A 117,956-nucleotide genomic window follows, 5' to 3' on the forward strand; every position below is an offset into this window, starting at 1 on the left:
AGGCATAACAGCAGATTGTACAGGGCTGAATAAAGCATTAGTAAATTGGAATAGGGCTAGATGATTATATCCAGATTGAAGCACAGAGAGAAGAGAACAGAAATACAGAAATAAGTGCACAAGACATACAAGACATTGTTGTATATAAAATTTTCAGTATAGTTTGTGTCAGAAAGAAAATAGATAAGACATAAGAAAATATTTGAAGTAGTGTTTTCCAAATTGATGAAAGATATCAAATTGTTGGTTCATAAGTGCTGTGAACCTTAAGCAGAACGAGATGAAGAAAATCATACTTATTTACATTTTCATTAAACTGATGAAAATCAAAGAGAAAGAGAAAATCTTAAAAGATGCCAGAAAAAAAAAAACGAGAGATTGCCTTCAAAGGTGCAACAATAAAGCAGACATTTTTTTTTCCCTCAGAAATAATGGGAACCAGAAGCAATGTAGCAGCTTCTTCAAAGCCATAAAAAAATTTTTTTTAAAAAGTGTCAACCAAAAATTTTCCATGGCTAAAAAATATTCCAAAGTAATATAAATAGATATATTTTCAAAAAACTATGTATGAGGAAATAGGTGTTGGGCAGACACTCCACAATGTCTGCTTCAGAATGAATAAGACTTGGAAAGTAATATCTGATTGATACTTGTAATGAATATGAACATACACATGTGTCTAAAGATGAATAGAAGGGGTCCCATTTTCTCTCCTTTAGCATGATACAGGTCATTACAGGTGACCTATGAGGCCTTGCAGGAAACTTATATGGAGGAGCTTAGAGCAGTGCATATCAAGTAGCAAACTTGCATATTAGTGTCATGCAAATTGCCCAAGGTCCCAGCTGGTCAGTGAAGAAGCAGGTGGACCTTCTTAGATTGACCTTTCATGCTTTACCTTGTTAACACACCTTTGCCTTTTTTCTCTGATTTCTTTGAGATTTTCTTGAGACGGATGGCCCAACACCTTTATTGGAGTTCAGGGCATTACCAAGATTTCCCACAGGGAGTTCTAGTGGATGAGTTTAAAGTAAGCAGATATGAGTCCCAGGAGGTCATTCTGGGACTGAAAGATGATTACTGGTTATGTGAAATACCTGCACAGTCTGCATGGGAGGTGTGGCGGGGGTATCCATAGGGCCAGTCAAGTAGGTTGTGTCTAGGTGTTCTATAGAGAAGTGGTTACCAGAGAGCAGATGGGTTGACTGACCACACTGAGGAACCAGAGGGTGAGGGATTGAAATGGAGTTGTAAATTGGGTCAACTGGGCCCTGCTTCTGATACAAAAAGGTTAAACTTATATTCAAAATAGATGCTCAGGTAACATAAAGCTACAAGAAGTCACTACGGTCTTTTTAGAGTTTGTATTTAAGATTCAATTCTACACCCATTTACTTTTTTTTTAAATACTGACATTGAAAAAGTACTTGTTTGATGATGTTGCTGATATTTGTAATATACAGAATAGGGCAGCAGAAAAACATACTGGTAGTGTTATCTAATTTTGCTAATAATACAGTTTTAGGTTTCAGAGTTCCTGGGAGAGCTTTACGCTTCCATTATTTAAAAGGAAACTTAAAGGTGCAGAAGTGAACAGTTGACCTTTTTCCTTGAATTTATCCTCCACCACTATGGTAACTCCAGCTGGATCCCTGAGACCATGAGAGGATGGCTATCTTCTGACCCTTCCACCTTCTTTAAGCTCAGTCACTCTGGGTCCACACTGAGCAAGGAGTAGCTTCAATGGCTGGTATTGCTGCCACTGCTCAGGGAGCCTCCACACAGTCCCAGGATTTCCCACCTGCAGCTCACTAGGTGCTCTTGTTATTTAAAGCTGAAGATCATTGTCTAAGCAGCAACAATGCATTCTCCCATGCCAGAAGTGAATGCCTGCCGGGGACATGAGTGGGGTGTGTGTGTGTGTGTGTGTGTGTGTGTGTGTGTGTATACACATTTATATATCTCTAGGCTGGGAGGCAAAAAGTACTGAAGTAGCCAATATTTATTGAGAGTTGTGGTCAGCCTCCAAAGTAACAAGTGGCATTACAGAGATTATAGGTATCTTTCTTTAATGCTCCACCACGAAATTGAATTTGGATAAAAAATTCTTCCATCATTGAAAAGGCAACCTCTTCTGATCTGAATTTTTGTTGAAATCCTCACAATGTGATGGTATTAGGAGGTAGGGCCTTTGGGAGGTCACAAGGGTGGATCCCCATGGATGGGATTAGTGTCCTCATACAAGGAACTCAGAGATACCTCTTTTCACTATGTGAGGATATAATGAGAACACAGTAGTCTGCCACCTAGAAGAGGGCCCTTAATCAGAACTTGACCACGCTGGTCCCCTGATCTCAGACTTCCAGTGTCTAGCACTGTGAAAAAAAAAAAATTGTTGTTGTTGTTTAAAAAACACAGTATAAGGCTGCTTGTTATAAAAGCCCAAACTGACTAAGACACAATCTAATTACATTTTAGAAATAGAATTGACAAAATAGTAATAAAATTAGAAACATAATGTGTAAAAAAACATACTCATGCAATTGAGAGGTGAAACTACTGCTTTGTTCTCTTCAAATGAATCTGACATCTTCATGTAAGATTCGGCGATGGATGTCTCTAAACCTGATGGCCATATGCTTCTGCCAGCAACAAATGTTTGAGAAGTATCCTGGATGGGTTTTTATTGTTGTTGTTGCTTATAAATCATACTCACATATTGCCATAGTAATGTATTTTGAATTATGACACTTTCTATCTTTGTATGAAAAACACAGGGAGTAAAAAGCTATATTTTAAAAAGGAAATTTGAAGAGTTTCTCTCCACACTCTAAAAATAATCTAGCATATTGCCATACCCTTTCAATCAGACTCATCAAGAGTAATTAAATTTTAAATTCTTTATTATAAATTTATTATAGAAATTTCAAAAATTTAAAAAGTAGATATGAAAGCATAATAAAACCCACTGTACTCATCACTTACGTATATTTACCACTGTATGGTCCATCTTATTTCTCCTATACAACCATATCTCCCTTTCCAATATTATTTTGAAGCAAACACCAGATATGGAATTATTTTATTTTCAATACATCAAAGTTATATTATACTCCATCTAGTTACAAAAAATGAATATGTGTGAAAGAAGACATAGAGAAGGAAGGGAGAAGAGAAATGGTAGGAACAAAGACCCAACTAAGGATGCAGGGTATGAGAAAGGGAAGGAGTAACACAGGTTGGTTATTGTTTCATTCTTATAAATATAAATTCAAATGAAGTAGCAAGTTTGACTTTGTGCAAGTTTATTTGCTGTAATTTTAAAAAGACCCCAGTTAGTACATATTTACCTTCAGAGAGTTCTGTTCTGCCTCAGACTCATGGGTCCTGATGACTGTGCATTGCAAACACTTCTAGATGCTATTCAGAGCCAGGATTATTTGATCCTTCCCAGATGGTGGATATTTTGGAATCTGAACCACTATACTCTGGGTTTCCTTGCCACTAAAACAAACAAAGTAAAAGGGCATTTTTCTGAACTTAGGTATTATTTTGTTTAAACTCTGGCTAAAAGGCTTTAATAAAGGTAGAAAAAATGTAAAGCTGTGGAAGAGCAAATACCACCATACAGCAACAAGTTTCAACCATAGGAGGATAATTGGGTAACTTTCCTACCTCCTCAAAAAAAAGCTCCCTTACTAACTTACCCTGGACTGTGCTGACCTCCAGGGGGAGCCCTGTGGCAACAGAATCTAAGACTCCTCAGCAGAAGGGTCAAAATTAGTTTGAATTGCAACTGCATTATTTACTGAATGGGGCAATGTTTCTGATAACTGAAACACAAATGTTGATATTCAATGGATTAAAGACCAATGGTAGCAATTACAGATGACGATAATGGGAATTGAGTCAATTGTATTACCTGGGAAACTCTATGAGCTAATAACATACAGTAATTTACAGTAACATGACTACTGCAGCACAGAAGTCTACCTTTATGGGCACATTATGATGTAAATGTTACACAAAGCCATTGTGAGATCCTGAAATCCAACATTCTCATCCACGATGTCTTTGGTTGATGTATTAAGGACGAGTAATTTTGGGGGGAAAAAACACTACTTATTATTGTTTGATACAAAGGATCAAGGGATCTGTTACTTAAAATCAACAGAAAATGCCATCTTGACACTAAATCACCAGACTTCGGCTACAGTAATCATTTAGTAATGTTAATTGCACTTTGGGAATCATATTAAGGCTCAGCCCAAGGGCTCCGGTATTCTAATCTACATTCTGTTGTATGTCTTTTATTTTATTCTTTGAGCATAAAAGTGAAAGATGCAATTCTACTGCTTTTTATTAATATAGCACCTGTTATTCAAAACAGTCCAAAGGCTTTCAAAGAATAGATGTGCTTATAGACTATATATCATGAATATGTTCAAAACAGGCAGGTTACTAAGCAAGCCGATTTATTGTGTACTGGAGTCAAATGCATATGTTCTCCTTTTGTAAATATGATTCAACTGAGAGTCGAAACCATCCTATGAACTCATTACCATTTAGATTATTCAACCAAATACTATGATGTCTGAGTTATAAATTCTAATCATAAAATAGCATTTTCAAGTTCTACCCTCAAAGTGCTAGCTGCTAAGATTGATTATCTGTGACATGTCATGTCCCTGTATACTTTGGGGAATACAAAGGCACAGGTTGAACAGATAGGATATGGCAAAGAAGGAAGAACTCGGATTAAGGAAAGCAGTGGTGTCCTTTGGAAAGAGGCTGGTCACAGAGTGTTGATGTGGGAACAAGGTTTGCTTTACAGGATTCTAATTTAGTTTTAGTCAAATTATGAGTTAAAAAATATTGATGGTTATTGACATGTTTCTTGATCCAACCAGACTTCTGCGTTCTGACTTCTTTTTTTAAATTTTTTTAATATTTATTTTTTAGTTGTTCTTGGACACAATACCTTCTATTTTATTTATGTATTTTTATGTGGTGCTGAGGATCAAACCCAGAGCCTTGCACATGCTAGGTGAGCATCCTACTGGTGAGCCACAACTCCAGCCCCACATTCTGACTTCTTTACAGGTGAAAAGTAACGCACAGTAGGCCCACTGTGATCTAACTTGGTGGTGTTTCTGAAGGTAAGTAGAGGAAGAGGGAGGAAGCGAGTAACCACCCACCCCGCTGTGACTGATACACTGAATGTCACTTTACACACTCCTGCGACACATAGGCACACAGTGCACTATTGAGAGCAGGATTGCAGCTTTACATACATGAATGAATAAGAAAAATGGAGGCAGCAAGCTGGGGTTGTGATTCAGTGGCAGAGCACTTGCCTAGCTCATGTGAGGCACTGGGTTCCATTCTCAGCACCACGAAAAATAAGTAAATAAAGCAAAGGTATTGTGTCCATCTACAACTAAAAAAAACAAAAACAAAAACAAAAACAAAAACATTTTTTTGTTAAATGGAGGCACCCAAGGGTTCTTCCTTGAAAAATTAGACACGAATTAGGGTATATAGAAAGTAGTTCCCAAGCAACATTCTTTCAAAGAGGAAACTAGATTGGAAAGGCTTAAAAAAAATCAAATCAAGTATATTGTGTGGATGGATCTTTGAGTCCCAATTTGAAGAGGAAGGAAAAAAAAACCTATGAAAGTAAATCTCTTAGACACTAAAGAAATAAGAACACTGCCTAGATATTTAATCACATTGAAGAACCATGTTCAACTATGACAGTCTTATTGTGATTATGTTTTTAATATTTATTTTTTGTTTATAGGTGGACACAATATCTTTTTTTTAATTTTTATGTGGTGCTGAGGATTGAACGCATGCTAGGCGAGCGCTCTATCTCTAAGCCACAATCCCAGTCATGATTATGTTTTTTAAAGTCCTCTTGTCTTAAAAATACATACTGAAATATTTATGAATTCAGTGATGTCTGGGTGCTTCTAGTCCTTTGGTGCAGTGAAGAGGGAGAGGAAAACGCCCAGATTTGAGACAGGATTGTGAGTTGGCAATTATTGAATCCCAGTAATGGGTACACAGGGCTTATTATGCTATTCTGTTTATATGTTTTAACAATTTTTCACTAGCAAACTTTTTTTTGCAATCATTTTTTCAAGGACTGGCTTATAGTTCTGTGAGCTCTTTACCTATATAATAATATGCTTATTAGTGACATCCAAAACAATCAACAAAAAATTGATTGCTTTATGTTATTCAGGAAGAAAATACCCTCAGCTTCCACCATGACTTTTTGTACAGGACAAGATGAATACCAGTCATTTAAAGTGGAAACTCTGGGTCTCTAATAACGGGATTCTTTCCAAGTAGCAACACACTTCTATAATTTGTTACACTGTGATGGAGTTAAAACTGCAGTGGATAGGTTCTTAAAACAATAAAAGCATTTTGATAAATCATAGGCACCATAAAAAAACAATCACACATTTCATAAAGTATCCTTGGGGAATTGTTAATCACCTCAAAGTAAAATGAGGGCACCTACCCAGATCTGGCTTGGACATAACCTTCTCAGAGAGTGTCAAGTTTAGCACCGATTTCCAAATATGCACGGGAAGCTGGAGTGTACAGACTTTGAGGCTAAACAGCTCTGTCATGATTATTGCCTACTACCTCCTTGCTGGCTTCACAAAGAGCTGTGAATCCTAAAGGGCAGGATCTGCCAGCATTCATTACAACTTCAGTTCAATTAAAGGTGTTTGGGTTTATGTTTTGCAACAGTAATGAAATAGCAAACACAAGAAAACACTTGTCTTATGACCTAGAAATAGCAATAGAGAGTCTAAGGGGCAAACAAAGATAAGTTTCTGGAAAAATCGTGTTTTGTGTGTTTATTTTTCTTCCAGAACTCCAAGTAGTTGCTTTGGCAGGGAGTCTGCCCTCTCCTGAAGACTAGGAGGTGTTTACAGAAATCGAAAGTTCCAGCAGTATATTTCCATGAGCTCATTACCAGTTCCAGTTGTACCTTTTAGATTTCACATGTAGAAAAGACTATCCACGCAAGGTAAACCCGTTTTCAGCTAGTGTTTTAATTACAAACAAAGGACTGGAAGTCAGAGATTTAATTACTGTAACAGCGGGACATCGTTAGAATCCCAGCTCTGGTCACTATTATTCAAAGCAGGCCACTTCTGGCCTGCCTCTCTATGCTAATCAGCCTAGTCCCTTGGCTCCTCCTCCTTCCAGTCTCCTTTAAGAACTGTACAAGTCCAGCTGTCACTGAGGGCAACTCAGACTAGGCACAGGCACAGGAATCACTTGATTTAACCCCGCACCACTTTTTACTTTACTCTAGCAGTCATCTCTAAGTACCGAAGAAATTGGATTTCACATCAGCAGACAAGAATTACCAAACTTACCAAAACTGTAATCTGTTAGAAATAGTGACTTTGTAGGATTTTAGACTACAAGAGAAGAAAGTTTCAATTTGCTTTGAAGTAAAGGGACTAAGTCTCCTTTTTAGCCAAATGAATTGGCATCATTTTATGTAGGAGAAGTAACATTGGTAAATATTTATTTCAGGAGTCATGACTTGGAAAAACTTGGAAGTTTATTAGCAGAGTAAATGTTTTACACACAAGCCAGGATCTGCGTGTACCTGTGGTTCCGGGTGCCTTCTGGGGACCAGTGTAGGTGACGGGCTGGGGGAAGGAAATGCCCTAGCAATTCTCCAGCCACAGCCAGACTGCTGGTATCATGTCTACCACACAAAGGAAGGGCAGCAGCCACCTGTTCACCAGTCCGAGCACCTGTCACCTGCAGGAGGATCAGCGACAGCAAGGTGAGTCTATGAGTTCTATGCTCTGTGACTTTCTGTCTATTTTCATTTCCAGAAGAATGGTGGGCTGATGCAGTATCTGTACAGTCTTGTAAAAATGATGTACAATCTTGCATCTTTCAACTCTCAGAGAAGGTATAATGATGAGGCATAATAATGGGTTAACTTGGATTCTCTATTGAGTTTCAAAATATCATCATGAACTGGGAGACCATGAGATCACATGTTCCTTGGAAACTTATGTGCTTAAACTTCTATTCACTGTCAGTTTTTAAAAGTTTGCTAGTTTTTTTTTTTTTTTTTAATTCAAAACACCCATGCAGGCAAGGCTCAATTGGCTCCAGGATGGTTTTATCTGAGAGAAGGTTTAAAGTTAGCTTGGAACTGTCCCCCTGTGTCATCACAGTGCACACAATGGACAAAGTGGGACACTTGTGAACTTTGTTTAAGACTAACTTTTTCTGGATCTCTGACTGATTCATATGTAAAAACTATATATGAATACATAAATATTGTCAATTCTTTCCTTTTTACGGTGCAGGAACAGGTGGAAATGAACCGGGAAAAGTGTTAGGTTTCACTTGATGGGCACTTATTTAGAACTAAACTAACCCACCTCTCAGCCATTTTCACCAACAGTCGTTTTAAAATTTCAAATCCATTGCCCACCCAGCTGCACTAGTTAGTGGAGGAGGATTGACATGAATAGACAAGATGATTCTTCCAATCCACTCTATCAGAGACATCAAGGACCCTTGTGGGAAGGCTGGGTGCACCCAGGGGCGACATCTTCATCTCCCAGAGGTGAAGGATGCACCAGACATTTCTAACTTCTTCTCAGTAGCTGTGATGGATCTGTTTACATATGGATCCGGGCTAGGAGCTCTTCATTTATTTTCCTCTAGATATAGTTTTAGATTTCGGTGAGATAAAGAATAGTGATTGATGGCCAAAACCTCCCCCCTCCAAGGTGGTGTCTGTGTGCTAACATTTATGTGACAGTGTCCAGCCACCTCTGTGTATGAATGCTGGAGCTGTACAGAGTGACTTCATTACCCTGTGCGAGGCTTAGCACAGTGTGGGTAGGAAATACTTCATGTTAAATGAAGATAATGTGAAGTTTTCAGGTTACGCTAGACCGTTAAGCCTGAATTAAATTATCTTGAACAAAGTGCCTTAGAGTGTGAAGTCCTGAAGTGCAATGGGGTTTAGGCATGGCTCTGTAAAAAGTTTTTCTTCTTCTTTTAGTAGATAACCCTAGTTTATCACAGGCTTTTTGTTTGTTTATTTGCTATTCGTTTTGTTCAAAATGTTTAAAAGTACCCCACCCCTGGCAATTGCTGATTGAATTTTTATTTTATAAGATTTGGTGAGGGGAGAATAAAGCATCTGATAAAAAAAAAATCCCCTGTCACCCCACCACCTGAAGATATGTTACTCTCAACATTTTAATGTCTACTCTTCTAGCTTTTTCTTTTAGGCACATGTATAAATCTATATTGCTTGTTTTTTAAAAATAAAAATAGACATTTTGTACACAGTGCTTTGTAGACTGCTTTTTCTTTTAACAAAATGATGACCAAATTCCCAATTGCCTGCACCAGGCTCAATTGGCTCCAGGATAGTTTTATCTGAGAGTAGGTTTAAAGTTTTTCTTCTTCAATCTTATTTTTAATGGTTGCATACTATTCCTTCATATGGATGAAGCAAAATTCCCTTAGATGATTCCCTACTGTTAGACATTGCATTTATTTCTAATTCTTCACTATTATAATCAACACAGTATTGAACCGGAGTGAGTGACTGGATCTTTGTTTTGATATAGGATTATTTTCTTGGGTGAAAGTCTTAGAGGTAGAATTGTATCTTCAAAGTATTGAGCTTTCTTTAAACTTTTCTTTTTTCTTAATTTTAATTAATGAACTTATTTTTTTGTCAAATAGTTTTCCAATAAGCAGTGAAGGGATATGCTTTCAGTAATACTGGGCAGTGTTTTACAAATTCTTTCCCAATTTTGTAAGTGGAAACTAATATCTGTACTGTTGTTTTAATTTAAGGCAGTCTGTCTTTGTAGGTTCTCCATTACTCCTATATCCAGAGAAGCCTGGAAATATCATTATGAAGACACAGTTCCAAAAATATCAACAAGACTAGAAGTCTGGTTTTCTTTTTCAAACTGAAACTTTTTGCTTAGAATGTTTTGAAAGCAACCGTGTGTTCTTCTACCGCTGAGCCTCAAAAATATCTGCCCACATAAACCACAATTCATGGAGTTGTGAAGCATTGACTGCTACACAAAAAGTCATCTGGAGATCTGAGTTGTCAAGTGACGCTGGGTAGTGTTTGCTCTGCTGTTAAATAGCTTTCCAATGACTGGAATTTAAAGTTTACATTTATTCCAGTCCCCGAGTTTAAAAGTAGTCATTCAGTACAGTGACCCTGATATTTTCTCCAAGTTATATTTACACCTTGCTATTATGCAGAGGTCAGCAAAGGTCCATGGAAGCAAAGCCGTTTTGTTTGAGAAGGAGGTCTGGCTGTAGGTTTGATCAAGGAAGCACCCTGGGGTCCTGGCTTTGGCTTCTCCTAGTTAAATCTTCCAGCCCCCTTATTTAGCACACAGACTATGATCAACTGACAGTTAACTCTTCTGAAGAGCTTCCATACATACGTGTTTTCTAACCCTCCATGCTGTATGTCAAAGTGCCTGTGTTAATTCCAAGGTATTTGACAATTTCCACCTAGTCATTCACAAAAGTGTACTTTTTTGATTGGCCACATAAATAAAAGTCATTTATTCTCCAGCAATTATGTGACAACAACTATGTGCAAAGAATTGTGCCTATTGCTGATTGTGTAAATGGAACCATGTCCGCTAAGCCATGATTTCCTGTCTTCAATACGTTGACATTTCATGGCCACAGATGCTGTATTTTTCCAGAACAGAAATCTAGGAAGTGCCTTTCCTACTGGTTGCTGTCTTGTAGCTTCTTCTGTAATATTCCAAACCGATTTACCTAGGATGTTGATCCTGTGACCTCCTTTGACTATTAATATGTATGTCTACAAACCTCAGCAAAGCTCTTTACACAGTTCATGTACTAGGCAGGCAACTACCCTCATGCTTTACAGTGCTTTATTTTTTAAAAGTGGTTTCAAATACATTATCTCATTTAATTCTTGCAACAACCAGATGAAATGTGTGTCACAGTTCTCAAGAGAAACAGAAACAATGGTGAGTGTGTGTGGCAGGGGAGGAATTTATTTTATGGGATTGATGGACACAATTACAGAGGTGGCAAGTCCATACGCTGCAGTATGGGCTAACAGGCTGGAGATCCAGGCAGAGCCAATATTACGGTTAGACAATGTTACAATTGAAGCATAGTCTTCATTACTCTGGAAGGTCAGTCTTCTAGTTCTATTCAGGCCTTCAACTGATACAGGAGGCCCATTCACACTGTGGAGGGCAATCTGCTTGACTCAAAGTTTACCAATTTAAGTATAAATCTTATCCCCAAACACCTTCACTGAAACATCCAAAATGTAGATCAACTCTCTAGGTAATGTGGCCCAGACGAGTGGACACATAAAATTAACCATTCCAGATAGGTATCATTAGCTTCACTTTTAAGGATGTAGATACTAGGGATCTTCAAGATCAAGTGAATTTTCCAAGATTTGGCCGTTATGAAGATTTGGTTACAATGTTCATTCTGCTATACACAGCTATTTCATAAAATCTATGATCCTAAGTTTACAATGTTTTTTTTTTTTGTTGTTGTTGTTGTTTGTTTGTTTTGTTTTATATCAGAGAAACTCAAGCAGGTACTCAAGCTGCCTTGGAATTCCTCCTGATTTTCTTTGCTCTGATATCAATTCTCTGACACCAATTCTCTGAGTGTCCTATAATTCAGCTTAATTTGACACTATCCAGAATTAGGCAAGACCCCCTGCAATTTAAGGACTCAGTCTCAAAACGCTGCCCCATTTTAGACATGATGCCAGCCACAAACTTCAGGTGTCCCAAGCCACCTGCACTTCTGCCAGGGCAAACACAAAAAGGCTTCCCACAAGCCCCTCAGATTTGATAACTCTCTAGAACGATTCACAGAATTCAGGAGTGTTCTGTACTTAATGATTAGCATTTATTATAAAGGATACAGATGAACAGCCAGATGAAGAGATGTGTAGCACAAGATCTGGAAGGATCATGAGCACAGAAGGTTCTGTCTCCCTGGAGTCAGGGCTCGCCACGCTCCCAGCGCATTGAGGTGTTCACCTACCAGACAGCTCCACTGAGCACAGTGTCTAAAGTTTTTATCTGGGTCTCATTTTGCAGGCATGATTGATTAAATCCTTCGTGGTGTGATTGAACTCAATCCCAATCCTTTTCCCCATCCAGGAGGTTGCGGGGCTGAGGCTGAAAGTTCCAACCTCTAATGGTATATGTTTGGTCTTCTTGATGTGGCAGGGCCTTCTCTCATAAAAATCTAAAGGTCCCTGTGGGTTCGCTCATTAGCATAACAAAGACACACCTATCACTGCGAAAATTCAGAGTTTCTGAAGAACTGTGCTGGGAGTGGGGATCAGGACCAAATATATTATTTATCATATCACACTTTGCTGTGATTTTATGCATGTGCTTTGATCTGAACAAGTTTTGTTTAAGGCAGTTTCCTAAAAATCACAAATTTGGAAGACAAGAAATAAAGATTAATGTCATCAACCATTTATTTATTCAACATGTTTCTAATGAATACCTACTATGTACCAGATGCTCTATGAGACACTGGGAATGCAAACATGATTCCTGTCCAGGTTGTTTTCTCTTTTATTACTATATAAATACTTTTATGAGTATATAATAATTATACATAATAATGGAATTCATGGCTACATATTTGTACATGCACATGACATAACAATATAATTTGGTCTCTTTCATTCCCCAGTGCTGCCCCTTTCTCTCTCTTCCTCCCTCCCCTTGGTCCATTTACTCTACTGGTCTCCCTTCTGTTTTTCTGAGATCTCCCTGCATCCCCCAACACACACACTTCTCTCCCCCGCACCCCAGCTTCCATATATCAGAGATAACATAACCCTTGGCTTTCTGAGTTTGTCTTATTTCACTTAACATGATGCTCTGGAGTTCCATCAATTTTCCTGCAAATGAGAAAATTTCATTCTTTATGGTTGAATACAACTCTGTTGTGTATCCATGGCACATTTTCCTTATCCATTCATCCATTAATACTCACCTAGGCTGGTTCCATTGTTTGGCTATTGTTAATTGTGCTTCTATAAACATGGGTATGCATGTATTACTATAGTATGTTGATTTTAATTCTTTAGGATTAATACAAAAAAATAGTATGGCTGGGTCACATGGTGGTTCTATTTCTAGTCTTGAGGAATCTCCATACTGATTTCCGTAGTGGTTGCATTAATTTACAATGCCACCAGCAAAGTAAAAGTGATCTTTTTCTCCATATCTTCTCCAGCATTTGATTGTTTTTATTCTTTTTAAATTTTTTTTTTAGTTGTTGATAGACCTTTAGTTTTTATATGTAGTGCTGAGAATTGAGCCCATTGCCTCACACATGCCAGGCGAATGTGCTACCATTGATCCACAGCTCCAGCCCTTGTTTATATTCTTGAGTGTTGCCATTCTGATTAAAGTGAGATGAAATGTCAATGTAGCTTTGATCTTCATTTCCATAATTGCTGAAGATACTGAACATTTCTTCATATATTTATTGGTCCTTTGTTTTTCTTCTTTTGAGAAATATCTGTTTAGCTCATTGCCCATTTATTGATTGGGTTATTTCTTTTTATGTAAATTTTTTAATTCTTTACATACCCTGGATATTAATCTTCTGACAAAAATGTAGCAAGCAAAAGTCTTCCCCCAGGCTTTCTCTTGACATTTTTTTTTCTTTTTCTGTGCAGAAGCATTTATTAATTCTTGGTATTATTTCCTGAACTTTAGAAGTCCTATTGAGAAAAGCATTGCCTAGGCCTGCCTGTATGTTGAAGTATTGATCCTACATGTTCTTACAGCACTTGCTAATTCTGGATCTTTTTTTTTTTTTTTTTCCTGGTACTAGGGATTGAACTCAGGGGCAGTCAACCACTAAGCCACATCCCTAGCCCTATTTTGTATTTTATTTAGAGACAGGATCTCACTAAGTTGGTTAATGCCTCAATGTTGCTGAGGCTGGCTTTGAACTCCAGATCCTCCTGCCTCAGCCTTTGGAGTCGCTGGGATTACAGACGTGCGCCACCATGCCTGGCAATATCTGGATCATTGATCCATTTTGAATTGACTTTTGTGCAGGATGATCTAGTTTCATTTTCTATGAATGGATTTGTTTAAAATTTTTTTATACCATTTGTTTAGAAGACTCTTTTTTTTTTTCCAGAGTGTTTTTTTGCACCTTTGTCAAAGATCAGATGACTGTATCTTTATGGGTTTGTCTCTGTGTCTTCTGTTCTGCTCCATTGGTTTATGTGTCTGGTTTGGCCAGTATCACATAAACCATAAAGCTGTTCCTATAGCTCTGTAGTATAATTTAAAGCTGGATATTGTGATGCCTCCAGCATTTATTTTTCTTTTTTGGCTTAGAATTACTTTGACTATTCTAGGTCTTTTATTCTTCCAAATAAATTTTAGTACTTTTTTTTTTAGTTCTGTGAAGAATATTAATTCTGCCTATAGATAAATATGGGAAGTCTTTCCATCTTCTAGTGTTTTCTTCAATTTATTTCTTTAGTGTTCCATCATTTTTACTGTAGAAGTCGTTCACCTCCTCAGTTAGATTTATTTTAGTTTTTTTTTTTTTTTTGAAGCTATGGTAATATGGTAATTGTTTTCCTGATTTATTTTTCACTGAATTCATTAGTGCTGTATAGGAAAGCTATTGATTTTTGCATGTTGATTTTGTACACTTCAAGGTATTTTCTAGTATGTGTTTGCTGAGGTATTCAGTAATAAGAAATGAGGTAATAATTCTCTTTGAACTCTTTGGGTGGAATAAAATTTCATTTGATTCTAAAAACCTCTAGCTTTGCTGTATTTATTATCATTCTTCATGTTTTAGTCACTGCTTTTGAGGAGTTTGCAAGGCACTACACCTAGCTTAGAACTATGTAAACATGAATTTAAAGTGTAAGTAGTGCCCGTGTTCTATGTCATCAAATTTGCTTGGAATCTAAGCCACAAAACACAAACTATACTTAGATTGTTGTGAGTGCATAATTTCCTTAAGTGTTTTCTGTGGATATTCATGAATTCATTTAATTTCAAATATGTAGAAAATGTAAGCACTGAGGAATAAATATATAGGCATGAAAATAGGAATCCAGTAGTTATTATAAAATTAATGCATTTTATATGAAAAATAACAAGAAAAACGGTTTTACTTTTCAAAATAGATTTGTATTAGATTTCACTTCTGTGATCCTAAACTAGTGTTGCTGAGTATACAACCTGACATCTTTGAGGTGACACATAATTAAAATGGACTGGGATTATATTTCCGTTTTTCTGTCACTAAAAGGGAGCTTCAATGAGGTGCCAATGAGTTTTGGTCTCTCTACAAAGTCATTATTGGCGTTTATGGAGTAATTGGTAGAGACAAATATAGAACAATTAGAAAAAGGAGAAATCATATCTCTAAACTATTAGGACTTGATCATATTCAAGCTCATACACAGTAGAGAAATTCTTTCCATAATAAGCTTCCTTAACAGATGGTACATATGTGAGGATTTAATGTTACAGACTTCAGTTTTTCAAGGTGAAAAGAGTTCTGCAGAAAGGTTGTACAACCATGGGAATATAGTTAATGCTACTAAATTGTACACTTAAAAATGAACAGGATGGTAAATTTTATATACATGTATTTTTATCAGACTTAAAAAAATGTTAATGTTTCCTAAGGCCATCCTAATTACAGTTTTGAAGCTGAATTTAACAAACGCAAACCAAAGTATTTCATTCTCCTATTCCTGAAAACAAGCATAGTCTGTTCATCAGTCTGGTTCCCAAAGCTATTTCTTTGAAAATATTAACAAAATTAATAAATTATCTTAATTAATAAAAAGATACAAAGTACATTACCAATATCAAGAGTGTTATAAAGGGTCTCATTACAGATCCTATAGATATCAAAGGAGTAAAATTATTGCTATTACTCCTTAAATAATAATAGTAACCCTTTAATATCTGTAGAATCTGTAATGCAGAAACATGCAGAGAAACCATAAACAAAATTCAACACTAGTTGATACACAAACCCAAAGAATTTGTAATAGAAATGAATTTCCTCAACCTGATAAAAAATGTTTACAAAAAGGCAAGAGCTAACATCCCTTGATAATAAAAACTGAACACTTCTAAAGACAATAAGAATGTCCACTATTACCACTTATATTCAACATCATACTGGAGATCCTAGCCAGTGCTAAGTTAATAAAAAAAAAACTGACATATTGGAAAGAGAAGAAAAACTGTCTTTATTGACATATAATTGATAGTTTATGTTGAAAAATCATAAGGAATCTATTTTAAAAAGATACTTGAACTAATAAATGTATTACCTTGTCAATATACAAAAACAATTATATTTCTATATACTAGTAAAGAAATGGAAAAATTTGAAGTATTCTTTATAGTAAGAAAAATAAAAGGAAATGCTTATTGGTTAAGACAACAAAATATGTGCAAAGGAAAAAAAAAACCCTGTACACTTGAAACAAACATTGCAGACAGATGCTAAAGATGATTAGATTATAGAAAAGATATACTTCAAATTCATGAATGTCAAGGCCACCATAACAAAAATTTCAACAGACTTCCTTAAAAAAATGATAAGTGGGCTTAAATTTTATAAGGAAATGTAAATAAATTAGAATAATTAATCAACCTTGAAATAAAGATCAAAGTTGATAACTTAAACATCTGTATTTCAAGCTGTAATAATCAAGAGTGTATAATATTAGTGTAAGGATGGAAAAATTGTTTATGGAACAGAGCAGGGAGTCTAAAAATTGACCTATTTACAGATGATCATATATGGTTAATTCATTCATGATTTTTGATACCTTAGTCAAAATAGGAGAATTCATTCATGGTTTTTGACTAAGGTATTAATATATCTCAGAGAGATAAAAGGAAATCTTTTCTATTATAATACTCAGTCAAATAAACAAACATTACAAAAAATGTACCTCAATACTAAACTTTCACAAAACTAATTTGAGATGAAATGTAACACAAAAATAAATATATAAAGTTTCTAGAAGAAAACATAGGAAAATATCTTTGCCGTCAGAATAGGCAGCTTTTGGTACAGACACAAAAAGCTAACCATAAAAATGAATCAATTATACTATCAATATTAAAAATATTTGCTCTTCAAAAGATATCACTAAGAAAAGACTGGGAGGAAATATTTGTGGCAAATATTAGGAAAAAGACTTGTAACCAGAATATGTTAAGAACTCTTACAACTCAATAAAAACAATTTGATTTAAAATGGGCAAATGAGGTCAGGATTGTGGGCTCAGTGGTAAAGCATTTGCCTAGCATGCATGAGGCACTGGGTTTGATTCCTGGCACCACATAGAAAGAAAGAAAGAAAGAAAGAAAGAAAGAAAGAAAGAAAGAAAGAAAGAAAGAAAGAAAGAAAGAAAGAAAGAAACATATTGTATCCACCTACAACTAAAAGAAATATTTTTTTAAAAATTGGCAAATGTAGATACTTCAATAAGAAGGTATACAAATGGTCAATAAGTCCATTAAAAGATACTCGACAAAATTAGTCTTCAAAGAAATTCAAAATACAACTACCATTGAGTATCAATTCACATCCTCCAGAAATGGTAAAACTTAACATACTGATAATATGATGACTGGAGCAAGATGTGGAGTAGCCAGACTCAATGTTACACTGAGTGAAAAGAAGTCAAAACCAAAAGAGTACATTATGTATTATTCTATTTATGTGAAAGTATAGAACAGGCAAAACTAGATCAGTGATAGAAATCAGAATGCTGATTGCCCAGAGTTGGAGGAAGAACTGGAACAGGATACTAAGGAACTCAATGGGATAATGGAAATGTTCTATATCTTGACAGAGAGGTTTTGATTACATGAATACATACTTTGTGAAAATCCACCTGTGCATTTCATTGCATGTAATTTATACCTCATTTTTTAAAACGTGAGATTGCCTGGGAGACCTCATATTCTAAAGCTTTCTGGAGATCTTTATTGGCAACTGCACTGAATTAGTGAAGAATCTCTCAATGAATTTTAGTAACTTTCCCAAGAACGTCACAGTGTCCTACTGGCAGAATATCCACAGCATAATTCAGGAAATATCAAGCCTTCAAGATGAAATGTTAGTCATTACCACAGACAAGCTTAATAATTAGTGGTAATATACTGCTTCATTGGTCCCTGAACCTTAAAACTTCTCTATTAATAACATAGCAACCTAAAATTACCAAACTGATAAGATTAACACAGAATATATATTTAAGCATGATTTTTAAAACAATGGTCTAAAAGCTAGGGCTGATATATTGCTCAGTGGTACAGCATGTGCTTAACATGTGTGAGGACCTGGGTTTGATCCCTAGCACCTCCATTTTATATATATATATATATATATATATATATATATATATATATGCACACACACACACACACACACACATATATGTATATATGTAATGATATAATGGAGGGTGCTAGGGATCAAACCCAGATACACACACACACACATATGTATATATAGATATATATATTTAGTATATATTATATATAATGTAATAAATATATATACATAATATAGTATATATATATATATATATATATATATATATATATATAATCTCCAGGGTTAGACTTCAGTATGTCTTTATTTTAGGCATCTGTCTTTTTATTACTCAACATCCTTTAGAACCAATGATTTTTGTTACATTTCAGAATTCAGTGTTTTATTATTTTAGTCATGACTGACTCATAACTTATTTTTTAATAAACAGCAAAATGGATTATTTTATAAAAATATTTCTCACCCAACTTTTTTCTCTTCCTTTTGCTTGAACTTATGTTCATTCTTACTTCATTCTATTCAATAAATATTTACTGAGTGTTTGCCATGTATCAGGCACTATTCTAGGTTCTAGTGAGCAAAGTCGTCAAAACTCCATCCATGTGGAGCTTCTTTCTGACAGTCAGATGGCAGACAATAAAGACTATAAATAAGAAATATATGCAGTGTAAATGGTAATAAAGGAGATGGTGAATATGGAGAAAAATAAAGTAGGAAGAATGGAGAGTGTCATAGTTGAGGTCCCATCTAAACTGCATGCTCAGGGAACACCTCATTAAGAAGAAGAAACTTGAGTAAAGATAAAGAAGAGCAATAGAAATTGAGGGTCAGAGTTGACCAAATCTGGGGAAAGAGCAGTCCAGTCCAATAAAAATAAGTGCACAGAGTGAGGTTTAGAAGTCAGTCTCAGCATATATTTGTTTCAACTTTGTTCTTGATTCGCTTGTTAGTGCATTTTTACCACAGCTGTCCACCCTCTTCTGCAGGAAATGCATTCCAAGACCCCAGTGGATGCCTAAAACTGCTGATAGTAAAGAACCCTAAATATGCTGTGCTTGTTCCTATACAGTCAATCCATCTTACCCTTAATTTCTGTATCTGAGTATTCAATCAACCTTGGATTGAAAACATTGGGGTGGGGTTGAGGGGTTTGAATCTATACTGAACATGTACAATCTTTTCCTTGTCATTATTCCCTAAAGGATATCATATAATATCTATTTACATAACATTTATATTTTATTAGGTATTATAAGTAATCTATAAATTATTTAAATCATACAGGAGGATGTATCTACATTATGTGTAAATACAACACCACTTAATATTATAAGGGCATTGAGCATCTGTGGATTTTGGTATCCACCAGGGGTCCTGGAACTGATTTCCAACAGATACCAAAGAATGGCAATATAAACATACCTATGATAAATTAAATTTATAAATTAGACATAGTAAGAGATTAACAACAATAATCAACAGTAAAATAGAATAATTAAAATATACTGTAATCAATGTTATTTAGAAATTTTGAATTGTTTATTTCTAAAATTTTCCATTTAATATTTTTGGATGGAGGTCGGCCATGGTGACAAATTAGAAAGTTAAATCATAGATGCTTTAGTCAGCCTTGCATTGCTTTGATCAAACTACCTGAAAAGAGCAACTTAGAGGAGGACAAGTTTTGGGGGTGCTCACTGTTTTAGGCATCCCAGTCCATGGTGGCCAACTCCATTGCTGTAGGCTCAAGTGAATTAACACATAATGGCAGAAGGTTGTGGTAGAAGAGTGCTTCTCCATTCATGACAGTCAGGAAGCAGAAAGAGAGAGAGGAAGGGGCTACTAGGAAGAAGGACTCTTCCAAGTAACTCCCCCAGTGACTCATCTCCTCTAGCCACACCCCACCTGTATACTAGTTAGCACCTTAGTCAGTCTATTCAAACTAGGATGGATTAGATTAGAACTCTCCTAGTACTATCATTTCTCCTCCAAACTGTCCTGTGTTACTACAGGCCATGTTTGGAGGACAGGAATGTTTGGAGGACATTTCATATCCAAACCATAACATTCTACCTCTGGCTCCTAAAAGTTCATGTCCATCTCAAAATACAAAAATGCATTTTGTTCATCTCCGAGAGTCTCATAGCCTTAACAGTTACATCATTTCCCAAAAGTTTAAGTCTAAAGTCTCTTCTGAGACTCAAGGCAAACTCTTGGCTGTGAGCCCCTGTAAAAATCTAAAGCAAATTACACATATCCAGTATACATTGGCACAGAGTAAACATTTCCATTCCAAAAGGAAGGCATAGGGAGGGGCATTGAAATAAGGGTTGGAGCCAAAGTGGGACTGAGACCCAGTTGGTCCTAGAACGCCATATACAACATCTAGGACACTGGGCTGTGAGATATTATTTCCAAAGGGCTTGGATGGCCCTGCCCCTTTTGCCTTGATGGTTGCAGTACACATGGGTTCTTTTTTAGCCTGACTCTTTCCTCAACCTACTGTTGAGAAAAACTGTTGCTTTTCTTGGAAGACTGTCTGTGTTACTAGCATCTCTTGATTCCTGGATTCTCTATTCCCCTTCAGCTCCACATTCACAGCTTCATGCACCACCCTCTCCGGTGTAACCTGCAGGGACTCCAACCCTGCTACTCTTCATCTGGTCTCATGGGCTTCCTTTGAAATCTCATGGAAGCCTTAATGTCCTCTTAACTCCAACATCCTGAATTTCTACAGAACCAGCACCATGTGAATGATACCAAGTTTGCTGCCAGCTCATGCAATAGCTGAGCCCTCTGGAATCATGGCCTCAGTGGCCTGGGAGTGCCTGAGTGGCTGATCATGGTGAAAGGACTTCCTAGGCCCTCTATAAGCAAGAAGGGCAGCCCTGTGATCTCTTCTCAAGGAATCTACACTCTTGAGCCTACAGTGGGTGTGGTCTTGTAAATTCCTGAGATTCCTTCAAGCCATTTTTCCTATTTTCTCTGTATAAAGTACTTAGCATCTCTTTAGTGGCTATAATTTCTTCAATGACCAGTCTTCCTTGGGCCTCAGTTCTATAATCACTTTTCTGGCCAAACTCCAAATTTTTTAAATCCTTAAGCTCTGATTTCTGCTCCTGATTCTCACAGTAAACTTGGCTATAAGCTTCCAGCAATATCCATGCCACTACTTGAATGCTGTTCTGCTTTGAGATTTTCTCTGCCAGCTGAATTTGTCCACCACCTTTAAATTCAGCTTCTCACAAAGTCTCAGGACATGATAAAATGTAGACAAGTATTTTGCCCCTGTAAAAATCTAAAGCAAATTACACATATCCAATATACATTGGCACAGAGTAAACATTCCCATTCCAAAAGGAAGGAATAGGGAAGGGCATTGGAATAAGGATTGGAGCCAAAGTAAGACAGAGACCCAGGTGGTCCTAGAACTCCATATATGGCATCTACAGCATCTAACATGGGTGGCCTCTAGTTCACTTCCCAATAAAGTTTTCATTTCCTTCTGAAATCTCATAAGCACAGTCCACATTCCTACAGATATTCTGATCCTCTGAGTTCCCATCAGGATTGCTTATGAAGCTCTCATTACATTCTAAAGCTTTTTCACTTTGCATCTCCATACTATCCCAAATTTATCCTGTAAACAATTTCCACAGGTTTCTGAACCACATAGTCAAGTTAGTCAGGTTAGATCTCATTCCTGTTACCAATTTCTGTATGGGTCAGTTTTGCATCACTGAGACAAATATACCTGACAAGAACAACTTAGTGGAGGAAAAATTTTTTTTGGCCCATGGTTCCAGAGGTTCAATCTATGGTTAGCCAACTCCATTGCTCTGGTCCTGATGTGAAGCAAGCATCATGGTAGAAGGATGGAGAGTGTTCTTCTTTTCATGGCACCTAGGAATCAGAGAGAGATAGGAGAAGAGGCCTCAGAGAATAAAAAACCCTTCCAAAGGATGTCCCCAGTGACCCATCTCCTTTAGCCATGCCCCATCTGCCTAGAGATATTACCTAGTTATTCAAATAAGGATGGATTATTTAGGTTGCGGCTCTCATTATCCAATCATTTCACCTCCAAACACTCTTTCATTAACATAGGAGCTTTCTGGCAAATACCTCATATCCAAACCATAACAGTAGGTAAGAGGGGACTCCTATATAATAACTTAAGCATTACCTGGAGAATCCCTGCAGAGCTTATTGATACACAGTTCCCAGGTTTCTATTCAGAAATTCAGGGTTGGGGAAGGAGAGGAAGTTAATTTTTCATTTCCACTAAGTTCACAGTTGTGCTGATGCAGAGATCACACTTTAAAAAACTCCTGTATTGGAAGGACAAATGAGACCAGAGTGACTGAGTTAGTTTAAGTGAGCATCAGGAACTTAGTTGAACAATCAGGGGGAGAGGAAGGAAAAGGCATTGAAATAATGTTATGCCCACTTTGGGAAACTCTTTGGCTTTGACTGTGAGTGGAGTGGGAGATGTTTCATATCAACTTCAGCTAATTTGTTCATTCACAACCTTTTGGGAGGTAGCAGCCACCAAAAAGTTAAAGATAGGGTAAGTTATTCCTCCACAACTCATGATCATGTTAAAATTAATCAAGTCTTAGATGAAATCCTTTTAGATAGATATTGACCAAATGATCTATTAATAAACAAGCATAAAATTGTTCATATGATGTGCCAAACTCTGTTTTTTAAGTAATCTGATTACATCTTGCCTAAAAGTTTTGCTGAGACAAAACAGCATTCCACAGGCAGTATTCTGTGTAGTCAGTCAGTAACCAGGAATTCCTCTGTCCACAAATGGACACTGAACCTGCGGTATAAGACTTTGGGTGCTGGGTTTAAGGGTATGGGCTACAGGCCTTGCCAGATTCTTCTGTCTAGTTTATGTAAGACCAGGCAGTATTCCTAAGATATTTTAGGCCATCTGAAGGTCTTGAATGCCATTGATTGCACTGGTGAAAATTTCTCATGTTCATTATGCTAATTCTTACAGTCTTTGATATTGATTGAGATAGAAAAATGAGGAGCTAGTAATGAAAAGCCTCTGAGATGTGGGTTTCCTGGTGCTGGCATCTACTATTGGGGTATAAATACCCCAGTGAGTCAACAGATACCACCAAAAGTAGTGAAATTTAACTCAGCATATAGATCATACTGCCTTTGTTGGAGCCTTCTAAAGTCAATTCAACTGTCATAACAAGAAGCAGGGTTTTCTCACATTTTTTACAGTAAGGCATATTAAAAAAATAGACAGTATATAGCACATTAAGGTAAAGTCAGGAGGCTGACCCCAGGGGATGAAGGACCAACATCTGGGCACATATACAGCATACACCAGTGTGCTGCCACGTGTGAGCTCAAGAGCTGGCATTAGCACAATTTTAAACACCTTTTGTTATTCTTTGTTGTGAAGAGCTATGTACTGAGCATGCCCCAGACACTGTAGACAGCAACTTCCAGTAGGAGACTTATAAAATTCCTTTCAAAATTAAGATTCTGACTGGGATTGTGGCTCAGTGGTAGAGCACTTACCTAACATGTGTGAGGCACCGGGTTCAATCCTCAGCACCACAAAAAATAAATAAATAAATAAACAAACAAACAAATAAAGATATTGCGTCCATCTACAACTAAAAATATTTTTTAAAAAAATTAAGATTCTGTGATACGGAGAGACAATGTCAGAATGAATGAAAGAACTCATGTTGTCCAAGCTTTGAGAACAGAAAAATGGGTTTCTGTCCTAGCCATACCACAGGGTTCATATTTTACTCATAAACAAATCAAGTTTATGGATTGTTTGTTATAAGCCAGACACTATTTTAAGCACTTTTCATATATTTGCTCATTTCTTCAAAAAGTCCCAGGACCTCAGAGCTGGGGTCTTGGACCAACCTCCTAATCCAAAAGCCCTTACTCCAGAGCCCGTACTTCAATCCCAGCTCACTGCCTGTTATGTTGGCACAAACCCTCAGCTAAGCAAGTATAAAGGAACTGACTGGTAGCTGGCCCTTGAACTCGTTTTGTGGTTTGGTTGTTCAAAACAGGATGCTATTAAATCATCAAATAAATTCTATGTAATATATATATATATATATATATATATATATGTGTGTGTGTGTGTGTGTGTGTGTGTGTGTGTGTGTATGTGTGTGTGTGTGTGTATGTATGTACATATAACTTGGCTTTGACTGTGAGTAGAATGGGATATATATACATATATATCATATATATCATTATGTAGAGAATATATATATATATACACACACATACATACTATATTATGAAACACATCCAACCATCCTCAGAAGGGTATATTTGACTCTAAAAGAAACAGGTGAGAATGCGCAGATGTATCAATTCTAACCTATCAGTCCAAAGCAAGTAGCTTGCTGACTAGGTTAGTGTTTTTGCTAAGTAACTGCACAGGCTGTATTTCTCACACTGCATGAAGCATGCAAGGCAGCAATGTACCATCTTTGGAATTGAGTTGATATGGCCTTACAGAGATGGTTGGGTTTTTGACAAAATAAACAATCAGGATCCAAAACTTCTAATTAAAAAAGGATCATAAGTAGTCATATTAAAATTCACTTTTTAAAATTTAAGCTGGGAACTCTATTTCAAGTGCTGGCATGACTGTTACGTTAAATCATTAACTTGACTTGAAATTTTAATCAACATTTAAGCAAGGTAAGTTTCACACCTGAGTTGCGTTTTAATGAAATCTGTGGGCAAATCTGGCAAAATATTGAAAAGTCAGGATTTAAAGCAGTAAATGTCTGTATTCAGTTAGAATCTGCATTCCTTGTATTCAATGATCAGACTCCTTGCTCACTGTGGCTGGCAGTAAACAAACAAAGGGTCACAGGATGACACCTAGACTTTTAACCCCTGTGATAGTCTGAAGGTGTTGGTGTAATGACCTGTTTAAGCAATTGGCATTAAATCTTTTCTCACTGCTATAAAATAAATAAGGAGGGATATTGCCATTTAGAGAGAGAGAGTAACGTAAAGTGAAGAGAAAGTCTGAAAATGTTGGAAATGGACCATTTTAAAAGGTCTTGGGATGACTGTGTTAGACTTTAGTTGACTGCAGAGGAATGAAGTTGCAGATAAAAATTTGTGTGTGCATGTATATTTATTTTTATAAGCAGAGTATGGGTAAGACACATACCAGTGCTACAGATTATGAAGTTCTGTTTATTTAACAAGACTGACTTTTATTATAAGGAGGTTCATTCTCAAATATGGATTAAAGTTTTAGTGTTTTCACCATTTTTTCCCTGAAAACTTTATAAGCTAAAATTAAGTAGTAGAATTGATTGCTTTGATAGTAGGATGAAGCACAGAAGGTTTGAAAGAAATTTTAGAAAATTTGTAATTTCATTTACAAATTCAAATATGAAGAAAAAAATATAACAATAAAGAAAACAAATCTAAAATATATCATAACGTATCAAACTTCTTTTACAGTTTCAGTGTTAAGCTCCAAATACTGTTATTGTCCTTGCTCATGGTAGGCAATTAAATTTTATTAAATGAATCAATACTGGGCTGGGGATGTGGCTCAAGCGGTAGCGCTCTCGCCTGGCATGCGTGCTGCCCGGGTTCGATCCTCAGCACCACATACAAACAAAGATGTTGTTTCTGCCAATAACTAAAAAAAAAAAAAATATTAAAAATTCTCTCTCTCTCTCTCTCTCCCTCTTAAAAAAAAATGAATCAATACTGTTTTTCCTAAATAGTTCATCCAAGTGATTGACATTTGTAAATTACTGAATGTTAAGAGCTTCAAAGATCACTTAGTTCAACTGATTTTACATATCACAAATATGAAACCAAAAGAGAAATTAGTACTCAAATTCAGCGGTTAATGCAGAGCCCTGACTATACTTTCAGTTTCTTCTAAGAATTTTATGATATCATGGCCATTATAAGCATCTAAAATGGATAGAAAAATTAGGGAGAACTTTATCTTATTTAAAAATACACATAAGAGAGTAGTTTCTTGATTTTTAATAATTATAACATTAAGTTATATAGAGAAAAGCATGAGTATAAGGGAGAAGGAAAAGAAGAAGAAGTGAGGGAGGAGTAAGTGAGAACTACATGTGAGGAAAAGGGTGTCATAAATATGGGGTCAAATAAAAGCAAATAAAGGGGGAGGAGGAGGAAAATAGGGAAATGCTGAAACTAGACAGATGTATTAAAACATGTTGTATACAAACAATGGGATATTATTTATTATTCAGCTTTTTAAATTAATGGAATTCTGATACACTTGTGTGAGGTACCCAGAAGAGTCAGATTCAGTTTAGAAAACAGAATCATGGTTCCCAAGGGCTGAGGGGAGAGTGGAAGGGGAACTTATTGTTTGATGGTGCAAGAGTTCAGTTTGGGGTGATGAAAAATTTTTGAAGACAGTGGGGATAGTTGCACAAGCATGTGAATTTACATAATGCTACTTTGCATACTTACAAGTAGTTACAGTGGCACATGTTTTATATTATTTTATCACCATTTAAACAACTTTTAAAAGTCATCACTTAATTCAAATATTTCTCTCATCTTGTAATCTTGGCTTGTCTTAATTCTTCATAATCATGAAAGCTCAAAGGAAGAAATTTGTAGGATTAAAAGATTGTTTTCAGCTTTCCCGAGAATTTTTTTTAAAAAATCACATAAATTTTAAGAGTGAAAAATATTTCTTTTGTAATTTTCTTTAGCATGACAAGCAAAATGTTTATTTCACGTATATAAATGACTATCTGGCCTTTACTTCTCCAAACTTGTCCTAGTACAATGTGATAAGATACCTGTGCAGAACCACCTGCGGCAGCCAACACATTCTGCCCATTCTGTTCCTGTCCCTGGGGCCTGGTAGGGTAGCTCACTCTTCAGACAGAGGAGCAGCTGAGTGAAGCCCTCAGGGCCTCTGCAGGTTCCTAGAGGAGAAGAGACACAGGCCTTCTGGATGCCAGGAGGGCTTGGCTGGCAGCTTGGCTTCTTTTTTTCTGACTCGGACTTCAAAGACTAGTTCTCAGTGGAACAACATCCATTTATTCCTATGAAAACGGGCAAGCAAAAAAACCTTTTTCCTTCCTTGCTCCAAGTTCAAGACAAGGAGAAATAAGTTTCAGGAAAAGGGCTCTGGAATTGGAAGACGTTGCAATCCTTTTTCCATCTGGTCTGTGTTTTGGGAATCCATGGAGAGATTTAAAAATAGAGTGTTTCTCCACTGAAGAAGAGTTTAAATTTATCTGTGTTCAATACACAAAGATATTAAATAGTGATTTAATTCTTATTAATATGATATTTTGTGTCAAAAATCACCTCTTCAGCTTTCGCAGTAAACACTACTAGGGAACTATATAAAATCAACTTTAAGAATATACCATTCTGAACATGCATCTGTGTCTGCTTAATATATATATAATTTCAACATCCCTTGGAACCTAGGGTTTATTTCTATTCTCCCATCCCTCAGCAAAATGGAGAGACCCACTTCTAACATATGGGAGCATTTTCACACTGCAATATATTCTGAGGAGAATGTGATTACAAGTGCTGTCAAATGAAATATGCATTTCCAAATGGTACTGGTAGACCACGCCCATTTTAGGACACATGCTGCACCTTTGTTAGCAGCCCTTGGGCCTAAATGAGGGAGTGATGTAGAGATCTTCCTGGCATTAACAATTCAGAAGTCCCAAATTTTGCTTCATAAAACAAATTCAAATAAAGATGATAAGTACCCTTATCACAAAAACAAGCAACAGGGTTATTTACAGACAAAATAACACCTGAAATTATAGAGAAATGGATGTACTCTGTCAAGGGTAATATATTTTTTGTCATTTTTGCCAGTGGCTAAAAATAAATATTGATATGGAGATTTCAAATTGTTAGAAACACCATGCCATTTGCCTACAGACATTCCTGAACGAACCTCATTGGAGTCAGATTATGAACAAATAATGGCAAGAATAAGAGAAGCACCTTGCATGTTTACAGATGGCGACATGAAAGGGTAGGAAGACCCATATAGATTGGGACTGCGGCTCCACCAGGTCTGCACAGAACCATGGGAGCAGGAGAGAGACATCATACCCTCACCAAGTCACCCTTTAGAACAGAAGAAGCTGAGCTCACAATGAACTCACAGTGGAAGCCCTGAGAGAGGCTAACTTAAAGGAAAAGCCATGAGAGTTGGAGTCATCTCTCACGTGGTGTTTTAGTGTCAGATCCCTAAGTACCATTCATGTGACCTGGGGCATATCTTGTCATTTCAGAGCTTTAGTTCCTTCTTGAGTAAAAGGGTTTAATAACTTACCTCTGGAGGATCATATCATGTAATTAGAGCTGCAGCTTACTAAGCATTTCTTACAGCCAGGCTCTGTGCTAGGCATTTGACATGAGTGACCTGGCTTAATCATTACAGTAACTCTGGGAGGTAGGCCTTATGCTCCCCATTTCACAGACGAGGAAACCTGGCCTCACTCATGCAGCAAATTAAGGGGAGAGGGACTTGAATCCAGGTCCATTTTTTTTTTTCCAAAACCTAAGTTTTTAAAACTATATTTTCTGGCTCCTAGTAGTCATTCATTTATTCACCAAATATTAATATATTTAAATGTTTCATAATAGGTAAAATATGATGCTAATTATAAGTTGTCCTATTATGCCAGTCCATAAAAGAAACATCCTGGGAGATCAGCAAGATTTAATATTTTTAAGCACTTGTTAAGATTATACTAATATTTCAAGAGGCAAAAGTGCACAGAGTAGTCCTAACCTTCACAAGCATCTCATATGCTAGCTACTGTCTTTTAAAAGGGAGAAAAAGAAATAATTCAAAAGTAATGTTTTGACACTGAAACAACTTCGAAATGTAATGGAGCATGTTGTAATATCATTGAAAATGCTCTGCTGAAATACAAAGAAGGTCTCATGAAATCATTTTAGTCCTGATCACTCTCAATACAGTCACACAATGACTATGTCTTTGGGGATCAATTACAGAATATTCTCAAAAATTATAAAGCCAATTTCTTCTGACATTATGGTATTTGACGGGGTACTTCTGCCAGATATTCTGAATGGAATAATATAATTAAAATTCTTTGGATTTAAGAACCTGTAAACCTCTATAAAGACATTAGTGAAGGAAATGACTTTAAGAAATGAGAATAATTTTTCTTCAATTGAATTGTTACTGCTGCACACCTCAAGGTTCTACAATGAAAATGAAATTAAGAACCAGGCTAAAGCCTTCCACCACGTCTGACTGGATTATAAATGAGGCAATGCAGTTTGGAGTCAAGATGGGGGTGAGAAGTCATTCAATAGAACTTTCAGGAGTTGGTTCTATTTCCAGAATGGCAAAACAGCATGTGTTTAACATGGCCTCTGAGGTTTCTTGTTCTTGAGCACATTAGATATTTTCTTAACCCTGTGCCTTGGTTTTTCAAAATTGGTCTGTGTCTAGATCTAGACCAATGCACAAATCAGTAAGGAAAAAGTTGAGTCTTTGGAACTTACATGAATGGATCCCTTGATGATCATCAGCAGAAGATGAGTTGGGGAAATGGGATGGACTAGACAGAGGTCTGGCCATGATGGTTGTATCAGTGGGACTGAGGGTTCCTTCTGTCCTTTCTAACTTCCTCTTGTGAGATGATTCCCATTCTAAAATGAATGCTTTCTTCATCAACTTGGGATTGACAAGAAGAGTAGCTACTTTCCTCATTTTATTCTCATGTTGATTCTTTTTTCCTCTAGTGTGTGCTTCTCATAAATGAATCCAAACTAAGAAATGGCCGATTTCTTAAAGTTGGCAGTTTATAACTTCACTTCCAATAAATACTTAAAGCATTTTTTAAAACTTCAGAATTTGATGAAAAGAAATAAGGGCTTCCCCCTTTTATTTCCTATATGTCTGTGGCTTTTTTTTTTTTTTAAACAAATAGCTGTTATTGACAGTACATGAAATTGGTCTGACCTTCAGCAGGGGGAGCCGGCTGTGGTCATTGCAGGAGGTCCATTCATATAGGGTCTTAAACAGAGCTAGTGCTTTGAGTCCACCTGGAAACTTGCTGTGTAAACTGCCCCCTGGGATCCTGATTATTTTACCTTCAAGTCAGTACAAAGTATCTCATAAAATAGAACCCAGAGAGTCCCATCACAATTAAGAATGTCACCCGGTGGTCCCAACACCACCTCTGTAAAGACATATTTTTTTAAAAAAAATAGTTTTATGGGTAATTTGTTGTTTATTTCAATCCTTTTGCATTTTTACAGGGCTCCCCATGTATGGCTAGAAATAAATAGAGAATACCTTGTGCTTGTGATTCTTTTGTGAATTGGCACAGGTCCCTTTTTCTCCTGGGGCTACACTTTGTCCTTTGTCCAAAACCTTTAGCAGATTTTAATATAGCTTTGGGCTTTTGTTTGTTCTTTAAAAAAAAAAAATCAAGATTGTGATGCAAACCCTCTGTTTTTTTTCTTCCCTGGGTTCCATGCAAAGATTGAGAGCAACTGCTATGATTTGTCTATTTTTTCCCCCTACAGATAATGTCATTTTTCACATTTAAGAATTCAGATGTTTCAAATTCTTGTTGAAGAATCTTAGAACTATGACAAATGCTTTTGATGTAATTTATGCTTCCATGTTAAATTTTTGCTTTGCAAAAACATTGTAATTAACATTTAATAATCTCACACAGTGGCATTTTCTATTTATTTTTTCATTTAAAAAGCCAGATTTCAGGCATATTATTACAACAGAAAACAAACTTTTGCATCTGAGAGGAAATCATTCATGACTTCAAGTGGAAAATCTGAATGGTTAATTTCAATATCAATATGGATATTTTAATATCCTTACTGTAGGGATTTCTTTTTAAGTCATCAGAGTAGCCTTTGGCTTTATCTTACATTAAATCATAATAGTCATAGTATATGGTTTGAATAGAAATTATTTTCTATTTGGGAACACTAGAATCAGTTTCTATTTCTGCCAGATTACTAAGAACATCCTGCAGGTTTAGGGTTTAGTAAATAACCCCAGTAGTCTCCATTGCTGTCTTTCTGGATTTGATCTCACTTGACAGAAACCTGGGTATGTATTTGAGGACTCCTTCAAAAATATTAATACATCCCTAACTTATCCAGGGAATTTGTAGAGTGCAGATTCTGACTCAGAAGGTCTGGGGCGGAGCCTGAGATTCTGCATCTCTAACAAATTCCCCATCAGTGCTGCTGTCTGTCCGGACCACACTTTGAGAAGCAAGGCTTTCTAAGACTACTTATGGGCCACTGCCTGAGTTAAGAAATTTCCTAATATTAAAAAATAAAAAAAGTAAGAAAGGTACAGGAACAAAAGGGAGAGATGAAGAGGAAACTAGGGGTAAAAATAAGGTAGTGAGTGAAAAGTAAAAGAAAGACTTGGAGAACCATGAGGTATTTCCACCAGAGCTGGGTGAGCGCACTCGACAGGACTAGAGGGCACAAGCGAAAGGCATCCAAGTTTACTGAGGGTCTTCTGTGCACCCTGTAGCCTGACATATTGCTTTATGCTTCTGGATGTGTATTATGTATAGAGATTCCACATCTGGATATGTAGGGAGATAAGTGCCTATGTGGGAGATAGCGAGATATATATATGTATATAAGTGTATGTATGTATATATATATTCATACATAGATGACAAGTAAAGAAATAGTCTGCTTTGCTCCAAAAAGGATTGAAGAGAAAGCTGCTCTCACATGCTTCCATTGCTTTAATCTTCATAACAACCCTTATAAAATTCATTCAGAAAGAGAAATTAAAAAGCTAAGAATGGAGTAGCTTGATTAAAACACAGCTCTAGGACTATCTTACTTAAAGGCTCCTCAAAGCTTTGCTTTGACCATCCAGAAAGCCAGATGCAAGCGACAGAGATTGAAAAAGACACGGACCTAGGCAAAAGTATTGGGAACAGAGAGAGACAGCACCCAAGAAGAAATTAGAGAAGAGGATGTGGCAGAGACATGTGGAAAGGTCCAGGAAGAAAGGGAAAGGAATGGGCAGAGCTACCAGGGATATAGTCCAAATGGATCATTTCCAGTCTTGGTAGAAATTACAAGTGGCCCATTAGGTAGGAATTACTGCCATCCTTTTTCTACAAAGACTTTTTTTCCACAACTTTTTTTGAGCGCTGGCTTGAATACCATGGTTCTATCCAGGGTGGATACCTTGGTTTCCATCTTCCCTAAACTATCAAGCAGCAATACAATGTCTGCCATTCTCAAGAGTGGGAGAAGCTGTATAGCAGATAGTTTGGGGAGTTCTCAAAGTTGCCTGTCTCCCTGTCCACTGGGACTCTGGGCCACAGGTACTCCACTCTTAATGTCTTCTTCAGGTTTGGGGATCTTCTTTTAGCTCACTAGATCTTTGCAAACCCCCTCTTCTGAAATAATTAGTAAACAAAATCCTCCAATTACTTTCCTAGTTGAAATAGTTTTGTCAGAGACTTAGTGTCAATCAAAATATAGAAATAGAGGATAGGAACAACATCTTACTACCCACCTGAAATTTGGAAGGGGGTATTGTGGTACATATTAAAAGAGGGAAAAATAAGTTCATAATTATTTAGAGCACTGACTAGGATGACACCTGGGAATCCAGAGAAACAAAACTATTACATATATGCATAACATTCAGCTAAATTCTTATGTAGTGACTTGATTGAATGTTTTGAGTAAAGTTGAAAGCCAGAACACAAAATGCTTTCCCAGGGTTTAGATGGCATTATAAAGAGCAGATCTACAATTATTCTGAGCCAGTAGCAATTGCTTTCTGAATTCAGTGATGCCGTCTTGCTCACACCTTTATTTCCATGTATTTTAATGCAAAGTAAAGTAAAACCCAAGAAATAAGGTGATAGATGCTTGCTAGATAGTATAACTCAGTAAGAGGTCTATCCTCGGCAGAGAGCATGAGATTTGTCCTCTAATTATGGACATCTGACATTATGATAGAAAAGGAATATTTTCAAATTTTGATTTTAGTTTTCAAAATTATGCATATATGTGTGGTTTAAGAAATAAAAATGGTTCTAGACGACTTTTTTTTGAATAGCAATCTTCTTGTCCTTTACTTTCACTTTTCTTTTTTTATATATTTATTTATTTTTTAGGTGTAGATGGACACAACACAATGCCTTTATTTTTATGTGGTGCTGAGGATGGAAGCCGGGTCCCTCCTGTACTAGGCAAGTGCTCTACCGCTGAGCCACAATCCTAGCCCCTTACTTTCACTTTTCTTGATCCCTAGACTCAAGAGCATTCATCCCTCATAGCTATTTCTTTAGATATTTACCTCTGCATCTCCAAATATCATGCATATAGTGCTGTTTATCTTATGTCTAGGCATTCTTGATTCATTACTATGAAGAAATTTGACCCCCTTTTATAGATTTGACTGGACCCTGTGATCACCACCATTGCTACCACACACATGCATACCTTCGGCTTCCCCATCTTCTCAAAATTGTTCTAAGTTTAATCAGGTCAGTATTTCATATTGACACTGTTGTGACTATGTGGACGCTATGTAGCTGAGTCTCGTAATGTATTACAATTACTTTTCCTTTCTTGTCCAACTTTTTGTTTTCTCTGGAGTTTGTAGTTGTATCATATTTTTTTGTTGTTTTCTTAGTCCTTCATTTACATATCACCAGTCAATCCCCACATTTTCCTCCAGTTTCCTAAATATCCTTCCAAAATATTCAATCACTTGAGATATGCAACTAGTTTTATCCCTTCTTCTTGAAGTTTTCTGTCTTGAAGTCTCCCCCTTTCTGGCCTGGTTGCCTATGTTTGGTATACTACTGTCATTCTGGGACATTCTCTCACTGTCACCAGGGAGACTGCCTTCATCTCCCTTGAGTGGTGTCTCCTGTTTCTGGGATCCTTAGTTTGCCAGCTCTTTCAGTAGAGCACCTTCTCCAGAAGGATCCTGACAATGGGTAGGTGTGAGAGATATAGGTTGAGACCTTGAAGTCTGGAAATGTTTTTATCACATCATCACACTTAACAGTTTATTTTAGTATATAATTTTAGGGTGGAAATCATTTCCCCTCAGAGGGCTGAAAACATTGTCCCTTTGATTTCTATTCCTAGTGTTGTTGAGAAACCTAAAGCCATTCTGATTCCTGGCCCATGTATGTGTGACCTATTTTATTCCCTTCTGGATGCCATTAGGACCTTTTCATCGTCCACGGTGTTCTAGGATTTTATAATATGCATTGATGTGGTTCCTTTTCACGTCCTCATCACTGAATGGGCTCTTACAATCTGGAAACTTATGTCCTCCAACGGGGGGAATTTTAATGATCTACTTGTTGATGATTTCATTCCCTCTGTTTTCTATATTCTTTTTCCTACAGCTCCTATTAGGCAGGTGTTGAAGTGACTCTTGAGCTGACTATCTGGGTTTTCTCATATCTTTCTTCTATTTTTTAATTTCCATTCATTTGCTCTGCTTTTTGTGATATTTATTTAACTTTATTTTTTAAATCTTCTATTAATTGTTTTGATCAATATTGATTCTTTTGTGGACTTTACTATTCTATTGTTAAATATAATTTTTAAGGGCTTATTCTTACTCTCTTTTTTAAAAAATAGAGTTCTGTGTTTATGTCATGGCTCTTAAATATTTGTGAGAGTTCTCATGATATATCTGTATTTACATGTGTAAAATCCTACGTAGTCTTTTTTTCATTCAATTTACTTTTATCCTGTTTGGTTCTTTAATCCCGTGTCCTATGTCTGGTGGTTCTTGACAACCTGCTTGTATTTAAGAGAGGGGCATTAAAAAGCTGTCTGGCAGCTGTGTGTACCTGAAACGGGGACTCAGTATCTGGCTGGACCATTCCTTGGGGAACCTTTTTGTCAATAGCTTTAGGAAATCTTCCAGTTCCCTGCTTGGAGGAAATGGACCTGGCTGCCAGCATTCTGTGAGCTGAGAAGAATCAGGGCTGCACATTCTGCATACATCACGGACAGAATGATGTCTCTTTTATGCGTCCACATGCTAAATCCCCAAACCTGTGAAAATGTGCCCTTCCATGGCAAACAAAAGCTTATGGATGTGATTAAGTTAAATATCTTGAGATGGGAAGACTCTTTGAGATTATTTGAGCCCAGGGCAAGGATAGGGTTGTTGAAAAACCAAGAAGGAAGCCCAGAGTTAGAGTGAAGGAGGTCAAGGCAGAAGCAGAGGTTGGAGCGATGTGGGCCACGCTTCTAGGGACAAGAGCAGCGTTAGAAGCTGGCAAAGGTGAGAGGTGAGCCCCCAGCCCTGCCAGCTCGTTTTAGATGTCTGACCTCCAGAACTGTAACATATTTAATTGTATCGTTTTAAACCACTAAACTTGGGAAAATGTGTCTATAGCAACATTAGGGAACTGATAGGGCAGGTAAACTTTCACCTAATCGCACCCTTTTCGTTATAGAGCCACCACTTCAGTTTGTATCTGAGGCTGATGTTCTATCTTTTCTAGGGAATAACCTTCCCGTCCTTTTCTGGGTTAGGAGAGGGACAGCCGCTTTGCTGCTGAATAGACGAAACATCTTCCTGTGTTCAGCCACACTTCATCCTTCTTCCCAAAGCCCCGAGTGGTACCAATGCCTGAGCTTTGGAGTTTTTGTCGGGGGTAAACCAGGTTGCTCTCTGGCATGCCCAATGCTGTCCTGAGCTTGCAGTTCAGCTTTTCTAGTTTGCTAGCTCAGTGACTCCGAGCCTTCCACCTTCCAGCTTCCAAAGTCTGATTGCTATTAATTGTGTTTCCTTGCCTTTGTAGTGTCCCCATTCCCAAAAGCACATAATTATTGTAAGAGTTCTGATTTCTGGAGGAAATGCAAGTACCTGTGTGTCAATCAACTCTGACAAAGATGAAAAAGTATATATGCTACTATTTTATACTTATTTTTTCCTTGGCATGATGCATCTTATACATTTAGAATATGACTTGTTCTGGCAGAGCTGTGTTGGATATGATGTATGTCAGTGCTGTAGTTTTGATCTTGAATATGCCCCAAAGACCATGTATTAGAAGATTTTTCCCTCAGAGGGTGCTATTGAGAGATGGTGGAATCTTTAAGAAGTAGAGCCCAGAGGGAGGTCTTTAAGTGATTGGAAGCAGGCCCTTGAAGAGAAGCTGTGGTACCCAAGATCCCTTCTTTTTCTCTTTTGCTCCCTGGCAATGAGGTGACTGGCTTTGCTCCACCATGCTTTTCCACTATAATCTACTGCCTTACCACAGGCCCATAACAATAGGCCAATCAACCATGGTCTAGAACTTCCCAAACCATAAGCCAAAATAAACCTTTTCTCTTTATAAGTTAATTATCTCAGGTGTTTTGTTATAGCAACAGAAATCTGACTAACACAGTCAGTATGACATGTTGAATTTAAGATCAATAGTTTTGGAGGATGCAGGACTGGGTTTAATTAAAGGATTTGCCATTGCCAGTGGTATGACTTTGAGCAAGTCACTTAACGAAGACTTAGTCTTCTTATCTATAAGTTGCAGAAAACAGATTGAATCCACAAAATGATTTAAATTATTATGTTTAATAGGATGACTGAAAGCACTTGACCCACAAGGTACCTCCACTATGGAGCATGTAAACCAAGATTGAGTCATAGAGACAGCACTTTATGTGATTTCTTTTACCAGGTACTCAAGGTGATTTTTTTGTGGGTCACGTGAATATCTTCCCTTAATAAAATATTCAGAAAACAACAATGAATATAGAAATTCACTGAATGCTACGTGAACCTTAAAACAGTCAAAACAAAAAAATTAGTCCTCAGGTGTTGAAGTATTTCTTTTCATCCTTTTATTATTAATTCTTATAATAAAGACTATATTTTAAACTTTTAGTTATTCCTGTTGGGATAAAGACAAGTCAGCACCTAGGGAGTCTTGTTCTTCCTGATGGGATTAAGAAGGGCTCCAAAGACTGTGATAACAGGGAAATGGCGGAGGGAAACCACCTATCCTGGCCTCCCCCCTGCTTGAAGGCGTGCTGTGGCCCTCCACGTTGTCCCCCTGCTGCCACCGAGGAGTGTGTGACTAATAAAATACCCAGGCCCTTGCTGTTGGGTCCTCAAAGTTCTTTCTTTGGGATTGATAAACAGTACACGGAGGCTTTTGTAGCCTGAAGTTGGCCATTTCTTTTCCCTTAAAAAAAATTACAGATGCAAGATTTTTAAGCAAAGAAACAAAGCACCACTACATCAGCTCCCCTCTAGAACGTGGAGCGGCCTTTTAGTTAGATTGCTTATTTCCTTTCCCTCAGCCCCATCCCCTCTTATCCGTTTTCCACACAGTAAACGGAATGATGGAAGAAGGAGAACAACAACAACAACAGAGCAAATTCTGTCTTACTGGCTTCCCATTTTTCTTAAAAACAAAAGAACAAACAAGAAAACCTCCACGACAGAACTTCAAGTCCTGACAAAGCTCCCACCGCATCTCCAGCCCCATGTTGCAGCATTTGTCCTCTCTCCTCTGTGGGTATCAGCCACACAGGTTCCTGTCATTACTGGGATTTGCCAAGTTCTATCCATCCTTAGAGACGTTCTTCTTGCTTCTCCCTCTGCTTGGACTCCCCTCTGCTGGCCTCTTCCCGGCTCGCTGTACTTACCCTTCAACGCTTGCCTTTCTATCGCCTCTCCTGGGAACCCGATCACGATTCCCCAGACAGACAGCTAGGCTGTTGGTCACTCACTGGGAACCTGGAACCTCGCTTTTATAGGCTTTATCCCCGTGGAATTTAAATTGGCGTGCCATGGCTTAGTTCTGTTTCCACTGCTTGAGATCTGTGAAGCAGTTGGACAACATCTCTACTCTACTGCTTTATTCAAAATACCTTGAAAGTGTTTGTACGTATTCACTCCTCAATGCCTATTTGCTAAATAAATGGCTTTAATGACTTTACTAGAAAGAAAAAAAGGCCAAATAAAACATGATTTTAAGAGCCATGTTTGTATTTTCAAATTCTGCTACTGGTTCAGGTAAGAAGTCTGCTATGTTCCCAATGACTTAATAAGTGCTTACTTTGGACACTGTCCTTGGAGCCAAGTGAATTACTCTGGAGAAGGGGAGAGAATCAAAGCGAAAGAGGAAGAGTGGAGATCATCTGTTTTGTAACCAGTGTGCTGGGCAGTGTCAAGGAGAGGAGGTGGCTTCAGTGAAATTAATACACTGTCAATCAGATCATGTATCAGTGCAGGCACATTTAGCAGTTTACCAAGACCCTGTTTCAAATAAAAAAAAAAAAGAAGAGAAAAGAAACAGGGATGGAGCTTAGTAGTAAAGCACCCCTGGGTTCAATAACCGGGACTAGGGAAAACAAAAACAAAAAAACAACAAAAAATATGCTCAATAAATATTTTTTGGTGGCCTTCTTATATTACCATATATCATCCAAACTTCGAGCTGCTATTGAAGATTACTTTTGCATATTTTTAGCCATGTGTTTAATGAAGGGAAAGTCAGCATGTTATTTTTCTAGGCTGAGGCCAAGTCATGCTATTTAAAGGATGACTGTCCCAAACCCAATTCATAAGAGCCCAACTTTTTTATTCTAATTCATATTGCACATTCACACACACATACACACACACACACACACACACACAAATAAAACACACAATAACTTTCAAACTCACTAAGAATCTCTTGTTCAAATCAAAAGCAATTGCTGGATAAGGAGCTTGCTATGAGAAAGAACAAAGGATTAAATTGTAGTTTCCTATGAGAATGCCCAGATGTTATTGCACATTTTTTGCTGGGGTTCTGAGGTCTGATAGTATGGGAAGCATTTGCATTAGGAACCTGCTGGGCATGATGGCACACACCTGTAATCCCATTGACTTGGATGGCTGAGGAGGAAGATTGTAATTTCGTAGCCAGTCTTAACATTTTAGCTGAGACTCTCAGCAATTTGGCAAGATCCTGTTCCAAATTTAAAAAGCAAAAATAAATGGGGATGTGGTAAAGCACCTGGTACCACAAGGGGAGAAAAAAAATGAGCACTTTATTTATGTCATTGGAAAAAATGTACCCAAGTTCACGTGGCCCCAGGAGATTCACAAAGGGTGGTCTGTCAGAGTTTATGATGCTCTCTTATAGGATAAGATTTAGGGAGTAGGAGCTCTTTTTGCATTTAAAGATTGGTCTAGTAGCTTCTTGAAATTTCTCAGAGCTTGCTTTATATATGTCAAGGCAATATATAGGTAATGGCTATCATACTGAGAAAAGTTCTGAGGTCATCTTTGGACTCCTTAAGAATGTGATGTCATCAGTTAGCAAACGTCAGGTGTGTGTTTTAGAATGGAGGTTGGTGGTAAGCCAAATATTTAATATTCTTTCTTTAAGACTTTTTAAAAAATTCAAGGTAATTATATCTAAAGTTGCCAGGAACAGACTCAATTTACCCAAAGTATATAGCCAATTAACAAACTAACTTACATTCAGAAATGTGACTAACTCCAGAGCCTGAGCTTTAACCCCAGATAATATTTCCTAAGAATTCTGGAGTGCTGATATTTAAAGCTGTTATCATGCACTTATACCCTAGAATTAAAGAATTTCTATTGTCTTACTTAAAGGATGGGAAAATATAAAAGATTAATAAGACTGGCAGGGTTGAAGACAAACTTTATGTACTTTATAACACAGTGGAAGACCAATCCTTAATTTAAATACTGAAAGTATAGTTTACTATATGACAACTCTAGTAAAAGAAATAAGAATTATTTTTGGATCGTTTTAAGGATGGAATGCAGTATAGCTATATCATTTACACCTGAAGATCCAACTCTAGTAGACTTAGCCAGACCCTGTCTCAAATTTAAAAGAAAAAGCAGAAGAACTCTTCTGGAAGAGATTTTTTCACCTGTTGAAATGTTTTATTCTTAAAGATGTTAGACACTTTGTCCTAATGAAGTTCTAAATACAAGCAATTCTGTGCTGTTTTCCATAAACATTTAAATCATGTTCTTTAATGGTTTTATCTCTTATAGAAACATACAACCTTCATTTTCCCTAAGTATTATTTCTGTAATTAACTATTAAATTATTTATAAATATGAAGTGTACAGTAAAATAGTTTGAATTTGCCCAAAGGCAAGGAAAATACAAAATTTAAAAAATTCTGCAAATCTTTTTTTAATCTTTTATTGATTTTATTTTATTTTTTATAAATACACAATAGCGGTGGAATGCATTACAATTCTTATTACACATATAGAGCACAATTTTTCGTATCTCTGTATATAAAGTATGTTCACGCCAATCCATGCCTTTATACATGTACTTTTTTTTTCTCCAAATCTTTTTTGAGTGGTGAATAAAATGTCATTGCATGCTTTGATTTCTTGCCCATTCCTTTTCTTTGACAGAAAAATCTGTCATTGCTGAACCAATATTTGTTTTTGAAAAGGGAGAAAGAACTTTCAAGGTAAGATGAGACACTTTTGTTTTTACTTTGTTTTCTTCTATTTTACTTTGACAAAGAAAATTGTATTTCAAGAATCTAGCAATTAACTTAAGACATCGTTGCTGCACAGGTTTATCCTATGTTCCCCAGTAGCAGAATAGTGCTTCCAGAATATTCATATAACTGGGATTTATAGGATTTATAGGTATTAGTTTAGCTGAAACAGGGTACCTTGTCTGGAAGCTGTGGATAAGATGCTGCTTTTGCTAAAATAATGTTTATCTGGAGTGATTTGAAAAGTGGAGGAACTGAAAGAGATTCGGAGGACTAAGGCTCGACATGGGTCCTCACTGACCTGGTCTAAAACTGGGTATAAAATAAATTCTGAACTGCGATATTTGTTTAAAAGTCCTTATGGACTCTATCTGCCTTTTTGAGCATTACACTGAAATCATTCCAATTCAAAGACAAACAAAAGATTAGCAGCAATCTCACTTTAGCTTGTTTTTATTGTCTTGGTATTCATTCTTACTATGCAAGGCATTTGCTGCACTACCCCCAAGACAAAATAAAGAAAAGTTCAACCTCTAATCCTTTATGAAAAAAGCGGATTCCTATCCAGTATCAACCATTTCAGAGTCTTGAGAGTGGGTGCCTCAAAAATATGCATTTTAAACACATTCCCACAAGGGATTCTGTAGACATTGAGATCTGAAACCACTGTACTAGACTTGTGGGTTTTTTCCTGATTACAAACCTGGTGAATAAAGGTGAGTTGTTTTGTCTGGTGTGTGTGTGTGGTAGGTGGTGGGGTGGTGGATTGAATAACCCTGGAGCCTAAGCATTCTTATAAAGTGGCAAGAAATCTGATGCTAAAACAGCAGATACTCGGCTCTCACTGGCAGCTTTGTGTCCTTTCAGAGACCTGCGGAAGACACCCCCTTTGAAGCAGCAGAACCTGGTAATGATTCATATTCTGTATTTCAAAATTAATAAGGAAAATAGGCAAGCACAAGCCTTTTGGCATGTGGCAGACTGCATGAAACAATACACATTCTTGTTTTTAAGCATACTGTAGATTGGTCTTTGTTTTGCCAGATTCATGCAGGTCCCTGAGAACACTGATGTGAGCAACTAAAAGCCCATGATCTTCACCGCCTGCAACTTGGCCTACCAAAAACCTTTTCAGTGGAGACTCAGAATGTGCACACAACTTCCTCTTGAAACCACTCATTTCTAGTTGTTTTCTACTAATATAATATGCTTATGGGTCTATAACCACCAATCTATCAATCCAATATTTAAAACTGGGCATTAGGAGTAAACATATTAATCAAACTCTGTTTATCTTCCCATGTCAGAGTTTGAGGATAATTTATTCTTGCAAGCAGTTACCCTTCCCATTGAATTTCTTGCAGACTGTAATCGTTTTTCAAGAAAGCGTGTACGGTCTTCATCTTTTACTCTGTGTACTGCAGATTCTCCATCCCAGGGAGGTAGGTATAAAATTTACTATCAACTATTCATGGCTATTTTTAATCTGAATGTGAAATTAACAAAAAATTTTCCAAAAGGGTAATGTTAAAAGTCTATCCATTGGGCAATGTTTATAATGTATTGTTAATGTGAAAACAACAAGTTATAACATGGATTGTGTAGTGGCTCACGATCCATGTGTTAAGAATTCTTTCAGCTTTGGGGGTAAAAATGCCAAAAGGTCATAAACTACATAGTGTTAGCAGTGGTTATCTTAGGTAATGGAATTGCAAGTCATTTGGTCCCCCATCTTCACCCTGGCTTTGTGTTTTGTTGTGTTTCCAAATTTCTGTAGTGAGCATGTGTTAGTTTTGCAATTAGGGATAATGGCCCTTATGAAAGTAACCACATATTTAAATAAAAGGATGTCTACCCTTTAAAAAGAACTTTATCACACTTATTCTAAGTAAATCATTGACTTAGTCTGTCTGTCTTCTACATCAAAGCACTTCTCTGATCCCCTCCTAATTGGCCTTATTGCTTTGGGCCTTGTTATACAGTTGGTCTGTCTCCTCACCTTGAGTTCCCAGAGGTCATCTTCATGCTTGATAGTGTCTTACATATGGTCAGCACTCGATAAATATTTATTGAAGGGAAAGGAAATTAGTTTATAATCCCCACCAGAGGCTTTCTTTTTTTATTGATAAAATATGAAGATTTCCTGAATTGGTCATCTAAAATGTTTCCCAAACAGCAAAAATCTAAATCAAAAAACAAAACAAGGAAAAACGCCCCTCTTTTCTTTATTGACTCAAGTTTGCAATCTGCTTTTAGTGTCAACCTTGTCTCAGAAGCGCCTGAGATCTTCGTCCTTCACTGACCTCCCAATCTTCCCCCCTTCTGGCCCAGGTAATAAAGAGCTTCTAGAACCTCAAGCCTGACACTCTGGTTTTTCAAGATCATTCTTATTAACGATAAGGTTTCTTTCTCAACTCTCATAAAACGCTAACAAAATCAAATAGAGGCCTTCACAAGGTTTGCAGAGAAGTATACTTTATGAATCCTAACTCCACAAATCCAGCCAGTGTATGTGTTTATTTGCGGTAGAAAGTTTGAACTTGATGTTTTTTAGAACTTTATGTTTATGGTAGTATCATTTTATATAAGGCAGATCTATAAAATAAAAGCAACTTCCTTTATTTATTATCCTCCATCTCCATAGTTTATATGGAATTCAAAATATTCAATTATGCTTTAGGTTCATATTCTAATATTTAATTTGTGATTCCATTACAGATTTTTCAGTATTTAAAACATTACTTCTCTTTCCTTGAAATTTTTAATAGTTTACTAAGTAAAAATATTTTTAAATGATTGATAGGTACTTTCTTCACATTAAAATGATGCGATCCATTCTTGTGTGATTTTATTTCTACTGAACAAGTTTTTCAAGTTTGCCACTAAGAAATAAAAATAAAAACAATTCACCTCTTTTTAAACTAATCCCTCTGTTCCCTGGAACTACAGAATGTTCAAAGGAATGAATCTATATTCTTCTTTAATAATTCCAAACAGGACTCAGCAATAGTCTTTCTCACACAGAAGAGACACAAGCTTAACAGACCTCTTCTAAGCCCAGCTGACAAGCTACAGACTTTGAAGAGAAATAGGGGGCCTGATTTCAGAGGCAAAGTGTTCTATTTTAGTGTATTTGTGAATAAAGTAATGGGCTAGCTTTAAGTTATCCCTTAAGTACATAGCTACTACATTAAGGGAGAATTTGCTAACAGTTTATAACTTCTGTACAAGCTGTATATTCATGCACACAGTGTTTATCACTGATTCAGAATTTATAGTCTGCAGAAATTTCCACAGTGCTCAAATTTATGATTCTAAATAAGACTGCCTTTTCTGTCAGTTATCTAATTTTCATTTGTATCTCTTAGGGTAATCAAAATTACGAAGCAAAACTTATCCTGTAATAAGAGGCACTGCCAGTTAGTGCCAATAGCGACACCTACTGGTCAATTCAGACCAGGCTTTTAAACCCCCAATTTTATATGACCTCTTCTGACACTGATTTTAAAATTTTTTAAATTTTCTTAATTTTAATCTTAATTAATTTATTGATTTTAATATTTTCTTACAGTGAAGAAAAACAATGTTTTTATGACATCAAGTCTTGTACAAATGAATGCTGACATGAACAGTGCGGAACAAGGTATGTAGCTTCAAATTCAAAAACCTCAATAATTTTACATTTTACCATCTTTATTTTCATTTGCATACATATGTATGTTTTTTGAGATGTATGGAGGTAAGGCAGAGGGACAACATATGAAGGATAAAAATATTTGGTAATCCAGGTCCCATGGTCAAAATGAATGCTTTTGGGGCAAAAGCTAGGCGTGGAGTGAATAGTAGGCAGTTCACTGGCTATTTTGACTTTCATTAGTTATTATTAGTCCCTTATTTAATCATGATGTTAGAAAACAGCATTATGGGGCTGGGGATGTGGCTCTAGCGGTAGCGCGCTCGCCTTGCATGCGTGCACCCGGGTTCAATCCTCAGCATCATATACAAAGATGTTGTGTCCACCGAAAACTAAAAATAAATAAATAAATATTTAAAAAAAGAAAGAAAACAGCATTATGTTAGTTTAAAATATGGAAAAAAGGAGAATTTCACTAAAAATATGTTGACCCTTTACCTCTATTCTTTTAAGGTCCTGTAAAGCATTCTGAACATGTTCTAAGACCTGCTACTTTACAGCCACCTCATCAAGCTCAAACCTGTGAAAAAATAGGACAAACATTTGAGCAAAATACCTTGGAATCCGGCAAAATTAAAGAAAAGATGAAACATAAGGTGAGAACTCCCCTCTCTGGCAGGACTGGCTTTAATGCCCCATCCTTCTCCATGATTGTTTTGAGACCCCCACATCCAGAACCGGGGCTGCCTGAGTTTTGTTTTGTTGTTGAAGTAGCTGCCAAACTTGAAAAATACCAGGATAGACTGCAAAAAAAAAAAAAAAAAAAAAAAAAAAAAAAAAAAAAAAAAAAGTGCTTGGCAACCTTGTTAAACTTACTCTCTTAGGTTGGAGAGTTATTCCCTGAAACAAGTCTTGTGGTTGCTCTAAGTGGTAAAACAGTACTGGGCAGTGGGAACCCATAGGTCTTCTTCCAGAGCATTGAGCCCTATGAGAATCCTAGAAGTAGTGAGGTAGGAAGGGGCCAGAGTTGGTCATCAGAGAAGGAAGGGGAATTTACTGCATCCCCAACTGTTCAATGGTAGGATGGCTTTGTCAGTTTAGGTCACATCAGGGGTCCACTCCAGACCCATCTTCATGGATAGCAAGAGCAGGGAACTTCCTATACAGTGTAATTGGTGTGAATGGGGTGGGGGTGGGGTGGGGATGGTGCTGGAAGACATAAAAATTCTCTCCTCTCTTCAAAATAAAAGTTTCTGAGCCACTCACTCTAAGCTTCTCTAGGAAGATTCCCCTTTTGCTCAGGTCCTACAGATATGGGTTCGGAGAAATTCCACTCCCATAGCTTTAGCTGTTTCTTCCAGCAGAAACAGACACTTAGGAGGAAGGAGACACAAAGTAAGAAGTTGGACTATTAGAATTATTCCATCAGCCATCTGAGGAACTATTGAGGGTTGACAAGTTATTTAAGTTCTTTACCTCAGTTTACTCATCTGAACACAGATTCACTTGCTGTGAGGAGTAAATGAGATTTTATATATATATAAAATATATTTATATATATTTATACACACACACATACATACACACTATATATGGCATATATATATACATATATACATATATGTGTTTATATATGTGTGTGTGTGTGTATATATATATCTCAGGGAATAGGTGGACATAGTAAGCTAGTAAGCTTCCAACATATTTAACATAGCTATCACTTTGTTAAATAGTAAGGCAATTCTAACAAATTTGATGATGGAGATTTTTTCTTTCAGATTTCTGAGGAGAATCCCCATTTATTAAGTGAAAATTTACCAAATGCCAGAATTTCAGTTCCGCTTTCTACTAACCAGCAATTTTCAGGTTCAACATCAGTAGGGTAAGTTAATGTTGTTTGAGTATCCTTTAGCTGAAATGTTTGGAACTAGATAAAGATTGCTTCAGATTTTCGATATTTTAAAATTCTGGAATATTTGAAATATATTGGAGAGGAGATCCACGTCTAAACACAAAATTTATTTATGTTTCATATGCACACAGCCGGGAGGCAATTTTATATAATATTCTAAGTAATTTTATTCATTTTAATATAATATTCTAAGTAATTTTGTTCACTGTGGTCCACCAGAATTTTCTACTTGTGATGTTACATTGATGCTCAAAAAGTTTCAGATCTCAGAGGATTTTGGATTTCAGGCTTTTGGATTGGATATGCCTAAATTGTAATGACAAAACAGAAGTGTTTTATTCTTGCTTTCTTTTATCCTTATAACCATTTATGAGAAAAAATTTTCTCACAGTGTATGGAAAACTACCAAGATTTCCATTTGAAAGGACATTTTATAAGAACTCAAGTTTAAAATGTTTTAAAAATATCTCTGATATTTAAATATCATTTAGTACTGGATTGTCTTAATTATCTCTTTGAGTTGGGTGAGAATGTTTCAAAAGGTATAACTAAACTTTTAGTTAAGCAAGCATTAATTATCTGGTTATTAGATTAGTCTTCCTCTTTCTCTGGCATTCCTTTTCCCTCTTTTTAATTATTTTGGCATTATCTATTATTTATTGGCATAAGCTGTGTAGACAAAAAGGGAAGTGGTATAAACCTATAAAATGAAAAGCTATTGTTTCTTAACAGTACTGGTGACAAAGGATCAGAGAGAACATAAAAATCAGCTGTGACACATTGACTCACTTGCTCCATCCAGGTGTCTTAGCAATTGTCTGCTGTGCAGGTTGGGGATGCAATAGAGAACCCTGAACACATCTCCCTACAAAGAGAGGGCTGCATGTCTTCAAGTTTCTCATCTGCAAAATACTTTCTTATTTTTGGCATTAAGGATTAAACTCGGGGCACTTAGCCACTGAGCCACATGCCCAGACCTTTATTATTATTATTTTTTATCTTGAGACAAATTGCTGAGGCTGGCTTTGAACTTGTGATCCTCCTGCCTCAGCCTCCTAAATCCCTAGGATTACAGGGGTATATCACCTCACCCAGCTTCTGCAAAATACTTTTAACTTTAAGAAAAAAAAAATCTGGGAGGTTAAAAAATTAAAACAATGCATGCTCAAGTGTAATGGACAGGATAGATCAGCTTTGCTTTTGCCCTGATGATCTCTGCTAAAAACATCATTGGCCATTGGGGAAGAGAAGAATGCAGATTAGAGATTGGAGAGACAGGGCAGGGAAAGCAAAAAGGTCCCTCCTGGCTAATCTCACAGCTAGCGCAGGGAGAACACGAGATTGTTTGTATGGGTGGGCACCAATGCTGTAGCAGCTGGTGGATATTTTGAAAACCACATATAAAAGTACATACCTCAATGTTTCTGTAGTTTCTCATTAACTTCAGATAAAAAAGTTAGTGGGAAATATTAATGCTTTATTTAAATTCATTAAATCATTGGATTATTTTGCTGGCTAAGGTATGAAATGTTCTTATTCATATATTTAAAAGAGAAAACACTTATTTATTTTTCTTAGATGTCAACCAAATGGAAAATGTTCTTTTAAAAGCTGCAATTTAGAGTTTGTCTTCGGAGAAAACATGGTGGAGAGAGTTTTGGTAAGAATTTGGTATATATTTCTATTACCATAGAGAGAGATGTCACTTCAAATTTCTGAAGACAAATTAATTAAAAGTAATGTTAAATTGGAGAATACTTTTTATCTCCCGGGTTCAAAGGCACATTTTCTTATTTTGACTGAAAAGATTCTCTTGGGAAGCAAGAGAATGCTAGACAGGAACCCACAGAGTAAGGGAACTGCATAATTATAACATTATTACTGATGTGAGATATTAAACAGTTCTTTGACTTGTATTAAACCAAATGTGCCCAAGGAAATCTCAGAATTATCTGTAATAGCTAGATTAGCTTAACTGGTAATGATATTTTAATGTAGTTTTTAATAGCATTTTTATAACAAGATGCATTTAAAAATCACTTTACAGTATATTCTTATTAGTTAATCACAACTCTACTCTTCAAGCTCTTACATCAAAAAGCATTATTACAACATTTTTGATAGATTTATGAGGAATATCAGTCTTTCCTTGCCTAGGGGAATATGTTACAAAGTGAAAATCCCTGACTATTAATACTTTCATCCTTATTTAATACTGAACATCCCCCTGCATGCGGCAGCTGCTGCTTGGCTCTCCACAGAGCTGATTTCTAAGACAGCATAATCTGTAGTAGGGAATTGTACAGTGAAGGGGAGACTGTGGAGCAACTGTGCCTGTGGTTTCACGTGGCCCTTCACACCTTCATGCCTTTTCCCGCTTTCATTCAGACCAGGAGCAAGTTTGCAATAGACCTAGGGAAGTGAGCTTGTCTTAGGGTCACTGGTTACATCAAAAATCCTAAGGAAGTTGCAGAGACTTTAAAGTTTGTGTAAAGGCTCAGATTACTAAAAGGGCAAACTCACAATGCCAGTCTATTCCAAGATTTTTAGGACTTTCACAGATCTTTCATTTTTAAGACCTTGATTATTCTAGACCTGTCTCAGTTTACTCCTCAAGTCTAATAGTTGTATCGTAACTTTTTAGTTGAAAAACACCCTTCTGTTACTCCCAAGAAGGTCAACTCTACCAGCCCTAGAGCTGCTGACCCACATCTTTGGATCTGAATCAGAATGTACCAAGCTCCAGGGTGAAGTTCCATGAGATATATTTAGGCACATTTGTTCTGTATTATTTATTTCTAAGTTTGACACTAGATTAGTTACAGCTTCTGTGAGCTGTCAGGCACAATTAAGATGTCTTCTAATCTTCACAGGATCAGCTTAAACATTCAATTCAATTTATCAGTCATGGATTGAGTTCCTAGGTATATGAAGCGTTAATCTCAAGTTTGGCTGCATATTAGAACCATCTGGTGAGCTTTTAAAGGATTTCTTATACCTGGGCCTCACCCCAGACCAGTTGGGTCAGCATCTCTGTGGGTGAGGCAAGGTGTCAAGTGATTCTAATGTACAACTAGGTTTGAAAAGTGTCCAAGTGGTTATGTAAAGCCAAAAGAGTCATGTACCCCAGAGGGACTTAGGATCCGGTAAGAGGAGACAGACAGGTATCTATACAAACAACTGTTGGAACCACAGAGGTTTGTTTTGAGAAAACACTTGTGCACATTCTTATGGGAATTTGAAATTTGTCTTATAAAAGGACCCGAGCTTCATATCTCTTTCATTTAGTAGTGTCCTAAGGATAATGGGACCTACAGAGATAATGTGTCTTGTCGGTTTCCTCTAATTAGTCTCGAAAGCCTGTGGTTTTGTGATTTGGGGGCCAGGATGCACTCCTGGCTTGTTGGCTGACCACATGATTAAAGAGAATCATTAAACTTTCATACTCAGAGTTTCCATTTTCTTAAAAATGAAAAGAGTTATGCCAGTCTCTACCAATTTTAAGGAACTATCTTGATGTCCAATTAAATCATGTGAAAGAATCTTGAGTTCATAAAAGAAAAGATATGAATGTGAGCTCTTAAGTACCATCATTCCAACTTTTCCTGTTCTGCAGGGGGCTTTACATGGTTATAGCAGCATGGTGTTCTTTTTTATGCAGGCTTTGATTAAATCACATGTACAGAGCCCCAGATATGCAGTCTCAAATGTGACTGTGCCAAATATTGTTAGAGAAAAAGTTCTGATTGTTTCTATAAAGTTGTTTTTTAAGACATCTAGTGGAGTCTCTGAACAACTTTTTTATTTTTATTTTTTTAATTAAGTGCCTAATAAGAGTAAATTTCTGGGGCTGGGGCTGTGGCTCAGTGGTAGAGCGCTCGCCTCACGTGTGAAGTACTGGGTTCGATTCTCACATAAAAATAAATGAAGATATGTGTCCAACTGCAACTAAAGAAATATTTAAAAAAAAAAAAGAGCGAATTTCTGGGAATGCCGAACTACCTTGAAATATAGAGGATAGCTGCACTTCCTGGGAGTTGCTACCTTTTTTGGCTCCACTAGAACTTTTCCCCATTGTTCCTGAGGCTAGATCCAGTCTAAAGGAGGCTGGTGGTGACTAGATTATGTTTTTTTGAGGATCAGAACTAAGGCCTGAAACAATAGCGTAGAGCTCCCGGTTCCTCCAACAGGAATACTAGAACCAAAACACAGCCACTGGGATTGTGTGGGAAATAGAACAACAAAAACATCTTTTGTAAGAAGACACCTGCTAATATACTTGTAAATTGCAAATATGTAGGGATAACATTAAATAATGCATCTTTTTACCTACCTAGGGAACTCAAAAACGAACCCAGCCTCAACTTGAAAATGATTCAAATGCCAACCAAAACACATTCAAATCCATTCTGAAACTCCCTATCAACTCTCCAAATTCAAGTAAGAATTCAACATATAATTACTTTGTCTCCTGTTTTCTATGTCACTTATTTAATAGCTATATATTTTTAAAAAACCAATAATCCAATATTTAATTTTTTGGTAAAGATTAAAACACATAAGCTTTAGAAAATGTTTGACTTATTGCTATGGGGGAGTCAATAAGGAGAAACTCAAGCAGTTTGATTTTTTATTTTTAATATAAGGAGATATGTGCATTAATAGGAGCAACAAATAACCTTCACTAGAGAGGAAATGGGACCTCTATGTGGTTTTCCCCTCATGTTTTCTCTCAGGAACAGACTCTATTAACAATGCATCCCTAATTGAATCTGCTGCTGCTTTCTCTTCCCAACCATCTCGAAAATACTTGCTGGAGAAAATCGACATAATAACAGGGGAGGAAGCAGAATATAATGTGTTAAAGGTCTGTATATCATGTATTGCTCTTTCTGGTGGCACTTACATATATGGAATAAGGTTACTCTCAGCAGGGCAATCTTAAAAAATGCTGAAAGAAATATAGTTTTAATTAAGACTACACTGTTTAAATATAAATGTCAGAAGCTTCCAAAGCTCAAGCCAATATATTGTTATCTTCCCACATCTGTATGTATAATTTTCAGAAAAAATGGGTTGTTACCAAAATGGGTAGATCCTTAGAAAGAAGACAGCCAGGGATCCGGTCTCAAAATAACATCAGACTTTCCCTCTATACTTTTCATACCTGTTTTTATGATCAGCGCTATTATCACACGATTGATTAATTCTACTTACTTACACTGAAAGTTTTTTAAAAAAAAAAAACCATTTATTTTTTTTAGTTGTAGGTGGACACAATTCCTTTGTTTTATTTTTATGTGGTGCTGAGGATTGAACCCAGTGCCTCACGTATACTAGGCGAGTGCTCTACCCCTGAGCCACAACACCAGCCCCTACACTGAAGGTTTTTAAATGGTCATAAGAAGACAATTTCAGTTTAAGATAAAGATTTTTTTTCCTTTTAGGAAGGTTAGACTTGTGTACAAATCAAGAGTTTTATAGATGTATGAAAATGTCATTTTTGAGTGTTGAGTGGTATTCAGGGTACCACAATTTCATCATTTTTCAAGGAGGCAGCAATTTCCCTTTGCCTTTCCCCTTCTGCTTTTCTCTCAAGGTCTCTCCTTTCCTCCATGACCTACAGATACTTTCATTCTAATAAGTGTGTCTCAAAGCATAATCCTCGGATTAGACTAACTCCATTCTTATTGAAGTAATTGCTAGGGGTGAGGCCCTGACATGCTATATTTTGAATAGGGTTGTCTAGCTGATTTTTATACATAGGAGTATTTAAGATCCACTGATAATCACTAAATTATAGTAAGCATTTTATGGTATCACATCATATTTCTCCAAGTTCTCATGCTGACTTTGAAAATTTTTAAGCATGCTAGTAGCTCCATGAATCCTTTCAAATGTCATTCTGTAACTCAAATAATATTAAGATTAATGTAAAAATTAGTATATATAGAAACATGTGAAGTGAAAAGCAGCAAGTATGGATAGTAGTCTACAATTTATAGAAGAAAAAGAGAAGAACAAATATATGAATTGGCACATATGTATGTACAGATATTTCTGGAAGGATAAACAAAATGTCATTGTGGTTACCAGTTACAGGGGTGGAAATTGTCAGATGGGGAACAAGGGTTGGGGTTCTTTTTTTACTTTGTAAGGGGTTTTGTTATGGAGTTATATTTTAAAATTACATGTTTTTAAAAGTCAGATAAATTTCAAAAGGTGGTGTATAAGTAATCAACAAAGGTTATTATGGCAAAAGATCAAATAGATTTATAAAAGTGTTATAAGCATAGGAAATAACTTACTTTGAAAAAATTTATATATTTGATTTTTTAAAAATTGTCATTTAGATCAACTGCAAGCTTTTTATATTCAACAAAACAACTCAATCCTGGATTGAAAGGGGCAGAGGAACTTTGAGACTGAATGACACAGCAAGCAGTGACTGTGGAACATTACAGTCAAGACTAAGTAAGGAATCACTTTGTAAAGCAAGCCATGATTTCTCAGGGTAAAATTTCTGACATAAGTACACATGACTTCCTAGAGATGTGTTATAAAACACACCAATAAATCAGACTTCCTGTCAGACTGCATGGGTTCCAGCTCTGGCTCCACCACTGACTAGCTGGTGACCTTGGGCAAGTTACTTAACCTCTTTGCCCTATCTGAGTCAATTTAAAATGGGGATAACTATATTTCATGACTTTTTGAGATATTGTGAGAATACAGCAAGATACTCCATATAAAGCACCTATGTCAGAGCCCCGGACACACCTAAATAGTCACATTATTATTAGAAGGAATATGATGCAAATAAGTTTATGAAGTGAAAAGTTTTTCAAAAAGAAAATACCTGTTCCATAATCTGTTCTTGTAATCCCAAACATGGCACGGGAGTTGGGCTGGAGGGTCAGTTTCTAAGGAAACAGATGTGTGGTTATTGACTCCTGCAAACAGAGCAATGATCAGAAGCTAACATCAAACTGAACGATCCAAGAGATTTGGTGTGTTAGTCAGCTTTCCATTGTTCTGACGAAACACCTGAGGTAAACAACTTAAAGGAAGAAAGATTTATTTTGGCTCATGGTTTTAGTCCATGGTCAACCAACTTCATTGCTTTGGGCCTGAGGTGAGACATAGCATCATCGTGGCAGAAAGGCATGGTGGAGGAAGAGAGAGTGGAGGGGGTCAGATATAAGAAATACCCATGCCCTCAGTGATTTACTTCCTCCAACTGGGTCTCACCTTCTAGGGTTTCTATCATCTACCAGTAATGACATTAAATTATTACTCCATCAATAGATTAATCCACCGACAAGGCCAGAGCACTTGTGATCCAGTCACTTCCCAAGAGCCCCACCTCTGAACACTGTTGCACTGGGGACCAAGCCCCCAACCGATGAGCCTTTGGGGGACATTCCGGATCCAACTGATAATATTTGGCATCCAAAAGACACACTGAGCTTTGTTTGAAGGCCAAAACTAAAAGTGAGCACAGGAAGAGAGCCAGGCATAGTGAGTAGGTTTGCCAGTCAGTTTTGAGAGGCCAAAGCTTTGCAGGAGAATACAGACAGGAGATAGGTTCAGGGACATGTATATTTGTTGAGTTTCAAATATTGGGTTCAAGAAATGGATAAGGAATAGAATTCAGATTAAAAGAATAGGAACAGTGTTTTCGGTGACTGGCAAGTAGGTTTCTTTTTTTCTTTTTTTTTGGGGGGGTACAGGGATTGAACTCAGGGACACTCGACCACTGAGGCACACCCCCAATCCTATTTTGTATTTGATTTAGAGAAAGGGTCTCACTGAGTTGCTTAGTACCTCGCTTTTGCTGAGGCTGGCTTTGAATTTGTGATCCTCCTGCCTCAGCCTCCTGAGCCACTAGGGTTACAGGTGTGTGCCATTGTGCCTGTCCTGGCAAGCAGGTTTCTAAGTAACTCAATCAAATAATATTCCCAAAGCAGTATTAGTTGTTCTCTACTCTGGTTTAATTCAATTGCCCACCAAAAAACAAATCAAAACAAACAAACAAACAAACAAACAAAAAAAAAACCAAAACAAAGAAAGAAACAAAACCCCCCAAACAATTTTTCTTTTTATTGTGCAGGTAATATATGTTCACTGTACAAAACAAAAAATGTGGATCCACAAAAAGAAAAAGAAATCACTTAAAGGCCTATCTTCCTGAGAAAACCTCTGAACAGTCCATTCTTGTGGACCTTGTTCTTTGGATACATATACGTATACACAGTTTGTGAAATTTGTGATTCATGCTGCTTTGGAACCTGACATTTTTTTCAGTGGTCTCCATGATTATCTTTCCATATCACTATATATTTCTGCAGTATTCTTAATGGATTAATAATATGCTCTTGAAATGCTTCACTGTAATTTTTCCTATTCCACTTTTTGTATGCTTAAAGTTTTTGTTTCAGTTTTCTCCATTATAAACAATTCTTGGACAAATATTCTTTAAAATTTTAATCATTTTAAAATATAGTTATAGCATTTAAGCTAAAAAAGCTCTTCAACATAATAAAGCTCAAATATGGTTTGAAAAACCAAGTTATAATCTAGTCAAATTATAACTTATTAGTGAAAATACAGTCTGACAAAAAACTACAATATTTAAAAAATGGTGAGTTTCCTGGAAGGCCAAGGAATCAAGAACTGTAATCTGATATTTTCAACTTCCTATTATAGTTATGCGCAATCAAGGCAGTCTGAGGCTGATCCTCAACAGCAAACTCTGGGCTCAGATGAAAGTTCAAAGAGCAAATCGGAAAAATTTGCGAATAACGGCTACTAATTTAGAAGACAATAGCATCAAAGTATTTTTAATTCAGGTAAGTGACAAATTTCAGTGATGGAAGATTATCCTACTAATACATTAGTAGATCTCTGCAATTCCTCTTTTGCTTTTCACTGGTATAACAATCTCTACTATTGGCAAAGAAATCAGCCATTTGTTAGTTATTTGTAGTTTAATATAATTTTATGTGGAGCTCAGAAATTAACATCGAAGTCTATAGCAATCATTTAGTACCTGTCAAAGACATTTGTATTGGGGCTGGGATTGTGGCTCAGTGGTAGAGCACTTGCCTAGCATGCAAGGGGCACCGGGTTTGAACCTCAGCACCACATAAATGTAAAATAAAGATATTGTATCCACCTAAAACTAAAAAATAAATATTTTTTTAAGACATTCGTATCATATATGCCATCTAAACTACCTTTTCTTCCACTATTGAAATTGTGCCAAGTATCTTAATAAGTTACCAAAGTGACTATATTGTCAGCTATGGCTCCCAGGAAGAGGTTGGCAGAATCTGAAGCCTGGTGTTAATACTGGAAGCTGAGATAACGAAGGCTTTGGGATCACTGGAAAGGAGCCAGTGAGAAATGGAAAAATACAGGGTTAGCAAGTTATAAGAACCAATCCAACAGCAAATTCCAATTCTGAACATGAATCAATCTCCAAGGTAACAGGATCGGAGCACAGTTTAGCTGTTCCTGGCAGGAAGAATGCTTGACCTCAAATACAAGATCCAGACACAAGAAAGCTGCCAAGAAGAAAACCCCTCTCCTCTTGGGAAAAAAAGCTGGGTTTCCCTGGTGGGCTGAGACCCAGAAAACTGGGGAATACTGAATACTCAAAGGATTTAGGCAGATGGTAACAACACAAGTAAATGGGCTTCCATAAAATAATGGAGCAAAAAGTTTGTGCCCAGTGATTAAAAACAAAGCCAAAAACCCCCAAAGGTTTTGAATTTAACTATAAATAAGAGTATTGTCAGGTGCAAGTCATGTTGTGTATTAAAATGTTAGAATGAGATGATGTTCGAACCCTGTTTGCCATTCAGGAAGATACTACTTTATACTCTGCCAGGCCAGACTCCCTTGTTTTGAATGAGAAAAGCAGTATGCCCCAAACTGAGACTGATAAGACTCTGCTGCTCAATACCTAACCCATGCTGACTTTTTAAATTGTAGGATGTTTATTAGAGATAAGCAAACCACATATAATAAAAATCACTCAAAATTCCAACCTCAGAGATGATTATTATTTTTAATTTATTTTTTGTTTTCAGAGATGATGATTATTAGTAACACTTTGGTTTATATTTACATTGATTGAGCATACCTGATTTGAAAATTTGAAATCCAAATGTTCCTAATACCCCGAACATTGAGCCACATAGATTGCCGTAAATAGAAAATTCCATACCTGATCTCATTCGATGGGTCCCAGTCAAAACATAGGCACATTAAAAATATTGTAATAAAACTGCCTCCTACTATGTGTGAAGGTGTAGGTGAAACATAGATTTCATGTTTAGACTTGGATTCCATTCCAAAGATATCTTTTATTATGTAAATGCAAGTATTCCAAAATTTGAAAAAAATCCAACTATGTGTATATACATATGTGCCATACTGTATATTGTAAGACTTCCAGGAAGTTACTTAGACTTCTTTACCCTTACTTACTCATGTGCAAAATAAAGGAAATGATAAAGGACTTTATAAAACTGCTTGAGAAAAATTAATAGCTAAAATGATTATGAAAAACACATTTGTGATTTTTCACTCATGAATGTAAATGAGCGTTTTTATACTATTAAATAGTTGTATGTTGTCCAAAAATTGTTTAGTAGATGTAACAGTTTGATTCTGTGTCATAAATGATTCCATTAATCCCAGTGACCTGAATGATAAAAACCTGGGATTCAAGTTTCAGCGTTCTGCTGAGTAGCTGTAACTCAGACAAGTCCTTTTACCTTTCTGAGCCACAGTTTCCTCATTTGTAAGGAGAAAAAGGAAATAAGTAGATACTGAATATCTTTAATACCTGCTTTTGCTAATATAATGGAATAAACAATGAACCCTCTGATATTATTGTAAAAATTAAATAAAGAAGAATAGTAGTTAATATTGTACAATGTTATTGTTACCATTATTTTAATATTGATTAAAAAATTTAAAAAAGCATAGAAAAGTACTGGAAAGCAAGAACTGCTGATGTCTTTACTTTAAATATCATAGATGGTTTTCATGAACTTTGCTTTTTTCGTCAAGCTATGTGGTGTGGTGCTTAGGCAAAGTGATGGAAAGAAAATGAAAGTCTTTTTTTCCCCCCTTAAAACAGTGGAAGAAGAATGACCTTAGCAGACTTCAATTCAAACAGAAATCTTAAATGACAGTATTTTACTTTCTCAATTTACTTTTCTATTTTTTTTGTGCAGTGCTGGGAATTGAACCTGGGGCCTTATGCATGCTAGGCAAGAGCTCTACAACTGAGCCATATGCCAGGCACCTACTTTCTCATTTTAAAATGTATAAGTTGGTAGATGAATGGATAAAAAATGTGGCATATATACACAATGACATTACTCAGCAATAAAAGAATAAGATCATGGCATTTGCAGGTAAATGGATGGAGTTAGAGAATATAACTCGAAGTGAAGTTAGCCAATCCCAAAAAACCAAATGCCAAATGTTTTCTTGGATATAAGGAGGCTGATTCATAGTGGGATAGAGAGAGGGAGCATGGGAGGAATAGACAAACTCTAGATAGGGCAGAAGGGTTGGAGAAGAAGGGAGTGGGCATGGGGTAATTAATGATGGTGGAATGTGATGATCATTATTATCAAAGTACAGGTATGAAAACATGAGTTGGTGTGAATATACTATGTATACAACCAGAGATATGAAAAATTGTGCTCTATATGTGTAACAAGAATCACAATGCATTCTGCTGTCATATATAAATAAAAAGTTACATAAAAAAGAAAAAAATGTACAAATTGGAACCTATTATAAAATTATTCACTTTAGGATGCAATTTGGTTCAAAATTAATTGGCTTTTTATTCCTTAATTTGTAGGATTGTTTGCATTTATTTACATTCTCTATTTATGCCATACAATTTCCTCCTTATTAGTAGGGAAAATTAAAAATCTATCAAATGTAGCTAACATTAGTATATGATTTGTATTATTAACTTAATGTTCCTAATGCAGGCTAGTGTCAAAGATACAGGATTTCTGTATGCAGCCATACATCATCGTCTTGTTGCACTTCGAAGCTTTGATAAGCTTCAGAAAGATGTCAATCAATCTGAAAGTCAGTCAGAAACAGTCCTTCAACAATTAAGCTGTGAAAGCTGTGATGAGGATGAGGATGATTTCACCCAAGTTACTAAAAGTGGATCAGGTAAACAACTTACATTTTGATTAAAAAAGAGGTTTAAAAGAAAGAGTCTGAAAAGGAAATATTAAGCACAATCCCTAGATAGTAAATAGACTTAAAAAAGAAAAACAAACTGATCTGTTAAAGTGGGTTTTCGTTAGAGCCCGGGCTATTTGGATTCTAGGAACGGTTTGGAAAATTCCTGTCCTCTGTATGTCATCTTCATTAGGATTTTACCAAGTCAGCCTCACTGTGACTCATGCATGTCACTTGCTTACACATTGTATCCAAACTATATTTTCATTGGGTGTGGTGGCCCATGCCTGTAATCCCAGTGGCTCAGGAGGTTGAAGCAGTAGTCTTGCAAGTTCAAGGCCAGCCTCAGCAACTTAGCAAGGTCGTAACCAATTTATAGAGACCTTGTTTCAAAATAAAAAATAAAAAAGGGCTGGGTATGTAGCTCAGTTGTAAAGCACCTCTGGGTTCAATCCCCAGTACCAGAAAACAAAAACAAAAACAAAAACAAAAGAAACAAGAGAAGGAGAAGGAGAAGAAGCAGAAGCAGTAGCAGCAGCGACAGCAATCACAATATTTTCAATTTTTAAGTATTTATGTTGCTACCTGGAAACTAACCACTTATTCATATTTCTCTCATTTGTTCTCATTCTCTTATCAACTATCATAGGGGAAATTATAAATACACATAACGGGGCCATGAGGTAAATCTGGCTTCAAACCCTGAAAATCCTGTTTATTTTCCTTTTGAAATTTGCTACTTGTAAAGATAACTAGGTTGCACATAATCAATCTTCAAGTCTTCCTTTGCCTAGGGTAAAAAACCCCTTCTATTTCTTCTATTGTGCCAGGATCCACCAATAAACTAAGGTCAAAATGCAAGCAGCAGTAAATAGATTTTTAGGTTTTGTTTCAGTGCTTGTCTTTATGTGTGTATTTAAAAGTAAAATTCATCAATTTTAAAAGACACATTGCCAAAGAACAGTAAGCCTGACTTTGTTTGTTATATGCATGTATAACGTATAGCATTTCATTCTAATAAGTTATCCAAGAATTTTCAATCATAGTTTCACTTAGCCCTGAATTCTCTTTTATAGGGGAATGAGTAATATAATTACAAAGATATTGTAGTAATAAGCATTTTAAAACTTTTAATAATTTTTAAATCTTAAAGTTGTCTAATAATACATAACAACACTTTCTCAAAGAATGCATGTAGAACTGGATAAAAAAACTTTCTTTGCCTAACTTTAAACATAAATACAAAGAAAAATACATAAAACATTCAATCAGGATCATAGTCTTTTTGACTCAATGAGCCAGAGAACTAAGTGATACAAATTTTTTCCTATTTTTAATGAATCTATAAAACAAATGGTTTAATATTGTCTGAAATATATGCATGAATAAATGGGATGGTCTTTTATTTAAAAAATGTCAATTTGAAATAGGTATTCGTGGCAAAATTCTGTGTCCAACAATGAGACCTATTTTTGATATTTATATTCTATCTCAGGAAAGGGTGGCATGTAACTAACTTAATGCAAAACAATGGAAATAATGTGAAGCAAATGTCAATCAGATGAACTTCCCTTCTTTTGCCATTATTTCCCCTTCTTCAGTATCTTCTCCAGAAGGCACTGCAAACAAATGCTAAAATGTTATGGAAGTTATAGAAAGCCTAATTTTTTGGACTTTGTTGCCATGAATTAAGGAATATTTTAATGATCTGAAAATATCATATTTGAAATTATTAGCAACATTTCTAAATGTTACTCATAAAACAGATCTGTATTTTTAAAATTTCCTTATCAGTGAGCATATTCATGTTTAGTTGCATTCAATAATAAATTTGGTCTAAATATAACATTGTATAATAAAATATTTCAAATTTATATCACAGATCCTTCTAGGTGGACCAACAGACAGTCGGTTGCCTGTTCATGAGTACTACCTACCATAAATATGACAACATCCATAAAACAATTGGTCATCCTCCTGAAAATACCAAACCATCTTAAATAAGAAGATCCTATTAATTCCTTGAAGAGTTTTTACAGAAAAGTTTAAGAAATATAATTTACTGCAATTACAAATTGTCTCTTATGTTTTACATTTTATATTTTGATTATTGTGGAGAAAATGACAGAACTTAAGAAATAAATGGACTTCAGAAGTTCAAAATTTATTGTCTTTGAGAAAGTTAATTTAGACTAGGATTGGATAGCTACTTTGGACTATTCATCACATTGATGGATATCATATTTAAAGTTGTAAATTGTTAGATTCGATAAATAACTAAAATATTTATTTTTTCAGACATACATTGTCTGGCCATAAAACAAATATTTTACTAAATTTCCAGTCTCATTTCTTTAAAAATATTATAATTGCAAAACATTTCATTAAATCATGTTTATCTTCTGGGAAATGTATATTTTCACTTGGCATTTGGATTCCCTAACAATATAAGCTTCTACATTCAAGCATGAATTCCTTTGCAGAAAGTTTCTGTTCTCGAACTTGTATCCATTGTATCTTGTATATGCTTGACTCATGGTCAGCACATGATAGTTGTTGAATGAATGAACAAACTATAATAAGTTATCTATATATCAAAAAAGCAAGTATACAAAAAGCCAAAAAATTTTAACTTGTTCTTTGCTTTATTTATGTAATTAAATTGTCATTAATATTCCAGTCGGTGTGGCGTATTAAGACATTTTTAAAATGAATGTACCACATATAGTCAAATGAGTCTTTCTCCTAAATTCCATTATTATGGTAGACTACAGAAATTCAAACAATTGTGCAACAGGATTTTGGTGCTTTTCTTTGGGATTTGTTTCAGAGATAGTTTATGCACCATACAAGAAAATTAGTACTTAAGCCATATTTCATTTTCAGTACAGTTTGATTACCCTAGGGCTTTAAAATTACTTTTGATGAGGATCCCTAAACAATTCCACTATTAGAGGACAAAGATTCACAATTAAAAAATGATTTCTGAAAATGTTTTGAATGATGACAATATAATTGGAATAAGGTTATAACTTCACAAAGTTCTACATTGAAGACCAATGTTCATTTAGAAATATTCATGTGAGAAGGAAAGTTGCATTACTTTATTACCTTTTATAGTAATAAAAGCAATCTCTCTCTCTATATATAATCCATCTAATCAATATTAAATTTAACCTTAGCTAATGCCTGAAAGGTTAGCATATGAAAGTGGAATTAACTACTTTAAAGACTATGATTTGGTTAATATGTTAATTATTTCAAGTTTTGCTCTTTACCAAGGACTAAGTAACTATAACTTAGTATAGCTACTCAGAGAGGTCAGTTCATTCTTTCATTCTTAGTGCATAAAATCCTTTACTTAAAAACAGTGGCTCAGAAAATGAAAGTTAATGTGGAAAGGAAGAAAGGAAAGGTAGGGAAAAGAAAATAAATCTTTGAAGAGAAGGATATAAATAATTGAAAACAGGTATTTAGACTTTCTCTAGACCTCTACTCTGCCTCCCCTCCCCACTCCAGAAGAGTGATTCTGATGTAGCATACACTCAGTGGAGTCTCACTAGAAACACAACATAAACAGTGAGACATTTGAAGAAGGTATTGAAGTATTGGTTCTCTTTTCTTATAAGATCTTAGCTATGTGGGGATATTGTGATTACAGTATAACTGTTAAAGTGAAGTACAGAACAGAAATCTTCTTCATCTTCCTGATGTGATCATTTTTGTCCCTATGCTAATGTGGATATGAAGCAATATTTTATAAATACCCCAAACATTTCAATATAAGTTTAATTAATTCTATCATTTTCTTTGGATTTCTCTGCATATATCAAAGGGAAAAAAAAAGACCATCTAATTTGTGCTCTATGTAGAAATCCCAGTGCAAGAGAACCAACCTAGGATTAGAATATCAGGAAGGCATAGAGAGAAGGCGTGAAGGTGTCTGGACAATGAATATAGAGGAACAGCAGGAATGATGTTTAGCTCATGATTTTCTCAACCCATTTCAATGACAGAAATAAAAAATTTATAGCTTTTCCTTGTCCTGTGTTTCACCTAGCCATCTTCTTTTGGCTTTCTATGTTCTTTGACCCTCTTTAATGCAAAGAGATCAATTGTACAATGGTCTTCACTTTCATAAGTTACTTAGCTATGTGACTTCAAAGTCTACATTTTGGATTTTCACAGAGGTTGTTTATATTAAAATTTACTTAACTAGAATAAAAGATATTAGTTATCTATGTATAAATATTATAGTAAAATAATTTAAATCTTATCTTTCAATAGGATTTTACCCCAATCTTGAAGCTTAATTATGGGCTGTTAAAATGTTTTTTCTTGAAACAATTATTATTTTACATTTGTTACTATGGAAGCAAGAATACTTAGTCCCCAGGGGAAAACATCCTATAAAAGTCTCAGAGAATGTAAATGTCATAAAAGGGAGGTATATATCTTCATCCTTTCTCCATATTTTTATTGGTGCATTATAATTATACATAGAAGTGGGATCTGTTGTTACATATTTGTACATGCACATGATATCACAATATAATTTGGTTCAATACATTCCCCAGTATTTCCCCTTCTCTCTCCTCCTCCCTTTCCCTGGTGCGTTTCCTCTACTCTACTAGTCTTCCTTGATTATGAAAATTGAAGGCTGTCTTTATTGTAGAGTCAGCTATATATGAAATGAGATGGACGGTTTCTAGGAATTGGGAAAGATGCATCTTATGATCTCTGTAACTCTTTAAATTATGAATATCACAATGATATATAATACTCCCCCCCCCCAAAAAAAAAAAAACCTTTGAGAACAATTAAACTTGCTTAAAATGTGGTTATCACTTGGCTGGCTAGGCTCATTTACCAGAAAAATATACCAACCTTACCATTGATGAAGTTCAAGTTTGAAACTCTCATTCACTAGAAAAACTCACCAGCTTCATCATAGATGGGTTCAAATTTGAAACTCAATAATATTACAGTGGTTTTCTGTACCAGGGATTGAACTCAGGGGCACTCAACCACTGAGCTATACTGGCAGCCCTTTTTATTTTTTATTTTGAGATATTAAGTTGGTTAGGCGCTTGCTAAATTACTAAGGCTGGCTTTGAACTTGCCCTCCTCCTGCCTCAGAGTCCTGAGTGACTGGGATTATAGGCATTTGCCACTGTACCCAGTAATTTTTTTTAGTTATTTGAGCATATATGAAACTAATATTAGATCTATGAATGAATGTCAGAAATCTCCCCCCAACCCCAATAGTCAGATTATAATTATAGTATTAGTTAATTTTTGACTTCAGAGTTGGAGTTAACATGAATATATTTAAAATTTCTATGATATTTACTAACTTTGGCATTGGAGGAATTATTGAAATGACTGGTGAATGTTTAGCTTCATATGGATTTGATGATATAATTTTCTAACAACCAGAGTATTACTAAGATTTCTTAATTTCTATCAATCAAGTGGATATAAAACACTATTTCCTTGTGACCTTAATTTGTATTTTCCATTAAATATCTTTTCAGGTATTTATTCACTGCTGTGTTCCTCCTAAGAAATTACTCTTCATAATTTTTACAAAGCTAAAAATTGTCATTTTCTCTTTTTGTTGTTTCCTAACATAAACACGATAAAAGCCAAATTCCTACGTATGAATATAACACTTTCCAGGTCTTTCCTCCATCTTTAGCTTGAATCCTAGTGTTGCTTATCCCTCTCTAAATTCTCTAGGAATTAAGAAATGCTATTTCATTACTTGTATGCCTCTGCTTATATTATTTCTTTTTGCAAAATTACTTTCTCACTCTTGATACTAATGCTTCACTCATTCTTTAGTACTTAGCTCCTGGTTTTCCAGAATGCTTTCTCTAATTCTTCTTAGGCTGAATTAAGACGTGTTCTTCCAAATTCCTAAAGCACTATGTGGGTAACTCTCTTATTACATAGATTTTAGGATACTCAAGGGGAAGGGTTCTTTAGCACTTACCAAGAGATTTCTACTGGTAGGTGTTGTATATATAAAACTCAAAAGAGATATCATCTGATAGGAAGCTAAGAAAGAGGATTTGAAGCCCAAGAGAAAAATACGGGCTAAAGTTGTTGGAGAAGATGAAGTCAGGAAAGGGAAAAGGGGTAAATATTTGCCAATGTTTACTTTTTAATGGACACAGGGCTAGGTATTTGTGCATATATCTACAACTTTCTGAGGTAGCTATTATGTTTTATAAATGAAAAAGTAGGCCCAGAAAAGTTAAACAACCAGTTCAAAGTTCACAAAGCTAATAAATGTTAAAGCTGGGATTTGAACCAAGGCCTTTCAAGGCCTGAGCTCTTTTCATTGCACAACACTGGAGGAGTTCATTCAGGAGTGGAGGGGGCTAGCAAGGGAATATGAGAAAGAGGGAGAAAAGAAACAAGGACAGAAGATAGATTGTGGAGATGGGTTTAGGAAAAATTCAAAAAGGGAAAAGAGATGGAAGAAATACCATTAGGGACTGATATACTGGGAGACATAATAAAAGACCAGAGAAAAACTGATAGCCCATTTCAAATTCTGCAGAAAGATCAAGTAATTTAAGGACTGGAAAATGTCTTGAGTTCAGTCACATCATTTGGTAACCTTTGAAATGGCAGTAATTAGTGAAGTAGTGGGACTCTTGATCATTGACCAGTTGAGGGCTGAAAAATAGGAGGGATGTGGCAATGACTGATGAGGAGATACTCTTCCAAAAAATCTTTGCTGCAGCAACAGGAACATAGGAAGTAAGTAAAAACTAGGGCTTATAAACTTCTTTAAAATTTTAATGTTGTAATAGACATGAGCATGTTTAAGTACTGAAGGGGAAAATCCAGTAAGGAGGGAGAACTCAAGATACATGGGAGAGGATAACTTAAGGAAACAGTTTTCAAGGAGAAGGGACCCAACATAATAATGGACAAAGGGACATCCTGAGAAGATGTCAATGTGTATTATACTTGTATCGTCAAATGGAAGAGGATCAAAAATGTCTTTATTTGTGAAGTGGAAAAGAAAGAGTTCTGAAATTCACGTATGCCCAACAAAACTCATAACTTTGATCTTAAACAGGTTCTCCTACTTCATTTTTTTTTGTCAAACGGATTAACTAACATTCACCTGGGCTTCAAAATTCAGTGTCATCTGTGATTTCTCTCTTCCTAATAGCTAATGAATTATGATGTGTTAGAATAGGAAGGATCCTGAGGATATTCAAGTTACAGGTAAGTTACCTGCCACAGAAGTTAATAAGTTATTTTAAGGTTGTTAAAGTACTAATGAGAAGGAGTCAGTGACAAAAATTTTAGAAGTAAACACCTATCAGACTAAATTATTTATGTTCCCAGTCTAATATGCTACCTGGCACACAGGAGGTACTGGAAAAATACAATGAACCAGTTAATGAGTGCCAGTGCTGGTGGCTAGCTCAGAAATACAAGATTCACTGAGTCAATGTGAGCTTGGTAGAACCTTATAATCACCACTTTAATCTCAGTTTACAGTGGAGGAATTTGAGGCCCAGGAAGATGAAGTATAACCTGCCCAAAGTCAAAAGGTATTTACTGGGTAGTCTGAGGGCTACAAAGTGTAGAAAGAAAGTGTCAAAGCAAGAAGATCTACTGAGCAGAAGGTATTAAACACTAGGATGCCCCTAACACTTGATTCTTTCCTTAGAATATGACCTTTCCCTTCTATTCCTTTTTTTTTTTTTTTTTTTTTTTTTTGGTAGTGCTAGGGATTGAACCCAGGGCCTTAATGCATGTGAGGCAAGCACTCTACCAACTGAGCTGTATCCACAGCCCTCCCATTACTCCCATTAACCTGAGTCTTTATCTTTCCCCCTGTAACTATTCCAACAGCCTCCTTCCCTCCCCTGGCATCCCTGTCTATTCAACATTCCAAAGCCAGATCAATAGTCACCAAACATTGCTTTCAACTCTTTTTCAGTTAGAAGCTTTCAAAGCCTACAGGATAAAGTCCAACTTACTGTTAACCCTTCATTCTTGTCCCATCTAGTTTTTCAACCCTCTCCCCTCATCTAGACGTGTTCCAGACGGCCTGATGCCTCTACCTCTACCTCCAACTTCCTCTGAGGGTGCGACCTTTCTCTCCCCTGGCCGATGGCTCTGGTGGCCAGCAGGGCAGGCAGAGGGCCCCACGCTTAGGACTCCAAGCCCGGCTTAATGCTCTGAAGTCCTCTTGACAGCCGTTATGCCTTCTGAACTAAAGGCTCGGCATCTTCCTTTTACACTACAGCCCGCCGCAAATTGTCAGCTGGCCCTGGGTTGGACACTTCAGCTATCCAACAAGCAATGGTTACAATGCACCGAGAGCGTAGGGTCTACTGGGATCAGCATAAGGAAAGAACCACAACAAAACGGAGCCTGCTTTCCCGCCAGGCGCTTAAAACCCCGCCCGCAGCCCCCTTGCCGCCTCAGACCGGTTCCAGCTGGATTTCTGGAGACAGCTCGAACGCCAAATAGAATTCCCCCTCTTTTCCCGGCCCCGACCAATCTTCGCAGCCCCTCGGGCGCTGACACCGCAGCGGGCTCTGATTGGCTGACAGAGTAAGCCTGGGGTGGGCGAAGAGCGACGGCAGGAAAGGGGGCGTGGCGGGAGGGAGGGCCGCGGGAGAAGAGGTCACTGCGCAGGCGTCAATGGAAACGGATAAACAAACAAAACCCACCAGCCTGGGGCCTCCCGCTCTTCCCCGCCCACCTGTCCCCGGCGGGGATTCACCCTCCTCCCAGTCGCGCCGCTTTCCCCGCCCGCGGCCACGTCTGGGCACGTCCCCCTCGCGGCGCGGGCCACGCACGTCCCTGCGCTTAACCTCTGCCAGTCCGGCGCTAAGTTAAAGGCCGGGGCGGTGCGGTCTGCGCGCACTCCTGGAGGCGGGGTGCGCAGGCAGGAGCCCGAGCCTGCAGCCGCGGCCGGGCAGACGATGACTTGCTACCGGGGCTTCCTGCTGGGCAGCTGTCGTCGCGTGGCGGGCGGCCGGGCGGCGCTGCGTGGGTCAGGCGCGGGAGGCCCTGCCGCGCGGCCCCGGCTTGGCGGTGACGGCGACCGGAGACACCTAGGGCACGGGCAGCCGCGCGAGCTGGCGGGCTGTGGCAGCCGTCCGGAAGGCGGCTTCCGCCCCTCGCGGGTGGTGGTGGTGGCCAAAACCACCCGGTACGAGTTCGAGCAGCAGCGGTACCGCTACGCGGAGCTCTCGGAAGAGGACCTGAAGCAGCTGGTGGGTCGCCGCGGCCCCCGCCGTTTTGACTCTTCCCAGCCCCAAGTCGCTCCCCGGCTGAGCCTGGGCTTTGGTGGGTGGCTGCGTCCCTTGGGGGGCGGGGGCAACTCTTGGGACGACTTTTCTTCCCAGGGCACCCCTGGCGCCCCGCGTGCCTCTCGCTGTCCTTCACTCGCTCTGGCTTCGCCTGTGAACTCCCCGCGCTCGCGTGTGGGGTTTGGATGGGATGGGCGAGGGGACGCGTCCGGGCGAGCGCAGAGACCTCCAGGCAGGGGGGCCGAGGCTGCCTTATTTTGGGAAAAGGGGCTACTGTGTGGCTCCGTAGAGAGGAGCTTGGGGGTTCACTTGTGCCCTCCCCTTGAGGTGAAAAGCTACTGTCATCCCCTTGAGGTGAAAAGCAACTCCAGCCCCCAGAAAGGTGGGTGGGTGGCTTGAGATCCGGGCGCCCTGGAAACAGCTCCCGAAGCCTCTGCGAGAAAGTGGGCCTCTGAGCGCCCTAGTGGGCTGCGGAAAAGAGGGCGAAGGTACTGCGGACACACCCCCTTTTACTTTGCCAGCCCGCCCGGGCCTGGGACACTCTGGGAAAGCCCGCTTTTAACATGCTGGAATGGTGGCTGTTAGACAGGGGTCTTAGTTGTTTTCAAAGCACGGGTGTCTGGTGTTGGGAAGGGCCAAGGAGGAGATAAGACTTGAATATATGTTTTTAAGTGGAAAAGTTAGGAAGTAAAAGGAGCAAGTAGCTCAGGTAACGTGAAATAAAAAAGCCCATGTCTCTAATGTCATGCCTCCACAGTAGACTATATTTAGTATATTAATATCTTTACGAAGTATATAAATACAAGGGGTAGAACACTGCGATGGGCACTGCTACCTCCCCCGCCCCCCCTTTTGAAAATTTTTGATTCCATGTCCGTATTCACCAGCTTTTGGAAATGGAGAGTGACTCATACTGCCAAGACCAATATGTCCTGAAAAATCTTTTAGAGATCTGTGCATCAAAGGCTTTAAAACTAACTGCATTTAATTGTTACGAGTTTAATACTCTAGTAGGCCGCCTGTTCTAAACACCTGGTTTTCTTTGTAATCTTCAGCATAGTCATTTTGTAGACATCAAAATGCAACTGTGAATCTTTGCTTAAGTACTAAATCTTCTTGGATGGGTTAATCCAAGAGGACTCCTTCATTCACCTGATGGAAATTTAGGGGCAGATTTATTTTCTAAATGTTTGAAGGTAGCAGTTTATATAAAACACCTGGAGCATTTAAAGAATAAAATCAACAGTGAAGAGGAGACTAGGGTAGTTGAGTTTATGTTAAGAGATTGAAATTGGAATGAGGTAGGGAATGGTAAAGTCAGATGAAAGTACATTGTTTCTATTTTGGGAAAGGGGTGTGTCTTTTGGATAGTATTCCTAATTTAGCAAGGTTCACCTTTTAGAAACTTAAATGTCATGAATGCATAAGTGTTTTAATAGAATTTTTGTCCAAGTTAAAGTAGTACACTAAAACAACAACAACAACAACAAAACACCCCAAAAAGAAAGAATTGAAGTAATACACTCAATGGGCATAATCAAACAGTGGGGGTTTGGGGGTCAGGAGCTCTAGGCTCTGCTTCTGTGTGGTTAACTTCCTATTTTTAACTTCTGGGTGAAAATGATACACTTTGTTTAGTATTTTCAGCTTTCAGTATTCTGTAGAAGAAATGTTAGTATTGGAGTAGATAGCCTCCAAGGTCCTTTCTAGTGCTAACATTTTTCAAGGCTTCAGGAAAATAGGCGGCATCTGAATTGGGATGAACTCTTGGACTTCTGAACAAGATTGCTACTAATAAAAACTATGTAGAGAAATCAGTTAAGTCTTTTAAAAAGCAAACTACCAGTGTACCCTCTCTGAATGTGGAAATCGCTGATAGGTAAATATTTGTCTATTGCTAGGTAATTCTGTTTTGAAAAAGAAAGCTTTGAAGTATAACTAATGGACCATAAAATACAGTTTTGTAATCGTCAGGCCCTGGAATAGTTTTTGTTGATGATGATGTTATAATTTTATTGGATTAGTTCCTAACTAATAATAAATTATTTTATATTCATATTAAGGCTAATATTCAACAATGCAGTAACATTAGATGTAGCTCAGATCAGAAGTCAGGAACAGAACAGGCCAAAGAATACTGGGCTGTGTGAGGTTAACATGGAATTCTTAATAGACATGATAAGAACATAAATGTTGTTTGCTGTATTGTTGGGGTGGATTGTTAAGGTATATTAATTATGTGAATTGAATATTAAAGAAATGGCCAAATACTCTTCTGGCAGGAGTCACAGTAACTTGATTCTGTATCAAAACATACTCTCTTTTTTTTTAATGTAAAATAGATCTCTATTAGAGTACTTGTTAAAATGCAAATGGCAGATGAAAGTCAGAGTGCCTGTGTACTTTTATACCCCAAGCCTCCTGGGTTTCTAACTTTGTAGAAATAAGCAATTAGAGGAAATATCTTTTTAGTTGATAAAACCTGTAGAGGGAACAGGATTATGTCCTTCAAGCTGGGTTAAACTTTTGACTTTCAGTTACTCTTTTATACTGCTTTATATTTCTGAGTCTTGCTTTTCTGCCTATTGATTGAACGAATTTTTAGTCAAGGATTTTACCTCTCTTGTCTCATTACTTTGCAACAATCAATGAATCTATTACTACAATTTATTTGTGTTATGAGAGATGTAGATGTTGGTAGATGTGAAACTTTTATTAATCAGGTTCCGCGATAATCACAAATTATATCTTTAGATGAAACAGAACTAATTTGGAAAGGGTTTTGATACCAGAAACATATCTAATTGGCCAAAGAAAAAATTTGATTTAAATTGCTTTAATTTTTTTTTGTAGTTGTGTATGGACAGCATGCCTTATTTTTTTGTTTGTATGCAGTGCTGAGGATTGAACCCAGTGCTCTGCCACTGAGCTACAGCCCCAGCCCATGTCTTTTTGTATATATCAAATAAGGAATCAGTTCATCAACTTCATTCTAAGTCTCATTATTTTAGAGGCAACTTTAATAGTTCCCCCTTTTAGTTTTAGGTTTTTAAATAAAATTAATAATGGAATAGAATAATTTCATTTAATAGCACCTCTATTATTGTATATAAATTATTCCTATTTATTGCCTTCTTAACTGATTTGGGAGGTGCAGTGCCTTGGATTTGTTTTCTTTGTTTCCTGAAAAAGACCATGCACTTAGGTTGTAGCTCTAAGGCAGATAATACTTTTGCCACGTGGTATGCAGTAAGTGTATTGTATACAGTGTGAATATTTATCAAATTAAAGAACATCATTTGGAGTACTGCCAGACCCTTCTTTCTAACTGAAGTTTGCTCCTCTCAAATCTTCCAGACCCAGGCACCAAAGTGGTCTATCTAAAACTGAACATCTGGTCACTTAGCTCTTCTGCTTACAACTCCTCAGCAGCTCTATAACCTTTTGTCACCTAAGGAACTTGTTAAAGTGCAGATGTTTGAATGTTAGCCCACAAGATTTTGATTTGACTGGTGGAGAATTCCCAGACTGTTTCTCTGAACCACACCCTTAACATTTCTAATTCTTTGGTCTAATTCCCTGGTTCTGTGTTTTTTAACCAGCTCCCCAGGTTTGTAAGTGGCTCCCTGCTCACACTTTGAGAAACACTGTTGTAGTTTCAACAATGATTCCTTCCTGGACTGGGGTGTCTGTCAGCCTCGTGAGCTTCATTTCTGATCACTTGTCTTGAATTTTATATTTTGGCAATTTTAAACAGTTTTAATTTCCATTAGATGTCATGCTGATATAATTTATTTATGGATCAGTAGCACATTAAAATGGCTCAAAATGTAAAAGATACAGAATATTATTCAATAAAGACTTTCTTTTGTCATCTGTCATTCGGTTTTGGTCCCTGCAACTAACATCAGTTTCTTCTGTTTCCTTATAGAAATAGTCTGTATATACACATCAGCAGTGGAAACATTCTTTACCCCATCCCTTTTTACTCAATGATAACATACTACTTAAAGTACTCTTCACTTTTTTTAGCTTAATGGTATTTGTGGAGATTGGCATAAAGAACACTCTCATTCTTTAATAGTGTCTATTTCATGTTATTCCATTATGTGCACATTATTTAACACTTCAATTGATTTGACCTTCTATTAAATACATTCTTCAGTGAATAAAATTTGTGTTTATATGTGTGTAAATCAAGCTCTAAGATAAATACCTGAAAGTGGAATTGCTGAGTCAAAAGGCATAAGCATATGAAAATTTAATAAGTATTGCCAAATTGCCTTAAAAGATTATACCAGTTTACTTTAATCAGCAATGTGTGAGGGTACCTGTGTTTTCATAAACTGTTTATCAAATTTTGGAATCTTTACTAACCCAGTAGGTGAAAAATGGTATTTTAGGGAGATTTGATTTGCATCTCTCAGTGTCTTTTCCTTTGAAGCTCCCTTTGTGTTGAATGCTATTCTCCAACCTCTATCTAATTCCTGTTGTGAGGTAAGTCTCAGACTTTTCTTTCTCAGGAAACCTTGTTAGCCACTTTGTGCCCCTGTTTCTCTCTGCTACCAAGGTTGGGTTAGGTATTCTTCATTATATTTTCTTAGTATTTATTTGTGATTATTTTCTTCTCAACTGTAAATGGATTTCTGGACTAGAACTCTATCTTATCATCGTCTTTGATTCCCGCCCCCCCTCTTCCTAGAAAGGGTGGTGAATGTTTGTGATGTTCTTTAATTTTACTTTTTTTCTCCCCGAGGCTGTGGACCAACTTGTTCCAGTCCAGGTCCTTATTACCAGTTGTGGGTCTTTCAGATGTTAGTTACTAAAAGCTTAAGGCAGAGGTTACCAACACTGGTTCTTTGAAAGGGGTCAGGTTAAATATATTTTAGAAACATTAATCTAAAGAAAGGTTGATTTTTATTTGACCACAGGATTTTTTTGGGGGGGGTTGGGGTGTTGGGCAGAAAACAAAATTCTGTGGAACACAACTTAGAAAATAGAGGCTTACGGTACACACATTTTCATAAATATTTGCGAATAGGAGACTCATAAAGAAGTAGAAGGATTAAATATAACACTAGCTGAAATGCTACCACTCCAGAGCCGTTAACTATTAGAGCTCTGATTTTCAACCTTCACTGTGTATGGGCAGTACCTCGGAAGGATTGTGAAAACTGCAAATATGTGGCCAGTCATGAGATTATAAATAACATAATTTTTCATGTTGTCACTTTTCTTGTATTTTTAATTACATGACTTAAGCTCTAAGTAAGTGAAAGTGTTTATTGGGGAACATTAATATCTCAACTGGTAAAATGTAAGTTGATTTTATTTCATTATCAAGAACTTTGTAATATCTTACAGAAATTTGTCCTTTCACAATATAAACAAGTGTGCCAGTTATTTTGTGCCTTAGGAAAATTCATTATCTTTTTTTTTCCCTTCATAATAAGCCATTGGGTGTGTGTTGTGCAGAAAATCAGACCAGCCTTTGTAAAACATTTACATTCAGGGAGGGATTACCCAGTTGTCTCCCTCTTCCTAACTGAAAGTTGGTACAGTTGTGTACTTAAAAAAGCACTAATTCAGTCACTTAAATTGTATAGGTGTATTACTAAGGTAGATCATGGAAGCAAACTGAAGATTTGTTCAATTTACCTTGTCTTGTATAGTGTTTTTTAAATGATTTTTTTTTTGAGGAAGCTATACCTTTGAAGTCTTGCTTTTCTTTAAAGAAGTATTTTTGTAATAGGAAAAAACTTTAAAAATTATTAACTTTAAAAATTAAAGATCTACTTTAAAAAATACCTACTACACTGTCATTATTTAGTGTCACCAGCATCTAGGAAATTTGTTAATTTGTTTTAAGTATCATCTTTATTTATTCATCAAACCATTTACTGGGCACCTGCCAAACTACCAGGCCTCATTCTAGGTCCGGGGGAATTAAGGATGAACAGAGTTTCCAAATCTATGGAGAAAATATATTATTTGGTATTATAAGTGGTTCATGGGAATATAGAAAATGGAGAGATAGGTTAGGAAGCAGAAGGATAAAGAGAAGAAAAAAAAGGAAGACATTTGATTTTTTTAAAAAATTTTAATAGATTTTTTCAGTTATGGTTTATTTTAAATCTATAGAAAAATTTTAGAAACTTAACAAGATACCTGTGTATTCAGTTATCTAGACTTAGCTGATATTAACATTTTTTCCATATTAACTTCAAGTTTTTCTAAAAGAAAATGTTACAGTTGCAATGAAAGACCTATCTAACCAACTTTTTCTGCTCCCTACCTCTCCAGAATTATACAGGTGTATATCATTCTTATGCATATATTTCTACATTTATTAATATGTATCCATAGACAGGTATAACATTAGTTTGTGTGTCTTGAAAAGTTATATCCAATGATACATTTTTTAGAATATGTGTCTATTCTTTAGAAATATGCTTTTCTTATTTACTGTTGATTTTGAACTTTAACTTTGTTGATACATGTTCATTTTAAATGCTGTATACTACTACATTGTTTGGATAATTGGGTTAAGCTTCATTTAGAAGTACAAATAATTTTTCCCAGAAGCATTGATTGAGTCCCTGAATCCACACATTTTAACACTTGCTAAATTTTAACATTTTTGCCAGTGTGATAAGGGTGAAATGTATTTTAAGATATTTAGATTAAGTATCGAAGAATGTGGAAGAATTTATATGGGTGAAGGGAACAGAACAATACTAGAAAGATAAGGTGAAATTTATTTTGCAGTTAACAAAACCTCAAGCTTTTAAAACTGTAGTCCACCGTCAGAAATATTTTATGTTGTGACTATTTACTTTTGAAATAGAAGAAAACAGGAAACAGGTTAGCCAAGTTACATAGTGTATTTTATTTTCTGTATAATCAGAATGCTAACTGTAATTGTAACCAGCTTAAAATTCATTGTAAGGGTAGCTTGAAAAATCATTGCTCAGGAGTGAGCGTATTGAGGCCAGCAGGTAGGCTATACATGATAAGATGTGAGCTGTCATACTAAGGAGCTAGCTTTCTCTTCTAGTTGGTTTCAAACCTTTTTAACAGTGGAATACCATCCTTGCTCAGCCTCTTTGTATTTTCCCACTGGAATGAGGGCATGGGGGCCAATTTTTCTATGACTTTAGCATTTTGGGAATAGTATGAAAACACACTTGTGATGGTTGGGGGATTGTATTAGTCTAAGACATTGAAAGAAAAACTATTTTAGAAAAACTGAAGACAAGCTTTTGTATTAGCCCTGATAAGAGTTGAACTGCAGTAGTGCCAGTATGCACGTACTGGACACACTTTGGAAAAACAGTTTATGGGAGTAATTATTGGACTTCCATCACTGCCTGGCTGTGCAGATTAAGTGGGAGAGAAGAATTAAGGGTTTATTCTGTTTACTAAATTAACTGACATATAATGCCCAGAAGAGCAGGATTATAGGGGTGGGGGATATGTAATCAAGTTTAGGTCTTTTGGGGGAGATGTATTTGAACTACCTGTGGGTGAATGTAAAGATAGGCATTTGAAAATTCGAGCCTGTAGCTCAAGAGAGAGACTTGGGGAGCTGGGGTTACAGCTGAGTCATAGAGCGCTTGCCTAGCACAAGTGAAGCCCTGGGTTCAATTTCTCAGCATCATATTAAGAAATAAATAAAGTTATTGTGTCCATCTACAACTAAAAAGAAAAAGAAATAAAAAATTAAAAGAGAAAGGCTTAGACTGACAAGATAAATTTTAAAGTCACTAACTTTTATAGTACTTAGTAGGTCGAATCCCTGGAGTGGGGGGATAAGGATACCAAAGATGGAGCAATACCAAGTATAAGAGAGGAAGTAAACAGAATTAACAAAAGGAACACTGAAGTAGAGAACAATGGGGGAAGTAAAGGTGAGAGTCTGGGAAAAAGAGTAAGTGAATAGAAATCATCCAAGGTAAATATCAGATATATCTAAAAAAAATCTGTAGGGGTCAGTGCACTAGGCCTGAACATAATAGGTGAATATTGGATTTACTAATTCTTAATTAGGCAATTTTTAGTAATACTGAGTCTACCACTTGGTTAAGTGTGTATGACTTTAAGGATACTTAAATTATTCAGAGTGCATTTATTTAAGCTCTTATCTCAAAAGTTTGCATCTCAGATGTATTAAATTTAAGAAGATAGAATGCCTTCTCTTATTGAGCTTTCATAGAAATTGCTTGAAGTACAAAATAGTAACACTCAAATGAGTGGTAAACCAAGTTTTAAAATTTGTAATTGTAATGTGTTTGTTTGGATTAAGAAAAAAATGTTGGTGATAATTTAATGAAAGTGTCACAGACCACTTAGAAAATTATAAAACTGTAACATCTGACCTTAAAATGTGCAAAGTCTGGCTTTTTGGCAGTTTTTATAGGAGAAAATGTTGCTTACTACTGAAATGTATTCGTCTATAGATATTTTAGATGCACCTTTTTATTGTTTTGAGATACATGACAGTAGGGTGTATTTTGACATATTACAAGGAGTGCAACCTATTCCAATTAGGATCCCATTCTTGTGGTTGTACATGATGTGGAGTTATACTGGCTGCATATTCATATTTGAGCATAGGAGAGTTATGTCTGATTCATTCCACTGTCTTCCTATTCCCCCCATTTCCACTCCCTTCCCTTCATTATCCTTTGTTTAGTCCAATGAACTTTATACTTCTCCTTCTTACCCTCCCTTGTTATGGATTAGAATCCATATATCAGAGAGAACATTTGGCCTTTGGCTACTTGGGATTGGCGTATTTCATTAGTATGATATTCTCCAGTTCCATTCATTCACTGGCAAATGCCACAATTTCATTCTTCTTTATGGCTGAGTAATATTCCATTGTGTGTATATACCATATGTTATTTATCCATTTAGATGCACCTTTAAGTGTCTTTATATTCATTATTTTTAATGGAGAGAAGGATTAACAAGTTTTGAAAAAATTATTTGGCTACTAATGTGGAACATTGCAGACATCAGAATGCATTCTACATTTCTTCTCTAACCTTTTGTAAAACATAAGAATTCATGTTGTTCTCATTTTTTGGTGACTAAGATGTTTAAAATTGGTATTTTCAGAAATATTAAAATTTTTACCAGTTTTTGCATATTATACAAATGTAAGAGCCAGTTGAATAGTACGTTAAAACTTTCTAGTTGATGCTGTTTAAGTGATTTTCTTAAATGCTTTCTCACTTATCTGCCTAGATTACTTTTTTTTTTTTTTTTTTTTTTTGTGGTGCTAGGGCCTTGTGTGTGGGAGTCACTCTACCAACTAAGCTATATACCCAACTCCCTAGATTACTTCTTGTTAATAAAGTTCAGTCAGCCATCCAGCTGGAGCTTTAAGGAAAATAAGTAATACAAAGACCTGTATTTGCTAAATGAATGTTGAACATGATTTATTAGACAATTAGTTTACGAGAAGAAGTTTGAGTGGGAATAAGAATTTATGAAATGACATTTCTGCTCCAATGCTAAGTATTCTGATACTAAGTGAACTTCATATTTAGACTTGGAATTTAAGAAATTTTAGTTTTGCTAGCAATCATAGAAAAGTTGAAGTTTTTGTTCTCAAAGATTTTTTCCCCCACAAATTAGACTTTTTCACTGTCTTAAGCCACTTAATCAGCTGCTGAGTATCTGAATTTCCTGGAGCCTCCTGAGGACAAGGAAGTGAATTCATACATTTCTAAATAACAGAATAGAATTTACAGGGCTAAGGTTTATATAGTCCAAACCCAAAATTGTAACATATCAAAAATTTGGATGGGGAATTGCAGTTTAAGCTATCTTTAAAAGTTTTATTTGCAGCAGGTCAGAAGCAGTCAATTTGACAAAATGTTGTAATAAACTTATTGTGTATTTGTATTCATTCTTGGAGTCCTTGGCAACTTTCAGTGCTCCATTTAAAATACATTTGATCAAACTCAACTAATTCTTAAATGAACACAGGGGAAAAAAAGAACACAGTAGTCAGTATATTGAATACATATAATGTTTTAGAGCTTAATTCTACATAAAGTGTTCACTGTAAAGTGATCGTGAAAAGCAATTCCTGTAACAAAATAATGTACTACAATAACTAATCTTCCTGTGTTTCCTCTTGACCAGGTAAAGATGACCTGTTTTGCACACTTTTGTCACTTAGCTGAGTTATCTTCTACGGTATCTGCTTGTGTCCTATTCTGCTTTTCTGAAACGTGTCCTAAGCAATCCCACTCCCAAAGCTGAAACATGCACGAATGAATGAATCTATTGAATAAATACTTACTTGTCCAGCACCTAGGCACTGAGGGTACAGTGGTGAACAATATAAGATCACTGCTCTCCTGGTATTTACATACTAGGAAGGGGAGACAAAGAGATTTTTTAAAAATACCCAAGATAATCTTAGGTGTGATAAATGCTTTTAAGGAAGCTAACAGGTTTGGAATGGATTAATTGGCGGTGGTGGCTGTTGTCGCTGAGACTGCAGCACCAATAGCTACTGTCCTCACAACCCGAAGTAGAGAAGAGCCAGGATTGTGCTGGGGGATAGAGAACATTCCAGCAAGCAAAGAAGAAACAGCTTTGTGAGAATAAGCCAATGAGACTAGACTGTAGGGAATGAAAAGAGAATGAGGTAGGAGAAGGGAGCAGAAGTCAGATCAGCTAGACCTTGGATAGTCAAGACACCTCCATATTTCTCGGCATTAAGCTGAGAGTGAGACATGCATGGTATGCTACAGGGGCCAAGAGTAGAAGTAGAAGTAGGGAGCCCTGATTAGAGACTTGTGTAGTGATTCAAATGTGAGATCATGAGAGGTGGTGGTGAGGAGGAAAGATGTACATGTATCAGACCTAGGATTTAGTACTGGATGTGAGAACAAGGGGGAAAAGGAGGATTTTTGGCTTAAGTCTTACATGGAGAATCCTTGAGGTAGAAAATGAAAGGGTTGATGTTGAACATGTTAACCTGAGATGCCTATTAGACATCTTAAGAAAGATGTCAAACAGATAGTTGGATAAATCATGTTGAACCCTAAACGTTAGGGATAGCAGTTTGGAATCATCTGTACAACATAAAGGTTTCTTTTAAAGCCTTGAAACTAGCAATCACAGGAAAAGAGAAAAGAAAGACACTTCAGTCTGTACTTTTGGGAGGTAGGTAGTCCAATTTTGGTCAATCAATCCATGGCTGAGTAATGACAGCAGTAGTCTGAATATTAATGCTTTGTTCATCCATAATTAGAAATTCTTCTCTAAGAATAGTTTTTTAAACCTGATTTATTGATTAAAGTAGATGAAGGATTATCCAGTTATCACCTTGCCATACTTCCCTTCTAAAATAACATTTTGACATTGATTGGCTCTAAATATAATGAGGTTTATGGATAGGCAATAAATTCTTGACAACTCTCTGATCTACTGAGAATTGTCAACTATGTATTTTCACAGTAGTCAAATGTTTCTTTAGCTCCTTTTTTGAGGAACATATGTTATCCTTAGATTGTAAAATGAGGACCAAACTATTTTAATACTCTTAGTATTTGTAGGCAAAAGACTGGAAACACAGGTAACAAAGTATTAACACAAATTATCCCAGAGTAATAAGGTTATTTTAAAATTTTCTTTATGCATCCTCCATATTGTTAGTGTTTATAACTTTAAAAAAGTAAAATGAAAGGGGGACAAGATGGCACACAGGAGGCTGAGGCAGTAAGATCACAAGTGTGAGACCAGCCTAGGCAAGTTGCTGAGACCCTGTCCAGAACAGGAAGGACTGGGATTTGGCATAGTGTTTATCTGGCATGCATAAGGCCCAGGGTTCAATCCCTGACAATCCCTCTCCCTCCTCAAAAAGGAAAAGAAAACAAATACTCATTAAGATTATTGTTTAAAATTTGCTTTTACCTTATATGTTATTTAGTAAATAGTATAGTGATTTAAAATAAAATAAAACACTTAAGATTTTATATTGGATAAGTACTTGAAAAGTTGATTCTGTACCATAAAGAGAGTTATAAAGGAATTTGGAAGAGGGAAGAAAAATAACATGCTTTTGAATTCTACTAGCATTCACTCCAACGTACAGATTTTCTACTTGATTAAAATGGATGTTCATTGAGGATATTTCTGAGCTTCTCTCAACATTTTACTCTGTGGATTATTTAGAAGACATATACTTTAAAAAGAAACTATTAATGGTAAGATAGTTATACAGTACTACTCCAACCAATTAGGAAAAATAAATGTTGAAGGATATGTGACTATAAATTAAAAAGTCCTTTCTCAGGGGGCTAATCAACTCTTTGTGTAAATTGTGTAGGGTAAATTTCAAATACAGTTTGTAAGTCTGAACACAAGAATAGTAAATCCAAGTGGAATAAAGGTCATCCTAAGTGCCTCTAACAATATTAGTTTGTCTTTGGTCTTCAGGTAATATAGTAAAAAGAAACTATAGGTAATATAGTAAAAAGAAACACTCAAACAAAAAAACCCGTTAAACTTTAAAACTTGCAGTTTTGAGATCCTGTTTAAACTTAATGCTATATTTGATATTCAGACTAAATTAAGCTTGTCTGAAATCAGACTTTCTAGTTCAATTTGACCTTGTAGGTTTCACAGATAGTCATTAAAATATACCTATAAGAAAATTCTATATAGGTCTTTTAAAAGATATAATATTATAACATCATATATAATAAATAGTAAAACAACATTTCTTATATTTTGATACAGCTTGCATTGAAAGGCTCTAGCTACAGTGGACTACTTGAACGACATCATATTCACACCAAAAATGTAGAACATATTATAGATAGTTTACGGTAAGTCTGTGGGATGGGGTCATGGGTGGGCTTTTATGTTTAAGACTTGGAATTTTTTATTTTGTACTAGTAGCTAATCCTTAAATTTTTAGTAAAAATTGTCATGATAAAATAATTTTTTAGAATATTATGTTGAGATTAATGGACCTGATTTTATAGCTTTCTGAAAGGAAATTTTTATTGTACTCTGAAAATTTCATAGGTATTTTCAGTTATTTGGTCTGCCACAGAAGTGCCTTTAATGCAAAGAGTTAATTCAGTATACAGCAGGCTACAATTGTATATATATATAATGTTTTATTTCTTAAAGAAGAATTGTAGATTATATGGTATTTATTATAATATTATTTTGAGTGTTTGAAAATTATTAAGAAAGAAGTTAACCTGGGACTAATGTAGTCATTAAATGTTTATGTGTGTACTAGAGAATCAGTATGAGAACATGAAAATTGCAAAGTATTTTATTCTCTGTTTTAGTGTCTGCCACTCAGTGAAATGTGTTGAATTTCAAATAACAGCTATTAGATTTTATAAAAAATTGTCTAGTTTTAGTCTTTTGAACCACTTTTTATCAATACATTTTAGTCTCAGAAGGAGTAGAGAAAATGAGATGAAATTCTGATTGATCAGTACTGTTGTTAGTTATAAAGAATGTTTTTAAAGCACTTTGGAGACTCTGGTGATACCTTTTAGTTTATTCATTTGCCTCCTGACTTATCATAGTTAATTGGCTATTGTTATTAATTGAAAATAAATTGTATAAAGCTACACATGGATTTGCTTATGCAACATAAAATTATTTTATGTCTCTTTTGCCTCTCAGAAAACCTACCCATATTATATGTTATCAATGAAAATTTTATAAAACCTTTACTTTTTTATCTTAGGAAAGAAGGAATTGAGGTTCGTCTGGTAAAGAGGAGAGAATATGATGAAGAGACTGTTCGGTGGGCAGATGCAGTCATAGCTGCAGGAGGTAACTGTCTTATAGAAATAAAGATGTTGGATTGTGAAACGTTCTTTAATACATGTTATTTCCAAATATGTTTGCATATAGCTATTTTCAAGACTTTGGAGTCCTACCGGAAGACAAATTTTTTTTTTTTTTTTGAGAGAGAGAGAGAGATTTTTTTTTTTTAAAAAAGAGAGTGAGAGAGGGAGATAGAGAGAATTTTAATATTTATTATTTTTTGTAGTTCTCGGCGGACATAACATCTCTGTTTCTATGTGGTGCTGAGGATCGAACCCGGGCCGCACGCATGCCAGGCGAGCGCGCTACCGCTTGAGCCACATCCCCAGCCCGAGAGAGAATTTTTTAATATTTATTTTTTAGTTTCGGTGGACACAACATCTTTATTTTATTTTTATGTGGTGCTGAAGATCGAACCCAGCGCCCCGCGTATGCTAGGCGAGTGCGCTACAGCTTGAGCCATATCCCCAGTCTCCCCCCCACCCCTTTTTTTAAGGATAAGTTTTGAAACAGGCAAGTTTTATTTATTCATTTCTTTATTTTTGTGGTACTGGGGAATGAACCCAGGAATGCTCTACCACTAAGATATCCCTAGCCCTCTTTATTTCTTACTTTTGAGACAGAGTTTTGCTAAGTTGATGAGGCTGTTCTTGAAGTTGCAATCTTCCTGCCTCCTCAAGTGTCCAGAGTTGCTGAGATTATAGGTGTGTGCCACCATGCCTGAAGAAACATCTCTGTTTTATATAATATTCCATATTTATAATTAATGATCTTACGGTGAGGTTTCACATATGTATTTCTGTGTGTATGTTTAAAGTGTGCTTTTAACTTTAAATATAGTTCAGAGGATTAGTTTTAATTGTATTTTGGTTTATGCTAGTCTTTAAAAAAAGAAAAAATGAAGTTGATAGTGTAGTGAAATTAGATAAATTCTGTCTCTTTTTGGCTCCAGTATACTTACACTAATTTTTTTTCCCTGAACTGTATTATTGTTACTGACCATCCATACTAAACCTTTACATTGACAATAGTTGTTAGAAGACTCTAAAGTTGGACACTTCATGTGTTCTCACTAAAATAATTTGTGAATTTGGACTGGTGTTATAGGAGGAGGAAAGATAAATTTTGGGATTGGAGCAGTGGTTCCCAGCTGGGTAGACAGGTTGCTAAACATTCTGTATGCACAGGACAACCCAGCAGCAAAGAATTTTTCTGCTTACCATGTCAGTTTTGCCACCTTTGAAATTCAGAATTAGAGTGGTGGGGATGATAACATAGGTGGAGGAGGTAGAAAGGAAGAGGGCGAGGCTCTGGCAGTCAACATGGTAGGATGTGATTGTTAAAACAAAGGTGGTCGTTTTGAAAATGATGTAAAAAAACAGGTTGTAAAACATAGGTCTGGTTATGTCTTTTGTCACAGGTGATGGCACAATGCTTCTGGCAGCAAGTAAAGTCTTGGATAGACTGAAACCAGTTATAGGGGTAAACACTGATCCAGAACGGTAAGGAAGAACAGGTTCTTTTTGCATTTTGTTTGTGAGTTTTTTTTTTTCTTTTCAAGTTATATGTACAAATAATTCTATGCTTTTTAATATAGTATGTATGAGAAATCTTAAAATTTGCAAACTATTTTTTATTTACTGTAGTCATACTGTTAGGCTCTGTTAGAGGAATTTTACTGTGGTACATGATATTTAAATAGAAGCATCAGCATTTCTGGCTACCATGAACATTAGAATCATGTTCCAAAAACAGTGATAAAAATTTGCCATGTAGAATGATTCACCGTCTTTACTAGGGTTGTCTGTTATGTGCATTTTCAAGGACAGATCTAATTATTGCTCAGACAGAGAAATACATATGCATCTCTCTGGTGTTGGTGTTAATTGTGTTATGGGATGGACTAATCCTCATATTTAGCTTTTTAGGTTGTTTGAGAGTAGGATCTGTGGTAGAATAGACCTGAACTCTTGAACAAATGTATGTTGGGACTTTTGATATGTGCTGAAGAGGGATAAGTTAATAATATTCCATCTTCTGTCCTTCCTAATTATTACATTCCTAATTATGCTGATGGTTCTGATTTACTTCAAGAGTAGACCTATCCAAACACTATTGTGTTTATTTTCTTTTCTTTTCTAGCTTCACTGGTATTTAACCTTATTTTATTCCAGTCATTCACAGCCATTACCATACCTGGACTTCATGATCATTTGGAATTTTCCCTTCTTTACAATCCACTCTGAACATAGTCTCCTACCTTAACAGCAGTTTTATTCCCTTATCCCAGTAAATCCGCCCTTTGAACGAGTGCTTAGCCTCCCTTTTTTTCTTCATTTAATTCTTCACTTTATTTACTTTCTTGACAATTTCTTAAATATTTTTATTCATTCCTACATCAGTCTGTTATATTCTTTCTACTACTATAATAGAGTTGGAAAGATATCTGGGGAAAGAGATCATAGAAACGTGGGCACTTCCAAGTTGAAGTCTTCAGGGCTTAGAACAGGATCCTTAGAGTTGACTGTACAGGCAGCCCTGGTCATCTCTCTTTCCCATTTCCTGTGGTGGCTACTTTAAGATTGGCTCCTAAGCTTTTCAATACTGCTCTTATCCCCTCCCTCCCTTCCTTCCTTCCTTCCTCCCTCCCTCCCTCCCTCCCTCCCTCCCTCCCTCCCTCCCTTCCTTCCTCCCTTCCCTCCCTCCCTCCCTCCCTCCCTCCCTCCCTCCCTCCCTCCTTCCTTCCCTCCCTCCCTCCTTCCTTCCCTCCCTCCCTCCTTCCCTCCTTCCCTCTTTTCTCACACAAGAAATGAAACTTCCTAATTTTTCTCAGGGGGAAAAAATCTTGTTCTATGATTTGTTCCTTTTTCCCTCTCTTCTTTTGCATCTACTTTCTCTTAGCCTTAAATCTCTTAGCCAGACTTCTGTTTATACAAGAAAATTTCGCTGTTGTTTATTATCCCATCTCCTTCCCTTTAGCCCCTAGCTTTTTATCTCTGCTTCCTCACTGCCCAATTATTTCTAAACCTTTGCGTTTTTTTTTTTTTTTCTTTCTGAATTTTCCCCTGACTAGTTCATTGATGATGCGTTTGCCTTACATCTCAGTGGCTTCCTAGTTACTGGGTTTACTGGACATTTTAGTCCTTTAGATTCCTGGAAAGTTTGTAGTGTTGACTGTTCATTTGCTGCATGTGTACTTCATTGGTGTTTATGATGTGCTTTCTTCTCTATGACTACTTCTTTGTGTCTTTTGAAGGATTTTACTTTTTGTTCACTGCTTAATTACTGTTATGCTCTGGGCCATTTTTTTTACTCCTTCATTCTCTATACCATCTTCTTTCTTCCATTCTCATCTTTAGTCTCTTCTTGCTTCAGCTAGCAATGATATTATGTGACTTCTGTACTCAGAGTATTATGGTGATCTTCCTTCTAACTCAGAATAGAATTTAATTCTTTGGTGAGGCTGGCTTGGCCAACTCATTCTGCTTTTCCTAGGAAGCTTCTAATTTTATTCTGAAAGTGCTGTATCCCAGGAAATTGTCAGTCCCAGGCAAACTGGGGGACAGTTGATCACAGTGACTTACAAAGCTCTACATTATCTGGCTCCTTTCTGTACTCTTTCTCTTCTATTATTTTTCCCTTTTTTTCATGATATTCTAGCACTGTGGGCTTTGATTGGATGTATTGAAAATGCAGCATATCAGGGATGGGGTTGTAGCTCAGTGGTAGAGTGCTTGCTTAGCACACATGAGGCACTGGGTTTCGATCCTCAGCACCACATAAAAATAAATAAATAAAATAAAGGTATTGGATCCATCTATAACTAAAAAAAAAAAAAAAGAAATTAAAACAAAAACAAAAGAAAATGCAGCCTATCTACAAATGTTCTCTCCTTTTCTCTTTGGCATGCTTGATGAATGGAATCATCACATATGCCAGAGTCACATATGTGACTACTTCTCCTTCACTGTATCATCAAATTGATTCTAAGTTTAAGGAATCTTATTCTTGAGTCCATGGCTGGTTGTCCTAGGGCTGCCACTAAGCATAGCTTAAATATTCTAATAACTCTCAATCTCTTACCTTCCAACCCATCTTTTACACTTTGCCATCTTCTGAAATGTAAATCTGATTATATCCATTTCTTCTGTGTTAGCTCTTTGTTGCTGTGACAAAATTACCTGACAGAGCAAGAGGAAGAAAGTTTATTTGGGTTCACAGTTTCAGAGGTTCAGTCCATGGTTGGCCAATTCCATTGCTTTGGTCCTGAGGTGAGGCAGAACATCACACGGAAGCAGAGAGAGGTATCAGGGACAAAATATGAATTCCAAAAACCTGCCCCCAGTGATCTGCTGCTTCTGGCCATGACCTACCTGCCTACAGTTACTACCCGGTTAGTTCATTCAAATTATTAATCCATCAAATGGATTCATCTATTGATTAAGTTATAGCTTTCATTTCACCTTCATTAACACAGGAGCATTAATACAGGGACACCTCATATTCAAACCTTAATGAAAAGATTTAATTAAAAAATTTTTAGGATTTTCCTGTTGCCTTTAAGAGACATTGCAAATTCCTTAGTTAATATGTATGATCTTTCAACGTCTGTTACTTATCTGCTTTTCTAGTTTCATCTATCCTCATATACTCACAGGCATTCTATTCTTCAGCTACAAAGTTATATACACATATTGAACCCCTTCTGGGAACAGCCTAGGATTCTTCCTAAAGGCTTAGGACAAAATCTAACTGTATGAATATCTGCTAATACCATGTATGGAGGCTCTGAGCTGCTCTTACTCTGGTGAGAAGCTTTGTTGATACATAAAATAGTACATGATTTGAAAAGGTGAGACTTCTCCAGAATGCCTTTTTTTTTTTTTTTTTTTTTTTGGTACCAGGGATTGAACCCAGCAGTGCTTAACCACTGAACCACATATCCAGGGACTTGCTAAGTTGCTTAGGGCTTCGCTGAATTGTTGAGGCAGCTTTGAATTTGTGATCCTCCTGCTTTCTGAGCTGCTGGGATTACAGACGTGTGCCACCACTGGTTGGAATGCTCATTTTATATGTGTGTGCTTTTATATGTACCTCTGCCAGCCTATCCTTAGCCATTCCTTTAAGACTGAGTATGCAAATTCATTTCTATAGTTTTTGTTTATTCAAGACCAGTTCCTCTCCTGAGTTCTAACTGGAGTCTGTATCCAGAGAGCATTCCCTTTATATTGTTTTCTGTTTATCTCTTCTGTTAGACTATACATTTAGGACCTTGTATTTTAATTTCTATCATTAGCATAATTTTTTGTGTAGGGCAATAAACATTTGAAAAATGACTGATTAATTAAATGGTCTTAAGGAGCAGGGTTAGGACTTCAATCTAGCTGTGTAAATATTCCCTGAGTGTAAATAATTGAGATCATTAGTCCAATAATTAACTTTTGATTGCCTTCAGGGTTGATATGAAATGTTACATAACAAATCACTTGCAAACCTAGTGGCCTTAAACGATTATTTATTATTTCTTGTGTTCCCTTTGTATCGGGAATTCAGGAGGAGGATGGCTGGGTAGTTTGGGGCTGGGGGTCTCTCCTGAGGTCATAGTCAGACATCAGCTTGGCTGCAGGCATCTGAAGGCTTCACTTGGTATGGAGTATCCATTTCCAAGATGGTTCACACACTTAGACTCATTCATATAAATTAGATGTGATTTCAGTCTGTCTTCTGTATTCTTTAACTACTCTACTGAGCTTGGTAAATAATGAACATTTGAATGATTAATATTGAAAATGAGTAGAGGACAAGCGGTAGCCAGCCTCTGGGTATTTATATTCTCTGTGTCCTCTCTCCCTCTGTTTTCAATCAGGGCTGGTCTATCGGACCAACAAAATATGGTTTGACAATGTGAGGATTACAAGGCCAGTCATAAATGGTATATTGCAACTTCTGTAATATTTTTTTGGATTGCTCATTCTGGGGTAAGTCAGTTATATGATGTGAGGTCACTCAAGCAGCCCTTTGGAGAGCCTCTCAAGGAGAGAAATTGAGGCCTCCTGCCAACAGCCAGCAGCAGTTTGCCAACATTGAGCAACCTGAAAGTGGATCTGATAGCTCATGTCAAGCCCTCAGAAACTTGCAGTCCTGATTGAGATGTGACTATAATCTCATGAGAGATCCTTCTCTCTACAGTGTTTCAGACTTGCTGTTGACCTCAGGTATTGTTCTATCAAATGATTGTTGAGACCTTTTATATACTTAACACTGTGTGAAGTATTACAGTGAATAAAAAATTTAAAAACTTAGACCCTGTCTTTTCTTAGCTTCAGTGTTGACCCTCTTAGATGAAGGAACTGACTAGTCACAACTTGGCAAAACCTTTTGTCTCCTCACTTTATGCTTATAAATTAATTTAAATTTGTTGTCACGAGTTTATTTTGTCAAGGCTGCCTTCAGTCATTCCTTCAAGATCAAAGCAGCATACAATTGATGATGTGTTGTCTTGCTGGACTTTATTGGGAGCCATATGGTCTCATTTTCCTGTAGCAACTTACAGGGAATCTTAACACTTTGAAATTTGCAATTTGTTTTCTTCTTCAATCTATGAATTTGTTGAAGTTCATCCTTATATTTTTTTTTAATAAATGAAAATTGACTTAAACTTTCTTAGTTCTCTTTTTATTTAAGAATATCTTAAATGACATTTAAAAAGGGATTATGGTTCAAAATGCTTTTGTATAAATAATTTGATTCCTCAGAATAACCTTTCATGGTTGATGGTTTTATCATGATTTTAGAAATAAGGATATTGATACTAAAGTGGGTTGTCCAAAGGTAATAGTTAAAAAATTTAAAGGTAAAATGCAAATATCACTAAACTATTAGATAACAGAGTAGTTAATAGTAGATTTGCTCTTATTTTTAGTTTCACCATAATGTGGGAACTTTATATTATGACATTAAAACTGATGTCAACTACTATTTCCATTCTTGTTGAAAGTACAGACAGTTCCATGGCAAAAAAATGAAGTATAGAGTAGAATTTTAAAATTTTTCTAATTGATTTTTGTAATTTAGTGATACTTTTTGAATTTTTTTCCTTCACCTTTTTTCTTCTCCCCTTTACACCACCCTAAAATCTCTTTTAATATAAAGGTCAGAGGGTCACTTATGTCTGCCTGTTCGATATACACATTCCTTCCCAGAAGCCTTACAGAAGTTCTATTGTGGTGAGTTCAGGTAGGAATTTTTTTACTATTGTTTTTATATTTAATAAGTATGTACTATTAGTAATGATGTTTTTTAAATGGAACAAGTCAGATATTTGGATTATTTCATAGTTATAGCAGTAGCCATAAAATGTAATATATCACTTGAGTCATGAACAGATCAGATTTACCTTCCCCTAGTCCACTTGGAATCCTGTAAAAGAACCTTGACAAATGTTACTTGGCCTTAAATACAAGTAAAATTTTTTCTTTTTCAGTGTGATAGAGACCTGTCTCTACTTTCTTAACCTTATAATATGTTTTTAGCAGTTTAATAGAAAAATGGTTAAAACTGTTAAAATTAAAGGTTCAAATTCTGAGATTTTGTATTTTTTATATTTATATTTTATCCAGTAATGAATGTAGGGTTGGATATTTAATCCAGCAGTGCTGAGATTCCTGGTATCTCTGTCTTACATATGATGTGTTTCTTGAGAAGCAGAGAGGGGATTTTAAAAAGTTTCTTTTTACTTCATGTGTTCATGAAAAGAGGATAGTGGATACAGAACCTGAGATAGGGTTAGCTGGTTATATATGAGATAGGGAAAGCCAAGTTGGACTACTTTTTTGTAGTTTGAAGAAACTTTTTTCCCTATATATTTACAAAATTGTTTTAACTTTTTAAAAAAAAGTTTTTATTTTGACACATAGTAATTATACATATTTATAGGATAGAATGTTACATTTTGATGGATGTATATAATGTATAATGATCAGATCAGGGTAATTGGCATATTCATCACCTCAGACATTTATTATTTCTTTGCATTGAGAACATTCGAAATCCTTTCTACTAGATATTTTGAAATATTCAGTTAATGTCAACTATAGTCATCCTTTTGTGTTATAGAACAAAAGTTATTCTTCCTACTCAACTGCACTCCAAAATCTTGACTTTTCTAGAATCACTTTATTATCATTGATTTCAGTTTCTAGGTCATTTCAGAAATTTGATACCTATAGAAATTACTATAACTCCCCAAGTGGGAATATACTTTTGTATGCTTACCCAGCAGAATCTGTCCTATTGGTTTTGAAATCAATTAAACACAATTCCTTTTCTCTTTACTTTTACCAAAAGCATCATATAAGACTTTAGTGTAATGTTACATTTGTTACTTTTTAATCTTTTTCCTTTTATTGCCTTAAAAATACCATCATTATGAAATTTTGGGGGAATATAATACAACCACCTTAACATGATACTTTTTTGATTTTAGAATACTTTTTTTTTTTTTGTATAATACTTTTTGCTGAGGAAAATATAAGACTATGTCTAGCTCAATTGTCCAGGACTTAATGGATTCCTGATAAAAGGGTTTCATTTTTGTTCAAATTACTTGGAAGACTTTGTATGAATATATTAGGTATTTCTATTATAACTGAAAAGAAAAATAAACATCCGAATCTGTCTTTGAACAGGAACCTGGATTTTAGGTGTTTCTGGTATAATTTATCATAGAATAGCCTGTTTTGAATATGCATTTTTACTTTTTAAATTTATTATTTTGTCTAATCCTTAGTGTAGTGTATTCTATTTTAGCCTAACTTTCTTTTCTTTACTCTTCTAAGGTGGTTATGGAGGCAGCGTATCAGGTTATACCTTGAAGGGACTGGCATAAACCCCATTCCTGTGGACCTTCATGAACAGCAACTAAGTCTGAATCAGCATAGCAGAGCCTTCAACATTGAAAGAGTTGATGATGAAAGTAGGTAGATTGGAATAAGAATCAGCGTTTAGGGCAATATTTAACTTCTGGTTCTTTTGACTTCTAATTCTGTGGGATATAATTTATAGTTAACTTAGTGCCCCTCACAATACTTAAGGAAGTACAGTGAAGTCCTTCTGCTGTAAAATTTATTGTAATTAAAATCCAGAGTAAGAAATATAGCATATTTCTAGAGAAAATGTTTTCTGGAACAGGTTTAAAAACTAGATCAGGGAAAGATTATGAAATACCTAAATGAATAGTTGATATTTAAGGGAAGATCTTTGGACTTACTCTTTGAAATGTCAAGAGAAAAGAAAAAGCAATGATATAAAATGAGATAATCTGGAGAAAATTTCATATTATACCTTAAGGTACATTTACCATAGTTACTGTTGTTAAATAAAACCTTTTTAGCTCAGCACAGGGGCTCAAGCCTGTAATCCCTGTATTTGGGAGGCTGAGACATGAGGATTACAAGTTCAAAGCCATCCCAGCAATTGGAGGCCCTAAGCAATTTAGCAAGACCCTGTTTCAAAATAACAAATAAAAAAAGGGGCTGGGGACATGGCTCAGTCATTAAGTGCCCCTGGGTTCAATTGCTGTACCTAAACAAAATAAAACCACACTTTTTGTTGGGAAAATTTGCATTCCAGCTTTAAGATTTGCATTTGAAGTATTTTAAGGAGAATATAAAGGGAAGGTAATTTGTACCTTTTCTGTATAAGGGTTAAGGTGAATTCTCAATTGTGAGCTAATTTATGGATTATTATTTAGCTAAATTTTTCTAGTTTTTCCAGAAATTGTAAGATTCTCCTGGTGCAGGAAGATCCCAAGAGAAATATTTGTAGACTGTATAAAAAGATACTTTTTTCCTCCAATGTTTCATTTTTCTTGGTAAACTTATCAGGAATCTATATTTTACGTTCTTGCTTTGTGTCTCTGCTCTGTCATGCTACCTGATGTTTATATCCTTTTTATTTTCTTTCAGAGCTTTTTCATGGTAGTTTATAGATTTATAGTCTAACAAGCTTGTAAAGTGTATAATTTTTGCTAGATGTACTGGTTCACTCCTGTAATCCCAGTGACTCTTTCTGAGGCAGGAGGATCCCAAGTTCCAGGCCAGCCTCAGCAATTTAGTGAGACTGTCTCAAAATGAAAAGATAAAAAGGACTGGGGATATAGCTTAGTGCTAAAACATCCCTGGGTTCAGTTGCCAGTAAGAGAAGGGAAAAAGTTATTTTTTTCCCCCAAATAAAACTCCACTTGATTTTTAAGAAAATTTTAAAGAAATTATATCCTTGTGAATTCTTGCTATTGTTGTTAAAAGCCATTAGTAACTATTAATATTTTAAAATCATAGATATTTTACTTTTCACTCACTGAAAGAAATTACTGCTCTATTCAAAAGATGGTGAATTGGCCCTTTTCATCAGTAGTCATTTAATTTAAAAAAATATGTACACTGATATACAGAGATTCACTACTTAGATACCCACCTCAGATTCAGTGGGTTTAGTTTATAAACTAAGTAGTTCATATATAGAAACAAGTACATATAAAATTATGTCCAGGATGTTCATATCTGATTAATGGGAGTTGTACAAAAAGAAGAGAAAAAATGTTCAAAATAAAAAAATAATACAGGAACTGGGTAATCCGAGCCAGTGGCTTGGGAAGCTGAGACAAGAGGATCGCAAGTTCAAGACCGTCCGTCGTTAGCAACTTAGTGAGACCCTGTCTTCAAAAAAATAAAAAGGACTGGGCATATAGCTCAGTGGTAAAGGGTCTCTGGGTTCAGTCCCTAATACCACCCCCTCAAAAAAAGAATTAAAATTTTTTTTTAAAAAGTACATGACAATGTACCCTATAAATTAATAATTTAGTAATTTTCTTATTTTCTAGGCTGGTTGTACTAATTAGAGAGGTGAATTGTTTTGATAAACAATACCTGATATATTTGTGGATTAATGCAATAAAGATTTATTTCTAGGTCATTGTATTTCTAGATCAAACACTGAGAGGTGTTTAGGCAATCCAGGCTCCTTCCAAATTCTGTTCCTGCCATATTCTAAGGCCTCTGAGTTTCTATTGTACCCTCTGTTTTTTTGTTGGGTGAAGAATCTAGGCAGGATGAAGGATCTTAAGAAAGTTTTAAGAGCCAGGCCTTTTCATCACTTTGCCCACATTCCATTGGCCATTATCTGCTCAGGGCTCCAACCCAGTGTGAGCTGATGTGGAAATAAAATCTGGCAGTATGAGAATGTGAGAGAATTACAGTGTGGTAGTCTCTGTCACAAGTTTAACATTTCTATAGTAAAAAATGGAGTTTAAAACTTCATAATTGATTCTCTTGGACTCATGTCCTATTGAAACAAGTTATAGGTGGACAGTTTTGTGATTAGGTAAAGTTTGGTAGTCACTTAGCATGAAAGAAAGTATAAGAATTAGATGATTAATGAAACATAAAGTAATTTTATTCTCTCCATCATTTGATTTGATAAAAGTTTTAAGATGACCACTCAGCAAGCACATACAGTAAAAATGTTAATATGGAGATGAAAATTAGGGAAAATAGGAATAGGGAAAGTCAAGATCACATTTAAAAACATATGGTTCCCAAAGTTCTATGATAGTTCAAATTTATTAGTTACTACTCACTTTTGAATACGTGTAGAAAATTTGTAGGGTTGGAAGTTTAAAACAAATTCTTTCAATTACCTTATTTAAAGAAAAATAATTTAAGTGGGGCAAGTGGCACAGACTTGTAGTCTCAGTGACTGGGGGGATGGGAGGGTAAGGCAGGAGGATCACAAGTTTGAGGCCTGCCACAGCAGTTTAGTGAGGCCATAAGCAATTTAGTGAGACCTTATCTGTCTCAAAAATTTAAAAAAAAAAAAAAAAAGGGACTGAGCATGTAGCTCAGAGGTATAGTGCCCCTGGGTTCAATCCCCAGTACCAAATAAACCAAAAACATTTAAACAATAAATTTTAGTGTTTTACATTTGTGAAACTTTCAGGAAGCCATGAATATATCTAGTAGCAAATTAAGATGGTTTCAAAAGTTAGCCTGTTTTACAGTCTTAAGTGCAGTCAGATTTAATTAAGCACAAAGTCTTTTTATATAGCTATTTGTGTCAAACTTTGTCTACTGTATTATGAGTTCAAACTGATGATTTAGGCAAATAGCAGGTGCTCAAAAGATTGTTTGTATTGTAATAACAATATTTTGTATTTGAAGAAATAGTTAAATAAGAAAAATATAATTAGTGTTCTCTTTAGTAAACATAAAAATATAAAATTAGGCTAGCCAGTCAGAGGAGAATAGATCAGTGACTGTTTTTGGTGACATTGGTGCTTTATTAGTGTATTCAGTATCTGTTGTGTATTAGTATCTGTTGTCTATTGCTGTGTAACAAATCATTGCAACATTTAGTATTTTAAATATTTATAATCTTATATAGATTGTGAGGGTCAAGAATCCAGGAGCATCTTGACTGGGTATTTTTGGTTTAGGGTCTCAAGATGGGATTAGGACTGGAGAATTTGCTTCCCAGTTTATCACCTGTTAGCATGTGGCTTCTGTTCCTTAGCACATTTGCATCTCCAGAGAGCTGCTTGTTGCACACCTTTCCCTAAACAAGTGAGCTGAGAGAGAGGGGCCAATGTAGAAGCCAGTGTCTTCTTTCCTAATCTGCCAACCTGCCATATTCTATTTGTCAGTTTGGACAACTCTGTTTTTTGATGTAGGAGAGTAGGTGTATTCACAAGGGTCTGAATACCAGGAGGCCTGAATCATTGGGGACCATCTTAGAGGCTGTCTACCACAAAGGGATTGACTTTTAAGTATGGACTTAGGAAAAATGGTAGAAGAGACAGAAAAGTGAACTTGCCACATGGTACTTGTCTGTTATGTGATACTGAGTGCAATAAATCTGCTACTTGTGATATTGAGAAGATAAGATTGGCATTTCTATTTGGAAACTGATGAAGTTAAGGGGAGACTCTTGAAGGTAATAATCTCAAGTTTGATCCAAAAAAACCACTAAAAATCTTTTGGAGTTTTCCGGGATGGAGTGATGCTTAAATAATTATCAAGGAAAATGACTTAAACCAAGCACACAGCCATATAGATTTAAAAAATAAAAGATGACATGTTTTAGGAGTCCTGAAGGGAGATTTTGTAGTGTTTCTATGATGCTTTTGTAGCTAAAAACCTTTTTTGAGGCTTTATTTGAAAACAAAATAACTGATTTTATTCTTCCATTTCTAGTTTGGTTTCTAACATGAACCATGCATGTAATTTGATCCCTAAATCCAAGATGGCATTTCTTTAGGTGTACTTTGTCAGTTTTTAAAAATATATATATTTGCCTTTTTTACATACCTTTATTTTATTTATACATACTAAGCAAGTGCTGTGCCACTGAGCTATAACCACAGCCCTACTTGGTCAGTTTTACCTCTGAAACTTGCAAGATATAAAGCTGTGACAAGGACTGTGAATTGAATTAATGTATTTTATTACTCTGGAAAAATTATTTCAAGAATAAATGAGGTTTAATCTGGAGAGACAGAAGCTTCATTTGTTTGGTATAAGGTTAGATGATTTTAAGGTTTATATTTTGTATACTTTAAGATATTTACTTTATATGTTAACTGTAATAGGTAATATGATTTTGTTAAAACTGAAATTTTTAATGTTTCACAAATTTTTATTATAATACTTCTAAAATTCAAGGAGCTCTCTTGGTAATTTTTTTCCTTCCTATTACTGCAGGGTCGGAGACTTCAGGACCCCAACTTTTGCCAGTGAGAGCTCTAAATGAAGTCTTTATTGGGGAGAGTCTATCATCCAGGTATTTTTAAACCTATGATCTTGATTATATAATTTAATATGTTCGTACTTTTTGGATATTAATGTCCAAAAGTTGACTAAGATTTGTGAATAATTAATACTGTATAAGTAGTAGAAATTATTTAATGAAATTTTTCCCCAAACCATCATACCTGTTGATACATATTAAGGGAAAAGAAAGGTTCATGACCAGAAAAATTTGTGAAACCCTACATTAAACAGTATCAGGTTTCTTTAATACTTCCCAGTATCTTTATTATATTAAGTGCTTTGTAAATATTTAATGAGGGATGTAGTAAGTGTATATTTGCAATTGATATAATATTCTATATTATAGATAGTCCATATTAAATTTTTCCACTAGAGCTGAGTGCAATGGCATATGCCAATAGTCCCAGCTACTTGGAAGACTGAGTTAGGAGGATTGCTTGAATTTAGGAGTTTGAAGCCAACCTGGGTCATATAGCAAGACCTTTCTCAAATAATAGAGAATTTCTCCATTAATTGGTCTTAGTGTCTTAAAGTTGATTTGTTTGCTTGCTTGGTTTTATCCAATATCCAATTAAGAATCACACATTGCATCTGCTCATTTGTAGTCCTTTAAAATTAAGAATAGCTCCTTAGCCCCACCTGTTTTGTCATTTATGATATTAATAATTTAGAGTAGTCTAAGCCAGCTGGTTTGCAGAATTACCATTTTTTCTTTTTTATTTGTATAATTTTGTTTTCACTTCATGATAAGATTCAGATAAGGCATTATTGACAAGAATGCTACCTAGGTGGTAATGTGTTCTTTTTAATGTAACACATTTGAAGAAAATTATATTGATAGTTTGCTTTAGTCAGCTTTTTCACTGCTGTAACTAAAAGACCCAAACAGGACAATTGTAGAGGAGGAAAAGTTATTTGAGGGCTCACAGGTTAAGAGGTCTCAGTCAATATACAGCTGGCTCCATTCCTTGGGGCTCAAGGTGAGGCTAAACATCCTGGCAGCAGAGTGTGTGGTAGAGCAAAGCAGCTCACATGATGATCAGAAAGTAGAGAGAGACTCCACTCGCCAGATTCAAAAACATACCCCAAAGGCACACCCCCAGTGACCCGCCTTTCAAGTTTTTCAAATCTTTTTTCTCTGCTTTCTTCTCCTGATTATCACAATAAATTTGGCTATAATCTGCCAGCAATATCCATGCCACCACCTGAATGCTATGCTGTCTAGAAAGTTCTTCCACCACAGTAAGGAGTCCTTTGCTTTAAAAATCAGCCTTACATATGGTCTCAGGACATGGGCAAAATGCAGGCAACTTTTCAGCCAGAGCATAACATGAATGGCTTCTACTCCAAATTCCAATAGAGTCCTCCTCTGATTCCTCTTGAGCCCTGTCTTTACTGTCCTTGGTCCTGTAGGTATTCTGGTCTTCTGAGTACCCACCAGAAGTAGAAATTAAGCTCTGCTTACAAGAGTCTAAACCATTTCCAGCTTGTACTACTAAGCATCTCAAAATTTCCTCCCACCAATTCTAAGAGCTCCAAAAGCTTCTGAACCACATGGTCAGGTTAATTACAGCAACAACTCCACTCCTGGTACCAGTTTCTGTTTTAGTCAGCTTTTCCACTTCTGTGACTTAAAAGAACAACTGTAGAAGAGGAAGAGTTTATTTGAGGGCTTATGGGTTTCAGAAGTCCCAATCTATAGACTGCTGGCTCCTTTCCTTGGGGGCTTGAGATGAGGCAGAACAACATGGTAGAAGAGTGTGGTGGAGGAAGGCAGCTCACATGATGATCAGGAAGCAGAGGGACTTCACTCCTCAGATATAAAATGCATACCCCAAATACAAGCCTCCAAAGACCGACCTCTAGCTATACCCGAACGGTCTTCAGTTACCACCCAGTTAATCCTATCAGGGGGATTAATTTGCTGATTGGGTTAAAGTTCTAATAGCCCAATCATTTCTTCTCTAAGCCTTTTTGGCTTTTGGGGAACACCATCCAAATCATAATACAGTTCAAAATCATAACCATTAGTAAGAAAAATTAAAGTTAATATGGTTCCTCAGTAGTATAAAAATAGAGTATGTACATTCCTAACAATAAAATTTCTTGTATGGGACCTAAGTGTGATTTAGGCTTATTTGTCAATTTATTTTTTTTTACTATTTTTTTGCATGACATGTATTTATTAACCAGCTAAAAATTGACTTATATAATGTAAAGTTAATATAAATTTTGATAGTACTTTCGACCCTGACAGTATTTTAGACCCTATCATTTTTATAGATATCAGTAAGTTAGGGATAGAAGATTAGTATGTGTTTTATGTCCCACTTACTGCTACCAGAACCCTGTGACTATTTAGGGGCTGTGTAATTGATTCCATAACTTTCTAAATTCATGGAATTGTTAGTAATTCTTTTGTTTCAAGCCATCTACTTTTGTCAAAAGAGTTTAGTTACGACAAGAAAAATTTGTCTTAAAATATATCCACATTGTAGACAATAGTAAATAGCTTTATTATCAACTCAAGTTATAGTAAAAAGAATTAAGCTTATTTATTTATTTAATAAGGGAAAGGGATATAACCCAGTGGTAAAGTGCCCCAAGGTTCAATCTCTATACCAAAAACAAAACAACCTAAGTCAGCAGGATGATTTGAATAATCTTTTTGAATTGTTATTTTTTGTTGTATGTAATATCAAATTTATCCAACAAAAATATATCATGTACCTGTTATGTACAATGTGCTAGTCATTGGGGATACAATGTGCAAGTCATTGGTAGTATTTTAATTTTTTTGAGGGTGAAAAATATATAATTTTTAAAAGTCTTAAAAGTAAACCTTATTCTTCAAGGAAATAAACTTAAAAATATGCTAACATGTAAAAATGTATTTAACATAGTAAGGTCTATGCTATATATAAATTGTTTTCTTTGGTTATATATCAAGTTTGAATCAATATGAAGATGAATAGTAAGTATTATGTGATAAAAGAGAGGAGGAGAAAATGTAACCATAACTAGTGATATAATCTGGTTATTATTGCCAACACATAAGACAGCAACAACTTCAAGTGATATTGGAGAAAGTCCATTAAATTAAATAGATGACAAAGGTAAAATGTTTTGTGAATTTATGCTTTGTCTATGCAAGCCACTTGATGGCTTATTTTATTCTGTTTGTGTATTTAATGATTTATGGTTAACTGCTTCGAGCTTCAACTAGCATTGCTTTATTCTTTGTACTTAACTAAAAAATAACTTATAAAAGGAAAAACCTGGGACTAGATGATATACGTGGGGAGGCAGTGAAGTCCCAAGGATAATGTCTCTTTACTATCTTTACTAAGATAAGGGCAGCAGTGAGTTGGTTTCTGATACTATTGAACTTGGTTAAATATTGGGGGTATTAGAACTTACTTTTAAAGATTCTGTGATGTAAGAGCCATAGGGAAAAAATCAAGCTGTGTATTGTTTGTTATCTCATTAATGCTTACAAAAACCCTATGAGAAAGGTAGTCAAATTTATCAATGAAAAGAAATTAAAATTTGGGAGGTTAAAATAAATTGCCCAAGGTTATATCATTAGTTAGTGTTGGAATTTTTATGTAAGCCCATTATTTCAGATTCTAGACCCTATGTCGAGGCTTTACTATGTTCCAAAAACCTAAGTACTTCGCTTGGAAAATATGAAGTGCAGCAATATTATTCCTGCCTCATTTATAATGTTCTTAGATTTAAGAACATTTTAAAAGCCCAATCTCTTTTTTCTTTTCTCTTATTTGTTCTAACCTAGAATGTCTTATTCTTGGGCTGTAGCAGTGGACAATTTAAGAAGAAGTATACCCACTCTAAAGGGACTGTGAGTTTTATTGCTGCCTTAAAAAAATAATTTCCCCAAAACAAAAATTCTTTAAATTGACTAATCTCAATAAACCTGCATGTGAGAATGACACTAAATTTGCTCATTTTTTTTGACTCAGCATCTCTTATCCAACGTGCTTTTCTTTCTCTCCCCTTGTACTTCTCTTCTACCCCAACTTACTTCTAATTTCTTGTTTCTACTTGATTCTAGCATAGTAGCAACCATTTCTCTGGATTTGGCTTGTCTGTACATAATAGGATTCTAACATGAATTTTCTAGGAAGATGTAACAAAACTATGAAATAGGTTAAATGTGCATAGTAGGTGTGCTATTTTTTATAAGAAATGATAACTTCAGAGAACAAAATGAAAAGGTTGTATTATGTAAAACCACCACAAATGAAGAGATTGCAGGAGAAATTTGAAAGGGTTAGAGTAAGTGATAAATCATCCAGAGTGTTAGTGTTTGCAATCATGTCTAATCATTGTCTTTATTTTGAAAAGTTGTTATTGATTTAACATTTGTAATTGCTGAAAATAATTTAGTGTTGACACCATTATTTTAAGATAATTTACAAAATAGGCTTTTACACATTTTAGAAGTTCTTTGCATAATTTTAAATCATTTACGTATGCATGGAGTTAAAGAATAGTATCACTTTTGGTAGTGTCAGGAAACCCATTTGATTTCATATTTATACAGTGTTCTAAGAAATATAATCTTTTAGAAATTACAGTTGTAATTTTTTTCTTAGTTTTGTCTGCTAATAGAGAATTGGTTGAAATTTTTCTTTACAACTTTAACTGTTACCAATTTAAAAGGTGGTGTATTAGCATAGAACATAAGAAACAAGTTTAACAGAAGCCATTAGTAACTCAAAAAATTAGATATAGATTTAGATATATCAAGGATTAACCATCAAGAATGAAATTTACCTAAGAATGTTATTTTCTTTTTTGAATCCTGATATGAAGCTGTGTTAGATTTCATAAGAGCAGTAGCAGCAATGCTAGCTAAAAATGTATAGCCCCTGTTTGAAATAATAAAGATAGTAAGGAGAATATGAATCAGAAAGACATGCAGACATGCAATTTTTTTTCCTTATAACTTTTTTCACTTAAATTGGAACTAGTACCTGAGAGATGTGCCTACTAAGTAAGATGTCTTGGCTAAGTTGACTTACTTACTTAGAATTTATCAGTTCTGAAGAAGACTGTTTATTTCTTTATTGTGAATCATAAACTTAGCAAACAGTTTTATATTATCAATTCATAGGGCATCCTACTATGAAATTTCAGTTGATGATGGCCCGTGGGAAAAACAGAAGAGCTCAGGGCTCAATTTGTGTACTGGAACGGGATCCAAGGCCTGGTGAGTAGTTTGGGATGTTGCTTATCAAGATTTGTGAAACATTTTAAGTGATGTAACTTATTTGGCACCTCATAGTTGGGCATCTAAGGTCTCTGGTGCATAAGAGGTAGCTGGTATTATTGTGTAGGTTTGGCCCAGTTTCTGATTCACTCACCACCTGGGTCTAGTAGTCCTGCCTAGACTTCTTGGATTATGCCTGCAACTTGGATTGGTCATTATTGGGCCTACTGCACTAGGTTTACAAAGATATAAAAGGAAATGGGAAGCGGTTTGGGATATTAGATACTTTTTAAATGTTAAGAATATTTTAAATAGTAAATGAACACAAAGTATAATACAAAAAGAGGCTGGGAGCTGAATACCTGTAGACCCACTACTTAAGGAAGCTGAGGTAGGAAGATCTCAATCTCTTGAGCCCAGGAGATTGAGGCCAACCTGGGTAACAGAGACCCTGTTTCAAACCAAAGGAAACATGCAGATTCCACCCAAACATATTTGTGACTGTCTTCTTTCCCAAGAACATACTCATATTCTAAAATTATTTGCTAGGTAGAATGTTAATAGACATCAAATCCAACACATTTAAAACTGAACTTAGTTTTTCTTTCCATGTTCCCTGTGTTGCTTAATACCATCAGTATTCAACCATCTCTACGCTCCAGAGAAAAAACATCACTTCTCAAAACCTTGCTCTGGCCTTTCCGTCTTCCCATTCTTCATTCCCTTCTCTGTACAGCCTCGTCTCTAATCCAGCTCATTGCATATCCCAAATATTTGCTCATCTTTTTCAGTTCCCACTGCAGCTTCTTTTGTCCAGGCCTCCATCTTTTTAGTGGATGTCTTTTGTGTCTCATCTTTTATTCTTCTGATTGTCCTCTACACACTATTAACAGAGTAGTAACTTCTAAAGTGTAGATAGATTTGCCTCTGTGTGTTCTGCCTTAAAACTTTTCATTGACCGACCCCTGACTGTGTTCATATTACTTAGGTATCATGTAAAGGCTTATAAAATGTGGCCATGGGTACCTTACTGGCCTTATTCCTGCCCTTACCCCTACTCATCACTAGCTGCAGATACCACAGGCTATTTGCAATTCTCAGCACATATTTTGTTCTCTCTTGCCTTTTTGTTTTTACTCAATGCAAGTTTTTCCTACTTTGAATGTCTGAGCACTCTCAACTTTGCATCCACTAGCTAAAAAATCCAGTCTTCATTCTCCTTATGAAATCTTCATCAACACACAGTTCCTTTCATAAGCACAATGAATTAATCCCCCTTTTGTCCTTCCCTAGCACTTCTCTCATAGTGCTGTTATGGCATCTGTCACATTCTTAGTAATCTAATATGCTAATACCCAGCTAGTTTGAACAACTTTAGGGATTTGAGATGGTGACTACTGTTGTTTTCCTGTGTGTGTGTGTACATAGTGCCTAATATATATTTACTCAAATATTTTTTTTGAATAAATGACTATAAGCTCACAATAATAGTTAAACCAGTGTTATCAAAGTGATTTTAAGTTTGGATGGTTTAATTTAGAGTTTTATTGCCTACTTTTTCAATATCACTTTTAAAACTTTTTATTGTAGAAAATTTTCAATTGATGTAAGAGTAGACAAAGTAATGTAATGAATCCCCATGTATCCATTAGGCAGTTTAGTAATTATCAACTAATGCCCAATGTTGTTTCCTCTGTGTACTAGCCTGACCTATGTCTTCTGTCCCATGGTATTTTGAAGTAATTTTCAGATATTGTATAATTTCATTTATTATATCATTTGTCACATTAAGTAACTTTGTATCTTTTAAGGAAAAACTTAGTTGTTGCCAAATAAAATAATATTTTGGGAAAAATAAGTATTATTTTAAAAGATAGGTTAACATTTCATTTTCCTGAGGGCTAGTTGAGAGGAACATTTCTAAAATTTTTCCATAGTTATTTAAAGAAAAATTTAATCATCTAATATCCCATATAAAATTATTTTATGACTTTCTCATAGATTAAATTGGAAACATTGCAACTAACTACTTTCATTTGTCATAGCAGCAGTTTCTATTGAACATGGTGTGCACTTGTTGAAAATTGGAGTAAGAATTAGAAGTAGTTCCCCAGGTTCTTTCTCTTTTCCCCCAGTATTCTTATCCATAAGAATGTGAATTGTGTCATAATTTAAAAAGTACTTGCCTGTGAGTTAGGAGTGCTGGTTAAACTGCTATCTAGCTTTGCAACCATACACATTTCCTTACCTGCAAGATGAGAGAAATGGAACAGGTGCAATAATATTACTTCTGAACTTCTTTGATTCTGTAAGTTTATAGTCTATGCATTATAATACAAGCTGTCAGTTATTTAGCCGTTGCTACTTTGTACTGTACTAGATGCTTTTCATGCATTAATTCTTATAGAAGTCTTAAAAAGATACAGTAATATCTCCCTTTTATAAAGGAAGATGGTAAGCTTAGCAAGGATAAATGTTAAGGCCCAAAGTCATGTAACTCCTTCAGAACTTTGATGCAAGCACAGGTGTGCTTGACTGAAAAACCAGTGCTTTTTTCACTGTATCACTGTTAATTGTGCTACCTTATAAAGGAGAGTCAGCTTTAAGTAGAGAAGAAGAGGGGTTCTAAGCCATCTCCAGAGGCCACACAATTGAAGGATGAGTCTTTAGGTTGTTGTCTTGGTCCATTTTGTTTTACTGTAACAGAACAACATAGACTGGGTAATTTATAACGAATAGTTCTATTTCTCACAGTTATAGAAGCTGTAAAGTTCAATATCAAGATGTTTAAATCTGTTAAGAGCTTTTTTGCTGTGTTATTCCATCATGGAAGGTAGAAGGGTGATAGAGAGGGGACTGAATTCATCTTTTTATCAGGAACTCACCCTTGAGATAACAGCATTAACCTACTTGTGAGGGCAGAGCCTTAGATATAATCACCTCTTAAAGCTCAACATTGTTGCACTGGGATTAAGTTTCTGATATATGAATTTGGGGGATGTATTCAAACCATAGCAGTTTTATTGAAGAATTGTTAAGATAAGCTTGCAAATCTTGGTGAAATAGTGCTTTTACTAAAGGCAGTGGGACTTTGACTTTCTGCCCTGGAATGTAATTTTGATAGTTTTAGTTTTCCAATTTCCAGTAATGAGAAGAATATAAAGAATGAAAACCACTGTAATGCTTACCCTTTACATGCACCTGTTAGTCTGAGTCCTGTGTCTGTGCTGCATTTGGATAAGTAAGATTTAGTTTAGAATTTCAGCCTTCTCTGCACTGCTTATTAAAACCTATTATCACCTGTGCTTTAATAGAGCTCTCTTAACTCTATCCTATTCCTGTCACCTTAGAGGCTCTTTGTCCTATATAACTTGTTTCTTCCTACATGTTCTGCCTCCTTCCCATTTCTGATGTTTTTTTTTCTTTTTTTTGCTATGCTTGATCTTCTCTTAATAAAATGCAAGGAGAAGAGAAGCCCCAAGGGTCATAGGGGTTGAGGGAAAGCTAGACATTTCTATATATCCTGAGGTTTTAGCACACTTCTATTTCTGAGCACTTTTTTTGGTTCCAAGGTAATTACGTTATTTAATTTCTCATAAATACTCTCAACGTATATGATTTTAATTTAACAATATAAAATGCCTTGGAAGTTAACTGACTTGCCCCCGACTGTGAGGCTAATAAATGTTGAAGCCAGTCTTAACTTTAAACTGCAAAGTTCTAAGGAGACATTGAAAAGCAAAGATCAGTGTAATCTATTTCTTGTTCTCTTCTTTTAATTTTTTGTTGAGGTGGGGGTACCTGGGATTGAACTTAGGGGCATTCAACCACTGAGCCACATCCCCAGCCCTATTGTATATTTTATTTAAAGACTGGGTCTCACTGAGTTACTTAGCATCTCGATTTTGCTGAGCTGACTTTGAACTCTTGATCCTCCTGCCTCAGCCTCCCGAGCCACTGGGATAACAGGCATGCACCACCGTGTCTGGCTCTTCTTTTAATTCTTGAGAAAAGTTTGTTTTCTTAAGTGACCTCAGTCTTTGTCTTCAAAAAGAAATGTGGAAATGTAGGACTCAAGTTAGCTAACTTTTTGTATGTAACTAATAAACTCCAAATCTCAGTGGTTTAACATAATAGAAGTTTATTTCTTGTTCTCATAAAGTACAGAGTGGCTATTCCTAATTGACAGGTGGCTCCCCTTCAAGTGGTTATATAGGGGGCCAGGTTCCTTCCATTCTGTAACTCTGCCATCTTTTAGACACAGCTCTTGAAGTCGCTGTACTCATCTATATCAAGCCACAAGAAGAGGAAAACCATGGAGGGTTTCCTGGGAGGCTGGGGAGCCAGGCTTGGAAGTGTCATCTATCATGATTCTTTTAGCTAGAACTCAGTCACGTGATTATTTGGCCAGAGGGACTAGAAAATAAAGCCTAACTATGTGTCCAGGGAAGAAAAAAATTACAGGGAATTTCATCTTTGCATTTCTAGAAATTGTTCCACAGGGGTGGGGTATAGTGATTGTCCTGCATACCAAGTGCCCCTGAGCTCTCCCCTTATTGCAGTTCTTTGCCAAGATAATTACATTATTTAATTTTCCACAAATACTTTGAAGGTATGTGATAATTACATTATCTAGTTTCTCACAAATACTCTATAGAGTGTTTCAGAGTTTCTTCTTAAGACTGTTCCCAGTTCTCCTCCATACATTCCACACTACTAGACTTAAGAGTGAAGAGATGTTTCTGTGCATGGAATATTAGTAGCAGATGAAGAAAAGCTACTCAGCTTACCTTCCATTTTCTTGTCTAAATTTTTAATTTTTTTTGTACCTGGGGATTAAAGCCAGGGGTGCCTTATTATAACATCATCAGTCCTTTTTATTTTTATTTTGATATAGGTCTTGTTGAGGCTGATCTTCTTGCCCCAGCCTCCTGAGTCACTGGGATTACAGATGTGTGTCATTATGCCTGGTTCAATTTATTATAGGTTATATCTTTAGTAGAGGTTATATCTGATTTCAAATGGAAACTCTTAGAATGGTGAAGATTTTAGAACTAACAAAAAGCATGTTGTATCCTAGCTAACACCTGTGTAGGCATACTATTGGTCTTTCTTTCCTAAAGATAGTTATGAATTCACTAAGGTCTAGATTACAACCATAGGAAAATAAGCTTATCTAGTTGTAATTCACAGGAGTTAGAAATTTATAAAGACTTAAAAAAACTTAAAAAAAGACTTAAAGAAACTCCTTATAAATTGTCTTTATTATAAGGACATACTAGTCACTGTCTTTTGCCTATTATATATTGTAATTCAAAAGTCTGAGCAAAGGTAGAGAGGCAAGAATGAGGTTGGTGTGGTTGGAATGTGAAATTGGAGTGTAAATTTTACATGTAAATTTTTGTGTATCTAAAGTTTTTCTTGAATGTCCAAAATGTTTTTGCATTTGTATACAAATGTGAATGTATAGAGTTAGAGAGTTTAGGGAGTAACTCCTGCATTGAAGTTAAGAGCCACTGATTTAAGTTTAAGTTATGTTGGTTCATAAGTTCATGTAAGAGGAGGTATGAGGCAGTAGAAGTTTCAATTATCTGAATTTTTAAAAAACCTTTCCTTATGATCTTTATAAATGTCAGGACAGGAATATTTGTAAAAGTTATCTATTTTAGGAGCTGGGATTGTGACTCAGTGGCAGAGTGCTTGCCTAGCATGGGTGAGGCACTGGGTTCGATTCTCAGCACTGCATATAAATGAATAAAACAAAAGTCCATCGACAACTAAAACAATTTAAAAATTTAAAAAAGGTTATCTATTTTGTACTAATATTTACTTTTAAGTGACAGAATTTGGCATCATACAGGTACATTTCTCATCTTCGAGGAAACTATTAAAGTAACATGTTATATAGTACAAAAGGATATATATAGTGAAAAGTTAGTATTTATCATTTCATAGCTCTAGTATGTACACACACCTTATTATAATGCCTCTTGTTTTCTAACTTAATATCTTAGTTATCCTTCCACATCAGCATATATTGGTGGTTTGTTTCTCTTTCTCACTGCATCTGTCTGTCTGTCTCTCTCTCTCTTGTTCTCTTGTGCTTTACCATTGAGCTACATCCCCAATCTTTTTTATTTTGAGATAGGGTCTCCTTAAATTGTCTAGGACTTTTCTAAATTGTTACTGGCCTCTTACTTGCGATACTCTTGCCTCAGTCTCCCAAGTAGCTCTGATTGAAGGAGTGCACAGCTATACTCAGCAGTTCTTTTTAATATCATATAACTAGTAGCTCTAATATAATTTATTTCATCACCTTCATCTGGGTGTGTATTTGAGTTGTTTTACAGTTATAAACAGTGCTTCAGTAAGTTTTCCTGTATATATCCATGTGCATTATATTTTGAAGTATATTTTAGGATAAATTGCTAGATTGAGAAGTATGTTCATTTTAAAGTTTGATAGTACATAATTACTTTCCAACTGTAGCTTTTGCATTCCTAACAGTATATGAGAATACTTCTTTTGTAATATCTATATCAAAACATTGTCAGTTGTTAACTGTGTTCATTTGTAACAATAATTTCTAAGGATTCTTTGTGTATTAAGTAGATTGCTCACTTTTCATTTTAAGCATGTTTTTAGAATTAATACAAAAAAGAATTATGTGATTTTTGTTTCTAGGTCATTCAATATTAACAGGGTTGCAACTCAGGCTGTGGAAGATGTTTTAAATATTGGTGAGTACCAAAACAGCTATTACATGTTATAACATGATTGTTATATGCTATATAATGCATATATGCATTATATCATATATAGTTATTATATGATATAAACTATTTAATGAAGATATTTCCCTTTTTCTCTTTTATTAGCAAAACGACAAGGAAATTTGAATCTTCCATTAAACAGAGAATTGGTAGAGAAAGGTCAGTAACAGATGATATTCATCATTAATATAAATAACAATTTAGTTTTGAATTAATTTTGAGAATGACAATGTGGAATATCGTTCAATTAGGAAAGCACAGTACTTTTTTGGATTCAAACGTGCTCTTTAATTCATCCTTTTATATGTAGTTAAATAATATAACTACATTTAAAGTTAACTACATTTAAAGTTTAAAGTTGGACTTTTATTTTGTGAATTTTGTCAACTATGAAATATAACCCTTTTTTAAAAATATTTTTTTACATGTTGATGGACCTTTATTTTATTTATTTGTATGTGGTGCTGAGAATCAAACCCAGTGCCTCACACATACTAGGCAAGTGCTCTACCAGTTAGTTACAACCACAGCCCTAAATATAATCCTTATATCAAAACATTGTAACTGTAGACATGTAATGGGTATAGGAAAATTCATGTCCTCCAAATAGGAAAGGTATGCCTTAATTCAGTGTGCCATTATGGAAGTTTCTTCCTTGTCTGGGTTTATCTTTTCATGGCTTCATCTCTTTATAAAAGATTCTGTTCTTTGAATTTGAGACCAAAAAGATGATTTTAATTGTGGTTTATCAACTAGCATTAGCATTAAATGTGTATCTAAGGAAGGAAAATTAGACACATATAATAATCAATTCTTAATTATATAATTTAACTTAAAATATAACCATAAAGTAATGATAAAAGTTTAAGGTGACAGATATGCTAATTACCCCGAGTTGATCACTACCCAGTGTATACATGAATCAGAACATCACATTGTGCCTCATAAATTTATACAAATGTGTCAAAGACCTGAAAAATATATGTGAAACTGAATTTATGTCAGACATATAAATTATATATATATATATATATATATATATATATATAATGTATATTTTTATCTTAATATATAATAGCTTTATTTAATGGATGTTTTTACTTTGACAATTTGACTGTCTTATTCAAAAGTAGTGGTGAATGCCAGTAATACAATCCCTGTGACAGACATTCCTGGAACTATTGTGAATTTTCCGTCAGAGCTAACATGTTTTATGTGATGTGTTCCCAAGGAGGCCAATTTTAATTTTTATGGGTAGATGAAGTTTTTTAAAGAGCCAAATATGGCTTTTCAACTTGATAATGCAGAAGTGTTGTGCATTCAGGAGAAACTGTATTTTGAATTTTGAATATTGATCTTTTCCCATGACAGTGAGCTTCAGCTCCCTATTTGCTATAAGATTGGGAGAGGAAATAGTTAATAAATACCCTAGATTCTATGTTGCTATGATGTTCAGTGGGTTAGGTGATTTTAATTTATAATATTTTTAACTCATGGTGGGTTTATCAGATGTAATTCTGTTTTAAGTTGAGGAGTATTTGTAATTCAGATTATACTTTCATAAAAAAGTAGATTATTTGACAGGCTTGTGATTTTTTTTTTTTTTTTTTAACATGGTGCTCAACTAAACTTACTTTCAGGCCTGATTTCTTTATACAGGTGTACCCCCCACTCAAACCTCCTCCTTTTCATCACCTTATTTATTTATTTTTTTATAAAGAGCTTCTTGCTGTGCTGTCCATAGTAGCCTTTAAACTCCTGGGCTCAAGTGATTCTCTTGTTTTAGATTCTTGAGTATATGGGACCACAGGCATGTGCCACTGCACCATCTTATACGGTTGTCTTTAACCACTTGTACTTTTCATGCCAACCTTCCTGTGCCTCATGGATGGAGAGAAAGCAGGGCCTACTGATTTCTAGAAATATCTTGAGTAATGACAGTTTCATTGAAGAAATGTTGCCTATCATTGTTTGAGACTGCATTTTATATCACGAATATTAACATCAACTCTTTGACATGGAGCTCTGGAAAGAACTTGTCAGGAGAATATGACAACTTGAGTTACATTTTTGAGTGTGTCTAACTAGTTCTGTTTCTTCATTACTAGCTTCATAGTAACTTATCCCAGCACCCACCCCCCAACCCAAACTGTATCTATTTCCATTGTACTGTGGGCTAATAATTGTGGAACCTGATATTTATTTCTAAGGCTTTTGTTTTTGGTGTTCTTTTAGTGGGATATATGTTGTAAGTGCCAGGAAACTTGCTACCTAACAGACCTTTGGAACAGAATGGCTTTTTAAGTTGGGGATGGCCTTTATGTTTCATTTTACCCTTCTCAGAAGTGACTATCCTTTTTGAATGTGCTACTGTTTTTTTCCCCTTTGTAGTAACAAATGAATATAATGAATCACTGCTGTACAGTCCAGAAGAACCAAAAATACTTTTCAGTATTCGAGAACCAATAGCAAACAGAGTTTTCTCAAGCAGTCGTCAGCGTTGTTTCTCCTCAAAGTAAGCATACTTGGTCTGATTTGTGACTCTCTTCATCTCTGCTGTCCGTTAAAATCACATTTGTTTGTAAGAGTATTCAACTTCATTAGATTCATTTATTTAACTTACTCTATCAGGAAAAGTAGAATCTGTGCAACTAATGAGGTATCATGCTGACCTGGCTAAAACACTTTCTTTCAAATTTATTGTTATTTTAGGGAAACCAAAATTTAAGTGAAAAGAAGGTGTATATTTATTTAATTGGGTGATGTTGATTTACTGTATTTTAATGTGTCGAGACAATAAGAACAAATTAATATTTGTTTATTGCAGTAATATAGGGGATTGAACCTAGAGGCCCTATACCATTGAGTTACATTCTCAGAGGGCCTCACCCCCTTTTTAAAAATATTTTCAGAGTCTTGTTAAATTGCTGTTAATTGACCTCATATTGTTAATTGACCTCATATTGTGATCCTTTTGCTGCAGGCTTCCAAGTACCTGGGAATAATAGGTGTGTGTCACTGTGCCTGGCTCACAAAGTTAGAGTAGGATTCATTTCTTTTTTTCTATTTTTGATATGAGGGATTGAATGCAGGGGCATTTTAACACTGAGCTACATTTCCAGCTCTTTTTTCAAAAAATTTTTCCATATAGGGTTTCACTAAGCTGCCTAGGGCCTCACTAAATTGCTGAGGCTGGCCCCTATCTTATGATCCACCTGCCTCAGCCTCCCAACTTTGCTGGAATTACTGGTGTACACCACATGGTTGGAGTGGGGTTCATTTCTGTCACCTTTTCCCTAAAAGTGACTCCCTAATAAATTTAATTATACTAGATTTAAGAATTTCTAATAATCAAAAGATACTATTAAGGAAAAGGCAAGCTAGAGTGAGAAAGATATTTGCAAAACTTATCTGCAGCAATGGGCTCATAGCCAGAATAGATGTACAGGTTGAACATCCCATCTGAAAATCTAGTTTGTAATGCTTCAGTTTCCTACACTTTGTGAGCACAGACATGAAGATACAGGTGGAAAATTACATACCCGATGTCATGTGATGAGTTACAGTAAAAAATGCATACATTCTAAAAATATTGTATACATTTACCTGCAGTCTATGTATATATAAGGTCTACATAAAACAATTGAATTTTGTATTTAGAATTGGGTCCCAAGCCCATGATATGTCATTATTTGTATATAAATATTCCAAAATCTGAAAAAAATCTAAAATCCAAAACTTGTCTGGTTCCAAGCATTTTGGATAAGGGATACTCAATCTGTATATAAAAATTTCTGCAAATCAATGAAAAGGTAGCCAAACCAGTAGAAAAAGCACCAAAAGTCTTAAGCATTTCACAAAAAGTGGGTATCCAGTAAGCATGAGAAAGGTGCTTGACATTATTGTTCATCCAGGAAATGAAAATTAAACTGATGTACTGTGATTCCTGTTATATAAATGTTATTTTTACACATTTTACTAAAGTTTAAGAACAGATAAAACTATTACTACTGTGGTGTTAGAAATTAGAATGGTGGATATGCTTGGGAAAGAAGAAGGCAACTGGGAGAGGGCACTGATTTCCTGATTTGGGTGACATTTATGTAAGTTTGTCAGTTAAGCTGTATCTTACTGATTTGGGCCTCCTCTATGTGTTAACCATAAGTAAAAAATTTACATGAAAATAACATTCTTGTTTAATATTTAACATATTTGTAATGGTAATAACTTAGCAGTCATATGAAAACAGCCTGTTAGTTCCATCAGCTCTGTACTTCTTCACTGCTAAATATTGGGTACTATCTGGAACATATAAATTTTGAGACTTTGATAATATGCCTATATTATTTATGTGGTTGCTAATTCTCTCATGCCAAAGAGCAACTTAACTGTTAAAATCAAGCTGAAATTATTTGCTAATTTAGATAAAAATTTAAATAAATTATTGTTTAGGGTTAAGGAAACTCAATATTTAATGTTTCCTTTTACTTAGGGTTTGTGTTCGTTCTCGTTGTTGGGATGCCTGTATGGTTGTGGATGGAGGAACTTCTTTTGAATTTAATGATGGAGCAATTGCTTCAATGATGATCAATAAAGAAGATGAGCTTCGAACTGTGCTTCTAGAACAGTGAAGGATTTCCTCAGATTGCAAATTTTGATTACTGGAAAAATATTTTTACTGTGGAAACAGATCATCAGCCATAAAGCTACACTGTTTTTTTTTGTTGTTGTTGTTTTGGTGGTTATTAGGACTGGTTGCTTCTGGGCTCAAAGGTGACAACGAAAGTGAGATAATAATCTTCTATTGGATTCTGATAGAAAAAAAGATATTCTGTGAGAATAATGAACTCAATGTATTAGAATTGATAATAGTAAATTTCTCTACTATTTACAATTGTTAACCAAGAGCGTTGGTATCTTTTCAAATTTAGAGAGGCAGGCTTAAATAAAGGATTCAACGTTTAGGATTTAAAAATTTAACTGTACAAGTTAAATTTGACTGGGTGGTAGTTTTTTGTTTTTTTTTTTTTTGCTTCCCTCTCCCTTTGTGGAATATTTTTTTATAGTACCTGTCAAAATTTTTAAAAACTTTTTGATGATGGGGAATTTTGTTAAGTCCTGACATTCACCTAATTGAAGTAGGTTAATGTGTTTTTTAATATGTGCTAAGAATTTTCTAATTCTAGGACACAATGAAGTGGTGACTTTTGATTTAAAAATTTAAATCACTTTTGAAATTGCAGATGCTTCCATTTGATGTTCCTTCTAGTTAATTTCAACAATACTGGTTGGAATACACCAATGGGACAAAGTCATGATGCTGTTAAAAATGTTTTAATTATCCAGTACCTATTTTGGATCAATTTTTAAAAAATGATTTGAGTCCAATAGGTGTTTTCCATCTGTAAAACTCTCTAATATGGATTCAGGAACTAAAAGTAAGAACTGATGGGACATCTTCTATTAGGAGACATTTTCTATTGGTATTATCTTTAACAAATATTTTCATCTAGTGTTAATATTGTCAGAGGATGGATTAATAAACAAATATGTCTTTGCTTTTCAAAAACAAGGGCTGTAGCTCAGTATTGAGGTTTTCACTTAATTTCAAATTTTGCATAATAGCTTTGTAGGATAAAATGCCGTGGCTTTTCCCCCCATTATGAGAACTCCTTTATTTTTGGAGGAAATTATTTTATTCTTTAACCCTAGAATTTTCACAGAATGCTCTTACTGCTGCAAGATAAAGTGGTATTATGCCATTTATTCAGTTGTATATTTTTTTCATTTGATGGTGAAAACAGTTGTCATTGATAAATATTTATGAACCTCACTGTGTCATCTATTCTGGGTCAGGTGCTTGATCTACATTGATGAATGAGAGAGACTCTATAGTGTTTGAGACTAGTGACCTCAGAAGTAAAAATTCTGTGAAAGCTAAGATATGTAGTCAAATGAGTGCCCTTAGTTTTGCCAGTGATTAACATGTTACTTTTATCCATACTTTTAAAAAATGTTAATTTACAACAGTGGTCTAGGTTTTGATGTATAATGGAGAAGAATCTGTTTTTCTCTTAATTAAGAGTACCTGCGTAGACTCTCAGAGCAAATTTATTGATACATCAGATGGAAATAAAATAAAGATCAGTTTTCCCAGAGCTGGATCTGATTTTTTTTCTCAAAAAATGATATATATAAGAAAGAAGTTAAATTCCATACTATGGATTAACCACTCTAACAGGTTTTGAATACTTTCTTGAAAAAAATGTCAACTCTGCCTTTAATATTGGAAGGAAATCTGATTATTCACGTTACCATAGATGTTAATATGTAACATTAATAGGCAATGTGTGAAATTGTTCATATGCCATATTTTTAAAGGTTTTAAGAATACTTACTCTGCTCCATTTGCAATATAACTTCTGCTCCATGGTGGGAATTCATTTCTATGAGTGGCAAAAGATGTTAGAATAACAGATGTTTTTTATGAATGAGTTAACCGTTTAATGGCAACTACATGTGAATAAAATTAAACCTTTGTTAGTTCCTTTTTATTTGATTATTTCCTTAACTCATAGATTATTATTTGAAAACCAAGTTTCTTAAAATACTCTTTGAGGTCTGGGGCTGTAGCTCAGAGGCAGAGCATTTGCCTAGCACGTGTTGAGGCACTGGGTTTGATCCATAAACATGAAGAAACAAAGGCATTCTGTCCATTTACAGCTACAAACAAACAAACAAAAAACACTGTTTGAAAAGTCTGTCCCCCAGCTGCTACGTATTATTCTGTGTCCTGTAGACTTTGTTCACTGCTAATCTTTGAGACAGAGTGATAATGTTAATCAGAGGGGTGAAGTGCTTACCTGGAAAATGTAGTTTGAAGATAATTTTAACACAATATTTTTGATGTTCTACGTGTATCTATATTCATGGTCCTAGAACCTCAAATCAGGTTTTACCAAATATATAGTCTTCTCTTTTCAATCAGAAAAAAAACATTCTAAATACTTTAGTGTAAAATATTCACTTGAATTTAAAAATTTTGTCAAATATAAATTTAAGAATAAATTATTGCTCCTTGTTGACCTGTTGCTCACCTGTGAAAATAGCAATGTATATTTAGAACTATTTAATAAAAATTCATTCCATTGCACCAATATCCTTATACTTAAGGATAATTAGCTATTGTGTAATAAAAGATCCCAGGGATTATGTAATAACTAATATGGAAAAAAACTACATAGTGGTGGGGGGATCAAGTAAGTAACTATACTGCTGAACTAAAGAGTTCAGTTATTTTTTCAAATGCAGTTTTTTTATTTTAAACATACTCATGAGGGGCTGGGAGCAGACTTATTTTGTATGATAAGGAAGGTATGAAGTGTTAACTCATAGGTTTTAAGACATTTTTAAGAAAATCGCTTAAGAAGGAGTCAGAGATAAAAATGGGCCAAGGACCTGAAGAGACACTTCTCAGAAGATCAACAAATACATGAAAAACTGTTCTTCATCACTAGCAATTAGAGAAATGGAAATCAAAACCACTCTAAGATTTCATCTCACTCCAGTCAGAATGACAGCTATTATGAAGACAAACAATAAGTGTTGGTGAAGATGTGGGGAAAAAGATACACTCATACACTGCTGGTGAGACTGCAAATTGGTGCAGCCAATATGGAAAGCAGTATGGGGATTTCTTGGAAAACTAGGAATGGAACCATCATTTGACCCAGCTATCCCTCTCCTTGGTCTATACCCAAAGGATTTAAAAACATACTATAGGGACACAGCCACATCAATAGCCTACTATGAAACCAACCTAGGTGCCCTTCAGTAGATGAATGGGTAAAAAAATGTGGCATATATACACAATGGAATGTTACTCATCATTAAAAAGAGAATAAAATCATGGCATTTGCAGGTAAATGGATGGAGTTAGAGAAGATAATGCTAAGTTAGCCAATCCTAAAAAACCAAATGCCAAATATTTTCTTTGATATAAGGAGGCTGATTCATAGTGGGATAGGGAGTGGGAGGATGGGAAGAACAGATGAACTCTACATAGGGCAGAGGATTGAAGCAGAAGGGAGAAGGCAAGGGGTAATTAATGATGGTGGAATGTGATGATCATTACTATCCAAAGTACATGTATGAAGACACGAATTGGTGTGAATATACTGTGTATACAACCAGAAATATGAAAAGTTGTGCTCTATATGTGTAATAAGAATTGTAATGCATTCTGCTGTCATATAAATAAAAGATAAATAAAAAAGGAAATTACTAAACAAGGAGCCAGAGATAAAAATCATTTAAAATTTGAATGTCTTAAATATTGATTTTTAATGTTCAAAATTGGAACTTAGATTTTTGTTATTCATTTAGAGAAATATAAAAATATCAGCATTTCTAGTATTTAGGTTCACTAAACAAAAATAACAAAACAAGCCCATTTATTGCCTAATAAATAAATGACCAATAAGCAAATTGCAAGGGAATTGCAAGAGGGAACTTGAAGATTAAAACTTTAAGACTGTCAATGAAATGCAATGTGTGGACCATGTAGGAGCCTGATCAGAACAAACCCAAGAATGAAAACACTTGAGACACCTCAGATCTTCAACATCATCCTGATATTCAATGCATCAGAATTAATTCAGGAGAATCCCTATCTTTTAGAGGTATATACTGAAATAGTTATGAAATTACAGGTCTGGGTTTTGTTTAAAAATTATCTGTCTAGGGAGTAAAAGGGATGGCAATCATGGATAGTGACTGGTGATGGGTTTGTCATATTCTCTACTTACCCACATGTATTTGACATTTTTCATTAAAAAGCATGGTAGTGAAAATGTATAATAAACAAAACTAGGTATTATTAAAAAATCACTATTCTACCATTTGAAAATAGCTTCAAAAAGAACTGAACTTTGGGAAACTTTCTGGGCATAAAAAATGAAAGTTTCCTAATGACATTAAGATACACAGTTTAAGCTGATCACATCTGTATTTAAAAAAGTGTTAGCTGATTTTTATTAACAACTTGACTATCACTTTAGTCACATGAATGCAAATGTTTTGTAAATGTCCTTGCTTTTGCAGGCACTTTAAAAATAATAAGCTGATATTTAGCATCTTTTCAAAATGCATTATAAATTATCATTTTAATATGACAATCATTATGAAGTAAAAAGGATGGTGTTTTTTGCTGTTTTATAGAATCTCAGAGGCCTCTGGTCAAATGGCAGCCCACCCTGAATGTTTTTTCATTTTAATGACATACTTAGAAAAGAAAGGATAAAAAGGGATACAACTTGGCTCAAGCACTCATTTTTATAAAAATGTGTTTTATTTTAAAACAAGTTTATAAAAGTAGAAATCACATACAAAAATACAGATTACTCCGACATGTTGGCAAAATAGCTTATGGCTGGACTTGAGTTTGGAAGTACAGGCACTGTATGTTTGAGGGCATCCGGAAGTAAGTCCAACTGGATCCTACCACCAGCCCTTGTCACTAATCTGTAAACAATAATTTCAAGTAGTATTTAGCACTTTTTAGCTAATAAGAAATAGACACATAATCATCTCCTTGTGTAACACTACTTAAAAATTTTCTTCCTTAGGTCTGAGCAGATAAGGGCACTTCATGCTACTGTTTTTAACATTTAAAATCTTTGATTAAGGTAAAACCAGTTAATAGAAAAATGATGGATTTTGGCTTTTTTGTTACATTTTGCACATATGGGGAGGTCACTGACTTAAAACTAGTGTTTTTGTGATTTTTTAAAAGCAGAACTTGATCTTTTTGCCTTGATGAGAGAGGTTTTTTAAAAAACAAACCCACTCATATTACTAAAAGGTTCAACACCTGAGTACTAACTCTTACATAGGTGCCAGTGCAGACTGTCCTGAAACTGCATGGAAAATACACTTGCTTCTAGTGTGTACTTCTGATTTACCGGAACAAGCAATTCTTACGATCAATAACCCTATAAAGTGGGTAGTTTCAAACAATTATTGCAAAAGACCATATTTAAAAAAGGCAATTTAAAATACTTGATTCCAGAGTAATATACAAATAAACTTAGCACTAAAGGAAAACAGCAGGCAGTATCAGTTCAGAACTCTTTCAATTTTTCAAGAATAGAGACTGATTAGGTGAATACCACCTTCCTAAAACAAAGCAA

General features: G+C 35.7%; 2 protein-coding genes across 4 annotated transcripts; both read left to right on the forward strand.

The window, feature by feature from the left end:
* The first annotated feature begins 7,292 nt into the window (after positions 1–7,292).
* Positions 7,293–61,420, forward strand: Ranbp3l (RAN binding protein 3 like). The gene is made up of 15 exons (XM_026401792.2): positions 7,293–7,831; positions 40,937–40,995; positions 41,896–41,935; positions 42,393–42,470; positions 43,285–43,359; positions 44,600–44,671; positions 45,176–45,318; positions 46,441–46,544; positions 48,153–48,234; positions 50,912–51,014; positions 51,311–51,441; positions 52,928–53,048; positions 55,284–55,426; positions 58,604–58,796; positions 60,691–61,420. The coding sequence occupies exons 1-15, from the start codon at positions 7,747–7,749 to the stop codon at positions 60,732–60,734; spliced, it is 1,473 nt and encodes a 490-aa protein (XP_026257577.2). The 5' UTR covers positions 7,293–7,746; the 3' UTR covers positions 60,735–61,420.
* Positions 61,421–67,524: 6,104 nt separating this feature from the next.
* Nadk2 (NAD kinase 2, mitochondrial) lies at positions 67,525–114,017 on the forward strand. 3 transcript variants are annotated; one of them, XM_026401790.2, is made up of 13 exons: positions 67,525–68,071; positions 80,876–80,964; positions 81,852–81,940; positions 83,355–83,436; positions 89,087–89,170; positions 90,772–90,908; positions 95,689–95,767; positions 99,554–99,619; positions 100,898–100,993; positions 107,678–107,733; positions 107,872–107,925; positions 110,158–110,281; positions 112,259–114,017. In XM_026401790.2, the coding sequence occupies exons 1-13, from the start codon at positions 67,778–67,780 to the stop codon at positions 112,395–112,397; spliced, it is 1,389 nt and encodes a 462-aa protein (XP_026257575.2). In that variant the 5' UTR covers positions 67,525–67,777; the 3' UTR covers positions 112,398–114,017. The 3 variants fall into 3 exon arrangements, with proteins under 3 accessions (XP_026257575.2, XP_077656269.1, XP_026257576.2); XM_026401791.2 differs by lacking the exon at positions 99,554–99,619 and having other exon boundaries at positions 67,526–68,071; XM_077800143.1 differs by lacking the exons at positions 99,554–99,619; positions 112,259–114,017 and having other exon boundaries at positions 110,158–110,285.
* Positions 114,018–117,956: the final 3,939 nt, after the last annotated feature.

Source organism: Urocitellus parryii, chromosome 1 (genome assembly GCF_045843805.1).
Source record: "Urocitellus parryii isolate mUroPar1 chromosome 1, mUroPar1.hap1, whole genome shotgun sequence".
In the NCBI taxonomy this organism is placed as follows: domain Eukaryota; kingdom Metazoa; phylum Chordata; class Mammalia; order Rodentia; family Sciuridae; genus Urocitellus; species Urocitellus parryii.

Bases quoted from the DNA above. Each gene is read 5' to 3' on its own strand.
- Ranbp3l (XM_026401792.2), top strand. From the start codon at position 7,747: ATGTCTACCACACAAAGGAAGGGCAGCAGCCACCTGTTCACCAGTCCG. The intron at 7,832-40,936 runs GTGAGTCTATGA...TTTCTTTGACAG, and splicing joins GGAGGATCAGCGACAGCAAG to AAAAATCTGTCATTGCTGAA. The intron at 51,015-51,310 runs GTAAGAATTCAA...GTTTTCTCTCAG, and splicing joins TATCAACTCTCCAAATTCAA to GAACAGACTCTATTAACAAT.
- Nadk2 (XM_026401790.2), top strand. From the start codon at position 67,778: ATGACTTGCTACCGGGGCTTCCTGCTGGGCAGCTGTCGTCGCGTGGCG. The intron at 80,965-81,851 runs GTAAGTCTGTGG...TTTTTATCTTAG, and splicing joins CATATTATAGATAGTTTACG to GAAAGAAGGAATTGAGGTTC. The intron at 100,994-107,677 runs GTGAGTAGTTTG...TTTTGTTTCTAG, and splicing joins GGAACGGGATCCAAGGCCTG to GTCATTCAATATTAACAGGG.